The sequence below is a fragment of the Hypanus sabinus genome, chromosome 20 (genome assembly GCF_030144855.1).
Source record: "Hypanus sabinus isolate sHypSab1 chromosome 20, sHypSab1.hap1, whole genome shotgun sequence".
Taxonomy (NCBI): Eukaryota; Metazoa; Chordata; class Chondrichthyes; order Myliobatiformes; family Dasyatidae; genus Hypanus; species Hypanus sabinus.
In genome coordinates, this window is record NC_082725.1 from 14,418,130 (window position 1) to 14,562,308 (window position 144,179).

The 144,179-nt window shown below is 42.3% G+C and overlaps 3 protein-coding genes across 4 annotated transcripts; 2 read left to right on the top strand and 1 right to left on the bottom strand.

Moving 5' to 3' along the window:
* Nucleotides 1–46,523: 46,523 nt before the first annotated feature.
* On the bottom strand, nucleotides 46,524–83,323 carry ube2ql1 (ubiquitin-conjugating enzyme E2Q family-like 1). Its single transcript, XM_059945133.1, has 2 exons — nucleotides 81,772–83,323; nucleotides 46,524–47,934 (listed from the first exon to the last, which is right to left on the bottom strand). Exons 1-2 carry the CDS (start codon nucleotides 82,501–82,503, stop codon nucleotides 47,803–47,805), a joined length of 864 nt encoding a protein of 287 aa, XP_059801116.1. The 5' UTR covers nucleotides 82,504–83,323; the 3' UTR covers nucleotides 46,524–47,802.
* LOC132378654 (uncharacterized) lies at nucleotides 54,053–56,820 on the top strand. Its single transcript, XM_059945766.1, has 2 exons — nucleotides 54,053–54,099; nucleotides 54,378–56,820. The coding sequence occupies exon 2, from the start codon at nucleotides 54,545–54,547 to the stop codon at nucleotides 56,228–56,230; it is 1,686 nt and encodes a 561-aa protein (XP_059801749.1). The 5' UTR covers nucleotides 54,053–54,099; nucleotides 54,378–54,544; the 3' UTR covers nucleotides 56,231–56,820.
* A 17,035-nt stretch (nucleotides 83,324–100,358) lies between the features above and the next one.
* med10 (mediator complex subunit 10) lies at nucleotides 100,359–115,003 on the top strand. 2 transcript variants are annotated; one of them, XR_009506966.1, is made up of 5 exons: nucleotides 100,359–100,575; nucleotides 103,128–103,211; nucleotides 104,274–104,376; nucleotides 107,185–107,308; nucleotides 114,515–115,003. XR_009506966.1 is itself a non-coding variant. In XM_059945134.1 (4 exons), exons 1-4 carry the CDS (start codon nucleotides 100,454–100,456, stop codon nucleotides 114,611–114,613), a joined length of 408 nt encoding a protein of 135 aa, XP_059801117.1. In that variant the 5' UTR covers nucleotides 100,361–100,453; the 3' UTR covers nucleotides 114,614–115,003. The 2 variants fall into 2 exon arrangements, 1 of the variants encoding a protein (XP_059801117.1); XM_059945134.1 differs by lacking the exon at nucleotides 107,185–107,308 and having other exon boundaries at nucleotides 100,361–100,575.
* Nucleotides 115,004–144,179: the final 29,176 nt, after the last annotated feature.

The following is a 144,179-nucleotide window of genomic DNA, read 5'->3' on the forward strand; positions in this document are numbered from 1 at the left end:
GAATGGCAGAGCAGGCTTGACGGGCCAGATGGCTGACTCCTGCTCCTATTTCTTATGTTCTTTACTATAGACAATTAACCAACTAACTGGAACATCGTTAAACTGTGGGAGGAAACCGGAGCACCTAGAGGAAACCCAAGCATTCACGGGGAGAACATACAAACTCCTTACAGATGGCACAGAAATTGAACTCTGAACTCCCGAGCAGTAATAGTGTCGTATTAACCGCTATGCTACTGTGACACCTTCTCCCATAATCTTTGATGCCCTTACTAATTAAATACATATCAACTTCTGCTTTAAATATACTGAATGATTTGATCTCCACAGCCGCCTGTGGCAATGAATGCCACAGATTCACCACCCTCTGGCTAAAGAAATTCCTCCTCATCTCTGTTCTAAATGGATCTCCTTGTATTCTGAGGCTGTGCCTTCTGGTCCTAGACTCTCCCCACTATAGGAAACATCCTCTGAACATCCACTCTATCCAGGCCTTTCAATATTTGGTAGGTTTCAATAAGGTCTCCCATCATTTTCACAACCGCGTGACAAGTGTGCATCACTTAAAGTAAACACAAAGTTAGACACACATTTTGGACTCTTGTGCCTTCCTTTGAATTAGTTTAATGTTTTGAAGTTATATAAAAAGACATAACAGTTGTGATTGAGCCTCCATCTACCACTTCCACTAACAAACGAGAGAAAATCAGCAGATGCTGGAAATCTGAGCAATACACACAAAATGCTGGAGGAACTCAGCAGGCCAGGCAGCATCGATGGTAAAAAAACACAGTCGACATGTTGGGCCAAAACCTGTCAGCAGGACTGGAGGGCAAAAGCTTTTTCAAAAAAAAGATTTGAAAGGTGGGGGAGGGAGAGAGAATCACCAGGTGATAGGTGAAACCTGGAGGGGGAGGAATAAAGTAAAGAGCTGGGAGGTTGATTGGTGAAAGAGACAGAAGGCTATAGAAGAAAGAGAAAAGGGGAAGGGTACCGGAGGGAGGCAATGGGTGGGCAAGGAGATAAGGTGGGAGAGGGAAAAGGGGATGGGAAACAGAGAAAGAGAGGCATTACCAGAAGTTTGAGTAATTGATATTCATGCCATCAGGTTGGAGGCTACCCAAAGGGAATATAAGGTGTGGTTCCTCCATCCTAAGTGTGGCCTTATCCTGACAGTGGAGGAGGCCATGGATGGACATATTGGAATATGAATGGGAAGTTGAACTAAAATGGATGGCCACTGGGAGATCCCAGTTCTGGCAGACGGAGCGTAGATGCTTGGTGAAGCGATCTCCCAATCTAAGTCCGGTCTCACAGAAGTACAGGAGGCCACACCGGGAGCACTGAACACAGTAAATGACCCCAACAGACTCACAGGTGAAGTCTCACCTCACCTGGAAGAACTGTTTGGGGCCCTGGATGGTAGTGAGGGAGGAGGTGTAGGGACAGGTGTAGCACTTGTTCTGCTTGCAAGAATAAGTGACAGGAGAGAGATTGGTGGGGAGGGACAAGAGGACAAGGGAGTCATGTAAGGAGTGATCCCTGTGGAAAGCAGAAGGGGGGAGGAAAAGACGTGTTTGGTGATGGGATCCCTTTGGAGGTGGCGGAAGTTTTGGAGAATTACGTGTTGGAAGCAGAGGCTGGTGGGGTGGTGGGCGAGGACAAGAGGAACCCTATCCCCTGGTAGGGTGCAGGAGGATGGGGTAAGAGCAGTTGTGCATGAAATGGAAGAGATGAACTGGCAGCTCATTCCACACCCAAACTATCGTCTGAGTGAAGAATTTCCTCCTCATGTTCCTTAAATATTTCACCTTTCACCCTAAACTTCTAGTTCGAGTCTCTCCAAACCTGACAGGAAAAAGCGTGCATGTATTTTCTCCATCCAGACCCCTCATAAATGTGTATACGATATTAAACACATGTATACAAATTTATGTGCATGGCTAATTTTGTGGGGCTAACTGACCCAGCTGGTGTTCTCCTGGAAGTAATGAATGCAATGTGAGCACCTGACTTTAATGTACTGCCTGGTTAAGATTTTTACTGTTGTGCTGTAGGTATTCCATTTTAGCAGTTCTGTAAGAACAATCTGTTCTTTCTGCATATTTGGGTTTGAGCTGAAGACAAAGGATTGTGATGTTCATGCCTAGGAATCGAGTGTCATCCAATCAGGATGGTGGAATTGGGAGAAGGTCCAAGAGAACGATGGGTGGAGAGGTTTTTGTGACGGACACTGCTGAGGGTCGAGGTCTTTTTGGCAGGGGCTGGGAGAAGGCAGGAGGGAAGATGGCTGAGGATGCCAACCCTGTTGCACAAGAAGCCTTGTGCAAATGAATGGCTTCTGGGAGGAAGGACCAACACTCCAGTGGGAGCCTATTTGTTTCAGATGGATTTCGAGCGACATTAGGAAGGTGGTGTGTGCTTTCACACAGACTGAGTGTCCAGTGCGTGACTTAAAGACAGCTTCAAGATGAGCTCCAAATTGTGCACATTTGGACTAGGTTAACTGTAATGGGCTCTTTTTATTATTTTTCCTTTTCTTTTTCCTACTAATTGTTCGATAAAGCTGTTATTTGTAATCATACATTCCTTATACTTGCATGCAGTGCTCAATCTGTTATTTTTTGCCACCAGCTGATTGCATGGGGGCAGTATTTGCACAGTGTTTGCACAGATTGGGGTTCGGGTGGTGAGACATCACAGCTTCCTGGTTTTGGTGGGATCTGTGTCACACTGACCCCAGACATATGAGGAAGATAGTTTTCTCACTGTTGAATCCTGTAGTTGTGAGCGAGGGGGCTAACGAGCTGAGTTTCTGGGAACGCCCGGTAGAAAGGGGCTCCATTAAGGTTAAATGTGGCGGATTAAACATGAAACGAAATAGGCATTTGACGCAGGGAAATTGATTTCAACTTATGCTATCCACAACACACATCTGCTCCCAGCACCTCTGGCAAGCACGACAGCAGACTCACATATGGCTGACAACACATATATTTTTCATAGTTGTCACACTGAGGATTGTAAATTGCAAGAAGTGTTCTGTTTAGCACTCGACATGAAGTTTCTGTCTTCGATTCCAACACGGAACACCACGACGCAGTGCTGACCTTTTGGAGTGGAATTCCTTTAGCCAGAGGGTGGTGAGTGTGTGGAATCCATGCCCCAGGCTCCTGTGGAGTCCAAGTCACTGGTATATTTATGGCAGATGCTGACAGATTCTTGACTGGTCTGGGCATGAAGGGATTGGGGGAGAATGCAGGAGGTTGGGGGTGAAAGGAAAAATGGATCAGGCATGTTGAAATGGTAGAACAGAGCCAATGGGCCAAGTGGCCTGATTCTGCTCCTGTATCTTATAGCCTTTAACCTACAGTACTCCAAGACCGATCTAACTCTTCCCCTCCACTTTTCTATCATCCGTGTGCCTACCTAAGAGTCTCTACTTGACCACCACCCCGGCTGTGCATTTCATGCATTTTACTGTGTCAAAAAAAACCCTTCTGCACCTTCTCCAAACACTTTAAAGTTATGCCCCCCTGTATCACCCTATGTGAGTGCAGGCATTTTGGTTAATTCATGGCTGCGCACTGGCACAGCTTAGGGGAGACACTGGTAGAGTACTATAGAAATGTGTCCTTCAGCCCATCTAACTACTGTTCTGCCTCGTCTCGTCAACCTGCAGCAAGACCAAAGCCTTCCATTCCCCTCCCACTCATGTACCTACCCAAACTTATATTAAAAAAAAACATTTCTCTTCAGAAAAGTACATATTTTAGTTTCTAGTATACCAATGAATTTCACATACCTGGAAGAAGAATATTCTGACAGAGAATAAATTAAACCAGCTATTTGAATTAATAGGACTTCCAACCAGCTCTTACTTTTGGTGTACTCTTCTCATATTTCCTTAACTTCATGTCTGCAAAGGACTTTGGCGAGTACGTCTATGATCAATAATTTGAAAGAAGGGTCTCAGTGTAGTATATCCAAGTTTGCTCATGATGCAAAGTTCACTTGTAGTGTGAACTGCAAAGAGGAAATGGAACAGCTTCACGAGAATATACAGCACACAGTCACATGAATGGGCAATGATTTGCAAATACTCAAACCTCATTTGTTGTCAACGTCTGCATACAGAATGTAATGCTGAGATCTGTCCTCTCACAGGTAGTCACGAAACAAAGGAACACCTTGGAACCCGTTCGAGAAAACATCAAACACCCAGTATGTGGGAAAAAAAAGGAAGTAGTTGTGCAAATGACAGAAAGTGAGTGAACAACTCATAAAGAGTATCAAACATCAGACCAGTGGTGTTCGGTTCAGTTCAGCTCAGTGCCGTGCCATTAGTCAGTGCATTCTTCACTGAAGCACCCCAGTCTCTATCAATCAAACTGCTCAAAAACAGCAAAAAAGAATAACCAGAATCCAGGAACTCAGGAACGTGAACTTCAAAATATTATGGGAAAATATGTGAATCATCCATTTTAACAGAAAGAAACTGAATTGACCTTATCACTTACATCCTTCATATACATGAGGAGTAAAAATCTGTATGTTACGTCTCTGTCTAAATGCGCAATGTGCAATTTATAGTAATTTATAATAAATGGTATGTACAACAAGACAATCAATATAACATAGAAATACAATTGTATCAGCATGAATTAATCAGTCTGATGGCCTGGTGGAAGAAGCTGTTCCGGAGCCTGTTGGTCCTGGCTCTTATGCTGTGGTACCGTTTCCCAGATGTAGCAGCTGGAACAATTTGTGTCTGAGAGACTTGCGTCCCCAATGATCCTTTGGGCCCTTTTGACACGGGCCCTTTTGATCCTTTCGGGCCCTTGTAAATTTCCTAAATACAGTCGAGGGAAGTTCCCATCTTTAGATACTCTGGGCTGTCCGCACCACTCTCTGCAGAGTCCTGTGATTGAGAGAGCTACAGTTCCCATACCAGGCAGTGATGCAGCCAGTCAGGATGCTCTCAGTTGTGCCGTTATAAAAGGTTCTGAGGATTTGGGGACTCATACTAAAATTCTTCAACCGACTGCGGTGAAAGAGACGCTGTTGTGCTTTTTTCACCACACAGCCGGTATGTACAGACTACGTGAGATCCTCGGTGATGTTAAAGCTGTTCATCCTCTCAACCCCAGATATATTGATGTCAAAAGGGGTTGGACTCTCACCATTCCTCCTGTAGTCCATCACCATCTCCTTTGTTTTTGCAACATTGAGGGAGAGGTTGTTTTCTTGACACCACTGTTTCAGGGTGATGACTTCTTCTCATTAGGCTGCCTCGTTATTATTTGAGATTAGGCCAATCAATGCAGTATCACCAGCAAACTTAATTAGTAAATTGTAGCTGTGGGTGGAGATACAGTCATGGGTATACAGAGAGTAAAGGAGGGGGCTTAGGACAGAGCCTTGAGGGGCACCTATGTTGGGGGTCAGAGGGGCAGAGATGAGGGAGCCCATTCTTACCACCTGCTGGCAATCTGACATGAAGTCCAGGATCCAGCTACACAAGGCAGAGTGAAGGCTGAGGTCTCTGAGCTTCTTGTCGAGCCTGGAGGGAATTATGGTGTTGAATGCTGAACTGTAGTCCAAGAACAGCATTCTCACATAAGCATCCCTCTTTTCCAGGTGTGGAAGGAAGGTGTGTAGAGCTGTGGCTATTGTGTCGTCTGTTGATCGGTTGTGTCGGTAGGCGAATTGTAGGGGGTCCAGTGTGGGTGGTATCAAGCTGCAGATGTAATCCTTGACCAGCTTCTCAAAGCATTTGCTTATTACTGAGGTGAGTGCAACAGGACGTCAGTCGTTCAGACATGAAAATTTATTTTTGTTAAATGGTAATTGAATTAAAGGGTTTTTGACAAAGGGACCTGGGTGTCCTTGTACACAAATCACTGAATATAGCACAGTACAGCACAAAAGCAGACCCACCATTATTGTACTGACCACTAACCAATCAGAATTAAAAGCAGACTTGAAAAAGAATCTCAGCTCAAAACATTGACTGTTTACTCCTCTCCACAGATGCTGCCTGACCTGCTGAGTTCCTCCAGCATTTTGTGCATGTTGACCCATTTGTGTTGCCACTTTCAGGGAGCATTGGGCGTGTATCCAAGATCCCTCTGTATGTGCTCAGCATTCTGCCAAGCCTACCCCATTGTCCCCTCACCTATGTGCCTGAAGATCTACAATGCATTGTTTCTCCCTTGCCCATTGAGTCTCCTTTGGCTCTTCTATCCCTAACTCACACTTGCAGTAGCCAGTTAGCCTACCAGCATGCCTTTGTGACATAGGAGGAAACTGGAGCACCCAGCGGAAACCCATGCGGTGAGAACACACAAGTTTGAGGCAGACAGAACCTGCCTTTGGAATCCAACACAGTTCTTGCAAAAGGATTGGCAACTTTGAATACAAAGTACATTTCGGAACCGTCTCCTAATAAGAGGTCTTGGCCAGACAGGGTACTCTCAAAATTTATATTATAAAACTGAAATCAGAACTACCAGAAAACTAAAGTTAGAGCTATTTGCTGAGCTGTTGGTGGAAAAACCGGACACAAATTCTAACTAATTGTAACCCAGGTTCATTAAACCCAAAGTTGTAATGTTAGAAAGTTCCACATGCAGAGGGATGAAAATGAGGTTTATCAATTTTTTAAAAATGAGAACTTGAAAGAAAAATTGCTATGTGAGGGCAAGGCAGGCTGGACATCAGACAGACAAGGAGAGAAATGCAGCAACTGTTAGAAGCTGAAAACATGAGCTGTTAAGAGTGGAATTGAGAGGGAGTATCTTTACCCTACTAACTTGAAACCCTCAGGATGAAACCCCTGAGGCGAGACAACAGCGATAAAAGATTTATTGAAGCTATGGCTATAAAATGCAGCAACTACAGGTGTCCCCCTCCCTTTACAAAGGTGGAGCATCCCTATGAAATTTTTCTTAAGCTGAAATGGCGTAAAGCGAAGAACCATTAATTTATACGGGAAAAATTTTTGTAAAAGCAAAAATCCTCTTTGTAATGCAAAAACAGGTTACTGATGTAGGTCTTTTGTAAAAGCGAAGCGGCATAAAGCAAACATTTGTAAAGCGGGGGGCAGCTGTATAACGAGACAATATTGGCAGAGACAAGTGTCCAAAATCTTCACTGTGTAGTCAGGAATCAGTTCTGTAAAATGATACCAAGGGAGGTGGCCAAGTTTTTGTACAATTTTGTGAACTGACCTGCCGTAGATGATGAACTATTTCACTCAATGAACTAAGAAAGAAGCAGATGGCAAGCTACCTGAGATTCGATGAACAAGCGCGGGAACAAAATGTGTAATGAGGCAGAGGATTTAATATGGTTGGACGTATAAGTTTATTTTCATACTAAGAATTCAAATTTGATTTCTGCAAGAACTGATTATTTTTACAAAGACTTTGATAAGTTACTGAATGAGATTTACTTTGTTTAAAAGTTGTGATGTTGGTGAATTGCCGTGAAAGGAGTTATACTATGTATATATAATTTTTGAATTTGAACTTAAACTTGCAGACATACTGCCTAGAACTGAAACTGAAGTTAACTAAAATACTTGAGAATAGGAAGTATATTTGGTTTTCTAACTAACTAGGAATAAGTAGAAAGAAAATTTAGTCTGTAAACTTTTAAATAGGGAATAACACTAGATCCGGTTAAAGTAATTATTGAATCTCACTGATTCAAATTAAAAAGGAATTTGTTGTGGTTTGATACCTAAGATTTGGAACCTAAACGGAATGTTGGAATTTTGAATTGTTCTTGGCTTGTGTAAATATATTATGCATTTTTTTTCTTATAAACAAAACTTATCTCCAGAAGAGTGTGGTTTCTATTCCCTGCCTGCTTCTGCTATCTGATGGCCTACTAGCACCCAGTGTAATTTGATGTTTTCAAAGAATGTAGTGACTAGTCACATGATAAGACTGGTGCTACACAAGTGTTACATAATCATCTTTTAAAAACATAGTGCAGCACAGGTAAAGGCCATTTGACTAATGTTATCTGTACTGAACATGATGAGAAATTAAACTAATCCCTTCTGTCTGCATATGGACCATATCCCTCCACCTCACATATTCATGTACCTATCTGAAAGCATCTTTAATACCACTGTTGTATCTGCTTCCACTACCAACCCTGGCAACACATTCCAGGCACCTGTCGTACGATATAAAGATACTGTAACTTGTCCCTCACACCTCCTTTAAATAACCACCCCCCCCCCCATTTAAAACCTCCCCACACTCCAAGCAAAAGGAGGTAAGCTTGGCTTTCCAGAATTCAAAATTTCTATCCTGAGAAAAGATTCCTGGTGTCTACCCTTTCTATAGCTCTCATAATTTTAGTTGACACGAAATTAGTTAACACTTTAGTTGACACTTCTCTGTGTATGTTTCAATGTTCATTATCTTCAAGGTCTACCCTTAGCCTCCAAAGCTTTAGAAAAAAGCAATCCCAATTTTTTCTTCCGCTGCTTAGAGCTAATACCCTCTAATCCAGGCAGTATCCTGGTAGACCTCTTTTGAAACTTCTGCAAAGCCTTCACATTGTCCATGTAATGGGCTGACCAAAAGTGGTTAGCACAACGCTTTACAATACAGGTGACCCGGATTCATTACTTGCTGCCGGTAAGGAGTTGGTATGCTCTCCCCATGACCGAGAGGGCTTCCTCCGGGTGCTTCGGTTTCTTCCCACGGTCCAAAGACATACCAGTTGGTAGGTTAATTGGTCATTGTAAATTGTCCTGTGATTAGACTAGGGTTAATTCGGGGGGGGGGGGGGTGTTGCTGGGCAGCACAGCTCGAAGGGCCAGAAGGGCCCGTTCCACACTGTATCTCAATAAATAAAATAAAAACTGCACACAATAGGCCAAGTCTGGCTTAATCATATTTTTTAAGTGTCATTTACTTGTTTCAAGTTCCTGGCTGTCAATATTTCTGAGGATCTAAGCTGGTCTCAACATATTGTTGCAGCTATAAAGACGACAAGACGGAGGCTATATTTCATTAGGTGTTTGAGGAGGTTTGACTTGTCACCTAAAATACCTGCAAATTTCTACAGAAATATTGTGGAGAGCATTCTGACAGGCTGAATTACTGTCTGGCATGGGACTGCACAGGATTGAAGGAACTACAGAAAGTTGTAAAATTGTCAGATCTGTCATGGGTACTAGCCTCCGTAGCATCCAAGATATCTTCAAGGAGTGGTGCTTCAAAATGTGGCATCTATTATTAAGGACCCCCATCAACCAGGACATGCCCTCTTCTCATTGCTACCTTCAGGAAGGAGATACAGAAGCCTGAAGCAGACACTCAGTGATTCAGGAATAACTTCTACCACTCTGTCATCCAATTTCAAAATGGATTTTGAACCCATGGGTTTGTGCCTGTGATGGACTGTGTCCTCTCTGGATTGCAAGCCTGGGTGGGAAGATTTGAGGAACTGGCTGTTGCCCATGCAGCGGGTTCCCCCTCTCCACGACACTGACGTACTCCAAGGGAAGGGTAAGTGCCGATACAGCTTGGCACCAGCGTCATCGCAGAGATTGCCAGAGTGAAGTTGTAGACAACATCAAACTGTTTTAGGGACCTTGGCTCTGATTTCTTCCTCGAGATTTAGTACTGAAGCCTTTCCCATGGGGGGGGTGGGGGTATGGCTGCAAGGTAGTGGAGGTTTAAAATCTGAGTTTTCTCTATCTATCTATCTACATGCACAATGTATTTCACAGTTCTTTTTCATATATTGCATTGTATGACTGCCACAAAGTTTACAGATTTCAAGACATTAAACCTGACTCTGATTCTGCCCAAGATATCACATTGGTACCTCTGTAATTATCCTGAACCCAAATGTTTCAAAGATGGCCGGAGATGTTTGCTCTCATTAGCCTGTAAAGAATAAATTCTCCAGCTATGGATCTCCTTGCTGAAGTGTCCTTCAATGTTCACTAATATTCCCAGTCACTGCTGTGGAAAACTTGAATGATGGAGATTTGGCCAATCTTTTTAGAGGTGAAGTATACAATTTATAGAAAAAAATATAATAATGAAATTATATACAGTTATGTTTGAACTGCTTTTTTTGCACTGGGTTTACATTTATAGATTGGCTGGTCCAATCATCTCTAGTGAGATGTATTATTGAAGTACCATCTAATAAAGATCTGGCTGCAAGAAACAAAAATATATTGTGCATGATTATTATTAAAATTAACTTGATCTGTACATCTTTAAACTATTTTAGAAAGGAAAGGAAGGATTTGCATTTATATAATCTTCTAATTGGAATTCTCAGTGCATTTTTTTCTTATGTCACAGCCAAGAGATTCTGCAGATTTTGGAAATCCAGAGCAACACACATACAACATGCTGGAAGAATTCAGCAGATCAGGCAGCAGCAAAGGAGCAAAATAATCACTTGACAATTTGGGCTGAGAGCCCTCATCAGGACTTATTTTTTGTTGGAATTACTTTTTCATGGGGGGGGGGGTAAAATGGCAGCCAATCTGAACATAGAAGGACCCAAAAAGCATCAAATGAAATACATGATATCTGTTTCAGTCATATCAAATGAAGAATGTCAACTCTCATATGTATGTTTTGTGGATGTGGAAGATCCAAACACACTTAAATAGAAGGATCACACCATTTCTCTACTGTCTTGGAAAATAAAATAATGCCACTCACAGCTGGAGGATTGATCCTGTGGTTAGAAGTGTTCATACTTTTAGATTAAAACTTTTGTTGTTGTGATGCGTCTAGTGTGGTAGTGTAGTGGGCAGTGCTTGTCGCTCTCACTTTCTGCTTTCGCTGCTGGCTAGCAGTCTCGCAAAAAGGAGAGCTGAGTGTGTAAATCTCTCCCTGCCAGTACGTAGCTCTCAAACAGCAAACCTCATGTGGTGTCTCCTCGCTAGCAGCACACAGAAACTGAACACCCTTTGGACTCAAGCTGATCTACAGGAGGCCTGGCCCCTACCCACGTAGTACACATGCCCTCTGGTGTGTAGACACGGCCTAATGCTTGTGAACCAGATCCCTCACTATGGGTAAATAGCCCAAATGCCTTGTGGGCAGCCTCGGGAGAGACAAAGAGAATGTGAGTAAACCCGGACAGCAAACCCGGAGTGGAGCCTGTAAGGCAGTTGGACGTCACTGAGTATCCTTTTGGCAGCTCCTGCAGTCAAGCTGGTGCCAAACATATTGCTTCATAAGCTTTCCTTTGGACTACACTGGTGAGGCCAAGAGGGGGATCTTGATGACTGGGCATCTCAGGGTCTCCATACATTCCGCCCAGGCTCGTAATGATGATAATGATCATCACCCACTGTCCTTCGAGACAGACCATTTATAATAATACATTCAGTGTCCATTTTATTAGGTACCTTCTGAGTTTAATAAAGTGGCCACTGAGTGTGTGTTCATGATCTTCTGCTGCTGTAGCCCATACACTTCAAGGTTTGACATGCTGTGCATTCAGAGATGCTCTTCTGCACACCACTGTTGTAAGGTGTGGTAATTTGAGTAACTGTTGCCTTCCTTTCACCTCGAACCAGTCTGGCCATTCTTCTCTGACCTCTCTCATTTACAAGCCATTACCCCATCAGAACTGTCAGTCACTGGATATATGTTTTTGTTTTCCTCAGTATTCTCTGTAAACTCTGACGACCATTGTGTGTGAAAATCCTAGGAGATCAGCAGTTTCTGAGGTACTCAGACCACCCCATCTGGCACCATAGTCAAAGTCAGTTAGATCAAATTCCTTCCCCCTTCTGATGTTTGGTCTGAACAACAACTGAACTTCTTGACCATGTCTGCATGCTTTTATGCATTGAGTTGCTACTGCGTGATTGGCTGATTAGATACTTGCATTAACGAGCAGGTGTACCTAATAAAGTGACCATTGAGTGTATATTGAAAAGTCAGTCTTCACCAGGTGTGCTGTCTTTACGACAGTTATTTAGTTTATAATATTTTCGCTTAGTAATTCATTCGATAGTATTTTCTAGTTAGAATTAGAAGTGTTTAAAGTATATTCATTGCATGTAAAATATATCGGCATGTGATGACGTCACATCCGGTTTCGCCGCGTCTTGTGGGAAAATACCGGTTTGGAATTAACGCGAGGGTGGGGGCTCACCACGAGGCAGACCCGAGCAGAAGTTGTTTTGCAGGCATGAGAAATCACAGTGAGAGCAACGCTGTAAGTTAATAGATAATCGATATATTGAACTAAGATGTTAATGCCGATCCTGTTAGAAGTAACGATGGTAGATAATGTTTATGCTTTCGTTAGTTAAAGAGTCGCGGATAGTTTGCATGGAAGTGTATTTAAAGCAGTCAATGGAGCAGGTAAACTCTCCCTGTATACTGCACCTTAGTGTAATGTAGTTATAGTCACCTTTGCAAGTATTTACACTTGAAATGTGATATTAAGGAAGGAACAAATACTGTATCAATCTTGTATTGTTTTATCAACAGTTTTCACCATATGTTAATGTGAAGAGTGAACAGTAAATGGTTAATCTTACTGCGATCTGGTTCTTATTAACTGTGGTTTATCTCGACGTTAAATTCGGCGTTCGTGACACGCGAAGGAGAACGTTACACAGGTTCACCCTTAAACATAACAAGGAATACTATTTAAAGCAATAAATAAAAAATTTTAAATGCTTTGGTTTATGGTTGACTGCACATTTGGCCATTATGTTTGAAGTGAAGTTTAGGAAAATAAAACACATTTCAAAAGAGGCACAAGTTGAATGTGATTCATTGGTTGCACCAAATGCAGAAATCCTACCCAGTAAATTTAATACAGGTCCATTTAGCTGATTTTGATTGCCTACTCAGTTGGAAGTGCACATCATTTTAACTTTCAATAAAGAAATTAACCAGTTGCTGTGACATAGAAAGAAAATAATCTAAAATCTATAAATAGACACTGGATAATTCAAAACAAATTGATCTCTAAATTCATATTCCATTAAATCAGTGTTTCAAAATTTACGGAATGGTTTTGCTACAGCATGAAGAAAAAAAAAGACGTGCCAATATCTGTCACAGGTCGAAGTTCAGAGCAGAGATGGTGTCTTTGTCGATATGATTTCTTTTCTATTCAAGTTTTAACTCTGATTTCTAGGTAAATACAATCAAAATAGAGTAGCAGCGTATGTGTCAGTCCATGGCCTCCTCTTGCACTGTGATGAGGCCATCCCCAGGAGTGAGGAGCAACACCTTATACTCCAACTGGGAAGCCTCTAACCTGAAGGCATGAAAATCTATTTCTCCTTCTGGTAAATAATGTTTCCCTCCCCCCTTTCCTCTTCTTCTATTCCCTATTTTGGCCTCTTACCCCTTCTCACCTGTCTATCACCTTCCCCTGGGTCCCCTCCTTCTTCCCTTTCTTCTATGAGAGAGGATCTTATAGAAACCTATATAATTATGAAAGGTAGAGGCAGGAAAGTTGTTTCCACTGGTAGCTGAGACTAGAACTAGGGGATATAGCCTTAAGATTCAGGGGAGTAGATTTCGGACGGAGATGAGGAGGAGCTGCTTTTCCCAGAGAGTGGTGAATCTGTGGAATTCTCAGCCCAATGAAGCAGTGGAGGCTACCTCAGTAAATATATTTAAGACAAGGTGGCATAGATTTTGGCATAGTAGGGGAATTAAAGGGTTGTGGGGAAAAGGCAGGTAGGTGGAGATGAGTCCATGGCCAGATCAACCGTGATCTTATTGAATGGTGGAGCAGACTTGACGGGCCAGATGGCCGACTCCTGCTCCTGTTTCTTATGTTCTTATGTATGGGCCACGCTTCTCTCCTTCAGATTCCTTCTCTGCCCACCTGGCTTCAGCTATCACCTTCTAGCTAGCTTCCTTCCCTTCCCCCCACCTTTTTATTCTGGTGTCTTCCGCCTTCTTTTCCGCCTTTTTCTAGTCCTGAAGAAGGGTCCAGGCCTGAATGTCAACAGTTTACTCTTCTCTATTGATGCTGCCTGACCTGCTGAGTTTCTTCAGCATTTTGCGTGAGTTGCTTCGGATTTCCAGCATCTGCAGACTTTCTCGTGTTTGGAAGAGTACATTGATTGAAAAGCACATAATAATACACATTGTGTGTGGTAAGCTATGTATACCTGTCTGGACATGCCCACCCCCCCACCCCCCGCTGACTGCTCCTGTGGCTCCTCCCACAGATGCCTGTATAAAGGCGATTGGGGGCACTGCTCCCCCCTCAGTCTTCAACATGGTCGTGCTCCCTTTTTCGCTGTTAATAAAAGCCTATCGTTCACTTACAGTCTCCTAGAGTTATTGATGGTGCATCAATGTGTTTCACATTTTATTTTCTGTAAGTTTTTGTTTAACTTTGAGGACAAAGCCAAGAGAAGATTAATGCTTAAAAATCACTAATGTGCATTACACTTTCTACATATTTAAGCACAATCGTTGGATAGTCTGACCTCTTACCACAGCAGAGATAGAAATTCTGTCGCAATTGGAAACATCACTTCTAATCATCATCAGGATTCAGTGAACTGCATTTAAATTTGGAACTAAGGCAATTTAGAACCATGGTGTTTATGGAATGGACCATAAGATCATAAGATATAAGAACAGAATTAGGCCTTTCGGCCTAATGAGTCTTCTCCGCCTTTACATTATGGCTGAAGTGTTGCCCCTCTCAACCCTATTCTCCTGCTTTCTCCCCATAACTTTTGATGCCCTGACTAATTAAGAACTTATCAACCTTCACTTTAAAAATACCCAATGGCTTGGCCACCACAGTCGGCCATAGCAAAGAATTCCACAGATTCAACAACCTCTGACTACAGAAATTCCTACATCCATCATCAAGGACCCCCACCATCCAGGCCATGCCTTCTTCTCACGGCTGCCATTAGGAAGAAGGTTCAGGAGCCTCAGGACCCACACCACCAAGTTCAGGAACTGTTATTACCCCTCAACCATCAGGCTCTTGAACCAGAGGGGATAACGTCACTCAACTTCACTTGCCCCAGCTCTGAACTGTTCCCACACCTATGGACTCAATGTGTTGCTTATTTATTTATTCTTTGTGTCTTTATGTTGGGGGAGCAGTATCAATGCTGCTGATGCAAAAAGATTAAATAAATTCATCAAAAGGCCGGGCTATAAACTGGACTCTGAGTTAGTGGTGGTGGGGGGGTGTGGTCACTAAATAAACCGTTATCCATTAAGGACAATCTGGCACATCCTCTCCATGACCGACTGAGTAAGCAGCGAAGCACCCTTTCCAACAGACTCATTCAGCTCCGCTGTCACAAGGATCGTTACAGAAAGTCTTTCCTACCGAACGCAATAGGCATATACAACTGTGAGACAGGAGAACACATATCATACTACAATAGTCCCTGCTTTATTATTCTGTACATTAGTATTGTATATGTTATTAATCTTTATTATTAGTTAAGTCTGCACACTGCTAAGTGTGTTTTTAAATGTTGCTGCTGTGACAAAAGAATTACCCACTCGGGATCAATAAAGTAATTATTATTTTTCTTTCTGCATTTACAGTTTGTTATCTTTTGCATATTGGTTGTTTTTCTGTCTTGTTATGTGCAGTTTTTCATTAATTCTATTATGTTTCTCTTTATTTACTGTAAATGTCCACGAGAAGATAAATCTCAGGGTTATAGATTGTGCCATATATGCACTTTGAACTTTGAACCTTTAAAGACTGTAGGTTAGATATCTGAAATAGGACTGGAAAATGAGATGTGCATTGCCTTATCTCCAGCCATCTACCTCTGAAAATTGCAATCGGCATCCAAGCTACAACCCAGGTTCATGATTCCCATGAAGGGTGGCACAGTAGTACAACGGCTAGTGTAGTATTTACAGCGCCAGCGACTTGGGTTCATTTCTGCCACAATCTGTGACTGCGTGGCTTTCCTCCGAGTGCTCCAGTTTTCTCTCACATCGCAAGGATGGACAGGTTAGGGTTAGTACGTCCTGGGATGCTGTGTTGGCGTTGCTTGCAAACTGCCCCCAGCACATCCTCGGACTGCGATGCTGATAAAGACAAACAAGGCATTTCAGTGTATCTTTCGATATTTTGACATACATGTGACAAATAAAGCAAATCTTTTGTGAAGAAAACCCCATTGGTAGGTGGATAGTACAGCCACCCAGGGAAGGCCTGTTTAAGAATGAAAACATCATATTTTTGCCAGTTAGATTCAGCAAACAATAAACCACAGCAATTACTTTGCCTAATGACTACTTTATTAATCGGGATTTGAACAAACAACCTGAAGATTCATTACATAGTTTCAAAGAAAACTCATTAATGCTGTTGTTACACAGTTCTTTTAATTAAACAGCTCTTTAGCATCACAATTTACAAACGCACTACTTGTAATCAGATGTAACACACCTTACGTGAGTTTCAACGTGGTAAGTTCTTCTCCACGTGCCAGGCTCGGGTTCTTCTGTTGAGATGGTTATTCTTCAGAGTTGTTCCTCCCACCCATCCTGTGAGGCACTTTTCATTGCATACCTCTGAGACACTGCTTTGGTTTGATGGACTATCGTAATTCAAATTATCGATTACTTTCATTATATGTCCTTGGTTTTTTTAACTTCCTTCTGATTCCCGCTGGCTTTCATAATCACCTCAGCTGCTTTGCCAACAATTATCTCTGTTTATGCCTTTACAGACAACCAGTCTGCTCCTGGCACAACCTCTCAAGGATAATGGAACATTCTCCCTCTTTCAATAATAGACAATAGACAGTAGGTGCAGGAGTAGGCCATTTGGCCCTTCTAGCCAGCACCGCCATTCACTGTGATCATGGCTGATCATACACAATCAGTACCCCGTTCCTGCCCTCTCCCCGTATCCCTTGACCCCACTATCTATAAGAGCTCTATCTAACTCTCTCTTGAATGCATCCAGAGACTTGGTCTCCACTGCCTTCTGGGGCAGAGCATTCCACATATCCACCACTCTCTGGGTGAAAAAGTTTTTCCACATCTCTGTTCTAAATGGCCTACCCCTTATTCTTAAACTGTGGCCTCTAGTTCTGGACTCACCCATCAGCGGGAACATGCTTCCTGCCTCCAGCGTGTCCAATCCCTTAATAATCTTATTTGTTTCAATCAGATCCCCTCTCATCCTTCTAAATTCCAGTGTATACAAGCCCAGTTGCTCCAATCTTTCAACATATGACAGTCCCGCCATTCCGGGAATTAACCTTGTGAACCTACGCTACACTCCCTCAATAGCAAGAATGTCCTTCCTCAAATTTGGAGACCAAAACTGCACACAATACTCCAGGTGGGGTCTCACCAGGGCCCTGTACAGCTGCAGAAGGACCTCTTTACTTCTGTACTCAATTCCTCTTGTTATAAAAGCCAGCATGCCATTAGCTTTCTTCACTGCCTGCTGTACCTGCATTCTTGCTTTCATTGACTGATGTACAAGAACACCTAGATCTCGTTGTACTTCCCCTTTTCCTAACTTGACTCCATTTAGATAGTAATCTGCCTTCCTGTTCTTGCCACCAAAGTGGATAACCTCACATTTATCCACATTAAATTGCATCTGCCATACATTTGTCCACTCACCCAACCTGTCCAAGTCACCCTGCATTCTCATAACATCCTCCTGACATTTCACAGTGCCACCCAGCTTTGTGTCATCGGCAAATTTGCTAATGTTACTTTTAATCCCTTCATCTAAATCATTAATGTATATTGTAAACAGCTGCGATCCCAGCACCGAACCTTGTAGTACCCCACTGGTCACAGCCTGCCATTCCGAAAGGGACCCATTAATCACTACTCTTTGTTTCCTGTCAGCCAGCCAATTTTCAATCCATGTCAGTACTCTGCCCCCAATACTATGTGCCTTAATTGTGCCCACTAATCTCCTATGTAGGATTTTATCAAAAGCTTTCTGGAAGTCCAGGTACACTACATCCACTGGCTCTCCCTTGTCCATTTTCATGGTTACATCCTCAAAAAACTCCAGAAGATTAGTCAAGCATGATTTTCCCTTCATAAATCCATGCTGACTCGGACTGATCCTTCTACTGCTATCCAAATGTGTCGTAATTTTCTCTTTTATATTTGACTCCAGCATCTTTCCCACCACTGACATCAGGCTAACCAGTCTATAATTCCCTGTTTTCTCTCTCCCTCCTTTCTTGAAAAGTGGGACATTAGCCACCCTCCAATCAGCAGAAACTGTTTCTGAATCTACAGAACATTGGAAAATGATTACCAAAGCGTCCACAATTTCTAGAGCCACCTCTTTAAGTACCCTGGGATGCAGACCATCAGGTCCCGGGGACTTATCAGCCTTCAGACTCAACAGTCTATCCAACATCGTTTCTTGCCTAATATAAATTTCCTTCAGTTCATCCTTTATCCTCGTTCCTTTGGCTGCTATTACATCTGGGAGATTGTTTGTGTCTTCCCCAGTGAAGACAGATCCAAAGTACCTGTTCGACTCATCTGCCATTTCCTTGTTCCTCATAATAAATTCACCCGTTTCTGTCTTCAATGGCCCAATTTTGGTCTTAACTATTTTTTTGCTATTCACATACCTAAAGAAGCTTTTATTATCCTCCTTTATATTCTTGGCTAGTTTACCTTTGTACCTCATTTTTTCTTGCCGTATTGCCTTTTTTGTTATCTTCTGTTGCTCTTTAAAAGCTTCCCAGTCCTCCGGTTTCCCGCTCATCTTTGTTATGTTATACTTCTTCTCTTTTATTTTTATACTGCCCTTTACTTCCCTCATCAGCCACGGCCGCCCCTTACTCCCCTTAGGAGCTTTCTTCCTCTTTGACGGTGGAAGCGTTCCACTAGTCCGATCGACTGTGGGTGGTGGGCAGTAGTGTGGTGTAGCTGCGTTCCCAACAGGCTGGAGGTGAACTGGGCGCCTCTGTCGGAGGTAATGTGGGCCAGTACCCCGAAACTTGCTACCCAGGTTGCAATCGGTGCTCGGGCGCAGGAATCAGCAGATGTGTCGGTGAGCGGGACCGCCTCTGGCCACCTTGTGAACCGTTCTACCATCGTTAGGAGGTACCGCGCTCCTCGGGACACTGGTAGGGGGCCCACAATATCCACATGAATGTGGTCGAACCTCCAGTGGGTGGGTTCGAACTGCTGTGGCGGGGCTTTAGTGTGCCGCTGCACCTTGGCTGTTTGGCACCGCGCGCACGTTCTGGCCCATTCACTGACCTGCTTGCGAAGTCCGTGCCATGTGAACTTGCTGGAGACCAGTTGGATAGTTGTCCTGATACATGGGTGCGGCAAACCGTGTACGGAGTCGAAAACTCGCCGCCTCCAGGCTGCCGGAACAATGGGGTGAGGTTGGCTGGTAGCCACGTTGCACAGGAGGGTCCTCTCACCCGGGCCTACGAGAAAGTCTTGCAGCTGCAAACCCGAGACTGTGGTCCTGTAGCTGGGCATCTCGTCATCTGCCTGCTGTGCCTCCGCCAGTGCTGCATAGTCCACCCCCAGGGACAGGGCCTGGACAGCTGGTCTGGAGAGTGCGTCCGCCATGACGTTGTCCTTTCCCGAGACATGCTGGATGTCCGTTGTGTACTCGGAGATGTAGGACAGATGTTGCTGCTGGCGAGCCGACCAGGGATCGGACACCTTCGTGAACGCGAAGGTCAACGGTTTGTGGTCCGTGAACGCGGTGAATGGCCTGCCTTCTAAGAAGTACCTGAAATGCCGGATTGCCAGATCGACAGCTCCCGGTCGAAAGCACTGTACTTGAGTTCGGGTAGTCGTAGGTGCATACTGAAGAACGCCAGGGGTTGCCTGCGCCCCTCGATGAGCTGCTCCAGCACCCCACCAACTGCTGTTTCAGATGCGTCCACTGTGAGGACGGTCGGAACGTCCGTTCTGGGGTGCACCAGCATCGCGGCATCTGCCAAGGCTTCCTTGGCTTTAACGAGGGCGGCCGTGGCCTCCTCGTCCCAAGTAATGTCCTTGCCTTTACCCGACATCAGGGTGTACAAAGGGCACATGATACTAGCTGCTGAAGGGAGGAAACGGTGGTAGAAGTTCACCATACCAATGAACTCCTGTAGGCCTTTGACCGTGTTGGGCCGGGCAAAGTGGTGGATCGCGTCTACCATGGCGGGCAGAGGTGTTGCCCCGTCTTTGGTAATCCTGTGGCCCAGGAAGTCGATGGTATCGAGATCGAACTGGCATTTGGCCGGGTTGATCGTGAGGCCAAAATCACTCAGGCAGGAGTAGAGCTGGCGGAGGTGGGACAGATGCTCCTGACAACAACTGCTGGCTATAAGGATGTTGTCCAAATAGATGAATGCAAAGTCCAGGTCGCATCCCACCGCATCCATTAGCTGCTGAAACGTCTGTGCGGCATTTTTCTGGCCGAACGGCATTCGGAGGAACGCGAACAGGTCGAACGGGATGATGAGTGTCGTTTTGGGGATGTCTTCAGGGTTCACCGGGATTTGATTGTATCCCCGGACGAGGTCTACTTTGGAAAAGATTCTTGCCCCGTGCAGGTTTGCTGCAAAGTCCTGTGTGTGCGACATGGGGTAGCGGTCTGGAGTGGTAGCCTTGTTCAGTCTGCAGTAGTCGCCGCATGGTCTCCAACCCCCGGCTGCTTTGGGCACCATGTGCAGGGGGGAGGCCCATGGGCTGTCAGACCTCCGTACGATCCCCAATTCCTCCATCCTCTTGATCTCCTCCTTCGCCAGGCGGAGATTTTCCAGGGAAACCTTTGTGCGAGGGCGTGGAGGGGTGGTCCCTGGGTCAGGATGTGGTGCTGTACCCCGTGTCTGGGCATGGCTGCCGTGAACTGCGGTGCCAGAATCGATGGAAAGTCCGCCAGGATTCTGGTGAATTCGTTGTCCGACAGCGTGATGGAGTCCAAGTGTGGGGCTGGCAACTTGGCTTCACCCAGGGAGAACGTCTGGAAAGTCTCGGCATGTACCAGTCTTTTCCCTTGCAAGTCGACCAGCAGGCTGTGAGCTCGCAAGAAGTCCGCCCCCGGGAGTGGTTGGGCCACCGCGGCCAGTGTGAAGTCCCACGTGAACCGGCTGGCGCCAAACTGCAGCTGCACTGTGCGGGTGCCGTAGGTCCGTATCGTGCTGCCGTTTGCGGCCCTCAAGATGGCTGCGGGTGTCGTACCCCGTCAGGGGCAAGACGCTGATTTCCGCTCCGGTGTCGACCAATAAGCAGCGTCCCGACTGTTTGTCCCAGACGTACAAGAGGCTGTCCTGGCGGCCAGCTGCCATAGTCATTAGCGGCAGCTGGCCCTGGCCCTGACCCTTGCAGGGCGGGCGACAACGGTGGGCTTCTGTGCCCCACTGCTGGTGGTAGAAACACCACAGTTCACTGTCCTCCTCACTCCTGCCTCTGTGTTGTGTGCACCCCCCTGACAGCAGTCTGTCTCCCAAACCGTCCAGGTGAAGCAGGCGGGCACCCCGCTCACGCCGTGAGAGGCCAAAGGTCCTAGTGAGCAGCATTTTTAATGCTTCATATTTGCCTTCTTCCAGGGGCGACTGTATGAAATCCGCAACCTGGGCGGCCGTCTCCTGGTCAAGGGCGCTCACCACGTGGTAGTAACGCGTGGAATCAGAGGATATCTGCCAAATCTGGAACTGGGCTTCTGCTTGGCTGAAACACACGCGTGGTCGCAGCATCCAGAAAGTCGGCAGTTTTAGCGAAACTGCTTGAACAGATGAAGAGTCGGTCATCTTTGGTCCAAATCCCGTTTGGACCATCGGGGTCACCAATGTAGCAATGTGCTACACACAAAGCGAGAGACAACGACACACAGTCGGTAAGTTGTTTTGAGACTAGTTTATTCAAACTTCATGGCGCTGGCATTTAATCCCTAGCACCTGCCCTCTCCAGGCAGAAATGATGTCAGAAGTGCATTACCAAAGTCTCTCCCCGCGCGCTGGCTACTTGTGAGCCGGTTTGCCTGCGCAGAAAGTGGATCGCCACAATACGATACTATTGTCAATTGCAACCTCCAAATCTTTACTTTCATTGTAACATTCAAGATGATTGTCAATACGTTCAAATTCTTCATAGTTCCTAACTTGTTGAGTTAGTGAAATAGTTTCATTTTGAAGTAGTGATTGGAAATATCAGAAAGCAAAGCATCTCTGCTTAATTCTCGCTAATTATCAGTGACAAAAATCACTGCTTTTTGAACACAAGCACGTGCAGCTACAGTTTGGGCCGTGTGGCTAGTAGAACAGCTGCCTCACAATCCAGGTGCACTCCTGACCTTGTGTTGCCAGAATGACATTTGCATTCTCTACCTGCGACCTCGCAAGTTTCCTCCAGATGCTCCAGCTTCCTCCCATATATGTGCAGGTTGGTTCAAAGTTCAAAATAAATTTTATTTTCAAAGTACATATACGTCATCATATTTAAACATGAGATTAATTTTCTTGTGGGCATATTTAATAACTTCAGATAGGATAATAACCATAACAGAATCAATGAAAGACTGACCAACTAGAATGTTCAATCAAAGTGTAGTAGAAACAACAATAGTAACTAAATAAGCAATAAGTACTGAGAACATGAGATGAAGAGTCCTTGAAAGTGAGTCCATAGGTTGTGGGACCATTACAATGATGGGGCAAGTGAAGTTGAGTGAAGTTATCTCCTTTGATTTTGGAGCCTGATGGTTGAGGGGTAATGACTATTCCTGAACTAGGTGGTGTGAGTCATGAGGCTCCTGTATCTTCTTCCTGATGGCAGCAGCAAGGTGATGGGGTCCCTAATGATGGATGCTGCTTTCCTCTGACAACACTTCAGGTTGGTGTGTTCATTGGTTGGGAGGGCTATATGCATGATGGTCTGTTGCATTCTTTACATATTGTAGGCTCTTCCATTCAAGGGCATTGATGCTTCCATATCAGACCATAATGCAGTCAGTTAATATACCCTCCACAACATATCTATAGAAGTTTGACAAAACTTTAGATGTCATGCTGAATCTCCGTAAGCTCTTAAGGAAGAAGAACTGTGCCATGCTTTCTTCATAATTGCACTTACGTGCTGGCCCCAGGACAGGTCCTCCAAAATAATAACACCTCAAAATTTAAGAGAGGCTAATCCTCTCCACCTCTGATACTCCAATCGGGACTGGCTCATGAACCTCTGATTTCAATAGACAATAGACAGTAGGTGCAGAAGTAGACCATCCGGCCCTTCGAGCCTGCACCACCATTTTGAGATCATGGCTGATCATCTACTATCAATACCCGGTTCCTGCCTTGTCCCTAGAACCCTTGATTCCCCTATCCATAAGATACCTATTTAGCTCCTTCTTGAAAGCATCCAGAGAATTGGCCGAGGCAGTGCATTCCAGACCCCCACAACTCTCTGGGAGAAGAAGTTTTTCCTTAACTCTGTCCTAAATGACCTACCCCTTATTCTCAAACCATGCCCTCTGGTACTGGACTTTCCTAGCATCTGGAACATATTTCCTGCCTCTATCTTGTCCAATCCCTTAATAACCTTATATGTTTCAATCAGATCCCCTCTCAATCTCCTTAATTCCAGCATGTACAAGCCCAGTCTCTCTAACCTCTCTGTGTAAGACAGACCAGATAACCCAGGAATTAACCTCGTGAATCTACGCTGCACTTCCTCGACAGCCAGGATGTCCTTCCTTAACCCTGGAGACAGAAACTGTACACAATACTCCAGGTGTGGTCTCACCAGGGCTCTGTACAAATGCAAGAGGATTTCCTTACTCTTGTACTCAATTCCCTTTGTAATAAAGGCCAACATTCCATTAGCCTTCTTCACTGCCTGATGCACTTGCTCATTCACCTTGAGTGACTGATGAACAAGGACTCCTAGATCTCTTTGTATTTCTCCCTTTCCTAACTCTACACCGTTCAGATAATAATCTGCCTTCCTGTTCTTACTCCCAAAGTGGAAAACCTCACACTTATTCACATTAAACATCATCTGCCAAGTATCTGCCCACTCACCCAGCCTATCCAAGTCACCCTGAATTCTCCTAACATCCTCATCACATGTCACACTGCCACCCAGCTTAGTATCATCAGCAAATTTGCTGATGTTATTCTCAATGCCTTCATCTAAATCGTTGACGTAAATTGTAAACAGCTGTGGTCCCAATACCGAGCCCTGTGGCACCCCACTAGTCACCACCTGCCATTCCGAGAAACACCCATTCACCGCTATCCTTTGCTTTCTATCTGCCAACCAGTTTTCTATCCATGTCAATGTCTTCCCCCCGATGCCCTGAGCTTTGATTTTACCCACCAATCTCCTATGTGAGACCTTATCAAATGCCTTCTGAAAATCGAGGTACACTACATCCACTGGATCTCCCCCGTCTAACTTCCTGGTTACATCCTCGAAAAACTCCAATAGATTAGTCAAGCATGATTTACCCTTGGTAAATCCATGCTGGCTCGGCCCAATCCTATCACTGCTATCTAGAAATGCCACTATTTCATCCTTAATAATGGACTCTAGCATCTTCCCCACCACCGATGTCAGGCTGACAGGTCGATAGTTCTCTGTTTTCTCCCTCCCTCTTTTCTTAAAAAGTGGGATAACATTAGCCATTCTCCAATCCTCAGGAACATTGAAATCTTGAATCTAAGGAACATTGGAAAATGATTACCAATGCATCCGCAATTTCCAGGGCCACCTCCTTTTGTACCCTAGGATGCAGACCATCTGGACCTGGGGATTTGTCAGCCTTCAGTCCCATCAGTCTACTCAACACTGTTTCCTTCCTAATGTCAATCTTTTTCTTTTTCAATCTTTTTATTGAATTTCATATATAAAAAAATAACATAATAATGAATAGGTTATAAGTGCACTAGACTTAAAGTTGAATTAATAATAAGATAACAATATCCTATTAAAATATCAACAAAAAATAGTATATTAATCAATCAAAACTATAATAATTATACATGAAAAAGAGTAAGAATAATCATCAAAAGAAAAAAAAATTTAAAAATACAAGAAAATATATAAATATTGAAAAAAAAATAATAACTAAACTAAACTAACATGGGCAATAATAACAGTTTATATGTATATGATAGTGTCAAAAACTCCGGAACTCCATACCAGAACAAGAATAAACAGAGAGAAGGTCTGGAAGAGGCCAAATTAATTCATATGAAAGTGTCGAATGAACGGTTCCCAAGTTTCTTCAAATTTAATTGATGAGTCAAAAATAGTGTTTCTAATTTTTTCTAAGCTCAGATAAGAAATAGTTTGAGAGAGCCTAATGTCAATCTGTTTCATTTCCTCTGTTAACCTATGTCCTTGGCCCATCCATACATCTGGGAGATTGCTTGTGTCTTCCTTAGTGAAAACAGATCTAAAGTACTCATTAAATTCTTCTGCCATTTCTCTGCTTCCCATAACAATTTCACCCAATTCATTCTTCAAGGGCCCAACATTGTTCTTAACTATCTTCTTTCTCTTCACATACCTAAAAAAGCTTTTGCTATCTTCCTTTATATTCCTGGCTAGCTTGCGTTGGTACCTCATTTTTTCTCCCTGTGTTGCCTTTTTAGTTAAGTTCTGTTGTTCCTTAAAAACTTCCCAATCATCTGTCCTCCCACTCACCTTAGCTCTGTCATACTTCCTTTTTTTTAATGCTATGCAATCTCTGACTTCCTTTGTCAACCACTGTGGCCCCTTTCCCCCCTTTGAATCCTTCCTTCTCTGGGGGATGAACTGATTTTGCACCTTGTGCATTATTCCCAAGAATACCTGCCATTGCTGTTCCACTGTCTTTTCTGCTAGGATATCCATCCAGTCAACTTTGGCCAGCTCCTCCCTCATGGCTCCATAGCCCAAAGTCTCTGATCAGCTCCTTGGTCTCGCTAACATTGAGTAAGGGGTTGTTATTGTACACCACTCAGCCAGATTTTCAAACTCCCTCCTGTATACTGATTCACAAGATAACAAGACAAAGGAGCAGAAGCAGGCCATTCAGCCCATCGAGTCTTGCTCCGCCACTCCATGAGCTAAACTATTCTCCGATCTAGTTCCAATTTCCGGCTTTTTCCCCATATCCCTTGATAGCCTGACTAATTAGATACCTGTCAATCTCCTCCTTAAACACCCTCAGTGTTTGGGCCTCCACAGCTGTATGTGGCAATGAATTCCATAAATCCACGACCCTCTGGCTGAAAAAGTTTCTCCTCATCTCTGTTTTAAATGGGTACCCTCTAATTCTAAGACTGTGACCTCTTGTCCTGGACTCACCCACCAAGGGAAACAGCCTTTCTACATCTACTCTGTCCAACCCTTTCAACATTCGAAATGTTTCTACGAGATCCCCTCTCATTCTTCTATACTCTAATGAATACAATCCAAGAGCCGACAAACGCTCCTCATATGTTAGCCCCTTTTCATGACCACCTTTTATTTGGCCAATGACAGAGGTGTCATCAGCAAACTTGGAAATGGCATCGGAGCTAAGCTTAGCTTGGAACATAGAACATAGAATAGTACAGCACATTACAGGCCCTTCGGCCCACAATGTTGTACCGACCCTCAAACGCTGCCACCCATATAACCCCCCACCTTAAATTCCTCCATATACTTGTCTAACAGTCTCTTAAACTTCGCTAGTGTGTCTGCCTCCACCACTGACTCAGGCAGTGCATTCCACACACCAACCACTCTCTGAGTGAGAAACCTTCCTCTAATATCCCCCTTGAACTTCCCTCCCCTTAACTTAAAGCCATGTCCTCTTGTACTGAGCAGTGGTGCCCTGGGGAAGAGGCGCTGGCTGTCCACTCTGTCTATTCCTCTTAATATCTTGTACACCTCTATCATGTCTCCTCTCACCCTCCTTCTCTCCAAAGAGTAAAACTCTAGCTCTCTTAATCTCTGATCATAATCCATACTCTCTAAACCAGGCAGCATCCTGGTAAATCTCCTCTGTACCCTTTCCAATGCTTCCACATCCTTTCTATAGTGAGGCAACCAGAACTGGACACAGTACTCCAAGTGTGGCCTAACTAGAGTTTTATAGAGCTGCATCATTACATCGCATCTCTTAAACTCTATCCCTCGACTTAGGAAAGCTAACACCCCATAAGCTTTCATAACTACCCTATCTACCTGTGAGGCAACTTTCAGGGATCTGTGGACATGTACCCCCAGATCCCTCTGCTCCTCCACACTACCAAGTAACCTGGCATTTACCTTGTTCTCTGCCTTGGAGTTTGTCCTTCCAAAGTATACCACCTCACACTTTTCTGGGTTGAACTCCATCTGCCACTTCTCAGCCCACTTCTGCATCCTATCAATGTCTCTCTGTAATCTTCGACAATCCTCTACGCTATCTACAACACCACCAACCTTTGTGTTGTCTGCAAACTTGCCAACCCACCCTTCTACCCCCACATACAGGTCGTTAATAAAAATCACAAAAAGTAGAGGTCCCAGAACAGATCCTTGTGGGACACCAATAGTCACAACTCTCCAATCTGAATGTACTCCTTCCACCATGATCCTCTGCCATTTGCAGGCAAGCCAATTCTGAATCCACCTGGTCAAACTTCCCTGGATCCCATGCCTTCTGACTTCCTGAATAAGCCTACCATGTGGAACCTTGTCAAATGCCTTACTAAAATCCATGTAAATCACATCCACTGCACTATCTTCATCTATATGCCTAGTCACCTCCTCAAAGAACTCTATCAGGCTTGTTAGGCACGATCTGCCCTTCACAAAGCCATGCTGACTGTCCCTGATCAGACCATGACTCTCTAAATGCTCATGGATCCTATCTCTAAGAATCTTTTCCAACAGCTTTCCCACCACAGACGTAAGGCTCACTGGTCTATAATCACCTGGACTATCCCTACTACCTTTTTTGAACAAGGGGACAACATTTGCCTCCTTCCAATCCTCCGGTACCATTCCCATGGACAACGAGGACATAAAGATCTTAGCCAGAGGTTCAGCAATCTCTTCCCTTGCCTCGTGGAGTAGCCTGGGGAATAATCCATCAGGCCCCGGGACTTATCCTTCCTAATGTATTTTAACAACTCCAACACCTCCTCTCCCTTAATATCAACATGCTCCAGAAAATCAACCTCACTCATATTGTCCTCACTGTCATCAAGTTCCCTCTCAGTGGTGAATACTGAAGAGAAGTATTCATTGAGGACCTCGCTCACTTCCACAGCCTCCAGGCACATCTTCCCACTTTTATCTCTAATCGGTCCTACCTTCACTCCTGTTATCCTTTTGTTCTTCACATAATTGAAGAATGCCTTGGGGTTTTCCTTTACCCTACTCATCAAGGCCTTCTCATGCCCCCTTCTTGCTCTCCTCAGCCCCTTCTTAAGCTTCTTTCTTGCTACCCTAGCTCCCTAGCTTCACAGTCATAAGCGTAAAATGAGCAGAGCAGGGAACTATGCACACAGCCATGTGGTGCACCTGTGCTGATGGAGATCGTAGAGGAGATATTGTTGCCAATCCGAACTTGATTGGCCATTCTAAGTTAGAAACATAGAAAACCTACAGCACAATACAGGCCCTTCGGCCCACAAAGTTGTGCCGAACATGTCCCTACCTTAGAAATTACTAGCCCCTAGTGTACAGTTGAATGGCAGAACGCAGGGTGAGTTGAGAGCAAGGAGAGGGGATTGTGCAGAGGGCACCTCTCACTGTGTTAAAGAGCCTGGTTCTGAGCTGTACAATTCCATATTACAGCCTTATTTCTGACACACCATGGGGAATTTTAGTTCAATGTGACAATGTAAAAGAAATATTGTTGATATTGTCATTGTTGTGTATTTGATATTTCAGTAATACTTGAATAGTATTGTAAATGTATTGCTTGATTAACCATTCTTTATTGTTTTAACGATTAATAATGGTTTATCAGTAAAAATATCTGAATGGCCCACATCATTACACCACCACATCATAAATGCAATCATTGCTAAAGTAAAATTAAAAAGTAGACACACATCTTCCTGGCCCAGTGTTTCTCTTTCAAATTGTTTTGTGTTTTGGTGTTACAAGCCGATGTCAGTGGACCGAAGCCTGCACCTTCTGACAAAGGTAGGAAGGCCACCACTGAACCGAGGTATTGTTCCGTATAGAATTACATCAAAGTTACACAAACATTTCAGCACAAGGACAACACATTGAGTCGATGACAGTGTTTTTATGCTGCTTCCCACACACTGTCACCTGATTGCAAGATAAGTATATATTGTTGAATGCTCTGCAGACAGAAGCTTTTACATTAAAAGTTATTCTTGCTAGTTCTTTGTGTGACTTCCAAGGATTTTCTTTAAAAAAATTCAATAGCCGCCAAAAGCGACTGTTGTTGGTGTGGAGTCTCTACAACTTCCCTGTGATTGAACAGAGAACATCAGGGCACAGAACACCCCCTTCAGCCTACGATACTGTGCTCACCTTTTAACCTAGACTATGATCAATCTACCCCTTCCCTCCTACAAAGCTGTTCATTTTTCTGTCATCCATGTGCCTATCTAAGAGTTTCACATCCTTATGTCCCTATATGTGGCAAGGCATTCCATGGACCCACCACTCTCTGTGTAAAATACCTATCTCTGACATCTTCCCTGTATTTTCCTCAAGTCACCTTAAAATTACGCCCCCTGATATGAACCATTTCTGCCTTGGGAAAGAAGCCTCTGGCTATCCAGTTCATCGATGCCTTTTATCATCTTGTATGCCTCTATCAAGCTGCCTCTCATCCTCCTTTGCTTCGGAGGGTCAGAATCAGATTATCGCTGACATACATTGTCAAAATTGTTGTTTCTCAGCAGCAGCAAGACATAAAATTTCCTCGAAGTTGCAAAACTGAATAAACGGGGCAAAAGAGGAATAATGAAGTACGGGGGCCCATAGACCGCTCAGGAATACGATGGCAGAGGAGAAGAAGCTGTTACTGAATCACTGGGTCCTCAGGTCCCTGACGGTGATAACGGGAAGAGGGTGATGCACCATCAATAACTCACACTGAGACGTAGGCGAGATATCGGCTTTTATTGACTGGAAGAAGGAACCAGGAGTGAGTGTCTATCATACAAGGTCTTGGAGACTGAGGCCGAGCGTCAGGCCGCAGGTCTCCTTTATACAGGGGCCTGTGGGAGGAGCCACAGGAGCAGTCAGCAGGGGTGTGTCCCGACAGGCACATAGTTCACCACAGAGGGCATGTCCCTGATGATAAGAGTCCTTATCATCAAGGTGCCGGCTTCTTGAATCACTGCCTTTTGAAGACGGTGGGGAGTGTTGTACTCTTGTTGGAGCTGATTGAGTCTACAATTGTCTGCAGGTGGAGGGACACAGGGAATCCAATGCCAGCAGCCAGCGGATGGGGAGAGGAATCTCTGGCAGCTCACCAAAGCAGAAAGTCACACCCAATTTCTGACGATCAGCCATCAGTTGAAGCCTTGATGGGCTATTCATAGAAGAAAGCAAAGCTGTTCTTGCAATATACATTAATTTCTCAAACTTCTAACTTTCCTTGCTCCTTCGTCTCTTCTTCCGTTCCCCTCTCACCCTTTAACCTGCCCATCACCAACCCCTGGTTCCCCTCTTCCCTTCCTAACCTGGTCTGCTGTTCTCTCCTTCTTTTTCAGCCCATTACCTCTCCCCCCCCCCCCGCTATCCCCTCCCAGCTTTTTACTTCACCACCCATCCACATTCCCCCTTACCTGGTCTCACCTATCATCTGCTGGCTTGTACACCTCCCTCTCTCCCACCTTCTCGTTCTAGCTTCTGCCATTTTCATTTCCAGTCCTGACGAAGGGTCTTGACTTGAATATTCCCCTTCATAGATGCTGCCTGACTTGCTGAATTCCTCCAGCGGTATGTGGGAGTTGTTGAGGTCCCTGCCTGTAGGACTGGTCGTGATTCTGTAAAGCTTAATACTCAGTATCATGGTGTTTGTCAGCCACCACTGCCTCCCTGCCAGCTCCCCTGCTGTAGGTGGCCACAATGTTACTGAAAAACTATTTTCTCATTTGCAACACACGCACAATGATGGAGGAGCTCAGCAGGCCAGGCAACAGCTATGGGAAAAAGCACGGTCGACATTTTTGGGCCGAAACCCTCCGGCAGGTCTGGAGGTAAAAAGTTGAGAGTAGATTTGAAAGGTGGGAGAAACAGAAGGGAATAGGTGAAACTTAGAGGGGTAAGGAGGCAGCAAAGGGCTTGGAAGTTGATTGGTGAAAGAGACAGTAGGCCATGGAAGGAAGACAAAAGGGGGTTGGGGGGAGGAGCACCTGAGGGAGGCGATGGGAGGGCAAGAGATAACATGAGTGAGGGAAAAGGGGATGGGAAATGGTGAAATCCACTTCCCATTCCGAGAAGCACCCATTTAAATTCCACTTCTCATTTCCATTCCAATATCAAAAATCCCACCACCAAACACATCTTTCCCTCCCTCCCCACTTCCTGCTTTCCATGGGGATTGCTCCCTACGTGACTCCTTTGTCCATTCACCCTCCCCCACTGAACTCCCTCCTGGCACTTAAAGTGGAACAAGTGTTACATTCGTCCCCACACCTCCTTCCTCCCCACCATCCAGGGCACTAGACGGTCCTTCCAGGGGAAGTGACACTTCACCTGTGAGCCTGTTGGGGTCAACCACTGTATTCAGCCCTCCTGGTGTGGCCTCCTGTGTATCGGTGAGACCCAATGTAAATTGGGAGACCACTTCGCCGAGCATCTACACTCCGTCCGCCAGAACGTTGGGATCTCCCAGTGGCCGTCCATTTCAATTCCACTTCCCATTCCCATTCCGATATATCCATCCATGGCCTCCTCCACTGTCGTGATATGGCCAAACTTAGGTTTGGAGGAACAACACCTTATATTCTGAATGGGTAGGCTCCAACCTGATGGCATGAACGTCGATTTCTCAAAATTCTTGTAATGTCCCCCACCCTCACCATTTCCCATTTCCTTTTCCCTCTCTCATGTAATCTCCTTCCCTGCCCATCGCACATCCCCCCCCCCTCCGGTGCTCCTCCCCCACCCCATTTTCCCTTTCTTATAAGTTATAAACAATGATGGGAATTGAACCCCATTCACTGGCACCGTAAAGTGTATTGCTAACCACTATGCTCCTGATTCTCATCTGGTAATCAGTGAGTCAGAGACTCAACCTTAAGTTCCTCATGTACTATGATGACACCAGGCAAATTCTCAGCACCACAATTCCTCCGCTGTTCACTTCTTTAACCCTTCAAGCTGATGAAGACTGAATCCATTGCTTTTAGTCTTTATTGAAAAAGCTTTCTTGGTCTGTTACTTCCACCTCTATATCGTCACCCAACGCAATTTCTCTGTTGATATCCACATCCATGCATATGTTACATCTGGATAATGCTCCCTTAGCTGCCAATCTAGCTTGCAAATGCCACAAGCCTGATGCTCTAACTGGTATCAAGTTCTCCTGTTACATTGGAACTAGGTGAAGCACATTGCCACTCACACCATTAATATCTCATTCATAGCTTGACCTCATCTATGGTATTGCAGCCTTAATCTCTACAAACCTTTTAGGTCTATTCACTCCTCTAATGCATTCCAGAAAACCATTTCACTAATGGTAGCCATGTGTTTCACTACCTTGAGCTTAAGCTTTGCGATTCCAGATCCTTTCTTTCCCTCAGACTGAAATTTTGGTAAACGTCTGTTTAATATTGTGGGCATGCTATGTTGGCATCAGAATGTGTGGATGGTGCCCCTGATATATTCTTCTGTATATTGGTTGTTAAAGCAAACGTCACATTTCACTGTATGTTTTTGTGTATATGTGACAAATAAACTTGAAACCTGAAACATCTTGAAACTTAATAACGCTCCTGTGAAGTGCCTGAGGGTATGTTAATACACTAAATACAAGCTGTTGGTGGCCAGCCAAGTTGTCCTCCTTTTCACGTCAGGACGGTGAAGACAGAAGCTTGGTTTTCCAGGCGGAGAGCTGCTGAAGTCACCCAGCAAAGGTCACCTCCAGCCCACCACTGGAAGTTGGCAGCCTGGCATAGTCTTTGCTGCAGCCAAAAGTGTGCTATTAAATATGAGCTCCAGGACTGACAAAAATACATGGAAGGCAGGCACCAAAATAATACATACACTCAGTGACCACCTTATTAGGTATCTCCTGGATTTGAGTTACTGCCACCTTCCTGTCAGCTTGAAACAGTCTGGACATTCTCCTCTGACCTTTCATTAACGAGACATTATCCCCCCACATAATTTCCACTCACTGAATGCCTACTTATTTTTTGCACTTTTTCTCTGTAAACTCTAGAGACTGTTGTGCATGAATATTCCAGGCGATCAGCTGTTTCTGAGATACTCAAACCTCCCTGTCTGGCACCAACAATCATTCCACCCTGAAAGTCACTTGGATTGCACTCCTTCCCCATTCTGATGTTTAGTCTCAACAACAATGGAACCTCTTAACCATGTCTCCATGCTTTTAAGCATTGAGTTGCTGCCACATGATTGGCTCATTAGATATTTGCATTAATAAGCAGGTAAACAGTGCCGCGACCAAGATAATACCTATACTGAGTGATTACTTTATTATCCTGTATCTAATAAAGTGGTCACTGTATGTACTTTGATGCACTACAGCTTACATAGATTCATCAACTTGTTCCGATACTTTTATTTATGCCGTTCACTTTAGCATCATGGCCATATGCCTATTGTTGGGATCAGTAGCAGAGGGAAGTATCTAAGTCAAAGTCAAAGTGAATTTATTTTCAAATTAAATTATCAGGAGAACGATGGTTGATGGGTAATAAATTTTCCTGAACTTGCTGCTATGGGACCTAAGACTCCTGTACCACCTCCCTGATGGCAGCATGGAGAGCATGGCCTGTATGATGGAGGTCCTTGATGACGGAAGCTGCTTTTCTGTGGGAGCACTCCTTGTAGATGTGCTCATTGGTGAGGAGGGCTCTTCCTGTGACGGACTGGGCTGTATCCACCACTTTCTGTAATTTTTTTTTTGTCCCTGGGCATTGGTGTTTCCATACCAGGAATCCATCGGCGAATGGGATTGCAATGGCAAAACGTCCATCCTGATGGTGTTCCTCCAGCACGGCAAAGGATGGACTCTTTGTGGGGGCGTGAATGTGAAAACCACTAAACATAGAAAGGGGAGTTGGAGTTTGAAATTATTGTGCATTCGAAAGAGCTTATTTCAAAGCCAGCTGCTGACAGTCAGATCAAAACAAAAGTCAGAAGCTCTTATCTCCTACATGTTGTTGGCTGGTGGCCAGCTCCAAAACAGAGACAGCATTTAGCAAAAGCAAATATGTAATTGTGCATGCTTTGCTTGCCAAGTTTATTTCAAAACGGAGTACTTATGGATATTGTGGGAGCACCATATTCAAGTGTTAAGCATCTTTCACACTTATGAACTAAATAATCATTTGTGTCAGATATTAACTAAGAGCTAAAATTGAGGAGCATAATGCAGCCTAATTAGATACCAGTCAGTTATTGGTGTCATTACTCTTCTTGTGAATCCTAATCCCCTCTGAGTGATTGATATTTTTGTCATCGCAAGTCCCTTTTAAGTAGCATACACAAAATGCTGGAGGAACTCGGCAAGTCAGGCATGGGAGATGATAAACAGTCTATGTTTCGGGCAGACACCCTTCATTAGGACAAATATGGGAGTGCAGTAAATGCTGGTCATGCAGAGATAGCTGGGTCCTGAAAATGATGATTGGAAAAATCTGTGGATTTATCTATTTATTGATTGAGATACAACATGGAATAGACTCTTCCAGCCTTTTGAGCCAAGCTGCCCAGCAATCCCCAAATCCCCAAATCTAATCCTATCCTAATCACGGAACAGTTTACAATAACCAAATAACCCATCTTCAAGGAGCCGTGTCTCAGAAAGGCAGCATCCATTAGTAATGACCTCCAGCACCCAGGGTATGCCCGTTTCTCACTGCTGCCATCAGGTAGGGGGTACAGAAGCCTGAAGACATGCACTCAACGATTCAGGAACAGCTTCTTCCCCTCTGCCATCCGATTCCTAAATGGACATTAAACCTGTGAACACTACCCCACCTTTTTAATATATATTATTTTGGCTTTTTGCACAATTTTTAATCTATTCAATATATGCATACTGTTATTTATTTATTCTCTTCTATATTATGTATTGCATTGAACTGCTGCTGCTGTTAACAAATTTCACAACACATGCCAGTGATAATAAACCTGATTCTGATTCTAACCTACCAACCAGTATACGATTGGACTGAGGGAGGAACCTGGAGCCCTCAGAGGAAATCCATGTGGTCATGGGGAGAATGTCCAAACTCCTTATAGGCAGCAGCGGGAACGCATTGTGCTAACCAACACACTAACATGCTCTCCATCTGAATGTAAATGTCCTTTACCTGCTCCAGTTAGTAATATTTTGCTATTCATTTTTGCATTTACTCTCCTTATTTATCCTCTTGAAATGTATTACCGTCCATTCTGTGTTAAATTTCACTTGGCATTCATCTGGCAGATTTACTTAACTCTATCTTCTGTTACTTCTAAGTGTCGTTCACAATTAATTGCTCTCCTTTTTTTGTATTAAATGCGAATTTTAACATTGTGTCCTATAGATCCAAGCCTAGATCATCTATATACTGTACTGAGTCCTAACTGAAGACTATGTGCTTACTTTTATTGTTTGCATGATTTGTTTTTTTCTCTCAGCACACTGGGTGTTCCATGGTTTTCTTTTGTTTCAATGGGTTCTATGTCTCGTGGCTGTTTGTAAGAAGTTGAATTTCATGGTTGTATAAAGGATACATACTTTGATAAAAAGTGTAGTTTGAACTTTGACCCACACTCCGGCTCAGACTACTGTCTCCAACAACTGCAGAAGCACTGAAGTTGCTCTCCATTATGATCGGCCCATTGACTTTGCACTACGTGTCTCTAAATTATTGTCCTTAGTATTAGAAGTATCTATTAACCGTCTATTCTTTCGCAAAATGCCTTTCCTCTTACGTTCATCCAACAAAATCACGTGTCTTTCTGGAAGGCTAACATTATCAGCAAGGTAAGAAGGGACTCAGGAACAATTTCTTCCCCACTGCTATCAATGGTACCATGTTTCTGTTTAATATCAGAGAATGTATACAATATACAATCTGAGATTCTTACTCTTTGCAGACATCCACGAAACAGAAGAAACACCCCCCCAAAGAATAAATGACAGGGAAAGGTTAGAACCCTAACACCCCCCCTCACCCTCCCACGCACAGAGCAAAGCATTAACCCTCCCCCTCCCCCATTTATTGCAGCAAAAAGCACTTGCCTCCCAATCACCCAACAGGCAAGCAATAATAGCAAAGCCCCCAAAGAGGCCAATATCTAGGGTGAATCAGAAACCCCTGTTCTCCCAACAGCTTGACATGTCACAGGATTTCTCTCTCGCTAACTCTCGCTGTTTCAATGTTGTGGACTGCAGCAAAGCTTTTATTTCGAGAGAGAGAGAGAGACCCCCCAAAAGGGCCACACCCCAAAGACAGCACCAATCACCTCTTTCACATCTCCTTCCCAGTGGTGTCGCCACATTCACATTCTTGGATTCTTGACTCTATCTCTCTCAATTATTCCTTTATTTTCCACTTTGGCACTTCTTCAGATTGCATCTTCAAATCCTTAAGAGCACTTTGGAAAAGCTACTCAATAACACCTGAGCTGATTAACAAGGACACAGACCCATAGATGGACAAACAAAGAGTTCAAAACCCACCATGGCAGCTGTGGAATTTAAATTCTGGATCTGAAAAAAAAATAGATCATTCTGAATAACTGGATTGTAGCACAGATTCATTTGGTTCACTAATGGCTGTAAGGGGAGGAAAGATCTGCCATCATTATTAGTCCTGGAGTAAGTATAACCAGAACCACTTAATGCTGTGTGGACTGGCTCAACCAGCCGTTCAGTTTTAGGGAAATTGGATATTGGATTGGAAAATTGTTAGCTTTGCAATCCAGATCCCAAAGCTAAGCCAACTTGTTAAAGATTGTCATTGAAATGATTTTAAAATAATTCATTACCAGCACAGCGGAGTAACATAAAAGTGGCTGCTATTGACTGTAACCGTCACAGACCCTTATCATTCTCAGCAATGGAAATCTGCCAGTATCAGTTTGACCTTGTGGGATCTGCCCTACTGTTCCGGCAGTCAGGATATGCTGCTCTACCTCGGCTCTAACAATGGAAGAAGCAACTCATTGAGATTCACAGCTGGAGCTTGGCTGAATTTGAGATGTGGAGTGCTGTGCCTTTGTAATTTATTTTTTTAATCTTCTTCATAATTACGCTGCACATTAGCAGACAATTTTTCAAACCTGAAGTTTGATCAGAAATGGAAGTGAATCACAATGATTTCATTAGAAAAAAAAATATTCTGACCCTTTATATATGAAGAGGGATAACAAGTTCAAGGATGAAAGGTGCCCAAGGTCATTAATCAGATGTCAGATTTGTTTAATTAACAAGGGTAATTAATGCATTTATGAGCTCCGTACTAGTCATAGTTATCAATCTAATATCGAATTGTGAATCTCTTGTCAGACTACATTAATATAACTTAATTAAATTTCTGAAAGGCTATTTTTTCTTGGGTAGAATGTCCCAAGAGAGAAATGAGCATTAAAAGAGATGTTTAAAGGAAATTTCAATAAAACATCATAAAAATAATATTGCACAATGGTATTCAAGAGAATGTGTATGTTAATGTAGATAAAGTATTTTTTATCTTCATGCATACTATTGCCTCTGAAATAAAAACAATATTTCATATATACATTTAATGGCCACTTTATTAGATACTTCCTGGAGCTAATAAAGTGGCCACTGAGCATACATTCATGATCTTCTGCTGCTGTAGCCCATCCACTTCAAGTTTCGATGTGTTGTGCATTCAGAGATGCTCTTCTGCACACCACTGTTGTGATGTGTGGTTGCTTGAATTATTCTTGCCTACCTGTCAGCTTGAATCAGCATGGCCACTCTCCTCTGATCTCTCATTAGCAAGCTGTTTTCACCCACAGAACTGCAGCTCACCGGATTCTTTTTGGGTTTTATTAAACTCCAGAGACTGTTGGGTGTGAAAATCCCAGGAGATCAGCAGTTGCTGACATAGTTCTTCTGGCACCAACAATCATTCACCGGTCAGTCACTCCGATCACGTTTCTTCCCCATTCTGATGTGTGCTCTGAACATCAGCTGAACCTCGCGACCATGTCTGCATGCTTTTATGCAATGTCTTGCTGCCACATGATCAGATATTTACATTAATGAGCCGGTGTTTCTAATAAAGTGGCCATTGAGTGTATATTGCTAAATGGGGGCATAACCTCTGAAAAAAATTCAGAGATTTCTCCAATACTTCATCGACACTGCCTGTGCCTCTGCAAAAGAAAAATAGGGCTGCAACCTCACACCATGAGCATGGCAGATTCAACTCTGATTCAACCTGTCTGGGTGGCGTTTGTACGTTCCCCCTGTAATTACATGAGTTTCCTTTGGGTGCTCCGGTTGCCTCCCGTGTTGCAAACACTTACTGATCATTAGTTTAATTGGCCACTGTAGTGTGTATGTAAGCAAGGGATTCTGGTGAGATTACAGTCTATCAATGGGAATGTGGGTAAGAGGATAGGTTTTATGGGTGGGATTCGTGCAAAATGGGGGCTTGCACACTCACTGGATCAAAGGATTTATTCCTGTGCTGCATTTCTCAGAGGGGGAGGGAGAAGGGGAGGGGGGTGGGGAGAGGAGAGAGGGAGGTAGAGTGGCGAGGGAGAGGAGAGAGATGGAGGGAGGGGGCAGGAAGGAGAGAGAGGGAGAGAGCGAGAGAGGGAAAACGTTCCATTATCCTTGAGAGGTTGTGCCAGGAGCAGACTGGTTATCTGTAAAGGCATAAACAGCGATAATTGTTGGCAAAGCAGCTGAGGTGATTATGAAAGCCAGCGGGAATCAGAAGGAAGTTAAAAAAAAAACCAAGGACATATAATGAAAGTAATCGATAATTTGAATTATGATAGTCCATCAAACCAAAGCAGTGTCTCAGGAGTATGCAATGAAACGTGCCTCACAGCATGAGTGGGAGGAACAACTCTGAAGAATAACCATCTCAGCAGAAGATCCCGAGCCTGGCACGTGGAGAAGAACTTACCACGTTGAAACTCAAGTAAGGTGTGTTACATCTGATTACAAGTAGTGCGTTTGTAAATTGTGATGCTAAAGAGCTGTTTAATTAAAAGAACTGTGTAACAACAGCGTTAATGAGTTTTCTTTGAAACTATGTAATGAATCTTCAGGTTGTTTGTTCAAATCCTGATTAATAAAGTAGTCATTAGGCAAAGTAATTGCTGTGGTTTATTGTTTGCTGAATCTAACTGGCAAAAAGATGATGTTTTCATTCTTAAACAGGCCTTCCCTGGGTGGCTGTACTATCCACCTACCAATGGGGTTTTCTTCACAAAAGATTAGCTTTATTTGTCACATGTATGTCAAAATATCGAAAGATACACTGAAATGCCTTGTTTGTCTTTATCAGCATCGCAGTCCGAGGATGTGCTGGGGGCAGTTTGCAAGCAACGCCAACACAGCATCCCAGGAAGTACTAACCCTAACCTGTCCATCCTTGCGATGTGAGAGAAAACTGGAGCACTCGGAGGAAAGCCACGCAGTCACAGATTGTGGCAGAAATGAACCCAAGTCGCTGGCGCTGTAAATACTACACTAGCCGTTGTACTACTGTGCCACCCTTCATGGAAATCATGAACCTGGGTTGTAGCTTGGATGCCGATTGCAATTTTCAGAGGTAGATGGCTGGAGATAAGGCAATGCACATCTCATTTTCCAGTCCTAGTTCAGATATCTAACCTACAGTCTTTAAAGGTTCAAAGTTCAAAGTGCATATATGGCACAATCTATAACCCTGAGATTTATCTTCTCGTGGACATTTACAGTAAATAAAGAGAAACATAATAGAATTAATGAAAAACTGCACATAACAAGACAGAAAAACAACCAATATGCAAAAGATAACAAACTGTAAATGCAGAAAGAAAAATAATAATTACTTTATTGATCCCGAGTGGGTAATTCTTTTGTCACAGCAGCAACATTTAAAAACACACTTAGCAGTGTGCAGACTTAACTAATAATAAAGATTAATAACATATACAATACTAATGTACAGAATAATAAAGCAGAGACTATTGTAGTATGATATGTGTTCTCCTGTCTCACAGTTGTATATGCCTATTGCGTTCGGTAGGAAAGACTTTCTGTAACGATCCTTGTGACAGCGGAGCTGAATGAGTCTGTTGGAAAGGATGCTTCACTGCTTACTCAGTCGGTCATGGAGAGGATGTGCCAGATTGTCCTTAATGGATAACGGTTTATTTAGTGACCACACCCCCCCCCACCACCACTAACTCAGAATCCAGTTTATAGCCTGGCCTTTTGATGAATTTATTTAATCTTTTTGCATCAGCAGCATTGATACGGCTCCCCCAACATAAAGACACAATGAATAAATAAATAAGCAATACATTGAGTCCATAGGTGTGGGAACAGTTCAGAGCTGGGGCAAGTGAAGTTGAGTGACGTTATCCCCTCTGGTTCAAGAGCCTGATGGTTGAGGGGTAATAACTGTTCCTGCCTGGTTTCCTCCTCCTGAAGCCAATAATCAGCTCCTTGATCTTGCAGGCATTGAGTGAAAGTTGTTACTGTGGCTCAACTCAACCAGGCTTTCGATCTCCCTCATAGATGATGATCCGTCACATTTGATTTGGCCAACAACAGTGGCATCATCAGCAAACTTAAATATGACACTGGAGCTATGCTTAGTCTTCCAGTCGTAAGTATAAAGCAAGCAGAGCCCAAGGGCTAAGCACAGCCTTGTGGTGCACCTGTGCTGATGGTGACGTGGAGGTGATATTCTTACCAATCCGAACTTACTGGGGCTGTGGGGTAGAAACTGAGGATCCACTTGCACGAGGAAGTATTGAAGCCAAGGTCTTGGAGCTGATCACTGAGGGGGATGATAGTATTGAGAGTTAGATGAGAGAACACACATCACTCCTCATAGAGGAATCAGAGGTGGAAAGGGCGAGCAATTTCAAGTTCCTGGGTGTCAGCATCTCTGAGGATCTATCCTGGGCCCAACGTATCGATGCAGTTACAAAAAGCAGCATGACAGTGGCTATATTTCATCAGGAGTTTGAGATTTGGCATGTCACCAAAGATACTTGCGAATTTCTACAAATGTAACGTGGAGAGCATTATAACTCACTGCATCACTGTGCGGTGCGGGGAGGGGGGGGAAGGGCTACTACACAGGATTGAAAGAAACTGCAGAAAGTAGCTCCATCATGGGCACTAGCCTGCACATCATCCAGGACATCTTCAAGAAGCAATGCCTCAAAAAGGCGTCATCTATCACTAAAGACCCCCATCATCCAGGACATGCCCTCTTCTCATTGCGACCTTCATGAAGGAGATACAGGAGCCTGAAGACACACACTCAGCGATTCAGGAGCAGCTCCTTCTCCTCTGCCAACTGATCTCGGAATGGACATTGAACCCAAGAACAATACCTCACTACTTTTGTTATTTATTTTTTTTCACTATTTATTTAACTATTTTATATATATATATATTTACTGCAATTCCGTTTTTATTATGTATTGCACTGTACTGCTGCTGTATAACAATAAATTTCACGATATATTAAACCTGATTCGTATTCTGATTCTGAAATACTGAGTTGTAGTCAATGAAGGGCATTCTGTTGTAGGTACCTTTGCTCACACAGCAGCCCAGCAAAGCTAGGATCGATATTTTCACACAGTTGATTGGCATGTTCCGCTTTGATCCACCAAAGCAGGCTGATTTATGATCAACGCCTTCTAGGTACCTACCTGAGCTGGTAAACTCCTCATAATCCATCCACCTGGAGTGGGTGTGCCCCTCTGTGATACCAAGTCAACGAATGCCAATTCCGGCTGGATGAAAATTATAGCTCTTGTGCTTTTTTCCCTGCAACAGCTAAGTCACAGTTCTCTTAATATTCAGCCTCCAAACAATCCATCTTTGTTAGCGTCACTAACATTGCAGTGTATTCCAAGCCCCCATTGAACTTTATTCTCCGAGTCTCTTTGACGGTCCTTCTGCCCCTGATAACATCAGTTACCAGCAAACAGGCTATGAATTTATCTCCCGTTACTTCCCAACAACATCAATGGTCATTTTCCATCCTCTTGCAAATTTCAAGTCGTTTTAGGTCAGCCAGCATTTCAAAGATAAAAGTTCACAAATAGTTATTGGAGTGCAAAGTTAATCACACTGAAAAGAAAGTTCATCTGTCTGGTGAGGGTGGTGGGTACTGAACCTAATTAAAGTACAAGTGCACTTCATCCCTTGCTGGAACATTCATTATCAATAGAATAATGGACCGTTTTCAATGTGACACAATGCTATAAAGCAATCAGAACCCAGAGAAACATTGTTGGCTGTAATAGTGAATTTCAAATGATTTATGAAGTCTTCTGATCTCTCAGACTCTTTTGTGGCTTCATTGTAGACAAAGGCACTTTTTTTTTGCGTTGTGTCCACAGCTGCTGATTAGCTTTGTTATTTCAGTTTTGTTTCTGTTCAGGGTGCCGCAGTATCACATGACAGTAATTTTCTCTCCGTTATTACATAATTCTTTATTCTTCTACTATCATTTCTTGCTGAAATCTAGAAACAAATGACTTTCTGTTGTTTTGTAACTCTTAACCCATGATCAAGCTGTCATGTCAGGATATTTAGTACCATTTTTAATATGCTGAGACTTATACAGCCATGGAATAATATAGGATGGGTACAGGCCATTTGGCCCATCTGGTCCATGCCAACCACTGTGCCCACCCAACTTGGCCCAGTTGGTTTTCCTCTAAGCACCTCACCCCCATTATGCTCACGTGATGGAGATACCATTGAGAACTGGGTTACCCAGCACTGGATTAGGCAGTGACCATAAGATATAGCAGCAGAATTAGGCCATTCAGTCCATCAAGTCTGCACCACCATCCAAGCATGGCTGATTTATTATCCCTCTCAACCCGATCCTCTTGCCCCCTCCCCATAATCTTTGATGTCCTAACTAATCAAGAACCTATCAACTGGGTGTCGAGGTGGAGATACGTCTCTATCAAAGGAAGTGCAAGGTGTTCGTTCCCTCTGCTAACTGGCAGGTCACCCTTGGGCAAGGTATAACACCTACTTAGCCCCCCCCCCCCTTTCAGATCAGGGTCACATGAAGCAATGGGTGGTCATATGAGCAGCCTGTGGATATCACGTCCTGGTTGTGCGACCACTGGCATCAGGCAGACAAACTCTGAAGAGTATTGATAATGGCTGGGGTCACCCATCTTGTAAAGACACCACCCAGAAGAAGGCGATGGCAAACCACTTAGTAGAAAAATTTTGCCGAGAACAATCACAGTCATGGAAAGGCTGTGATTGCCCATGCATAGCAAATAATCAACCTCAATGGACCCAATGACTTGGGCTCCACAGCCGTCTGTGGCGATGAATTCCACAAATTCACCACCCTCTGGCTGAAGAAAATCCTCATTAGACTCCCTCAGGGAGATTACAAGGGTTATGCTCGGAGTAGGAGGAAGAGAGGTGGGCATGCAACTTTACTGGAAGACCAATGTTGACTATTGATCAAGCTTGGTGGGTCATGGGACAGAGTTTGCAATTTCAATAAACTGTACGTATTACTTCTAAATCAGGGGGTCCCAACCTGGGGCCCTTGCACCCTTACTTAATGGTCTCGGTCCATGGCCTAATAAGAATTGGGAACCCCTGTTCTAGATAAATGCAAGGGAAATTGAGAAGGGGTTGAAACGGTGGTAATAGATTTGGGGATCTTTTTATGAGAGGCATTTTAAGGGAAGTGAGGCTTCTTCCATAAAACCAAGGGCTCAGAAAAATTAACTGGATGCCGAAGAAAATTTGTTCTCACTTGTCAATCAGTTGTTAAGTGTCTTCACAATGAGTCAGATGCATGCAACATGGAATGTAAACCTGACTGGTTAAATTGAAATAAGTCACTATTTTGTCAAATCTTGACATCAATTATGGACGCAATACTTACTTGAATCACCTAAGTTAAAATAGTAGAACACAGCAGGCTTGGTAGCATCTATAGGGAGAAGTGCTGTCGACATTTTGGGCGTTTCAGGACTGTCCTGACGAAGGGTCTCGGCCCGAAATGTCGACAGCGCTTCTCCCTATAGATGCTGCCTTGCCTGCTGCATTCTACCAGCAATTTGTGTGTGTTGTTGTTTGAATTTCCAGCATCTGCAGATTTCCTCGTGTTTGTAAGTTAAGATAGTACGGTTTGACACTGAAATACACAAAACAAAATAGATAATGCTCAAGATACTCAGCATCTGTGGAGAGAAAAGGAAAATTGCTGTTTTCTGTTTTTCTTTCAGATTTCCTTCATCCACGAATATTTAGCTTTGTGATGAGATTCCCAAATTTGGCTTTCCTTTTCAAAAGCCAGCCATCTCAAATGTATATCACAGTGAGATATCAAACCAATGATTCTTCCCATATTACATGTGCTGTTTATAGCATTGCACTCACGTCTTTGTAACTACTAATAGTGGCATGACACAGCAGCATTATGAATGCACTAGCAGACAGGTATTCTAGCAGATTGGACTGATAAATTGCCAGACTTGGCATGGGAGTTTGTGAACGCAAATTCATTTTAACAAGCCGTGTATATTAACACTGGTTATCTGCGATAACAGAACTGAAACTGACAGTACCCTTTAGGGAGTAAATTATGTTGTCCTCAAGTTCTATAGCATTGTGGTTGCCTCTTCATTGGTCTCTGGAGTAGGCTGCAAGATAGTCAGGCATGTCTCCAGCTAGATGGATAATGAGAGATGGTCATTAAAGGATTGCCTTGTGGGTATTTTATCATTAAGGACTCTCACCACCCCAGACATGCCTTCCTCTCATTATTACCATCAGGGAGGAGGTACAGGAGCTTGAAGGCACACTCAATGTTTTAGGAATATCTTCTCTTCTGCCATTGGATTTCTGAATGCTGCATGAACCATTTCACTCCCTATTTATATTGCTTTGCATATTTCCTGTTAAAACTTTAGATCTTTAAAACTGCTGCCACAAAACAACAAGTTTTGTGATGGTGATAATAAACCTGATTTTTAATTTCAAGAAGTCAGGGACAGTTCACGCCTGGGCTCTGAGCTTTCTAGGGAAGTTAAAAAGGGATTTTGTACATTTAAGTTATACTATCGATATACGCTCAGTGGCCACTTTATTAGGTATGCCTGCTCGTTAATGCAAATATTTAATCAGCCAATCATGAGGCAGCATCTCAATGCATAAAAGCAAGCAAGCATAGTCAAGAGGTTCAGTTGCTGTTCAGACCAAACTGCAGAATAGGGAAGAAATGTTTTCTAAATTACTTTGACTGTGGATTGAACGTTGCTGCCAGGCAGGGTGGTTTGAGTATCTCAGAAACTGCTGATCTCCTGGGATTTTCACACACAACAGTCTCTAGAGTTTACAGAGAATGGTGCAAAAAAAAAAACAAAAAGCATCTAGTTGGTGTCCGTTCTGTGGGCAAAAACACCTTGTTAATGAGAGAGGTCAAAGGAGAATGGCCCGACTGGTTGAAGCTGACAGGAAGGAAGCAGAAGCTCAAGTAACTGCACAGTGGTGTGCAGAAAAGCGTCTCTTCATGCACGACAGGTTGAACTTGAAGCAGATGGGCTACAGCAGCAGGAGACATCTCAGAAGGGATGTGTTGTCTTTGGAGGAAGTCCAGAGGAGGTTCACGAGGATGATTTCCGGAATGAAGGGCTTAACATATGAGGAGCATTTGGCCACTTTGGGCCTGTACTCACTGGATTTTAGAAGAGTGCAGGGAGGGATCACATTGAAACCTACCGAATGTTAAAAGGACTAGATAGGGTGGATGTGGAGAGGATGTTTCCTATAGTGGGGGTATCCAGAACAAGAGGATACAGTTCAAAATTGAGGGGTGACCATTTAGGACAGAGGTAAGGAGGAATTTTTTTTTAGGCAGACAGTAGTAAATCTATGCAATGCTATGCCACAGACTGCAGTGGAGGCCAAGTCCATGGGTATATTTAAGGCAGAATTTGATTGTTGATCAGGGCATCGAAGGATATGGCAAGAAGGCAGGTGTGGGATCTGGGATCAGCCGTGATGGAATGGTGGAGCAGACTTGATGGGCTGAATAGCCTAATTCTGGTCTAAGGCCATGAACATACACTCAGCGGCCACTCTATTAGGTACAGGAGGTATCTAATAAAGTGGCCACTGAACGTAGTTTAAAATATGACTAAAAATACAAGAGAATGAAAAATTACTTACACTGGAGCAGGTTAAAAAGAGCATTTATTTTCTATCCAATATGATATTTTCACCCATTCTTCTTTCTTTCTCTGCCTTTTACATGCCGCTCCAAATACTTGGTCACTAAAGAACTGTACATAAGTGCGATTGACCCCTCACTACACTTCTATCAAACTTGGTTATCTCAAAGATTTGTTTTCCCCCTTCAGTCAGAATACCCGTCACATGCTCAAAAGGTTTTGCATTTGGCAAACCACAAATAAATTAAACAGAAAGACACAAATGCAATTACCACTTGACAAAATGTAATAGCTCTTGACACAGAACGAATGACAGCAACATTCTTTCAGCAAACTAGCAACCACTTATTCCTTAAACATGCAGATATAGTAGGAATTGAAACATCGGAATCGTTTAAGACATTGAGTTAATGCAGGAATTGGAATCGTATCTCTGCAGTGTCTTAAAATCTACTCCTCTACAATCTATCATGAGCATGTTGCTTTCCTTACTCCCACACACATTTGATGTACAATTCTACTATTAACTGTGACATTATTAACCACATTGGCACATTAACCCTATGAGATGTTGGTTTGAATGACAGGTGCGACTAGCCCTGCTAAAGACTGCTTTCATAAATAATGTATAGGGGTGCCAATCAGCAAAGATGCTGAAACATGTTAAACCTTCTTCTTTCGTTTCACTGGACTTGAAGTTAAAACAGTTCACTTTCAGTGATCAATAGCCAGCTACAAGACAGAATTTTAAATTTTAGCACAATAGAGCACAGCTCCACACAAATTACGATCTTCAAGTTGCATTGACAACTGACCTGTGAAAAAACCGCACAGCAAAATGTCAACCTATGCTTGCCGCCTGGGTATTAAATATTAACTGCTTCATTTAAATTTAAATTAGTAGAATGGTGAGGAATGAAATACATGATGTCATCTGTTTATCATTAGCATGGAGAGAAGCAAACTACAGCGTAGTAGAATGGGCAAAATGATGCAAACCTGATGCAGAAGAAAACCAAATTCAGAAGAACTCAATTCCAGCAACAAGCAGGTCATTACCCCCCTCCCCCCCACCCCTCCCCACCCCCCAAAAAAAAACAAATTCCCTTCAGGCTTTTATCCGTAAACATCTCTTTTCATAAATACAGTAAATGTTTCCTTTGCGTTGCCATGTCTAGTTGAAGCTGAAATAGAAAGAATGGATCGTAAACAGCACTGAGAGGGTGGAAGTGTTTTTCGGGTTTGAAAACTTTGGGAGTTCAGCGGCTCAGCCATCGGACACGGGGGGAGTAACCCAGCCGTACTTCTCGTGCGTCTTCACCAAACTTTTAAATGTCGCCTCGGCTTCTTTGCGAGTGAAGGCTTTCTTTGTCTTCCCCACTTTTCTGCAAATTCGACCCTACGTCAGAGAGGAAAACACAAAGTAAAACAGACCACTTACTCAAGAGACAGGAAGCAACCAGTTTTCACATAATGATGCATGGAAAGGTGAACGATAAGGAAAGCTTGATCCAGCACTCTCTCCAGGAGATAGTACATTTTTAAGTCTCACCTCTATTCCACAGAACCTTGGTAAACATTGCAACTTGGGATCCATAGTTTGGGCAATTGCATCATCAATCATCAGGGGCCTGACCTCCTTAAATTTGACAAGCATTTGGTGCACGTTGTCTTACTGATAAAGAGGATGCCCATATCTAGAGAGATGCCAGCACAAGTTTCTTATGGGGTGATGGGCAGATTGGTTGGAGGGCGTCAGTGAGAGGTTTAGTTAATGGAATAGAAATTTAGTAGGAGATCCACACTTCCAGATTATTGTCTGGAGAGTTGCAATAGTTCTCTGGACTAGAAACACTAAATCTGGCAAAATTTCGAAAAGCATGTTCTATCAAAATGGTACCTTCAATAAATTTGCAGGTCCCACAAGAGCGTTATCAGACAATAATTTGTTCAGCAAACCACTTAATATCGTGGTATATAACATCAAAGAAGTGGGTGCACCTTCACAGAGGATTTCTCCTGGATCCAACTCATTGATGCATCACAGTGTGCAAGGGTTGCAAACGCATTCTGACTGGTGGTATCAATCGCCTGATTTGAAGGCTCCAATGCACAAGTGTCTATAGAGACGGCAGAGCTCATATAGCTCCATCAGACCCTCCTCGTCACTGAGGACGTCCTCAAACAGCTATGCCTCAATAAGGCTGTATCATTATTAATCACCGTCACCATTCAGGACATACCCTCTTCTCATTACTACCACTGGGGGAGGGATGAGGAGGCACAACAGGCACAGGAGGCTGAAGACGAATACTCAACATTTTAGGAATCCCTTTGCCTTCAGATTCCTGAAAGTTTCCTGAACCTACAAACATTACCTCACTATTCTTCTTTTGCACTGTTTATTTTTGGCTGTAACTTACTGGATATCTTTCAATGTCGTGCATTATACTGCTGCCAGAAAACAACAACTTTCATGACTTATATCAGTGATAATAAACCTGATGCTGATGAAGAACACAGAACAGTACAGCATCGCACAGGCCCCTCCACCCACAGTTTCATGCCAGTCTTTTAACCTACTCCAAGATCAACCTAACCCTCCCTCCTACATAGCAATCCAATTTTATATCATCCATGTGCCATCAAATAGTTTCTTAAATGTCCCTAATGTATCTGCCTCTACCATCTCCCAGGCAACATGTCACACGCTCTCTCTCTGCAACAAAACTAGCTTTGACATGGCCCGTGTAATTTTCTCCGATCACCTTAAAATTATGCCTTCTTGTATTAGCCATTTCCACCCTTGGTGTTGCGGTTACATTAAAAGACCAAAGCTGTTGAGAGATTAAGCTAGGAGATCGACACTATATGATGTGATTCCAAAATAACTTAAATCCAAAGTTGAAAAAACTTTGATCCTTTATTACGAAACCAGCAAAGATGAATGGCTTATAGTGATAAAAAACTAACTAAACTAAATTAGCGATATAGCAATCTTAGCATTCAAACTGGTGCAATTATGTGATATTTGAATTAGCATTCTATATGCATTTAAACATTCCAGTTAGCATTCCAACAAATTCCCAATTAGCAACTGAATAGCGGGTTGAGCTAATTTAGCGTAACAAAAAAAAACACCCCACACCTTACCCCCTCTCAACTAGATTAAGGCTGCGTCCACACTACACCGGATAAATCCGTAACCAAAGCTTTTTCTCTTTGTTTTTACCCTCGGTCCACACTAAAACAGCATTTTCATCCCCCGAAACCGCAGCTTTTCAGAAACGCTTTCCAGGGTGGGTATTTTTGAAAATGCCGCTTGGGCAGATCAGTGTGGACGGGGTAACCGGAGACTTTTGAAAACGCTGTCAGGCGGCAGTGCGCCATTTCATTGTTTTCTTGAACGCAACCTAACAATTTCAGAACAGACGGAAATGAGACTGAAGCCAGAAGAGTTAGAAACGTGCTCACCAAATACTTTCACCCATAACTCAGTGAATAAATAAGTATACTCACTTTGCCGTTTTCTGTCCTTGCTTGTATGAAGGTGGTTTACCTATTTATGCAACTACTTCTCTGACAATAGATGTGTAACAGCCTAATGTAACATCGTATAGAAATACAAGATAACACTGATGCAGACATGTTTTACACATTTAACAAGGTGTTTTATTAATGCAACAGAGTTAGTCAGTTTTTCAATGTTCATAGTCAGCCAGGTCATTCTATCCGTGAACTCCCTGTCAGTTGCCTCCATACGCTTCAGTATTTGTTTTTTTTAACTTTTAAGTCCTCCTGCGCGAGAGTCAACAGCTGCCCGTCGTTTGAGTTTTTCTAGTCTGTAACTACACAAACGCACACTTTCACAGTGGGATTCAACACCAAACATGTCGCTTGATTTCGGTAGATGTGTCTTGTGCATGCACAGCAGGAGGAGATTCGCTGAAATATCCATTTCAATGTGGACGGAGATATTTTTAAAAACGCATAATGTGGACACCTATCAATTATCAAGTCTAGAGTGGATGTAGCCTAACCAACTAGCTAACCACAAACATGAATATGTAACTATATTCATTTGCTTCTATCACGGCCCACCCCATGTGATAGATTACCATAATAAATCGCTGCAAAATACAGTACAGAGAATTGATACGTGGCTCCAACGGACATGAAATAGATATGTGGCTCCTACACTGGATGCCCACCATATTTATGCTTATCATCTTGTACATCTCCATCAAGTCACCTCTCATCCTCCTTCACTCCAAAGAGAAAAACCCTAGTCGCTCAACTTTTCCTCTGCAGACATGCTCTCTAAAGCTGGCAGCAACTCCTCTGCACTCTCTCTAAAACTTCATAAACACAATGATGGAAACAAAAGTCAAGCAGGGAGGTAGAGAGATTCTATTTGCATAAATAATTAAGTCTTCCCTCAAAACTATACTGTCAGAAACTTGAGGCACTGATTGTAGTTTATGTACACAATGCTGGAAGGACTCAGCAGGTCAGGCAGCATCCGCGTGAAAAGAGTAGCCAATGTTTCGGGCCGAGACCCTTCATCAGGAATGCTGATTGTAGTTTTATTGGCAAATATGTTGCAATGCAGACTTCAAAATGAAAATGTTATAATTTTGCATTTTCACTCAATTAAATAATTTAATTGACATTGATGTCTAAGGTATCAGTGCAAAAACAGAAAATTCTGGAAATGTAAGTAAAGCGAAAAAAATCAATTACTTTATTTATGGGGAAATATTGGACAGGCTGGGTTTGCTTTGCTTGAGTAGAAGGAGACTCAGGTGTGACTGGGTGAAGGTACATACATTCAGTGGCCACTTTATTCGATACCTCCTGTACCTAATGAAGTGGCCACTGAGTGTACGTTTGTGGTCTTCTGCTGTTGTAGACCATCCAGTTCAAGTTTCGATGTGTTGTGCATTCAGAGATGCTCTTCTGCACACCACTGTTGTAATGTGTGGTTATTTGAGCTACTCCTGTTGCTTGAACTACTCTGGCGATTCCCCTTTAACATTCCTCATCAACAAGGAATTTTTGCCAACAGAATTGCCACTCACTGGATGTTTTTTGTTTCTCTCACCATTCTCTCTAAACTCTAGAGACTGTTGTGCATGAAAATCCCAGGCGATCAGCAATTTTTCAGATACTCAAACCTCTCCATCTGGCACCAACAATCATTCCTTGGTCAAAGTCACTTAGATCATGTTGCTGCCATATGATTGGCTGATTAGCTATTTGCATTAACGAATAGATATAGGGGTGTACTAATAAAGTGGCCACTGAGTTTAATAAGAGGGAAAAGCAGGATAGGTAGCCATAATCTTTTGCCCATGATAGGAGTATCAAAAACAATAGGGCATAGATTTACGGAGAGAGGACAAAGTTTTAAAAGCTTTTTTTTTTACATATTTTTACATATGATCCATAATGAATAATTTAAATGAATAAGAATGCTTAATCAAATAACATATAAACAGGATTATTCAAACATTACTTAAATATTAAATACACAATATGCACTTAAATCGGCCAGGTGTGGTGTGGGCAAGTGGGATTAGTATTAATGGGCAATGGGCCCCATTTCAGTCCTGTACAATTTTATTGCTTTGATATTTCCACTTGATCACCTTTCCCCTTTTCTGCTTGTTTCCCACTATTACCGGTAATTTAATATACCTAGTACAGAGCAGGGCCAGGCCATACGTTCCTGTGCTAACTATGACACAAATTTAAACTAACCCCATCCGTTCCATATCCTTCAATACCCTGCCTGCACGTGTGCCAATCTAAAGGCCTCTCAAAAGCTGCCATTGTAACTGCTTCTCTACCGGCAGCTCATTCCGGATGTTGTAATGTGAACAAAGTCACTGAGAGACACTGAAACTCGTGGATACAGAGTTTTTTATTCAACAAACTGAGACACTCTTGGAGGAAGAGGCCTTCCAGCCCAATATTATATGACATTTTTATATGCTAAAATTCAAATGTAACAGCAGGGCAATTCTACAGTTACGATGTGTCTGCAATGCTTCCTTTGAATTACAGATAGTTTTCACACGCATCCTTCTTCGCACCCACATGCCAGATGCCCAAAATGAATGTTAATCATCATTGTCCGGTTTGCAATCAACTCCAGCCCACAGCTCCATGAAAATTATTGTTCAGGGCTGCATTTTAAATTCAATCTACAATCCACGTCCATGTCTGAAGATTGGTTGCTGTGGAAGTTCATATTTGCCACGTACCTAAACACCAGAATAGAATGCACTCTAACACCAGGCACCTGCCACTCTCTGTGTAAAAAAAAATTGCCTCATAAACCTCCTTTAAAGTCCCTCTCTCTCACCTTAAACTCTAGTTGTTGACACCTCCATCCTGGGGAGGAAAATAGTACTCCTCAATCTTTGCCTCTCGCAATTTACAATACTAACAGGTTGCCCCTCACTCTCAGAATCAGAACCTGGTTTATCGTCACCGGCACGTGACATGTAATTTGTTAACTTAGCAACAGCAGTTCAATGCAATACATAATCTGAGGGAGGGAGAGGGGGAGAGAGAGAAATAATAAATAGAATAAAACATAATAATAAATAAACAAGTAAATCAATTATGTATATTGAATAAACTATTAAAAATGTGCAAAAACAGAAATACTGTGTATTAAAAAAATTGAGGTAGTGTCCAAAGCTTCAAAGTCCATTCAGAACTTGAATGGCAGAGGGGAAGAAGCTGTTCCTGAATCACTGAGTGTGTGCCTTCAGGCCTCTGTCCCTCCTACCTGATGGCAACAGTGAGAAAAGGGCATGCCCTGGGTGCTGGAGGTCCTTGATAATGGACGCTGCCTTTCTGAGACACCGCTCCTTGAAGATGTCCTGGGTACTTTGTAGGCTAGTACCCAAGATAGAGCCAATTAAATTCACGACCCTCTGCAGATTCTTTCAGTCCCGTGCAGTAGTCCCCACCCCCTCCCCCATACCAGACAGTGATGCAGCCTGTCAGAATGCTCTCTAGGGTACATCTATAGAAGTTTCTGAGTGTTCTTGTTGATGTGCCTAATCTCTTCAAACTCCTAATGAAGTATAGGCGCTGTCTTGCCTTCTTTATAACTGCATCGATATATTGGGACTAGGTTAGATCCTCAGTGATTTTGACACCCAGGAACTTGAAACTGCTCACTCTCTCCACTTCTGATCCCTCTATGAGGATTAGTACCGTATGTGTTCCCTCGTCTCACCTTTCCTGAAGTCCACAATCAGCTCTTTTGTCTTACTGACTGTGCTGTCTTTACGACAGTTATTTAGTTTATAATATTTTCGCTTAGTAATTCATTCAACAGTATTTTCTAGTTAGAATTAGAAGTGTTTAAAGTGTATTCATTGCATGTAAAATATATCGCCATGCGATGACGTCACATCCGGTTTCGCCGCGTCTTGTGGGAAAACACCGGTTTGAAATTAGCGCGAGGGTGGGGGCTTTCCACGAGGCTCACCCGAGCAGAAGCAGTTTTGCAGGCATGAGAAATCACAGTGAGAGCAACGCTGTAAGTTAATAGATAATCGATATATTGAACTAAGATGTTAATAGTGATCCTGTTAGAGGTAACGACGGTAGATAATGTTTATGCTTTCGTTAGTTAAAGAGTCGCGGATAGTTTGCATGGAAGTGTATTTAAAGTAGTCAATGGAGCAGGTAAACTCTCCCTGTATACTGCACCTTAGTGTAATGTAGTTATAGTCACCTTTGCAAGTATTTACACTTGAAATGTGATATTAAGGAAGGAACAAATACTGTATCAATCTTGTATTGTTTTATCAACAGTTTTCACCATATGTTAATGTGAAGAGTGAACAGTAAATGGTTAATCTTACTGCAATCTGGTTTGCATTGGCTGTGGTTTATCCGGACGTTAAATTCGGCGTTTCGTTACACCCGAAGGAGAACGTGACAGTGAAAAAGCGGCATTATCAGGTGTTTCAAGTGCTGCAATGTCAGCTCAATCCAGCATCAAGTCGACGCCGCCCAGCGACAAGGGCAGTAGACCGACATCAAGTAAGCCCACCCGGGCGTTATCAGGTGTTCCAAGTGCTGCAATGTCAGCTCGATCCGGGATCAAGTCGATGGCGCCCAGCGACAAGGGCAGTAGAACGACATCAAGTAAGTCCGCACAGGCAAGAACCAAGGCAGAAGCCGCCAAGGTGCTACTGCGTTACGCCAGACAAGAAGCAGTTTTGAAAATGAAACTGGCCACCAGAGAAGCCGAAATCCAGAAAGAAAGGGCCGCCAGAGAAGCCGAAAGGGCCGCCAGACAAAGAGAAGAGGCTGCCAGAGAAGCCGAAATCCAGAAAGAAAGGGCCGCCAGAGAAGCCGAAGAGGCTGCCAGACAAAGAGAAGAGGCCGCAAGAGAAGCCGAAACCCAGTTGGAAATGGCAAAAATATCGACAGAGTTGCAAGTGCTGCAGCTAGAAAGAGAAGAAGAAGCTGCCATGGCGGAAGCAAAGTACATAGAACAAGCTGAAGGGTCGCGTGATTTGACCGAAGTAAGATCTACTTTAGAAAGGACCAGACTGGAACGCACAAGCGACTATGTACAATATCAAATAGACAGGCAGGCTCGTCTCCCCTCTCCATACGTATTCGATAACTTCCCCAGCTACGAGGAGCCTCAGAGAGTCACGATTGCATCACATCCATACGAGGAAGGAAATTTACCCTCACGGCTCCGTGATGAAGTCAAGAATGAAAGAACCGACAACGCTCCTTCACCCCCACAACAGGACGGCGGGGAGGGAGAGGTTCACTCCAGGACAACAATTGTCAGCTCGAACTGTACAGAAGTTTGCGGTCAAACTCAGTCAAGCCGTTCTTGTTCCGAGATCTGCCTCACTGAGGTGTACCCTAAAGAAGCACAACAAGACATTACCAAGCGTAAAGTAACCGACGAGACGCTAGGTCAGTCAGTTTTCGTTCAAACCGAGCACGGAAACAAACTTGCACAATCAGCTCAAGATACCATTTCTTTAAAACCCAAAGACACCAAGGTCTTCAGAGATGAAGCAAATAATGGGGTTGCCCCATTGCCAATCAGAGAACCACGCCAGTGCTCACCAGATAACAAAGAGCAGGCAGTCAAACGGTTCACGTCCTTACGGAAAACCTGGAAAAGGAAACCTGAGATACAGCAACGCACCCGATTGGCCCACGAGGTACTGTGCACCCTAATGGCAGAGGTCACAGCCATTATAAACGCACAATCATTCCTACCTGTGTCTTCTGACCCAGAAAACCCCTTTATACTTTCGCCATCAACGCTCCTTACGCAGAAGGCAGGAGCACCTCCGCCACCAGGAGACTTTTCAGACAAAAAGCAATGGAGACAAGTCCAGGCTCTGGCAAATCAGTTCTGGCCTCGCTGGAGACAAAAATATCTACCTTTGTTGCAACAGAGACAAAAGTGGACAGAACCCCGAAGGAATCTTCAAGTTGAAGACTTAGTCCTGCTCAGGGACAAGCAAGCCACCCGCAACAGCTGGCCAATGGCCAGAATCACTGTTACATTCCCTAGCGGGGATGGACATGTCAGGAAGATCGAATTGAAGACTACCGACCAAGGCGATGTGAAAATTTACCAAGGGCCAGTTACAGAAGTTATTCTACTTCTACCCAATGACTGATTAAGAGACTAAGTTTTGTACTCTGCTCATTGTGACCTTACGAAGGTCAAGCGGGGAGTGTGCTGTCTTTACGACAGTTATTTAGTTTATAATATTTTCGCTTAGTAATTCATTCAACAGTATTTTCTAGTTAGAATTAGAAGTGTTTAAAGTGTATTCATTGCATGTAAAATATATCGCCATGCGATGACGTCACATCCGGTTTCGCCGCGTCTTGTGGGAAAACACCGGTTTGAAATTAGCGCGAGGGTGGGGGCTTTCCACGAGGCTCACCTGAGCACAAGCAGTTTTGCAGGCATGAGAAATCACAGTGAGAGCAACGCTGTAAGTTAATAGATAATCGATATATTGAACTAAGATGTTAATAGTGATCCTGTTAGAGGTAACGACGGTAGATAATGTTTATGCTTTCGTTAGTTAAAGAGTCGCGGATAGTTTGCATGGAAGTGTATTTAAAGTAGTCAATGGAGCAGGTAAACTCTCCCTGTATACTGCACCTTAGTGTAATGTAGTTATAGTCACCTTTGCAAGTATTTACACTTGAAATGTGATATTAAGGAAGGAACAAATACTGTATCAATCTTGTATTGTTTTATCAACAGTTTTCACCATATGTTAATGTGAAGAGTGAACAGTAAATGGTTAATCTTACTGCAATCTGGTTTGCATTGGCTGTGGTTTATCCGGACGTTAAATTCGGCGTTTCGTTACACCCGAAGGAGAACGTTACACTGACATTGAGTGCAATGTTGTTGCTGTGACACTACTCCACTAGTTGGCATATCTTACTCCTCTCTTGTCTCTTGTCTCCATCTGAGATTCAACCAACAATGCTTGTATCATCAGCAAATATTGATTTGCCACATTACCTGATACTACAACGTCCATGCCTGATGGATCATTACTTTTAAAGACAACAGTCCTCAAATAAAATAGAGGAGATTTCTACGATACTGCCCACTCATCTCTGGTTTTAAAGGTCCTTACATATCATATTTAATTTTTGCTTGACATGTATGTGTGAAAGTTCAAGTGCAATGTTTAAGTCAATTAAGTTAAAACAAACGTGAAAAAGCAGTAATTTAATGGATATATTTTCCAGTCCTCAAAAATGACAAAGGACGTTAAATAAAAGATAACTCAATTTCTCTGCACACTTTGAACATATTTCCGCTTGGTTGTACAGAGTTAACTATCAATGGATGTAATTAAATCACAAATCCTCAGGAGATGGAGAGGTGCAGCAAGCCCTTCGTGATACACTGATACTAATATTGAAGTAAACAACATATGTTGAATCACAGCACTAAACTGCTCATTTTCCAACCTGAATTCCCCACCAGGTATCCTGCCTGCTGGGATCACATATTGAAGATGCACACATGCACTCTGCATTTTCTTCTGAGTAATTTGTCATTTTTTTTTCACTTGTCTGCACTCCCAAAAACGATTCCTGCTACATGGCGGTAGGGGAATAGCACAACGGTTTACAGTATGTACAGGCGACCAGGGTTCAATTCCCACCGCTGCCTGTAAAGAGTCTGTACGTTCTCCCCGTGACCACGTGGGTTTTCTTCAGTTGCTTCTGTTTCCTCCCACAGACTAAAGGTTAAATGGTCATTGTGAATTGTCCCGTGATTAGGCTAGGATTAAATTAGGAGATTGCCGGGGGAGCAGAACCCAAAGAGCCAGGAGGGTCTATTCCACACGGTATCTCAGTAAATAAATCGAAGCTCCCGAATGCGAATGTGGCATCAAAAAAGTGGGCAGAATAAGACATTGCTGCTAAATTGTCATAAATTTGGTTGGAGCACGGACCTTTGGCCCATCTGGCTCATGCCGACCCAGATTTCCATCTACGCTAGTCCCATACGCCCACGTCTCTCTGATCCTTTCCTCTCCATGTACCTGTCCAAATATCTTTGAAGTAAATAACATTCATGGCATGTCTTAGCACATGGTCATCAGATGAAATTCGGAATTCTGAGGAACATCTGTCACAAATTAAGCATCATATTAAAATGGTTATTTTCCTAAATGAGAGGAGATTGAAAGAGGCTATTTGGCCCCAGTGCCATCTCAGGATTGCATACTGCATACATACTTTGATAATACATTTACTTTGAACTTTGAACTGTTTAGGAATTGCCTGGTTAAACCAAATTGCACTAACGTTCAAAGCCAAGGAATACAAGCTGGAGGAGGAGTTAATATCAATAATATTTTCTTGGTTGACATGGAAACAAAGGACTGAATGACCCCTTTAGTGACATATATTTGGGGGGTGGCATGGTAGCATAGTGGTTAGCATAACGTTTTATAGTACCAGTGACCCAGGTTCGATTCCCTCCACTATCTGTAAGGAGTCTGTACTGCATGGGTTTCCTCCCACAGTCCACAGACCAACTGGCTGGTAGGTTAATTGGTCATTGTAAATTGTCCTGTGATTAGGCGAGGGTTAAATCAGGGGTTGAAGTGCTGCTTTGTATTTCCATAAATAAAATAAATAAGTAAATTTCTACTGTTCCAGTTTCTGGAGATATTCTGCATACAGTTCTGTCATGCAATGTTGAGTTTTCAACATTCTCCTAACTTTACACCTCGTATTTCCATACAACATAGGCTGAGTCAATTCAACCTGTTGAGTGTCTGCTGGTTTCCTGAGCAACCCATCAATCCTATACCCTCATTTCTTTCTTGTTACCTCTCCCATGACCATCAACACCTGCCCCATCTTCCATCACTCACCTAACCCACACTGTAGCCAAACTCACCTACCAACCAGAACATCTTTGAAATTTGGGAGGTGCTTCTGTTGAAGAGCAATGCATCTGACATGAGTTCTTATCTCCACAAGAAATACCGTACAGTGCAAAAGTCTTAGGCACATATAACTAGAATGCCTAGGGCAAAAGTAATTTGATTCTAAACAATTGGTTTATTGATATTACTCAATGTCTCTCTGGTGCTTCCTGCTCTCTCCCCCTTTTCCCAACCATGAATCCCCTCTCCTTGCCACCCTCCCACTCTCAGTCCACAATGGAGACCCACATCAGAATTAGGCTTATCATCACTCACATGTGTTATGAAATGTGTTTCTTTTTGCAGCAGTACAGTGCAATCCCTAAAATTACTACAGTACTGTGCAAAAGTCTTAGGCACATACATGTAGCTAGGGTGCACAAGACTTTTGCACAGTACTGTAGTCCTAATTGCTTAGAAATATGAAGCCTTTCTTCTTACATCATCTCTTCATGCAAGTGTTCATCTGTTTTATCTTCCTATTCCTGTCCTCACCAGTAAGTGTTCACTTGTAATAATCAGCAGATTATTACTTCTGAGATCCTACTTTTTAGCCTTTATCCTAGAACCACAAACTCTATCTAGAGGACCTCATCTCCTTTCTACTTCTGCACGTTTCCATTTCTGAACACTTCTCCCTCCGCAGAAACTGCATGACCATCAGTTTTCAGCTTTTGCTTTAACAGTATCTGCGATTTCTCGTGAAACAAATTCTCCTCTTGCACGGGATATATGTTCTGTGGTTTTCTCATTTACTCTCGATACCTGACAGGTGACCTCTAAATATTCTGCCAACTATTTGCCTCTACAAGAGAATCATCCAACAAACTTCACAGGAGCTTTTTGCCACTGCAGCCAATAATTCCAGAAGCATTTCTTTAGAGTACAAGCTTTTGTTTTAAAAATAAATCTCCATAGGGTAAATTTCCTGTTTCTGTTTTCCAAGTCAAAACATTCAAAGCACCCAAATAGGGCCCAGTGTTTTGAAACAGGCAGGAAGACGAGTTGCTCCAACTTGCCAATGGCAGTTTGATAAATGCTACTGAGGTCTACACTCTTCTGCCTTGTAAACATCAAAATCAATTTAGGTCAATGGATATATCACCTGAGTTATAGGAAAAGGTTGAATAGATTAGGACTTTATTCATAGAGCACAGGAGAATGGTGGGAGGTCTTATAGAGGTCTTCAAAATTATGAGGGCTCTAGATAGCATGAACGTTTGTAGGCTTTTTGCCTCGGGTTGGGTGAGAATAGAACCACAGGTCATTGGTTTAGGTTGAAAGGAGAAATATTTAAGGGAAATCTGTGAGGGGGGGAATACTTCTTCACTCAGAAGGTGGTGAAAAATATGGTATGATCTACTAGTGGAAGTGATAGATGCAAATTCATTTGTAACATTTAAAAGAAGTTTGGGGGGTACATAGAAGGCAGAGAGAGGAATGGAGGACTATGATCTGGGTGCAAGTAGATGGGACTGGGCAGAAGAGCAGACTAGCATGGACAGATGGGCCGAATTGCCTGTTTCTGGGCTGTGGTGCTCTATGACAAAAGAATCAAACTGCAGGAGGAGCTTCGTGGACCCAGTAACATCTGAGGATGGTCGGTGTTTCACGTCGAGGCAATGTTGCAAGTTCTGTGCTCCTTTTAACTAGCTTCACCCATCTCCCTGTTAACAGATAATTTGCATGACTGAATCCACACTACTCAATGTAATTGAACAGAACCCTGCAGCCCTTCAGCCCACAATACTATGCTGACCTTTAAACATATTCCTAAGACAGGAGTCCCTTACCTGGGTCCATGGACCCCTTGGCTATTTGTATTGGTCCATGGCATAAAAAATGTTGGGAAGTTCTGCTCTGAGATAAACTCATAGTATTCTGGGCTACCCATCTGTTATCAAAATTCCTGCTCTCCTACTTGCCATAGAAGATGCAAAACTTGCCCTTCACCTTCTCCCTTCCCGCTGCTCAGGGTACCAGCAGTTCCTTCCAGGTGAAACCTGATATTCTGTGTATCTCAATTCATTAGCTGGTCACTCTGTTCCTCTACAAAGTTCAAAGTAAAATTTATATCAGAGTACAAACACATCACCACTTACAACCCTTTTCCTTTTTCCTGTGGGCATTCTCAGCAAATCCTTAGAATAGAGACTGTAAACAGGATCGATGAAAAAGCAAGTACAGCGTAGAAGACAACTATGCAAATGCAAATATAAATAAATAGCAATAAATAATGAGAGCAGGAAATAACAAGCTAAAGAGTCCTTCAAGTGAGATCATTTGTCATGGGAGCATCTCAATAGCTGAGCGCGGCTATCACCTTTTGTTCAAGAGCCTGATGGCTGAGTGATAATAACTGTGCTCAAACCTGGTGGTGTGAGTCCTGAGGCTCTTGTACCTTTGAACTGATGGCAGCGGTGACAACAGGGCATGGCCTGGGTGGTGAGGATCTCAGATGCTGGATGCTGCTTTCCTATGACAGTGTTTCATGTGTACTGGGGAGAACAAATGCCAAGCTTTCTCTTTAGCCTCCTACACTGCTCCAGTGAAATTCAGCTCCGCTTTAATGTAAACCACTTTGAACTACATTGTTTGCATGAAAAGTTCTCTATAAATGTTATTATTATTTAAAAGCACTTGACCTATCAATATGACATTTTGCAGATTCAGTGGTGTTAACAAATTCCAACATTCACTCCTTCCATTTTTTTCCTCAATAACTGGTATGGGAAATAGCTCCTCTTGATCTTTTGTTCTTGTTTTCTTATTCAAAAACTAGCTCATTATTGTCCTTCCATCACCTAGAAAACATTGAAAGGACTAGATAGAGTAAACATGGAGAGGATGTATCCTGTGGGGGTGGGGATGTTGAAGACCAGAGGACACAGCTCAGAATATAAAGTCAGAGGGTGGTGAATCCTGTGAAGGACAAGTCATTGGGTATACATAAAATGGAAATTAATGGGTTCTTGATTAGAAAGGGCATCAAAGTTTATTTGGAGAAAACTGGCGAATGGGTTGAGATGAAAAATAAACCAGCCATGATTAACTGGTGGAACAGACTCGATGGGCTGAATGGCCCAATTCTGCTCCTCTGTCTCATGGTCTTATCATGATGCTTATTATCACTGTCACAGTGAGGAACAGCCTCCTACTTGTTCATTCCCTGGATGTCCACCAACACATCGGCAACACTTTACAAGACGATTAATTCTTTCTTGAACCAAAAACTTCGGCTGACCTGCAGAACATTTCTGGCATTTTCAGATTAATTTTCTCAAAATTTTTGTTACTCAACTTTATAACATTACCATGATTTTGATGTGTTTGTTTATTATTTCTTTCTTTTTTGTTTTTGGAGTTTGTTGTCTTTTGTACACTGCCCTCCCTATTTGTGTGGTTTTTCATTGATTCTAGTATGGTTTTGGACTTATTGCGTATGCCAGCAAGAAAATTAATCTCAGGGTTGCATATGGTGACATATATGAACTTTGATAATAAATTTACTTTGAATTTTGAGCTACACTTTCTAGCCAAAACCTAATCTATGCTTCAATACAACTTCCTGATGTCTGTACTTTCCCTTGGCTATCCTGTCAGTGCTGTTTAAAACCTTATTCCTGATACATTTATTCACAGTTTGTGAACACTGTAATAGATGAGCAGGATTTCAAGTGTTTGTCTGAGCTCGGCTCATGGTCACTTGACCAACACCTTTCTGTTATATTGAGTGCAATTGCCCTGGAGTACCTGTGTTTAAAATATGTTTTCTTTACATGATCACTGCAAACAAGGTCAACCTTATCAATGTCATCTGTGATCTCTCGTGAAATGGCAATGCTCAGCCTCCTGCTTTAAGTTCAAGTTTATTGTCATCTGACTGTACATATATACAACCAAACAACGTTCCTCCAATTCACATCAAACACAGAACATGGATCTGAATATTATACAACAAATAACTTTATCAGGATGGCACGGTTGTGTGATTATCACAACGCTTTACAGTACTGGTGACCTGTGTTCAATTCCACTGCTGCTTGCAAGGAGCTTGTACATCCTCCTCACGACCGTGTGGGTTTCCTCCGGGCGCTCCGATTTCCTCCCACAGTTCAAAGACATACCAGTCAGTAGGTTAATTGATCATTGTTAAAATTGTCCCATGATTAGGCTGGGGTCAAATCAGGGGTTGCTGGGCAGTGGTGGCTCGAAGGGATTCCGTGCTGTATCTCAATAAAAAAAAATCAAACAGCGTGTAGTAAAGTGCAGCACAGATAATCAGCTCGCTGTCAATGTGATGAGAACTTCAGAAGTGCGGCAAAATACTCTGGTGATGCTCCCAGGTAAAGATTTCTAGAGTTTAGATGCAGTGACAGTGAAGGAGCGGCAATGCGTTTCCGAAGCAGGCTGATAGGTGAATTGGAGTAGAAACTGCAGGTAACTCCTGTCTCTTCTGCTGACAGAGTTCATGTGGAGTAGTGCAGTTATGGAACTACAGTGTACAGGTGATGGCCCCCCGCTGTTTGAACATTCGCTTTACGACAGCTCACTGTTACGAAAGACCTACATTAGTGCCTGTTTTCGCTAGCCAAAGAGGGTTTTCGCTTTTACGAAAAAAAGATGCGTGTGTTACCCTGAGAAAGACTACCATGACCGTGAAGCCTTGTGCGGGCAGTTGTGCACGCATGCGTGTACGTGCATAGGCGTGTATATGTGCTTGCATTTACATGCCGATTTTTTCTCTCCACATTGATTTTGGCTCACTGTCTTCCTGATTTTGATAAGTGAAACTACACCGTACATTCAATATTTCTATTTTATATAGGCTGTACAGGTTTCCCCTGCAATCCAAAGGTACAGCATTCCTATGAAACCATTTGTTATCCGAAATGTCATAAATTGAAGAAGTAATTACCATTAATTTATATGGGAAAAACTTTTGAGAGTTCCCAGACCCAAAAAAATAACCTACCAAATCAAAACAAATAACACATAAAACCTAAAATAACACTAACATATAGTAAAAGCAGGAATAATATGATAAATATACACCCTACATAAAGTAGAAATATTGTGGGTATGGTGTAGTTTCACTTATCAAACTTGGGAAGATAGTGAGCCAAAATCGATTTGGAAAGAAAAAAAAAATCACCACGTACATGCATACGTACGCACATGTGTAAGCACGTACATGCATATGCAAACAACTGCCTACACAAGACTTCACTGTCATTGTAGTCTTTCTCGGGGTAAACACACGTATAAAGCCGGCGTCTTTTGTTTGTAGAAGTGAAAATCCTCTTTGGTTAGCAAAAACAGGTACTAATGTAAGTCTTTCGTAACAGCGAGTTGTCATAAAGTAAACGTTTAAAAAAGTGGGGGCCACCTGTATACTTATCATATCATTCCTGCTTTTACTATATGTTTGTGTTATTTTGGGTTTTATGTGTTATTTGCTTTGATTTGGTAGGTTATTTTTTGGGTCTGGGAACGCTCAAAAAATTTTCCGTATAAATTAATGGTAATTGCTTCTTCAATTTACGACATTTCGGCTTACAAACTGTTTCATAGGAATGCTCTACCTTCAGGTAGTGGGGGAAACCTGTATGTTGTACACAAAGATGAAGGTTAACCACTGTGTCTGATCACATTTAACGTAAAATCTTTTTTGAAAATACTTGACATACTTTTTAATGAAGAGGTTAACTTTATTTGTCACGTGCACGTCGAAACACACAGTGATCCGTGTTGTTGGCATCAACAACCAACACAGTCCGAGATGTGCCATGGGCAGCCCACGGGTGTCACAATGCTTCTGGCAACATAGTCACATGCCCACAACTTACTAACCCTGACCATATGTCTTTGGAAATGTGGGAGGAAACTAGAGGTCCTGGAGGAAAACCACTCGGTCACAGGGAGGATCACTGAGGACCTGAGTCACCCCAACCACAAACTGTGCCAGCTGCTACCATCCAGAAAGGTTACGGCAGCATTTAAGGCAGGGCCAACAGGCTCCAGGACAGCTTCTTCCATCAGGCCATCAGACTGATTAACTCCTGCTGACACAACTGTATTTCTGAGCTATATTGACTGTACTGTTGTATACCTTTCTGTACATACTACTTATTACAAACTACTATAATTTGGACATTGTACATTCAGACGGAGACATAATGTAAATATTTTTACTCCTTATGTATGTGTAAGAAAAGAAATCAATTCAATTCAAACTCCTTACAGACAGGAATCCCAGGTAGACACTGGGAGGATGTACAAACTCCTTATGGGCAGCAGTGGGAACTGAACCCCAATCTTAGAGCTTGCGCTGCAAAGCGTGACACTTCGCTACCGTGCCGCCGTACTCCATGCGTGGGACATACTCAACCGTGGTTAGTTGGTGGTCGATGGAATCAGCGATTCAGATGGTGGAGGGGGTGCCACTCAAGCAGGACAACTTGTGCTGGAGGGTGCTGCCGCCCCCAAGGCTGGGTGGGCTGCACTCACCCATGGCAAGCAGAGACATGTTACCTTTCTCCTGTCCACTGATCACCCACTTCTTTTTTTAAATGTAGTAGAATAAAATGAAATAATGAAACCAAATTAATCACAAATTCCTCTCTATTGGCCTTGGGCAGCTACAAAAAGTGTGCATTGTCTTTATCTTATTTATGAAATCAGCCTGCACAAGGTGTCCAACACATGAAGCTGCTCAGAAATTCAGTTTAGCTTTTGCTTACAACAGTCTCCACAAGGACTGAATTTATTTTTAAATCCTGCTTCTTTATGGATTTTCCCTCTACCCTGTCATCTTTCATTAATATTCTGTGCTATTTCATCTGCACTTGCTTCTCAAACAATGAACCTGTCCTATAGTTTCACAGGAGAACTGAATACAATATAGTACATGATCAGAGATCATGCAAGAGATTTTGCAGATACTGGAAATCTTGAGCAGCACACACGTTGGAGGAACTCAACAGTTCAGACAGCATCTATGTAGAGGAACAAACAGCTGGTATTTTGGACCGAGACCCTTCATCGGGACTGGAAAGAAAGGGGACAGAAAAAAATTGGTGGAAGAGGTGAAGGGATGAAGGAAAAGGAATCTGATAGGGGAGGACAGTGGACTGTGAGAGAAAGGGAAGGCAGAGCTGGACAAGAGGGAGGTGATACACAGTTCAGGAGAAAAGCAAGGGTGAGAGGGGAACCGAGAATGGGAAATGGAGAGAAGTGGGAGTGGGGAGAAATTACTGGAAGGGAAACTGAATTTCATGCCATCCTTTTTGGCAAAAGTATAAATATAGTCTGAGAGGATGTTTTCAAAGATCCAAAGGATCATAAAACCACAAGAGATAGGAGGTGAATTAGGCTATTTGCCCATCAAGTCTGCTCTACTGTTCCATTGTGGTGAATTTATTAACGTTTACAACCTCATTCTCCTGGTTTGCCCTGGCAAATAAAAACCCACCAACTTCAAATTTACTCAATGATTTGGGCCTCCACAGCTTCCCCGTGTCAATAAATTCCACAGATTCACCACCCTCTGGCCAAAGAGATCCCTCCTCATCTCCACATCCCTCTATACTGATGTGTGCCTTTTGGTCCTAGACTCACACATTATATCCTCTCCATATCCACTCTAGACAGATAAATAAATACTTAATTGATCCCAAAGGAAATTACAGTGCCACAGTAGCATTACAAGTACACAGACATACAAATATTACAAGAGAAGTAAGAAAGAATTAAAAAAAAACTAACTCAAGCAGCCCAACAGGAGGGGCATCACTTCCCCAGCTATAGGTTGACTCGTTATAGAGCCTCATGGCCAGGGTAAGAATGACCTCATATAGCGCTCTTTGTAGCGGCAGAGTTGTCTTAGTCGAACTAAAAGTGCTCCTCTGTTCAGCAAGGTGGCGTGCAGAGGGTAAGAGACATTTTCCAGAATTGTCAGGATTTTCCACAGGCTCCTTTGTTCTGCCACAGCCTCCAGTGTGTCCAGTTTAACTTTCTAATCAGTTTATTGAGCCTTTTGGCATCACCTGTGTTGGTGCCATTGCCCCAGCACACCACCGCACAGAAGATTGAACTGGTGACACCAGACTGGTAGAACATGTGAAGGAGAGGCCTGCATACTCCAAAAGACCTCAATCTTCATAGGAAGTAGAGGTGACTTTGGCCCTTCTTGTACATGGCCTCCGTGTTTGTGCTCCTCTCGAGTGTCAACCAGTTGCACTCCCAGGTACTTCCAAGTCCTCAGTACATTTAAGTCCTCTCCATCTATAGTAACCAGGAGCAGTGCAGGCTTAGTTTTCCTGAAGTCCATCACCATCTCCTTTGCCTTACTGATGTTGAGCTGCAGGTGATTCAGCTTGCACCATTTGGCAAAGTCCTTCACCCAGGCCCTGTATTCATCCTTTCATTCTCCCCTTACACACCAAGCGATTGTTGAATCATCAGAGAAATTCTGCAGATGACATGACTCAGTGTTGAATCTAAAGGCCAAGGTATGCAGGGTAAGCAGAAGGGAGCCAGTACAGTCCCCTGTATCTAGGGCTTTCAATATTCTATAGGTTTCAATGAAATTCCCCCCTCCCCACCTTCTTCTAAGCTCCAGCAAGTACAGGCCCAAAGCCATCATATGCACCTCATACATTAACCCTTTGATTTCCAGAATCATCCTCATGAACCTCCTCCAGACCCTCTCCAAAGCCAGCACATAATTTCCTACATAAACTGCTCACAATACTCCACGTACAGTCTAACCAATGTCTTATCATGCCTTGGCATTGCATCCTTGCTCTTATATACTAACTCACTCAAAATAAATGCTAGCATTGCATTTGACTTCCTTACAACTGTTTCAACCTGCAAGTTAACCTTAAGGGAATCCTGCAGAAGGACTTTCAAGTTGATTTACACCTTGGATTTTTGAATTTTCTCTCCATTTAGAAAATAGTCTACATCATTATACCTTCTACCAACGAGCATGACCATACACTTCCTTACACCATATTCCATCTGTTGTTTCTTTGCCATTCTCCCAAAATGTCCAAGTCCTTGTTTTCTCTACACTACCTGCTCCTCAACCTATCTTTGTATTATCTGAAAACTTGACCACAAAGACATCAATTCCGTCATCCAAATCATTGACATACAATGTGAAAAGAAGCAGTCTCAATATTGACTCCTGTTAGTTAACATCACTATTAACTGGCAGCCAATCTGAAAGGGCCCTCGTTATTCCCACAGTTTGGCTGACAGGCAGGAAGCAATCTTCTGTCCATGCAAGTATCTTTCCTGCAACACCATGAGCTCCTGTCGTGTTAAGTAGCCTCATGTGCGGCGCCTTGTAAAAGTCCTTCTAAAACATCAAGTAAACAAAATTTATTGACTCTCCTTTGTCTACCTTGCTTGATATTTCTTCAAAGAATTCCAACAGGTCCACTGGATGTGATCTTCACAGTTACTCGAGGTACCAATACACGTACATTTCCAATGTCTTCCTGCCTTATACAATTATTTATTTTATCATCACTATAGAAGGGACAATTTCCAGGCCTACCCGCACAGACACACACATATATATATATATATATATATATACACACCTTCTGACTTTCAAAGTTGAAAGCCAATTTATTATTAAAGTGCATATATGTTACCATATACAACCCTGAGATTCACTATCTCACAGATATTTACAGGGAAAAAAAAGAAATACAATTGAATTTATAAAAAGCTATAAATAAACAAAGACCGACAAACAACAAATGTGCAAAGGAAGACAAATTGTGCAAATAAAAAATAATATTGAGAGCTGTAAAGAGTCGGTGAAAGTGAGTCTGTAGGTCCTAACAGGATCGGTTAGGAGTAGTGGTGGTTGAAGTTATCCACACCAGTTCAGGAGCCTGCTGACTGTAGGGCAATAACTGTACCTGATCCTGGTGGTTGTGGGCCCCCTGTACCTCTTGCCCATGTTAGTAGTGAGAAGAGAACATGGCCTGCATGGTGGGGGACTTTGATAATGGATGTTACTTTGTTGTGGCAGCGTTCCATGTAAATGTGCTCAAGGATGGGGAGGACTTACATAGAAACATAGAAAATAGGTGCAGGAGTAGGCCATTCGGCCCTTCGAGCCTGCACCACCATTCAGTATGATCATGGCTGATCATCCAACTCAGAACCCTGTACCTGCTTTCTCTCCATAACCCCTATCCCTTTAGGCACAAGGGCCATATCTAACTTCCTCTTAAATATAGCCAATGAACTGGCCTCAACTGTTTCCTGTGGCAGAGAATTCCACAGATTCACTACCCTCTGTGGAAGAAGTTTTTCCTCATCTCAGTCCTAAAAGGCTTCCCCTTTATCCTTAAACTGTGACCCCTCGTTCCAGACTTCCCCAACATCGGAAACAATCTTCCTGCATCTAGCCTGTCCAATCACTTTAGAATTTTATACGTCTCAATAAGATCCCCCTCAATCTTCTAAATTCCAGTGAGAATAAGCCTAGTCGATCCAGTCTTTCTTCATATGAAAGTCCTGCCATCCCAGGAATCAATCTGGTGAACCTTCTCTGTACTCCCTCTATGGCAAGAATGTCTTTCCTCAGATTAGGGGACCAAAACTGCACACAATATTCTAGGTGTGGTCTCACCAAGGCCTTGTACAACTGCAGTAGAACCTCCCTGCTCCTGTACTCAAATCCTTTTGCTATGAATGCCAATATACCATTTGCCTTTTTCACCGCCTGCTGTACCTGCATGCCCACCTTCAATGACTGGTGTACAATGACACCCAATGACATTTCCTTTGATGGACTGTTAACACAGAAGGCAGGGCAGCACCTCTACTTTCTTAGAAATTTGTGAAGATTTGACATGTCATCTAACACTTCGACAAACTCCTATAGATGTGTGGTGGAGAGTATTCTGACTGGTTGCATCACAACCTGGTATGGAAACACTAACACCCTTGAATGGAAAAGCCTGCAAAAAGTAGTGGATATAGCCCAGTCCTTCAAAGATAAAGCCCTCCCTACCAGTAAGCACATCTATAAGGAGTGCTGCTGCAGGAAATCAGCATCCATCAAGCCCCCACCATGCTCCCTTGTCACTGCTGCCATTGGGAAGGAGGTACAGGAGCCTTAAATCCCACACCACCAGGTTCAGGAATAGTTATTACCCTTCAGCCACCAGGTTTCTGAACTGGTGTAGATGCCTTCAATCACTACAGCTCCAATCCTCCCAACTCTGAACTGATTCCACAACCTACAGGCTCACTTTCAAGGACTCTACAACTTACGTTTTCGATATTATTTACTTATTTTGTTTTGTTTTGTATTTACACAGTTTGTCTTCTGCACTTCTTTCGTGTGCAGTTTTCACGATACTATTTTGTTCTGCTGTGAATGCCTGCAAGAAAATGAATCTCAAGGTAGTAAATGGCAACGTATACATAACATACAATAAATTTCCAGTGAACTTTGGAAATCTAGAACAACAAACAGAAAATATACAGCAGGTCAGGCAGCATCTGTGGGAAGAGAAACAGATAGAATGCCTCAAGTTGGAAATGCTTCATCAGAAAATTGTTACCTCCCTAGACTTCTTGATTGCCAGGCTAAACATCAAACACATCAATCTGATTATTTGAAATATGACAATCAATTTAACCATCCTTTAACTCTACCATTAAAGTCGCCATGTATTTTCTCGGGCACCTCGCACTCACATTCACAAGTATAGATGCAAGGTGATGTTAAGGATACTTAGCACTTTGCTCTATCTGCCACATCAGCCAGGGTCTCTCAGTGGTCACCATTTTAATTCCATTTCCATTCCCATAACGACATGTCTGTTCATGGCCTCCTCTACTGCTAGGCTGAGGCTAGACACTGACTGGAGGGACAGCATCTTATATTCTGTCTCAGTAATCTCCAACCTCACAGCATGAACATAGATTTCATCTCTCGTTCTCAATATTTATTGCTCCTTTTTCTTCTGTATTTGCACAGTTTGTCATCTTTTTCACATTGGCTGACTGTCCGCCCCATTGGGCGCAGTCTTTCATTGATTCTATAATGTTTTGTGGACTTACTGAGTATGCCCACAAGAAAACAAATTTCAGGGATGTGTACGGTGACATATACAGTATGTACTTTGATAATAAAGTTATTTTGACCTTTGAACTTTCAGTAACCACCCCACATCTGTTCCTTTTTCCCCTTTGTCCCATCACACCCTCTTCCCCTCCCTCCAGTTCCCCTCCCCAATTCCTTCCCATTGTTCTATGCTCCACCTTCGCCTCCCATCAGATTCCAGCTTCTTCAGCCCTTTGTCGCTTCTGCCTATCATCTCCCAGCCTCCTGCAGCATTCCGACCCTCTGCTTCCCTCACTTGCCCATCATCCCTCTCACCCACCAGCAGGCAAATCCTGCTGTACCCCTCCCCTACCACCTTTTTATACTGGCTATCTCCCCTCCTCCTTTCTGGTCCTGATGAAGAGTCTTGGCCCAAAATAATGACTGTGGAGGTTTTTCTTTCCTTGGTAGATACAGCCGGACCTGCTGCTGAGTTCCTCCAGCATTCTGTGTGTGTTGCTCCAGATTTCCAGCATCTGCAGTTCCTCTCGTGACTCTGTAATATTATCCCTGCTTCTGGCACGTTCCTTGAAGAATATCAGGATACCTACTTTTGGGTTTGATCCAGCAAAAAGGATTTTGCCTCTTGTAGCTCTTTAACTGCATAGCAAGCTTACAATCAGTGGCCACTTTATTAGGTACACCTGCTCATTAATGCAAATAACTAATAACGTGGCAGCAACTCAATGCACAAAAACACGCAGGCATAGTCAAGAGACCAGATATTGTTCAGGCCAAACGTCACAATGGGGAAGAAATGGGATCTAAATTACTTTGACCGTGGAATGGTTTGTTGGTGCAGAAAGGATGGTCTACTGATCTGGGTTTTTCAAGCACATTTCTCTAGAATTTACACCAAAAAAAAACATGCAGTGAGGGGAATGCGCGGTAGATCTGCCTTATTAATGAGAGAGGTCAGAGGAGAATAGCCCAGACTAGTTCAACCTGACAGGAAGGCGACAGTGACAAAAACAACCAGGCGATACAACAGTGGTGTGTAGAAGAGCATCTCTGAATGCACAGTGTTATTTTATTGAGATACAGCATGGAATAGGCCTTTGTGCCACGCCTAACAACCCCCGATTTACCCTACCCTACCCTACTAACCAACCTATCAAACTGTACACCTTTGGACTGTGGGAGGAAACCAGAGCACTCAAAGGAAACCCACACCGTCACAAACTCCTTCCAGGCAGCAGCGGGAATTGAACCTGGGTTGCCTAACCGCTCTGCTGCCATGCCGCGCTGTCCAAGTACGTGTCGAACTTTGAAGTAGATGGGCTACATTCACTCAGTAGCCACTTTACTGGGTACAGGAGGTGCCTAATAAAGCAGCCACTGGGTATAATTTTGGATAAAAACTTGTCTGCTTTCATTTGAGGGATTACTTCACTTTCAGCCAAGGTATGGATTTGCAGTGTGCGGTACTACCAACAATTCATTCAAAGAAAGGTTTAATACACAATACATTTCTTCAAATTGGCTTTAAAGTTTGCCAACAACTTTGTTTTGATTGCATTGCCCACTGCAGATTTGATTATGTGCATAAATAAATCCTTCTGGAAAGTTGCAGCTATTCAATACATTCATTTGACCTTTCATAGAAACAGGGTTTCTTGCTTTGTATTTTGCTTGTTATTTATTAGTGATTTTATTCTAAGATTCTGCAATGTTATTGCTTCTTGCTACAACACTGCTGGGCACGAAAATCTACATTCTGCAAACCAACAAATCGGGAGCAGACGCGGGCCATGGTCGTAGGTCCATTCCGCCATTCAGATTTATTACAAGTATATCGAAGATTGGGTGGCGGGATGGAGATATGCCTCTACCAAAGGAGGCACTTCTTCCCCCCAGGTCACCCTTGGGCACGGTGTAGCACCTGCTGAGCCCCCCGATCAGGGTCACGTGAAGTCATGGGAGCAGGTGGTGGATGGTCGTACGAGCAGCCGGTGCATTTCACAAGTCCTGGTTATGTGACCACTGACATCAGGCAGTCAGTCTCTGAAGAGTATTGATAATGGCCGGTGGGGTTACCCGTCTTGTAAAGGCACTCCCTAGAAGGAAGGAGGCAATGGCAAACCACTTCTGTAGAAAAATTTGTCAAGAACAATCATGCTCACAAGGAACATGGCCGCCCAAGTCATACTGCAAACGGACATCGAACATACAGTGAAATGCGTTGTTTGCATTAACAGCCTAGGGATGCGCTGGGGGCAGGCCGCAAGTGCAGCCACACATTCTGGCGTCAACACAGCACGCCACAATGCTTGGCAGAACAACACAGAGCACAAAGGGCAACAAAGCAACAGCAGACAAGCCCCTCACATTCCAGATCCAGGCTTCGGCCCCTGGGCTTCAATGTCCAGTTGCCACATCCCTGTCCGTAAACCCTAATCTAACTTGCCCTCATCACTGTCCCTAAACCCTATCTTGACCTCTAGCTCCCCTCGCGGTCCCCAAAACTATCCCTGTGAACTTCAATAAAACAACAAGGTTGAGTCATAATCTCACCGGAGAGCACAGCTCAGTGCCATCTTGATAAAGCATTCAATCAGTTCATCACAAACATGAGAAAATCTGCAGACGCTGGAAATCCAGAGCAGTACAAACAAAATACTGGATTCATCAGTCCTAATGAAGGGCCTCAGCCCAAAACGTCGACTGTTTACACTTTTCCATAGATGCTGCCTGGCCTGCTGAGTTCCTCCAGCATTTTGTGTGCGTTGCTTTCAATATGTTCATGCCTGAACTGACTATAACCTCATTTCCACCTTTCTACCTGCCTCTGGTACCCTTTCTCTGCCTTGCAAGAATCTCTCTACTCTTGCAGCTTTTGTGTGTTTAATCAAATATTGGTTCTTTCCTTTGCTGTACTCATTGCTGGTTCTGCTATAGCCAGCATGAGCTGCTTAGATCAAACATCACAGCCCGTGGGGAGCATGACGTGCCAAATAATTTCAATGCAGCTTTCACACCCACGGCAGACTGCCTGCTTATTTAAAGATTTCAGCGCCCACACTGTAGACACAGAACGAGTCAGCAGGGTGCTGATACTGTGAGTGGTTAGATCTGGTTTAAGTCAGGCTAAGATACTGAAAGCCAGCCAGCAAAGCAAGTGACACAGCTGGATATTGCAACTGCTTTGCCCACCACTGCAAGAAACTACACACAGCTCAACACGTCACGGAAACCAGCCCTCCCTCCATGGATTCTGTCTACACTTTTGCTGTCTCGTAAAGCAGCCAGCATAACCAAAGACCCCAGCCACCAGACCTTCTCTCTTCTCCGCTCTACAGTGGGCAGAAGATACAAAAACCTAAAAGCACGTTCAAAATTCAAAGTACATTTATTATCAAGTTATATATAAATTATACTACCTCGGGGTTTGTCTCCTTACAGGCAGCCACGAAACACTAAACCAAGAGAATCCATTAAAAAAAAAGATCGGCAATCTGGTGGTGCCATAAAGCGTTACGCTAGCTCCACGCTACCATGCCACCCACAAGTAATTACTACTAACATCATTACCAATTGTACAGAGCGAGAGGGGAAATACAAAATAAACCTCAACATCATGATTTGACTTGTCCAAATATTTCAATGGGCTACTGATTTCCATAGGTCTACTGGCCACATTACTACTCAGCTATTTTAATAAGTGACCTTTTAATAAGTCATCTTTCCTTCCCTTTCCCTCTCAATGCAGAAAGTGACTCTTACACAATACCCTTGCACTGAGAAAACTATTACAAACACAGTAGTCATAAACTGACAATAGTTACTATAAACTGCGGAATACAGAGTTTAGTTCAGAGTTAGAAATCTCAATCAGTGGATGTATTTACTTTGCTATGTGAATTCTCCACTATTACACCATTCTGTACTGTCTTGGCAATTGTGACTTACTTCCTTTTGTTGAATTCTATGAAGGAAATCATTCAATGTGGCAAGGATTTTCAAGTAGTTTAAAAAGTACATCAACTATGATTCAAATTTTCAACCATCAACTCACCTGTTTACTTTTCTAAAATAAAAGAGACTTTTAATGCAAGGCTATACAGTTCCCAATGATTATAATTAATCTAAACTTTATCATGCTTGCAATATTCCCATAATATTATACGATAAATATATTTTCTGTGAAAGTATAAGGATAAACATCTAATATAACTTCCTAAAATAAAACAGAGTTTCTTTAAGCATATCATATTGTACAATTACCTTCATGTAAATAACTCTTACATCAGATGCAGGCAAACCTATTGATCGGCAATCTGGACTACAATTGTAAATCCGTCCGGATAGCAAGAAAGTGAACCATTTCTGTAACTTTGATTTATTGCCCTCTGGTCCTGTTGTAAGTGCTTTCTTCTCTGTTACATGGTTGTAAGGACACATTGCTTAAGATATACAACAAGGAACAAGCGATTTGATCTAATCTGTTCATGCTGGAGTTCAATCGCTCATTTTTTCTGTAGCTTATTTAAATCCATCAGCAGAGTTCTCCCTTCCTCTCTTGCAAGCTTGTCCAGCACCCCTTATCTGTTGGTACATCTTGCTTCAGCAACACTCTTTCATCCCTGAAAACACTGTCAACTATTTTTAATCAAACTTTTACAACTCAGAGAATCATATAGCACTAAGGCACGGAGAAAGGTCCTTTTGACCTATCTTGTCATCATTTCCTTAGCGTCATCATCGTAGAAAAGTAGAGCATATAAACCGGTCCTTTGGCCCACCTAGTCTGAGCAGAGTCATTTTAAAATGCCTACTCCCATCAACCTGCACCCAGACCATAGCTATCCATAACCCTCCTATCCATACACCTATCCTAATTTCTCTTAAATGTTGAAAGCAAGCCCAGATCCACCACTTCTAACACACTGCAACCAGACCATAGCCATCCATAACCCTCCTATCCATACATCTATCCTAATTTCTCTTAAATGTTGAAAGCAAGCCCAGATCCACCACTTCTAACACACTGCACCCAGACCATAGCCATCCATAACCCTCCTATCCATACACCTATCCTAATTTCTCTTAAATGTTGAAAGCAAGCCCAGATCCACCACTTCTAACACACTGCACCCAGACCATAGCCATCCATAACCCTCCTATCCATACACCTATCCTAATTTCTCTTAAATGTTGAAAGCAAGCCCAGATCCACCACTTCTAACACACTGCACCCAGACCATAGCCATCCATAACCCTCCTATCCATACACCTTTCCTAACTTCTCTTAAATGTTGAAATCAAGCCCAGATCCACCACTTCTAACACACTGCACCCAGACCATAGCTATCCATAACCCTCCTATCCATACACCTATCCTAATTTCTCTTAAATGTTGAAATCAAGCCCAGATCCACCACTTCTAACACACTGCACCCAGACCATAGCTATCCATAACCCTCCTATCCATACACCTATCCTAATTTCTCTTAAATGTTGAAATCAAGCCCAGATCCACCACTTCTGCTGGCACCGTCTGTACGAAGTTCCCATTCATGTTCTCCTTAAACACTTCACATTTCATTTTTCACTTGCCTCACATCTGATCATTTGAATGTGATATTCTCAGAGCGGTGTTCTTTACACTTCTCTGTTACAAAAAATAAATGGGTTACTTTTAATATTCTGAATTCAAGTCATTCACTTTTCTACCTCAGAAAAAACTTTTGAGTGAAAAAAATTTAATCAAAACTCTAACAGGAATTCACAACTAGAATCCCCTTTAAAGAGCCACTCCAAAGAATTATGATTTTTTACTTTTTTTCTATTTGAAATATTTAATTATTTCCCCAGTATCCAGGCTATGTTTTCTTTTCCCTCACACCATCGGGCAGTATCACACCATCAAATTCAGGAACAGTAAAATTCCTTCAACCATCACATCTCTGAACCATCTTGGACAAGTTCACTGACTACAACACTGAACTGATTACATAGCCTACAGACTCACCTTCAAAGAGTCTACAAATCAAGTTCTCAATATTATTTATTTTTTAATTTTCACAGTTTGTCTTCTTTTGCACATTGGTTGTTTGTCAATCTTTGCTTATGTACAGCTTTTCATAAACTTTTGTATTTCTTTATTTTCCTGTAAATGCCCACTAGATAATTAAACGTGAGGTTGTATATGTTAACATATACGTACTTTGGTAATAAATGTATTTTGAATTTATGCAGGAAATGATGTCAATTAATGAGGAAAATGACTGGTTCCTGATTTTTCATTATTAAAATTCTGTGATTAAGTTGTACACATCTTAATAAAGCTTATTACAATTATACTAAAGGAAATTCCCTTGAATATTTCATTACTTACGATGTAGAAAAATAAATCTAAAAATATTTCTTATTTTTCAAAGCTTCAAAGTATTGATTGATTAAAATTTAAAAAGGAATATTGTTTGTTACACTGCCAGTTAGCTCAAAAAATCAATGAACAAATCTGCAACTTCCAACAAATTTATTGTGGGTGAATTTGGTGGCAGCACACAACCTGATTAAAAAGATAAACAGCCAGTGGTTTGGATTGAAGATAAGATGTTGAGTAGGTACAAAAAGAAAATTTTGCCATTCTTCAAGTATTATCATCAAAATAGCAGATGGGTGCCTCAGCACGTCTAACTGAAGAGCAATAGCACAACAAAGCAATTCCCATGTGGGGTAGTGATCACAAACAGGAGTTCCACCTGCCTAATCCACTTGTATTAGAGAATGCACTCCAAGAAGAAAGCATAAAAATAAAATGCAATAGCAATGGACTCAAAATGGTAATCTATCACTAGGAAAAATAAAGCACAATAAAATTAAATGAAAGGCCTTTAAACCAGAAACAAAATAATTGAAAATCACCTGTGGAAAGATTTTGCCATGTACATTCATGACTGTGGATACACAAGAGATTGCAAATGCTGGAAATCTGGAGCAACAGACAAAGGAGCTGGGGGAACGCCACGGGTCAGGGAGCATCTAAGGAGGGAAATGGCCAGTCGATGTTGCAAGTTGGGAGTGCTGAGAAAGGGTCTATATCACTCAGTCTTTGGTGGCCAGCTCTCCTGCCATGCACTGAATATCCTTCGAAAATTTGGTGGAAGTTTCCCTAGTTGGAATTCCATGTACATGACCTCTTGGGATTCAATTCATCAAGACCAAATTCATTGATGAAGGATTTGGTCAATAATTCTCACATCTCTTTGGGCATCTTAGTGTCACTTTCTGTATGACAATCTAACTGTGAAACACCCTCAGGCATCTTACTGCCTGGGAGCTGTTACTGATTTATAGTATTCTATTCATCAACCCCAGAATATATCCTAAAACCATACCTTTCTGACCCCAAATTACTGAGCAAGGTCACCAATGATGCATAGCAATCCAATGTAAGGGAATAACAGTCATTAACCTCTATTATTTCCTCACCAGCTTGAGAGATGGGACATACTTAAAACAAGAGTGACATAGTACTTTGAGTGAAATATGATCAATGGTGCCTATCCCATCACATAATGGATGTCTTCTGGTGTCAGAGAAACACACACAAAATGCTGGAGGAGCTCAGACGATCCAGGCAGCATCTATGGAAAAGAGTAAATTGTTGATGTTTTGGAAGAAGGCTCTTCATCAGGACTCCTGTCTCATCAGTTGAGTGACAGTAGTCATTGGTACCAACAGAAATGCCCTGCTAGCCACAGGAAGCACAAAACTGTAGAATGGAGGAAGGTGGGTGTCGGACGAAGATACACCAAACAAAAACAAAAAAGAAAAATCAGGAGTTTACACTGCAGTTTTTAAAATAATAGATTTCTAGAATGTGCCTACTCGCAACTCTGATCTGGTGATGTATACACGAAGTTAGGGTGCAACTGCCAAAGCACTGAAATAATTGGGTCTGGTAAATAAATAGATGGAGAACTGGAGCAACACAGACATACAGACCCAGGCACAATGCTGGTAACTCAGCAGGTCAAGCAGCATCTATAAACAGTCAATGCTTCAGGCCAAGACTTAGAATGGTCGATATTTCAGTTATCATTGAATTTTATTAAAATGTATTTAATAGTTTACAATTACTGAAGACTACATATGGTTTGTGTAGAAGCAGGAAGGAGGGAGATGGTTAGATTTTAATCTATGCATTTGCCATTAACTTGGATACTTCACTTAGTCAGGTGGCACAGAGAGCTGATGTAAAAACTTAAAGTACTCAGCAGGTCAATCAAGAGCTGTGGAGAGAAGATAAAAGTTAAGGATTCAGTTTGATAGCCTATCATTGGAAGTAGAAAGGGTTAAAAATGTAACTGGTTTAAGTGGAGACTAAGAAAGCAAGGATAAGGAGAAAGAACAGAAGGGAAGATTCCTGATAGGATAGACAGGAGAGATTAAATGAGTAGACCTTAAGATGCAGAGAAAAAAATGTGTAATAAAGAGATATGCAAAGAATATTCTAGAAAACCCCCGATAATAGAATGATGGTAACACATAGAAAATGCTGGTGAAACTCATCTATGGAAAGGAATAAACTGTCAACGTTTCAGGTTGAGACCCATTATCAGGATCCTTCATCACCTGGTGAAGGGTCTTGGCCCAAATCATCGACTGTTTGTTCCTTTTCATGGATGTGGCCTGACTTGCTGAATTCCTCCAGCTTTTGCATGTTACTCTGGATTTCCAGCATCTGCAGAATATCTTGTGTCTATGACAGGTGGGTGATGGTCGTGGGTAATGATTCACCAAATGCCTGGCTCCAGGTCCAATGAAAGACCAACTCAGGCTGAAACATCAACGCAATTTTCTCCTCCATGGATACTGTGATTGCTGAGTGCTTTCTTGTTAAAAACTCAAAAGTCAACACTTTTTTGCATTTGTACAAATAAACTAAGATAGTTTTTGTTGTACACCCAACAAATAGAAACATTCAACAGGACCATTTGGTACAGTAATAATTATACTGGAAAGTGGATGGAGCATGTTACAACTAAACCAATTCAGTTAACAAATCCCAATATCTCCCTTTCTTTAAATAAGGCCATAAGAATTAGGCCACTTGGCCCATTGAACCTGTTTTACCAATTCATCATGGCCAATTTATTCTGTTGCTTCTCCCCTTTGATGTCCTCACTAATCAAGAACCTGATTATATTAAATTGAGGCTCCATCTATCTGGAAGAGCCTTAGGAACTACTCCCAAGTCCATCCTCCCAGTAGCCAACTTGCACAGTAAGCAACGCACACCCACAAAACTGAACTTTCATCTCCGGTGAGGACCTTCTTTAGGCTGCTGCTAGAATTGGTACAGCAATTCCAAATAGCCAACAATGCAGTTCTTTTCTTAAAACTGGGAAAATTATAATATTAGGAAACTCTGCTATCCTTTGACTTAGTATATTATTGCTACTTACCATTCACATCAGTGGTTATAGAGTGGTAAAATATTTTGCCTTCCTTATCAACAAAAGATATGCAATAAGAAAATCGACAGAATTAGAACATCCAACCAACACTGGCTCAATCAATAACTCATTCTACAAAGAACCTCATACCCAGCTGCAAGCTCTGTGCAGTCTATCACCCAGCTGCTTTTCCAACAGAATTATGAGGCTTGGAGTTTTAAATATCTCATTGTTGTGCTGATAAAGTGATACTTGCTTTTGAACTCCAACAGCAGCTAATGAGTTCTCCAAAATGGTATCTGCACATCAAATTGCCTGTAACTTGATTCGCTATCTCATTAGCTTGAAAAGCCAATAGAGTGGGGGAGGGGTCCGCTGTCTCAAAGCCCTCAAGATGATACCTAACCAACTAATGCTGACTTCGCATACTGACTGGTAACAGCTATTCTCCTTGTGATAACTTGGGGGGGTATTATTGCCGTCAACGCCAGTTGCCAATACATTACAAGGCATCTGATTCATCTGCAACAAAAAAAGATCCTTTTTATTACAATTCATTTCAGACCACTCTGAAAATTTAGTTAGAATGTCCCAAAGCTATATCGCGAAAGCCTGTAGACGTCTATGAGGAAAGCAAAATCTCATTAACCAAAACTCACGGGTTCTATTATATATCAGATGTTAAAGCTAGTCATTTGGGTAATTTTATTCTTAGATTTTGATATATTTCGTGAATTACGATAAAATTATGCATTCATTCAAGAGCGAAATTTCATTAATTGTTCTATTAGTGTTTTTCCATTGCGAACTTTTTGGACGTATATACCAGTTCCGATAATGTTCAAATCATCCTCAGACAACCAGACTAAAGCTATTGCTGTCTCTACACTGCTCATCAAAGAATGCGCGCTGGTACCTACAAAACTCTCTCTTTTTTAATGGCAAGAGGTTATCGACCTGAAATGGTTAAAGCGGTACACTATGTCACTGGCGCTGCTAACAATTTATGCTTAATTTCAAATTTACAGCAACAGGGGCATTTTGCTTTCGAGATGGTCACTGCTGATGACTTAAGAGTTTGGGTTTGGGTTTGAGAACTAGCCTAAAAAGCATCAGAGATAAGGACCGCCGGCAGCGTTAATTCTGCGGACTGAGACTAGATGTTGATGCTGTGCCAGGCTTACCTGCCCCTTCACCAGGCTGGCTGCGAACTGCCTCATGACCGCCTCCACGGTGTAAGCGCTGGACCAGCCTCGTGGGGTCAGCAGCTCCATGCAGATCGCGCCTCCGTCCAGCACGTAGCCGTTCTCCAGCCGGGGGCTTAGCACCCTCATGAAGGGCGGCGAGAAGGGGAAGTTGTCGGGGAAGTTGAGGTTGAGCAAGATGCACTCGGTGCTGGTCTCCTTCATGTCCTGCCACAGCGCCGAGTCCTTGTCCACCTGCAGCAGCTTGACGTTCCACTCGAAGAGGTTGTCCTCCACCAGCTCCACGCTGATGAAGTGGTCGGTCAGCTTGCGGATATCCTGCAGCTCCTTCATGAGCCTGCGGCTGCGGACCTGCGCGCAGTGCTGCTTGTTGGGGGGCTGCCCGGGGACTGAGCTGCTGCCGCCGCCGCCTCCGCCGCCGCCGCCCGGGGGCACCTTGCTGCCGTTCTGCTGCTGCGGTTTGTCCTTGCCGCCGTCCTTGGAAGGGGGCTGCTCGCACCTCTTCGAGTTGTGCGGCGGCTGCTGGTGGTGGCTACTGCTGTGGTAATGGTGGTGGTGGTCGGACTGCAGCAGGATACTCTCGTTGCCCGGGGCGTTACACTGCTTCCCGCCGTTCTTCTTGCTCGCCTTGCGGGAGCCCTGGTGCTTTGCCCCGTCCGTGTCCCGGTCGTGCAAGCGGATCAGACCGATTTTGCGAAGCAGGGTAGCCATCTCTCGGCAGGCTGAGCTGCAGCAGCGACCGGCTGTAATCTATTTATTTTTCCTCCCGGAGGCTTCTAAAGCAGTCGACGCGAAGAAGTAAAATCCGCTTGCTGCTTGGTGTAGCTCATCAGAATGAAGTCATTTTTAGAATCCCATAAATAGGTGCCAAGATTACGAACACGAACGGAATATCAATTTTGTGATTTTTTTTTCTAAAAATAAGCACTTTAAGTATCAATTCGGGGTCGGTAAAATGACCGCTCCTTTAGCAATCGCAACTGCAGCACAATGGCAAAAAAAACACACACACACACAATCCTTTCTCTCTCCTCCCTCTTTTTTGCGGCTCTTCCAACCTCTTGCTGCGTGTTCTCTCCAGATCTCGCAAAATGCATAAAAATCCACTAAGATTTTGTTTTGGTCAGGAAATGTAAATCAATATTGGGGGGGGGGGGGGATGGCAGGAACTAGACGTTCAACCTGGGCCCGAGTTGTTGTCGCTGTCTCTCTGGAAGGGGGTAAGAGGGGATGTGTTCCAGCGCGGTTCAGCTCCTGGGCGGCCTTTGCACGTTTGTCATTGCGCTAAAGCGCTTCCAGCCTCCCTCCGCTGTGAAACTGCACTCGATCCGGGGCGCTCCGGACCTGACGTCCACCCCAGAGCTCTAATAAATACACACCGACCGCACGCCTGTGTCCCTGCTGTCCGCGACGTCAACCTCACGTCGAGATATATCACCCGGAGACATACAAAAGCGGCGCTTGCTCAGATTCAAATTCGGGAGCATCTGTCTGTTCCGTCTTCGCTGCACTGATTAAAAGCTTCAATCCTGCCCCTTTGTGCCTCGTCTAACAATTTGCATTATTTGAAAAAAATCATTTGTAACACAAAAGAAATGCAGGGTTTCGGCAGCACTCTGCTTTGGCGGGTAGGAGGGCATCCAGTGGAATAAAATCGGCGTTTCCATCGGGATTTGACCAGAAATCCATTTCCAAGACGGTGCTCCTACACTTAAAGTTGTAACGCATTGGTTTTTTTTAAATTTTCAAAACAGGCGCTGCCAGTCCCTGTTTTCCATTTGTTTGGAGGCGCACAAAAGAGAGCAAATCCTTCCAAATGCTAACGTAATTTCCCTGACCTCGATTGTAATTCGTGCCTTTAATGTTCCCTTTCTTATCCACAAAAGTGGTTTAATGAAAACTGAAAAATGACATTCTGTAAGTTGACGTTCAACAACTTTATCAGAAGTCTGTGAATGGAGGTACAGTATACCGTAGAGATCAGTTTGTGATATACACTCAGCGGCCACTTTATTAGGTACCCCCATTCCCAAAGAAGTGGTCACCGAGTTAATCTTGGTAAGTATCTTCTACTTCAAGATTCGACGTGCTGCGGGTTCAGAAGTGTTGCAATTCGTGGCTAGTTCAACTACTGTCGTTCTTCTGTCAATCTGGTCAATTTCCTCTGACCTACAACATTAACAAGGCTTTTTTTTGCCCAAAGAACTCCAGCTCACTTTTTTTTTGTTTGTTTTTCACATTTTCTTCTCTAAACTCTAGAGAGTGTTGTGCATGAAAATCCCAGGATCAGCAGCTTCTGAGATACTCAAACCATCCTGTCTGCCACCAACAATCATTCCACCGTCACTTAGATCACATTCCTTCCCCATTCTGATGTTTGGTCTGAACAACAACAGAATCTTTTTTTAAAAACCATGTCTGTATGTCTTTATGCATTCAGCTGCCACATGATTGGCTGATTAGATATTTGCATTAGTGAGCAGGTGTAGCTAATGAAGTGGCCACTGAGCATATATCAATAGCTTGGTTGTGAATGTTGGAGGTATGATTAGTAAGCTTGTAGTTGACACAAAAATGCCGTGTTATGGATAGCAAGGAAGGTGTCTAAGACTACATATAGCACGATATAAATCAGATGAAAAGTTGGATGAAGAAATGGCAACTGAAATTTAACCCCAGGTATGAGATAATGCTTTTGCATGTCAAGTAGAGATTGGATATACACGGGAAGTGGTTGAATTTTAAGGGTTGTTGATGAAAATATGGAGCTTGGGGTCCAAGCTCATAGTTCCCTGCAAGTGATTACACAGGTAGACAGGGTGCTGAAGAAAGCATTACTTTCATAGGTTAGAGCATAGAATATAAGAGTTGCAATGTTTGGTTTGAATTTCTGTTGCAGCTTGAGAAGAATATAGTTAGGCCATATCTGGAGCAATGCTGACAATTCTGGTTGCTCCATTATAGGAAGGAGGTCTGGACTTCAGAATCAGAATCAGGTTTATTGTCACCGGCATGTGTCATGAAATCTGTTAACTTAGCAGCAGCAGTTCAATGCAATACGTAATATAGAAGAAGAAACTAATAATGATAAATAAGTAAATTAATTACGGTATACATATATTGAATAGATTAAAAATCATGCAAAAAACCAGAAATAATATATATTTAAAAAGTGAGGTAGTGTTCATGGGTTCAATATCCATTTAGGAATCAGATGGCAGAAGGGAAGAAGCTGTTCCTGAATCACTGCCTGGATTAGAGGGCATGTGTTATAAGGAGAGGTTGGACAAACCTGGATTGTTTCCTCTGCAGTAGTGGAAGCTGAGGGGGACCCGATAGAAGTTTATAAGATTATGAGATAGATACGTAGACGGCCATTATCTTTCACCTAGAAATGAAATGCCTAAAGGGCATGCACTTGAGGAGAGGGGGTCAAGTTGAAATCAGTTTGCTATTGTGACGTGTACCGAGATACTGGGAAAAGCCTGGCTGTTCATACAGATCAGATCATTAGGCAGAGCAGAACAATCACAATGGAAGCAGTGAGTTGATCTGCAGGGGGCACTTGGAATGGGTCAGAGGGGATGTGCGGGCAGTTTTTTTTTACAGAGAGAATAGTGGGTACCTGAGGTTGTGATGAAGTCAGATATTTGGAGGCATTCAAGAGGCTCTTAAATAGGTACCTACTGTAAAAGTGCAAAAAAGTGGAATGAAATACGCATGGTGTAGGCAGCAGGGATTAGTTTAGTCGTGCATTTGATCACTAATTCAATTGGATAAACACAACAGTCCATTAGGTCAGTTCCTGTGCTGCACTGTCCCATGTTCTGTGTCCTAACTTTACAGAACACTGGCTAGACCACAATGGAAGTACTATGTGCACCTTGGGCTCCCACACTACAGGGAGGATGTGTTAATGTTGGAGAGAGTGTCAGGTAGATTCATCAGGATGCTGCCTAGAGGACTTTCATTATGGGGATGGACTGGATAGGCTGGGCTTGTTTTCCCTGGAACAAAGGAGGCTGAGGGAGTGACCTAACTGATATATATAAGGTTATAACATGGGTAGCAATGTTATAGTCAGAATCTTATTCCTATGGTAGGGATAATGAAAAAGGCCTAGCTTTGTGAGGGGAAGAAGTTTGAAAGGGGATTTTAAGGAACTTTTTTGGCGACAGTGTCTGGTTGCTCACCGTAAGGCAGAAATGGAGCACCATCTCTCAAACTAGCTATCCACTGCCCCATCAAGCAACATCTGTCCCACTGAAGGCAGGGTCTGCAAAGTCCTTTGTTGGCCTCTTCAGTCACGAAGAACTAGTGAGGATATAAGCCACCCTAAGTCCAAAGGAATTACCTAAGGAAGAAGATGAGAGTGGAAGCTGGAAGAAGAACGTTTTCAGGTTAAGATTTACAGTACTGTGCAAAAGTATTAGGCACCCTAGATTTTTTCTGTAGTTTCAGAAAGTATGGCTTCTACAGAGCCCTGATCTCAACATCATCGAGGCTGCCTGGGATTACCTGGAGAGACAGAAGCAAACGGAACAGCCAAGGTCGGCAGAAGAACTGTGGCAAATTCTCCAGGAGGCTTGGAACAACCTACCAGCCGATTTTCTTATAAAACTGCACAATGATGTGCCTAAGAGAATTGGTACAATTTTAAAGGCAAGGGGTAGTTAGATCAAATGTTGATTTGATTTAGTTTATTACTGTTCACTGCTCTTCGTAGTAAATTTTCTGCTATTTAGAAACTTCTCATTTCATTATTTATGAAAGCATCTTTGCTTTACAGAATTTTTTGCATGTGCCCAAGACTTTTGCATAGTACTGTACATTGAAACGTGTTATTTACATTAATAGCCAACACACCCAAGGATGTGCTGGGGGTGCACATTTTAGGACATCATAGCATGCCCACAACGTTCAATAAAACAACACCAACTGCAACAACAACAACAGAACAAAACAAAATAACAACAGCTAAACTCGGTGCCAGAGGAGATGGTAAAGACAGATACAATTGCTTAAATTTAGACAGCCATAGGCAAGCCATGTAGAAGGTTATGGACAAAATGTGACAATTGTAGTTAGCGTAGATTAGTGTAAATGAGCTGAATTAAATAGAATGTTTTAAAAGAAACAGAATGATGGGCAAGGAGGGAATAGGGAAAGCAAACTCCAGCAGAATTCTCCTAATAAAATGCTTGGAGCACCATCTTGTTATAGTGAACATCCTGTTTCGTCAGGAAGATGAGCACAAAACAATGCGCATGTACTTGTAGGCTGTATTCCAAGTCACTGTCGACTCATTCTTCAACAAAGTGTGCAAGAGATTGTGGCCTAAAACATAGCTCCCCCGCCAACACTGCCCGCTGTACAATACTGTGCACTTTAAGCCCTAATTTTCCTCTCTATCTCCCCCACCGCTGTCCCCCAGAGAAGATTCTGGGAAGTGCAGCCCTCTTCTCCTTTCTAGTGAGTCCATTCCCATGATGAAGTTCACCACTGAATCCACCTTAGCTCGAGGGAAAGAATATCTGGAAATCAAGACTGCAAACTTGCTGCAATGATTGTGGTCTTGTTGGCAGTGGTGATCCCTATCCTGCCAAGTTCTTCTGAGAAATAAACTACCTACAAAAGGCACCTATAAACACAGGCGAAGTACTACCATCATTATCTTGTCAAAACCTCCAAATCCACTCCCAAGTTGCATCCTCTCCTTGTCCAACATACCCACCATTGACCATATTACTACAGTCAGTCAACTTCGACAGGCAGGCCACATCTCATTAATCACTTCCAAATTATGCAGGTTCCATAAAAGCAAGGGTTTCTGAGGTGGTTTGGAAAAACTATTTGTTGATGTTCTCAGGGCTTCCTTGAAATATTGTAATATTCCCATCAACTCAAGGTAATTTCCAGACCATAGATGAAGATTGGCCTTATTTGTTACATGTACGTCAAACATACAATCAACTGCATTGTTTGCATCGAATCAAATCAGCATTGTGCTCGTGTCATGTGGGGTTGTGGCTTATTTGCCAATCACAACCCGCTTCCGCTGGGTTGGCCGTCGATTGGTCTGTTTGATTTCTGTAGCAGCTCTTTCCTGTTGGTTGCCTTGTGGACCATAGTTCTGGTGTTTGCTTTCAAACATGTGCACGTGCGGGAGGATCTTTCTCTTCTGTTGTCTCCAGAGCGGGTGTCGCAGGACCATTGGGAAAGAGTGCTTCACGTGCACTTTTCGCTAAGTATCTGTTGAATATTTAATTCTGTAGTTTGTGTAGCTTGGGGAAACAAATGTTTAGCTGAATTTTTTTACTGTTGGTAAACAAATGTGTATTTGCGGCCAGTGTTTTCTGTATCACTCACCAAACCTGTGAACCTGCTTCCACGTTACAGTGGGCAGCCTGCAAGCGTTGCCACGCTTCCAGTGCCAGCATAGCAGACCCGCAGCTTACTAACCCTAATCCATACATCTTTTGAAGTGTGGAAGTCGGAACACCCAGAGGAAACCCATGTCACCAAGGGTTGGGGGAGGGGGTCTTCCAAACACTTTACAGACAAGGGGGGGAATCGAACCCCATCAGTGATCACTAGCGCTGTAAAGAGACTGTGCTAGCGTGCCGTCCCAAATGCCATGATCAAGTGGCAGGACAGACGTGATAGCATGAATGGCCTGATTCTATCCCAGAGTTTTGTGGTCGTATAATGATTCAAACTAAAGAAGCAGTCAGGATTGCATCGAGAACATGAGTACTTTAATGGAGCCCACAGTTGCTCAACACGAGGCACAAGTCGAGCACCATCTCTGAAATTAGCCATCCACTGTCCCATCAAGCACCATGTACCCCACATGAGGCAGAGTCTGTAAGGCCCCTCATTAGCCTCATCTAGAACTGGACTAGACATAAGACATCCGAAAACTGAGGAAGAAGGTGAGAGTGGAAGGTGGCAGAAGAGCATTTTTAGTTTCAGATTTACTTATCACATGTACTTTGAAACATTCTGTGAAATGCATCATTTGCATTAACAACCAACACACCCAAACAAATGTTGGGGGCAGGCAGCAAGTGACGCCAGATATCTTGGCACTAGCATAACGTGCTCACAATGTTCAGCAGAACAATACAAGCAGTAGCAATAGCAACAACAGAAGAAAACGACAGCAACAAAAGAAGCCCCTTTCCAATCCTTCCATTCCCCTCATGCACTGGCTTGAGGCTGGAGTAGGAGCAATAACAAAAACATGGATGAGGTTACCAGCTGTAGATGGTCTAAGAAACAGATTTGGGTTGTAAACAAGATAGAAACAAATGACCTTAGTGATTGAGTAGACACGTAGCCAGCAACTCATTATTATTTACGACATTATTTACAGACAAATTGTATGTGGTCATGGGACAAGCAGTAAGTATGGTGAGAGCATCAGGAGGGGTGGTGGACTAGTACAGCAGGAGGCCATTGAGTTCTATATAGAAATACCCCAATGATAAATATTAACAAGGACCACAGCTCCAAAACCACACAGGAGATGGAAATGTAAAAAATCTATGAGAACAAGAAAATCAGCACCTGGAGATACCTACAATTCTGGCAATATGCTTTGAAGACAATTGGCATTTAAATCTCCATCTTCCAACATCAAGATAAAGTGCTTAGCTTAGCTGCCAAGTTGGCCGATAATGCAATCATAGAATATACACCATCAGCTAACACATTTATCTGCTGGGAACAGAGAACTAATCAATAATGAACTCCAGCAGATGTACAATTAATTGTTAAAGGCTTGTGGAAATGCAATTATAAGTGTGATAAAATGTGCAGTGAAATCATGAACAGAGTAGATGTGTGAGGGAGATGCGTCAGTGCTCTGGGATTACAGATTGAAATTGGCAATTTATTTCAAAACATAGGCATTAGATTTATTGAACTATGGAAAATTCATCCTGCGAAGATTAGTATAATACAATATTCAGGACACAGGAGATACAACATTGCTAAAAGGGTAGAGAGAAATATTGATTCACTTCTTTAAAAGATTATATTTCTTTATAGAGGAAATAAAAGTGGTGAGAATATTTTTATCCTTAATTGAGATCTCCAAAATGAAGTTCACTTAGAATATCATTAACTTTCCTTTTTTTAAATATTCAAAACTAGATTTGTTTGTAATCCTACTAGTTTCTATCTATTTGTTTAAAATCTCTCCATAAAGCTCCTAAAGTGTTAAACATATTTAAAGATAAAAGTTTAGTTTAATTTTTCATGTATACCTAGCAACATCAAAACATACAGTAAAATGTGCTGTTTGCATCAACAACCAACACAGTCTGGGATGTGCTGGTGGGGAGCCCACAAGAGTCACCACACTTCCGGCACCATCACAGCATGCCCATGACTTGCTAACCCTAACTCGTACATCATTGGAATGTGGGAGGAAACCTACGCAATCACAAGGAGAACATGCAAACTCCTTACAGACAGCGGCAGCAATGGAACGCTGAGCTTACAGATGGCGCTGTAGAGCAGTATGCTGACTGCTATGCTACCATATCACCCCAATTGGGCCAGTGGAGTGGCGATGGGGCACAATGGGAAGAGGACTGTGAGGTTATTGTACTGTTAGTAGGCATGACCTACTTTTGCCTGAATTATGAGGTGCTGATTTTGGCTAATAGTGACTACTGATATCCACAAGAAGGAAGTCAGTTTTCTTAACTACACTCTTTCCCTTTTGCTGCACGGTTGATAATTAATAATTCCTACATGGAAAATTATGATGGCAAACTCATATCCTGCCAGAGTAAGACAATAGATATGAGTATCTTGCTGCACGTGAACAATATAAATCAGCTGAAACATATTACAGTATACATTTGATATCTATCCTTCACAGACAGAAGAAAATTACTGCAACCATTTTTGTATAATCTGGACCAATACACACATGTCGACTTGTCTAATAAAATATGACAGATTGTCGAACAGCTTAATCCAGATAAGGCCTAAAGTTTGTGACATTTAGGTTATGGGTGAATGTCTCTATTTGCATAGTCTGTTATGCAAAAGAGGCTTTATGGTTTATGCTTTTTTATCTGCTGCTGTAGGGTTTATGATAAGGTGGTTTTTGTCAGAAATAGAGTAAGTTCCCTCAGAAGAAAGGTTTATTCACTGCTGTGCATGTTTTAAAAATGTGAGTGCAGTGAACATTGGGAATCTATGGTGTGACGAACCAAGATGAAGGGAAATGGAAGGATAGGTAGGCAGAGGGGATCAGTTTAGTTGGCCATTTGATTAATAATTTAATTGGTTTGGCACAACACTGCGAACCAAAGGGGCTGTTCCTGCACTGTACTGTTCTATGTTCTATGAATGATGATCATTCATCAGCATCAGTTTAGTTCGGGGATTCCCAATCTGGGGTCTACAGACCTATAGAATCTTAGAAAAGTACAGCACAGACACAGGCCCTTCAGCCTTCTAGTCTGTGCTGAGCCACGTAAGCTGTCTACTCCCATCACCTTCACCGAGACCAAAGCCGTCCATATCCCTACCAACCATGTACCCATCCAAACTTCTCATAAATGTTGAAATTGAGCTTGCGTGTACCACTTGCACTGGCAGCTCCTTCCACACTCTCACGACCCTCTGAGTGAAGAAGTTTCCCCTCATGTTCTCCTAAACTCACGACCTCTAGTTGTAGTCCCACCCAAACTCAGTAGAAAAAGACTGATTGCATTAACCCTAACTATACCCTCATAATTTTGTATACTGCTATCAAACCTTCTCTTAATCATCTCATTCTAAGGAATACAGTCCTAACCCATTCAATCTTTCCTTATAACTCACGTCTTCCAGTCCTGGCAACCCCTTGGTTAATGGTAGGGGTCCATGGCATTAAAAAATGTTGGGATCTCATGGTTTAGTGTAAGGTCATTAAACTGAAACATTAACTCCATTTTGCTCCACAAATACTGACATGCCCGCTGAAACTCCAAAGTTTTCTGGTTTTATTTTAATTTTCTACCATATGCACTGTTTGCTTTTGGTTTTATGATTCACCACTTGTGCCTTTCTGGGACGCAGTGGTCACAGTAAATGTTTTTCCTGATAATTTACTTTCAGATTTAATCTAATAAGCTTTCCATGTGTTTTGTGTTTATTCCATTTTGGCTGTCATCAACAGTTCCCATTTTTGATTTTCTGCCACTCTTACTGTCTCGTGCTCAAGTGAAGCAAACACAAATCAGTTATGTCAGTTTTTCCCTGGAGTTTAAAAAAAATCACCTAATGTATTGTCATGAGTGAAGTATCTACTTAATGGATTTCAGAACCATAGCAACCATGTGAACCAATAGAAATCTTTCAATATTGTTACAAAAACTTGACGTTGATCCTTGTGGAATTGAATTATTATTTTGTACTTTTTTTTCCACAGTTAATGTGATGAAATTGCATCAAATATAAGGGTTTTCCATCATTCCGATTAAAATCAATTCACAACTATCTCTATAGGTGGATCTAACGAGGTTTTATCTGCTTCCTAAGTTATTCCATTGGATAAATTACACAGATGCCAATATAATAGGAATTATAGGGATAAGATTCAGATTCAGATTTATTTATCACAGGTACATTGAAAAATACAGTGGAAGGTGTTACACAAAATGCTGGAGGATTGTTTCACCAACATATCCAAGAATGTACTGGGGACAGGTCACACATTTCTGTGTCAACACAGCAAACCCACAAAGGTTGGCAGAACAGCACAGGACACAACAACAAAACTGAACACAACAAGCAACATCATAACAACAGCAAAACAAACCTCTTTCTTACTTCCCTTCAACCCACCCACACAGACAGCCAGTGTGTCAGCCCCAGGCCTCTGGCCCTCCATATTCCAGGCTTCGGCTACTGAGACCTGCGATCAATAAAGTGAGAAGAATTGCGAAGCTCTACTGGTGATCGCTAGTAACGTTAAAAAGTCTCGTTTCTGCAACTGCCTCTTTGAACTGAATCAAAGGCATAGAAAAGTTAAACAGAATCAAATATCTTCAGCCAGAGCGACACACACAAAATGCTGGAGGAACTCAGCAGGTCAGGCAGCATCTATAGAAAGGAATAAACAGTCAATGTTTCGGGCCAAGACCCTTCATACGGACCCGAAATGCTGCCCGACCTGCTGACTTCTTCCAACATTTTGGATTCCCAGCAGCTACAGAACCTCTTGTGTTTGTTTCAATTTTTGGCCACTCATTGTCACCCTCTATCTGTATCCAGAATCAGAATCAGTATCAGGTTTAACGTCACTGGCGTGTGTCATTAAATTTGTTGTTACGTGGTAGCAGTACATTGCAATACCTAATTAGCAAAGGAGATTTACAAGGATGTTGCCTGCATTGGGGAGAGTGCCTTATGAGAATAGGTTGAATGAACTCGGTCTTTTTTCCTTGGAGCGACGGAGGATGAGAGGTGACTTGATAGAAGAGTACAAGATAATGAGAGGCATTGATCGTGTGGATAGTCAGAGGCTTTTCCCCAGGGCGGAAATGGCTAGCATGAGAGGGCATAGTTTTCAGGTGCTTGGAAGAAGGTACAGAGAAGATGTCAAGGGTAAGTTTTTCACTCAGAGAGTGGTGAGTGCATGGAATGGGCTGCCGGCGGCGGTGGTGGAGGCGGAAACGATAGGGTCTTTTAAGGAATTCCTGGATGACTACATGGAGCTTTGGAAAATAGAGGGCTATGGGTAAGCCTAGGTAGTTCTAAGGTAGGGAGATGTTCGGCACAGCTTTGTGGGCCGAAGGGCCTGTATTGTGCTGGAAGTTTTCTATGTTTCTATAATAAGAAACTGAAAATTACTGTAAGATGTATACAGCCAGGGTGCCCAAGACTTTTGCACAGAAATGTATTTGTCAACATGGAGTGGACAATGCTCCATGGCTTTGGGGCAGGTGGTAGAAAAGAGTGCCGGGGCAGAGGGCTTTGAGGCAGGTGGTGGAGAAGGAGTGACTGGGGCAGGTGGTGAAGAAGGAGTGCCGGGGCAGAGGGCTTTGGGGCAGGTGGTGGAGAAGGAGTGCCAGGGGAGGGCTTTGGGGCAGGTGGTAGTGCCAGGGGCAGAGGGTGGCACGGATGCAGATACACTCAGCCCTGAGGCACCAAGCTAGGTCATTGGATTCCAAACTCATCAATACAGAATGTCTCTCTGGTGCTCCCTTCTCCTTCCCCTCTCACTTCCCCCTTTCCCAACCATAATTCCCCTCTCCCATCATAATTTACCTACCACCCCACCATCCTCCACGTCCAGCATATAACTCTCCATAACTTCTGCCATATCCAATGGGATCCCACCACCAAGCACATCTTTCCCTCCCCCCCCCACTCCACTTTCTGCATCCCACAGAGACTGCTCTCTACATGACTTCCTTGTCCCTACCGGCACTTAACTTTGCAAGTGGAACAATTGCTATATCTGCCCGTACACCTCCTCCCTCACTATTATCCAGGGCCCCAAACAGTCCTTCCAGGTGAGGTGAAGCTTCACCTGTGAGTCTGTTGGGGTCACGTACCATATCTAGTGCTGCCTGTGTGGCCTCCTGTATATCGGTGAGACCTGATGTAGATTGGGAGACCGCTTTGCTGAACACTTACGCTCTGCCTGCCAGAAAAAGTGGGATCTCCCAGTGGCCACCTACTTAATTCTATTTTCCATTCACATTCCAACATATCAGTCCATGGCCTCCTCTACTGATGTGATGAGGCCACACTCAGGCTGAAGGAGCAACACCTTACATTCCGCCTGGGTAGCCTCCAGCCTGGTGGCATGACCTTCGATTTCTCAAATTCCCGGTAACGGACCATTTCCCTCTCTCACCTTACCTACCCATCACCTCCCTCTGATGGTCCTCCCCCTTTTCTTTCTTCCTTGCCCTTCTGTCCTCTTCTATTCGACCCCCGCTTCTCCAGCCCTGTATCTCTTTCACCTGTCAACTTCCCAGTTCTTAACTTTGTCCCCTCCCCCCCCCCCCCCCCCTTTTCCATGGATGCTGCTGAGTTCCTCCAGCATTTTGTATGTGTTGCTTGGATTTCCAGCATCTGTAGATTTTCTGATTTGGGATACCCCTCTCCCTGCCCTCTTCCCACTCTCACTCCACAATAGAGACAGATATCAGTATCAGGTTCATCATCACTGACATATGTCAAGAAATGTTTTTTTGCAGCAGCAGTACAGTGCAATACATACAATAACCATGGTACTGTGCAAAAGTCAGACTCCCTCGCTATATATGCTGTATGTGCCCGGGACTTTTGCACAGTACTGTATTTATGAAGCTTAATTGTGTTTTTTCATCCTGTATTGGATTCAGAGCAACAATTATTTTGTTCTCCTTTACAGTTGTGTATTGGAATGACATTAAACATTCTTGACTTATCAAAGTTTGTTTAAAAATAACCAATTAATTCCTAACTGAATAAAACCAATCTTCTATCCAATGTAACACATTACTCTCAACCACAGGTTACCTTATGATGTAATCTTTATGACACTTTACTGAATGTATTTTAGAAATGCTAATTCACTAAATCCCCCAGCTTCCCTTTTATAAATTTGTAGAAGACAATTCCTTTTTAGAAAACCATATTAATTCTGCCTAATAGTCGTGATTTTCAAGTGCAGTGTCATCAGTTTTTAAACTTATGGATTCCAACATATTGCTTGTGTTAGGCTAATTGGTCCGCAATTTAGTTCTCTTTTCTTTCCTTTAACAGACGTGCTAAATTTATTATCTACAGAAACACCGACTGAATGGTGCAAATTGAAAGGAAAAGGGAAGGAGCAATAAGATGTTAATTCTTTGAAATATATTTGCATGAAGGAAGTGTGAAAGTAGCAAGCAGTTAAGAAAGCAAAGAAAATAAACACAGGAGATTTTGCAGATGCTGGAAATCTTGAGCAACGCACGCAAAGTGCTGGAGGAGCTCAACAAGTCAGGCAGCATCATAGAGGGGATTAAATATTTGGCTTTTCGAGCCAAGGCCCTTCATCTGGACTGGAAAGGAAGGGTGTAGAAGCCAGAAAAAGAAGGTGGGGGATGGGAAGCGATAGGAAGGTGGGGTGGGGGGGAATGCAGTAAGAAGCTGGGAGACGATAGGTGGATGAGGTGAAGGGCTGAAGAAGGAGGAATCTGATAGGAGAAGAGAGTGAGCCATGGGAGAAAGGGAAAGAGGAATCAGAATCAGATTCAGGTTTAATATCACTGGAATATGTCATGGAATTTGTGGTCTTTGCGGTAGTAGTACAATGCAATACATAATAATCTCAAAAACATGAATTGCAGTAAGTATATATATATTAAATGGTTAAATTAAATAAGTAGTGCAAATATACAAATAAAAAAAGTAATGAAGTAGCATGCTAAGGTTCAATAGCCATTCAGATGGGAGAGGGGAAGAAGCTGTTCCTGAATCATTGAGTGTGTGCTTTCAGACTTCTGTACCTCCTTCTTGATGGTAGCAATGAGAACAAGGCATGTCCTGGGTGATGGGGGCACTTAATGATGGATACTGCCTTTTTGAGGCATCGCTCCTTGAAGATGTCCTGGATACAATGGAGGCCAGTGCCCATGATGGAGCTGACTATGTTTACAACTCTCTGCAGCTGATTTCGATCCCATGCAGTCGCCCTCCCCCACCACCACCCCCCATACCAGACGGTGATGCAGCCTGTTAGAAAGCTCTCCTCAGTACATCTATAGAAATTTGTGAGTGTCTTTGGTGACGTACCAAATCTCCTCAGTCTCCCAATGAAATAGAGCTGCTGTTGTGCCTTCTTTGTAGCTGCATCAATATGTTGGTTCAGCATAGATCCTCAAAGATACTGACACCCAGAAACTTGAAAATGCTCACTCTTTTCACTTATGATCCCTCAATGAGGACTGGTGTGTGTTCCCTCATCTTACCCTTTCTGAAGTCCACAATCAATTCTTTGGTCTTACTGACGTTGAGTGCAAGGTTGTTGTGCACCATCACCCAACTGTGTCAAACATCTCGCTTCTTTACACCCTCTCATCGCCATCTGGAATTCTGCCAACAATAGCTGTATGGTCAGCAAACTTATAGATGGCATTTCAGCTGCACCAAGCCACACAGTCACAGGTGTAGAGCAGAGCACAGAGCCGTGCCACTGTTGATTGTCTGTGAGGTGGAGATGTTATTTCTGCTCCGCACAGATTGTGGACTTTTATGGAATTTATGGAAGAATGAATGAGGTTCTGTTAGCATCTTGTAAAATTTGACCCACCCTCTCCAGGACATCAGGAAATGTGGCTCAACCACTCTCCCCACCCCCCCATTGTGTATGATGGAGTCCTTATGCACATCTCCTCTACTTCTGATCTCACTCCACACCCCACACCCCCACTAGGTAAAACTGGGAAACTGACTCCTCAACCCTTATCCAACAGTCCACCAGTCTCGACATTCAGGACATCATTCTTTGATACTTCCACCCGTTATAACATGACCCCACCAGCATTCCTGTCTTCACCTCCACACTCCCCCACCCACCTGCAGGGACAACACTCAGCAGAGCTCCCTGGATTATTCAGCCCTCCCTGTTGTTGGGTATTTTCCCCTTTAACTGAAGGAGTTGGGCAACATCTGTTGCTACACCTCCTCCCTCACCTCCATCCGCAGACCTAAACAGCCCTTCCTGTTGAGACAGAAGTTCACAAGCACCTCCCTCAACCTCATTTACTGCACTTCGTGCTCTCAGTGTGGCTTCCTCTGCATTGGAGAGACCAAGCATGGCCAGTGGCCAGCCATTTTAATTCCACTTCCCAATCCCACACTGGCCTCTGTCCTCGGGCTCCTCCACTTCCAGGGCAAGGCCAACCGCAGACCAGAGAAGCAGAATGTCATATCCCTCTCGCTGAGCCAACACCCTGATGGGATGAACGTAAAATTCTACAATTTCAAACTCACCATCTCTTCATTCCTTTCTTCTTATATTCATCCCAGGTTTTCTCTCTCTCACACACACCCCCACCTTTCATGTCAACTACACCATCTTGTTTTCGTCCTTGTTGATTTCAGTCTGCGAGGATGAGAGTGGAAGGTGAGCGGGTGTTCAGCGCTGCCTGCCTGTAAGTGACTGGTTTCGCGTTCTCACTCGCTGCTCCTGGAGGAAAGAGCCTGTATTTGACCGGTCTCTCTCGCTCGTTGCTGCCGGAGGGTGGTGCCAGGAGCTTGGGCCTGGGGGAAAGTTTAATCAACGTGGTTTGTGGACTGTACTCTGTAGTTCACTATTTTGCTGCCTTTCTGGTTGCTCCTTTTACTGTGCAATTTTGATCGGGGCGGGCGGGCTCTGAGGCTCGCAGTCAACAAACAGCAGCGTTAGATTGAACTGAAATGAGCTGAAAACGAAATTCCTGGACTGTTTCATTGACTTTGTGGCTTGATGTTTTATATTCTGTGTATTTTGCCTGTTTTTTGATGTTTGGGTGAATTGATCTTTTGTTTTGCTCAGTAGGGGTTTGATGATTCTCTCTGAATGGGTTCCATGATTTTGCTTGTTTCGTGGCTGTCTAGGGGGAAGACAGATCTCGGGGTTGTATACTGCATATGTACTTTGACAATCACATACTTTGAATCTATCCATCGTCTATCTACCAGCAAATGCTACCTTACATCCTCTGTGACTTTTTCCACCCTTCTTCCCTCACCTGACTCCATTTGCTGACCTGGATCCATCTTTCACCCACCCACTCTAACCTCATCAACATACCTCCCTCTCATAGTGGATGAGACTATGTCAAAACAGAGTGAATCATGCAGCTCTTTTAGGATTTATTCTATTTACAGACCAAGTTATACATAATTCTGCCCCACGTTCTTTCCTTGTGTCTAAATGAAAGATCTCAGCCTAAGAAGTTGATGACCTATTTACCTCTACGGATGCTGCCTGACCCACTGGCTTCCTCCAGTACCTCGTCTGTTGCTCCAGATTCTTGCTTCTGTACTCTCATGTCTGGACATCTTAAGGATAATCGGTTGTTTGTAATATCAGAACTATTACAGCCTATGTAATTTGCTATTGCTTGCATGGTGGGAGGTGGGGGATGTTGGTGCTTCTGCGTGGGGGGGGGGGCTTTGGGGTTGATGCACCATCAATAACTCACTCTGAGACGTGAAGGCGAGATATCGGCTTTTATTGACTGGAAGAAGGAACAAGCCGTGGTTGACCACCATACTACGTCCTGGAGACTGAGAGGCCGGGTTCAGGCCTCAATCGCCTTTATACAGGGGTGTGTGGGAGGAGCCACAGGAGCAGTCAGCAGGGGGCGTGTCCAGACAGGTACATGTAGTTCACCACATGCGTTCTCACATTTCTATCATTCATTCTATGGGGTTTCTTGTTTTGCAAATCTCTGTGAAGAGTAAGAATTTCAGGTTGTATACTGTATACATTCTCTGATATTAAATTGAACCATTTGTCAAAATCTCACCCACCCACTTTGGAACAATGGATACAGAGACTGAAGGAAGTGAACTGTGTGGAAAATATCACTGCAAATTTACGACTGAAAATGGACTCTTACCTGGAATGATGGATCTCTGTTGTAGTGTACCTGGCACAGTGAAAGGCCCATCCAGGGGCCTGGTAAAATGTAGGACTTGAGTTGACTGGCCGAGGACTGTGATTTTATTTAAAATAGATGTAAATCTACATTGAGGGGTGATGCGAAGTATGTAGATCATGTTTATGTCTGTGTTTGTATGTGTTCTTTGGTTTCTTTTTTCTCTTGCTCCTACTCTTTTCTACCCCTGGTATTGTTAATATAGGTATTTACCATTGTGTAGTGAACTGTGAACTGATAGTCGAGGCTTGTTTGTAGGTATGAGTTTGTTTAAAAAAAAATAAATTGAACCATTTGATGAAAGGGCAAAAAATTTCCTAACCAAACTAAACTGACGGTGAAGCAATGAACGACGATCCAAATGGGCCTTGTTCCGATTCCCCTCCATAGCTAACCACCCTGACTTGCTGATATCCTCTCAGCATTTTGTGTGCTGAGTCCAGGAATTCTGATACCTGCAGAATCTTTTCTCTAACTGTTTGATCTGCTCTGTACAAGAGATGAATTAGTTGCGGGACCCCAAATCTACACCAGAATAAGCAACATCCTCACATGCTTCGCAATAGGGTCTACAGTGGGATATCATCAGAGATATGTAATTAAACCCAGCAACAGTGTTGGCGGAGGGATGCAGCGTATCGAGCAGTGCGACGTTTCGGGTCGTAACCCTGCATCAATTCTATCCTCCCTACAGATGCTGCTCGACCCTCTTTCGTTCCTTCAGCAGGGTGTTGCTTCAGATTTCAGCCTCTGTAGACTTCTGTGCCTCCGTCTTAGTGAAATGTACCAAATCTAACTTTGGACTCAGACCATGGGCCAATCTGCGTTGTATTTGGGATCACACAACCTACTGTACGGAGGAGGGGGAAGTTCCTCCTGTATCCCGGCATCCACAGCGCGCCGCCCGGCTGCCGGAGGACCAGGTGGCTCCTCCTGTATCCCAGCGATCGCAGCGCGCGGGCGGAAGTGCCCAAGATGGCGTTTTGAGGGTGTCGGTGTTGCGGATCGACGCGGCTCGCACCATGGCGGAGAAGTTCGACAGCTTGGAGGAGCATCTGGAGAAATTTATTGAGAACATTCGACAGCTTGGCATCATCGTCAGCGACTTCCAGCCCAGCAGCCAGGCGGGCCTCAACCAGAAACTGTGAGGGTAGAGAAGGGGAGGGTCGTGAGGGGGACAGAGGGGGCAGTGGGGCAGGAGCGAGGGGATGGGGAGGGCGTGAGAGCGGACCGGGGTTGAGCAGAATAGGGGGCGAGGTGGAGTGGGGAAGGAGTGCAGATGCACTCGAAGGGTAGTGTATGTTAGGAGTTGGAGGGTGTGCGAAGGGTCGGAGGTGGTGGGTTGGGGGTTCCCTGGCAGAACATTAGTGAGAGGGTCCTGAGGATAAAATGAAGGTGCGTGTGGGGAGAGGGGGCGCGGTAGACGAAGAATGTGAGGTTTTGCGGGATGGGGAGAAAGGTGGATGAGCGTCAGCGGGCCACCGGGCATCTCGGTTTTGTATGTTTCAGCGATTTGTTTTCATTTTGTAAGTGTGCAAAATGTTTTATGTGTAGAACTTAATTTCGGTATTCAATTTGCATTTTCCCCTCAGAATCTGATTTTAGTAACTTTTCTTACTAACATAATTCCATCAAAATGCACTTTCCCTTTAACTGGCATTGTGAGATCAGGAACATCAAGGATGGCTTCAAAATTAGATTGTAATTTGTTTCAACAAACTTGCTGTTAATCCTCATTTCTCTTGTTTGTACAATTATAATCTGCTATCAGACCTCTGAATGGACATTGAACCAATGAACACTACCTCACAACATTATTTCTATTTTTGCACTTAATTTTTAAGTATTTAATATATACTTACTGTAATTCAGTTTTTCCCACTATTATTCACTGTATTGCTACTGCAAAGTCAACAAATTTTATGACATATGCAGGTGATATTAAATCTGATTCTTAAAGTGCAACTGAAAACCTTAGTGCGGCAAATGAAATGTGGAATCTGAATGCAGAGGGAAAGTAACAGATCTCTTTGACTAGATTAAAGAGATTGAAGTTAACATCGCAAGTGTGAACATCATACAGAAAGAAAAATGAGTTGGTGAAAATGAGATAAAGCTCAACATCTCTTGACAAAGGAAATGCCAGTGGAAATGCTAGTTGCATATTAGCATGAAGGCAATTCTAACAAATTAAAATTTATGTCTGCCAAACCTCTGGAAACTATCATAATGAGCATATATTGTGCTCTTCACAGTGCAATATAATATGAGGTGGGGGATATTTTGCTGTATTCTAGTTTCTGACAGTGAGTAGTAGCAAATGAGGCACAAGCTACCAGATTTGAATTGTCTTTCCCTAATGGTTTAGTTTGGGTTGGATATTCAGACTGTCCTTGCTGTGGCAGTGAGAGCATACAGCAGGATGGGGCTGACCGTCAATACCACCAAGACAGATGTGATTTGCCGATGGAATGCCAGTGTCCCACCCACCCCACCTGCCTTCGCTGTTGGAGGTGAAAAGCTGTCAGTAGTGCCATCTTTCAAATACCTGGGGAGCATTCTCTCTGAGGATAGCGGCATTGACAACAACATCCAGGGCATCAGCTACCTTTGAGAGACTTTGGCGTAGAGTCTTTCAGAACAGGAGCCTTCGTCCCTTCACAAAGGTCGTGTATACCAAACAGTCTGTGTCACCACCCTCCTTTATGGCTATGAAGCTTGGGTAACCTACAGCCATCACATCAAGTCCTTGGAGCGCTTCCACATAAGCTGCCTTCAGCGCATCCTGGGAATTACCTGACGTGAGTGGGTGCCTCACAATGACATACTTGTAAAGACCAACTGCAGAAGTATTGAGGCCATGATCACCCAGCGTCAGCTGCAGTGGCTGGGGCACATGATAAAGATGCCCTCATGTCAGCTACCCCGCGAAGTGTTATACGGCCAACTACATCATGGTCGATGCTCAGCTGGAGGGTTGAAGAAGCGCTATAAGGATCAGATGAAGAATGTTTTAAGGAAGTGCAAGATTAGACCTGAGGGCCTGGAGGATGTTGCTGCTGACCATAACACTTGGCGACAGCAGTGTAGGGATGGGGTTCGTATTCTGGAGATGGAAAGAACAACCAGAAGACAGCAGAGGAGAGCCAGGAGAAATGCAGCCATGGTTGCCATCACTACCACCACCACTACCACATATACCTGTCCCAGCTGCAGTAGAACTTGTGGGTCCAGGAGAGGACTGTATAGTTATCAAAGATCTCAGCATTAGAGGAGTGGACGCCATCATTGGATTCCGATGGACAACCGACAAGGTTGGGTTGGAAGGCTTTGAGCATCTGAACCTGGCAGCACAAAATCTTTAGGGTTCACTCACCTTAAGTGATTTTCCAATTTTAACTCAAGCAGCTCTTCATACTTAATACATTTTTTAAACAGTCTATTGGAAGACTCAGCCAGCTATCTAAAATCTGATTTTAAAATAAATGCAGTTTTAAAAAGCAGAATAAATCCACAAATTGTAAAAAAAAGGACAGTATTACATGCCACCAAGACAAAAAACAACTTCTTAAACAGAGTAAAGTTACAGTAACTTTATTAAATGATCAAACAATATAGTTTTCCACCATCACCTGAAATAACTGATGGATGTTTCTGAAATGTTATAGTAAAGCATAATTTCCTTTTAACTTTTAGAAATTCTATGATTACGGGACTACAAGATGTTGACAAATGCCGACAACAGCTGCATGATATTAATGTACCACTGGAAGTATTTGAGTAAGTATTAATTATAGCTTAAAGTTTACAGCAAAAAAGAATTCTGACATAAGCTTAATTTTAATGATCACAACATAGTATGGTAGCAACCAGATACTGCTGTTTTCACATAGATTCTGCAGATGCAGAAAATCTTGAGTAACCTACTGAAATGCTGGAAGAACTTAGGAAGCCAGGCAGCATGGAGAGGGAATAAATAGTTGATGTTTCGGATCGTGATGTTGACTGATGCTTTACTAATACTTTTCCTCAATGTAGATGTTAATTTTCAATTGATAGTGTGGTGGTGGCACAGTGATAGCAGATGGGGAATTATTTACAGTGGAATAGAAAACAATTGTTATGTTCATTTATTGAAATTGGGTGAGCAGTGCAGTAACAGTGTGATCTTGGTGAAAGTGAAAGTATTTTCAGTCAAGATTTGAGAGGGTAGGTTTGACTTGATCTCTGATAAGTGTAGCATCAGCAAGTGAATGAATGGCTTTTCTTACTTAGTAAATCTTTCAGCTGCTTGTTTACGTAGAGTGTGGCAGGCCTACAGGGATTTAATGAGGCAGATGGCAATGATTGTAAACAACCAGGTTGTTTATAAGGTTGATGGTGGAGATATTGACCAAGGTCCATGAATTCTTGCTCTACAGCTTTGTTAATGGATTGATGGTATTTGTGTGCTGATACAAGGGCATTTGTGTTTCTTGGTCAGTGGGGTGTGAATTTCAGCTTGCACTGTTGGGAGTTTTAGAAGTGGGACAGATGCTGATCAAAGACAGAGATTGGTTTTAGTTGAGAGATAAACAATTGCAGAGAGATCTGAACATAAGGGGCCAAATTTAGAAAGATGTGGATTTGAAGCTGAGGGACCGATGGTGGTAGTTAGCTTCTACTGGTGAATCTAGAACAAGAGGTAGGGTATTGTGATTGAATAGTCAGATGATTAGGCAATTAAGTTGTAACTAATGCCCATTGTTTCATTTTTCGAGGCTCTAGTAATGATTTGTACAATATCTCAGGATATTTAGTAAAACTGTACATTAATATGGAGGTTATTGACTTTAAATGCAGGTACATTGATCAAGGTCGAAATCCTCAGCTTTACACCAAAGAATGCCTGGAGAGAGCCTTGGCCAAGAATGAACAAGTCAAAGGGAAAATTGATACCTTGAAGGTATGCAGTCTGAAGAATGTTTTTGTAAACAATGGTTAAAGCTAAATTTTAAGGGGGGGGGTCATCAAAGATGGGTGTTTAATAAGGTTAGATCCTTTCAAAAGTTTAACAATCAGAGTGGTAAATCCTAGATGAATAATAAATCACCTGGAGCAAAATCCTGGGGAGAGAAACAGCACCCACAGGTTCTTCATGAGTTGAGGTCATGTATTTACTCATGAATTTTTATGAAGAAGGCAAATGTTATTGGTGTATTATTAGAGTGATACAAGCTTTAGTTTACTGAAGCCTCCTTTGGTCAGGGTTGACCATGGATGTTGTATCATAGTTGTCTAGATACACACGCATGGGCAGTACAATATGGGGAGCAAACTTGCCTATGTAGCAAGTTCTCCTTCTCCACACAGCTGATGAACACAATAGGAACGACAAGAGACAGAATCAGTTCGGCGCCAGCAGCATCGCAGGAGTTACCAGTCTTCTTTGATCTCAATATAGGACAGCCTTAGGTTCTTCAGCTCCAGATTTCACCTTGGCATTTACTCCTGAAGCCTTCCTCATGAGTGGGTATAGCTGCAAGGCAACAGAGGTTTAAGATCAGAGTTTTCCTTCTAGATGAGCTGCCAACCATGGCTGATGAGCCCCATTTGCCCAAAGCGACTGGTTTTTAGGACACCAGTAACTGACTCTGCCCCTTCTGTCAGTAGAAATGGTTCCACCAGGCTTAGTAGCTAAGCCACATGTGAAGGCCAGGAGCTGGACTATGTTGTCAGAGGCTATTTGAGGTGCACACCATTGGGAGCATTTAATAGATAGTGGGAACTAGTCTCCATTACTATCCCTGTCTATAACAACCTTAAGGAACCAAGTTGTAGTTTGCAGGTGGCAGTTTGGCGATTTAATTGAAATAAGGAAGAAATGGAATTCAATATACAATACTTCTTGTATTTGTATTTCTTAAGCAAATGGTACGAAGTTTTGATGTGCCAATCTTTTTGTGAGACACTCAGAAAGAAATTGAAGACTGATAGGCAGAAAAATGGTTCAGCACAGCCAACAAGGGCCAAAAGGCCTGTTTCTGTGCTGTAATGTTCTATGGTTCTGTGATATGGAAATCATTTACTTTTGTGAAATTGGGTTGTGGATCTTAAAACTGTCATCAACTTGGTTGAAATCTAATTAAGTTAGAAACAAAATCTGAATTTGAATCTTAGCATATCAATGGATGTGGTTCAGGGCTTGCGAGTTAATTTTTAAAAAATCTAGGATTGCCACAATGGGATTTTGATGGTAGAGAAAATAAGTGTATGCTTGTCCTGTTTACACAGCTGATGAAAAATGGATAAGCACGGGTGAAGGAGAATCACATGATGATGAAAGATTAAAATGAGCAAGAGATTGGATCTTACATTCTGATACTTGCACTGAACTTTTTGGTATCGTTTATTCTGCATTTTTGTTGTACCTTATTCTCGTTCAATACACTATGTAATTTGATCTGTGTGAGTAGTGTACCAGACAAGCTTTTCATTGTACCTTGGTACATATGACAACAGTATAACAATTTTTGTGAAGAAGCCATTTGAAGTTCATATTTTTTTTTAAAAAGTGGAAGATCTGATCCATACATGTGGACAAGGACTGGCCACATTAAGATCTGGCTGAATTGTAGTCGTAACCATTCTTCTCCCTCCCCCCCCCCCCCCCCCCCCGGTTTCAAAGCCACGGTACATATGAGCAATCACTTGGAAGATTAGTGGACAGGATGAGGCATGATTTGCTTGCTGCTGTGGGGTTGCAGACATTCTCTGTTGGGTGGGATCTGGACAGTTTCATGTGCCTTCTCTCTTCCCCATTGCGGTTCAAGCTGCGACAGAGGGAGGGGTGGTACTCAGTTGAGCCCAGTAGAGCTGGTAGCGCTAAGCAGACTGGCTCATTCACTAAATCACTGAGGCTGCCTAGTGGCTGTTCATTCCATCACAATTGGTTCTGTGATCTTCTCCCACACTGTTTTCAGCTTCTGGACAGTTCAGGTTATGATCAATTCTCAGCAATGCAACCCTGTTGTAACTTGGACTGCATGCAAAATGTTGAGGGAGAATAACGACAGAAGCGGTTGATAAGGCAGAGACAGAAAAGCATTTGAGGTTTATTTGTGAGTAGATGTGTTCCTCACTGAGGAGTTGCATCAAATATAAAAAAGCAGCACAGTAAAGTAATTTAATCCAACCAACCAAATGTTGGTATATATGTTCAAGATCTCAAATGCTGGTTTTGATCCCATGTGTCTTTTAAACTTCCTCTCCATAAAACCATTTGCACTGCTCATCTCATTCTCTGCACTGGTGGCATTACTATCACCCTTACTGACTAAGTTTCTTCAAAGCTTTTTTTTTATTTTAATGACTGCTCTCATCTTGTCTCTTGACTACATCAAGAAACATGCTGACCTGAATTTCTCTGAATGGTGTTTGGGGGGTGGGGGGGGGTGGTCAACCACTGTGCATACTGCTCACTTTCCTAGTGTTCATTGAGAGCATTCTGGAGTTATATACATAGCGACCCATTTTACTGTATATTTCAAAGTATATGTGATAAATCTGATCTGTGGAGAGAGGGAAAAAGTCACAAACCTTTGTCAGACCTCGAAAAGGGAGTGAACAAGTGGTTTCAGTTGCAAAGAACAAAATAAATGGAAAGAACCAAATAATTGTTTGGAGGCCAAGGTTGTCCAGGTGACACTTTTGCTTTTAGTGCTGTCTAAGTGAGGGGAATAGATGCTAATTAATAATTTTCTGATCTGTCTAGAGGAGTGTGGGTGAACAATAGAGGATGGATGAGGACAATCAGTCGTGCTGGAACAGTGAGGGCCATACAAAAGCAGTTGCTAAAAATTGCAAATAAGAGTGATTGGCAGTATACAACAGATCAGGTAATGTGTGGAGGGAGAAATATCAAGGCTTGTACAATTAGGTAATCTTGCATCTGATCTGGCTGGTTCTGAAACAAATAGGAGATCCTTGTTATCTAAATTTTTTTGAATTATATATTTCAAGGAGAGTATTGCTCTTTTTTTCCCATATTGATTTCCAGCATCACAGACGCAAAATTGTTTTAAGCTGTAACATTCAGGCATGTTGAGATTTGGGCATCACTGGTGGGACCATTATTAACAGCACATCCCTGTGAAAGTGGAGGTTAGTTGTCGCCTTGAACCTCTAATCCTTCCGGAGAAAGTGATCCCACAGCATTTTTGAGTAGAGTGTTTAAGAACGTAAGCTCCATATATTTCCAGATCTTAATGGTACTTGTGTTAGAGGGAACCTGGCATCATTCCCGGTATCTTTTGGTCTTGCTATCCTCAATAGAGGCTGTGGGTTTTTTTTGACTATCCTTGGGGAGGAACTGTGAAATTTGTAGATGATGCACGCTGGAGGTTCGGTACACCGGTGATGAATGTAATGTATGTTCAACAGGATGCAGGCACGAGCTGCATTCTCTTCTACGAAGTTGGAGATGGAATTCATCACCGTGCACATTCTGCAAACATTACTTCATGCGGCTGACAATGATGGGGTCTAGGGCACTGCTTGAGAAACAGCTGTAGCAATGGTCTCTGGGCTGCAGTGATGATCACCCTCCATTGGAAATACTGTTTTTCTTTTGCTGCGTGACATCCTTTGCACCACCAGAGACCCAGAAGAAATGTAGTTTTGAAGTCACTTTATGCACAAACATTTTGTATGCTTTTACAAAACTACTGTAATTGGTAGTTGCTTTCCTTTGTACAAGGTATGAGTGCAACTAGTGAGGAGTTTTCCCTTCACTGTCTTTGACATAATTTTTATCAGGACTCCTTCATATATTACATCATCCGATATTAATGTATTCACTTGGAATTCAACTCAATTGTCCACGATTAGAAATGGGATGTTTAGTGAAAGGAACCTGGCAGAATCTCAAATGGCATGTTGTTGTGAATGTGTCATTTAGTATTCAACAATTTGCTGATCAGATGTTATGGATTTATTTTATCAATCTGAGGAGATTTGTCATATCTGGAGTTTCTGTTTTATATGCTGTTTTACTTTTGCTACTTGAGGTCCTTTGCACCACCAGAGGCACAAAAGCAGCCAATCTTTGAAGTCATTTTATGTTCAAGCATTTTGTATGCTTTTACTTAATAACCTTGAGGGTCTTAAAGAAAGGTTTTATCATGTTTCTTTTTGGAATATTTTTCCAAAAACTAGATATTGTGTTGGTACACCGTATGAATTGAAAGGAGATCAAAGCTGGGAGCTGAATATTCATGGATAAATCATATTGAAAAGACAGGCAGGTGGGCAGAAGGAGTGGTGTGGCTCTTTTGTTTTTAAAAAACAAGTAATCAAATCCTTAGCAAGCAGTGACATCAGAACAGAAGATATAGAATCCTTGTGGATGGAGTTAGTAAACAATGGTGTTAGGAGTTAATGTTAAGAAGACCCAGGTGGGAGTTATACACGGGCCTCTGATTAATACCCAGGATATGGGGTACAAATTCCAGAAGGATAGAAAAGGCATGTAAGGAAGACAGTGTTATGATGGTCGTGAAGGACTTCTATGGGCAAATAGACTAGGAAAGTAAGGTTGGCACAGAATCCCAAGAGAAGAAATTTGTAGAATGCCTTTGGGGGTGGGTTATTTAGAGCTGCTTATGTTCAAGCCCACTAGGGAAAAGGCAATTCTAGATTTAGCGTTATGCAGTGAACCAGATTTGATTAGTAAACTCAAGGTTGATTGGAAGGGAACCCTAGCGAGGATGATGGTAGGACAGCAATAGAATGAGATTCTGGGAGTAACTCAGAAAATGCAGGATCATTTCATTCCAACGAAGCAGCATTTCTAGAGGGAAGATGAGGCAATTGTGGCTGACAAGGGAAGCTAAAGACAGCATAAGAAGAAAAGAGAAGACCTACAATATCTGTAGAATTTATTGTCATGGTTATTAGGTATACAAGTTATTAGGTATATTTAAAGTAGAGGTTGATAGGTGCCTGATTAGTGAGGGTGTCTGGATATGGAGAGAATGGCCAAGCAGACTCAATTGGCCAAGTGTAAAGGCATTCTTTTGTTGCTTCAGCAAGTTACCTGATCTGTTTTACTTGCTCTCATGCTTTAGCAGATCTGGTTTAATTTGAGGCAGAATGCGAATTTGTAAGGTAAATGTATAAAATGTCCAAACCCTTCAGGCTATGAATACTGCAGTGAAAAGGGCAGAATCTTCTCTTGTCGCTTTGTTTGTCTATCAGGATACAAATTAAAGTGAAAAAGGTGAACTTTTGTGTATAGTACACTTGAATTAAGGTTATTTTTGTTTAAGGTGGTTTTTTGTCCCTGTGGGAAGACATACATTAATCATCTTGTCCTCAATGGTATAGTGAGCCCAGATTAACAGTAAAGGAAGGGACAGCCAATGAGTTTTAAAGAGTTTTATGATGAACATTAAATATTTGAGGCTATAAATTATCTTTACCCATGTTGTGTGCAATTACTGGCTGCAACTGCTGATTCAGGAACTAAAGTTGTATCCATAAGCCAATGTGAATTCTTGAAATTGTTGCAAATTTCTGTTGTTGGATCTGACAGATTTGATCCTTGTCCCTAAAACATTTTTGTATTTCTTTTTAAAAAATAAGTATTGTGGGATTAAACTGGTTGTGATTAAATGCCTGAATACCTGTATTGGTTAATGCTCACCTTGCAGTTTTGTCATTGCAAAATCTGGGGAAATCATTCTTCCAGAATACCATTAATCAAAAATTAGTTTATTATTGTCATATGTACCAAGATACATTGAAAAACAGTTTGAGTGCCATCTAGATAAATCATTACCTAGAGGTAGTACAAAAGGAAAGTTAACTGCTACGCAGAACATAATCAAACAGATACAGAAAATGCGGTGGATTTCAAAGTTCAAAGTACATATATGTTACCAAATAAAACCCTGAAATTCATTTTCTTGAGGGCATTCAAACAGTATAATCAGTCAAAGATTGAACCCAACAGGATGGACAAACAACCAATGTGCACAGGACACCAAATTGCAAATACAAAAAGAAAAATTAATAATAGTAAATAGCAACAAATATCAAAAGTGTGAGATGAAGAGTTCTTGAAAGTGACTCAGTAGTTTGTGGGAATAGTTCATGATGGGGATGAGTGAAGTTACCACCTCTGGTTCAAGAGCCTGATGGTTGAGGAGTAATAACCTTTCCTAAACCTGGTGATATGGATCTTGAGGCTCCTGCAGGATGTTCTTGATGGCAGCGGTGAGAAGCGAGTATTGTCTGGAAGGTGAAGGACCTCTGATGGACGCTGCTTTCCTGCGACTATGCTCCGTGTAGATGTGCTCAGTGGTTGTGATGTTTTGGGTCGTATCCACTACTTTTTGTAGGCTTTTCTGTTCAAAGGCATTGGTGTTTGCATACCAGACCGTGATGGAACCACACTTTCCACTGCATACCTTAGAAATTTTGTCAGATTTTTAGATAACATGCTGAATCTTCGCAGACTTCTATGAAAGAGGTGCTGCTTTGCTTTCTTATGTGCTGGGCCCAGGACAGATCCTCAAGAGATAACAGCAAGGAATTTAAATTTGCGAAGCCTCTCCGCCTCTGATCCATCATGAAGTCTAATCAGCTTCTTGGTCTTGGTGACGTTGAATAAGAAATTGTTGTTGTTGAACTACTTTTTCAATCTCCCTCCTATATACTGATTCGTCACCAGCTTTGATTCAGCCAACAACAGTGCTGTTGTCAGCAAACTTAAAATATGACATTGGAGTTTCGCTTGGCCCCTCAGTAATAAGTATAAAGCGAGTAGAGCAGTGAGCTAAGCACACAGCCTTGTGGTGCACCTGTGCTGATTGAGATTATGAAGAAGATGTTGCCAATCTGAACTGACTAGGAATCTATAAGTGAGGAAATCGAGGATCCAATTGCACAAGTAGGTATTGAGGTCAAGGACTTGAAGCTTGTTGATTAACTTTGAGGGGTTGATGGTATTGAATGCTGAACTATAGTCAATGAAGAGCATTGTGGTGTATGCATCTTGGCTGTCCAGATGTTCCACGGTTGAGTGCAGAGCCAATGAAATGGGATCTGCTGTTGATCTGTTGTGCCAGTAGGCAAACTGGAGTGGATCCAAGTTCCTCCTTGAAGTAGGTGGGTACCTCAGACTGCTAAAGCGAGAGGTTAAAGATGTTGGTGAACAGTCTAGCCAATTGATCGGCACAGGCCTTTAGTATCCCTTCTGGACTGAATGCTTTCTGTGGGTTCATCCTCCTGAAGGATGCTCTATCTGTGGCCTCAAACTAAAATCACAGGTTCATTGGGGGTTTTGGGAGTTTGTGAAGTTGCCTCCATGTTTTGATGGTCAGAGTGAGCATAAAGGAATTGAGCTCTCCTGGAAGCAAAGTCTTGTTGTTACCTGTATTGCTTGGTTTCACTTTGTAAGAGGCAAGGGTTGGGGTTAGGGTTCAAGTTCTGCCACAGCTATCGAGTATTCTTCAGTAGCCAGACCTGAATGTCACTAACCTGACCCTCAGCAGGTTGTTCATCTAGGGCTTCAGGTTGGGGAAGACTGAATGGAGTTTGTGGGGACACACTCATCTATGACTTTTTCTGAAATCCATGATAACTGTTGGATATTTGTTCAGATCCTCAGTCCTTGAACACAGCCCAGTCCACAGACTTGAAGTAATCCCATAGACACTCCTCTGCCTCCTGTGACTACCTCTTTGTATCCTTATCTCTGGGGCTTTTCTTTTTAGTCTCTGCCTGTATGCAGGTAGGAAAAGGAGAGCCACGCGATCAGATTTCCTGAAATGTGGTCTAGGCATAGAATGGTAGGCATTTCTAATCGTAGTCGAGCAGTAGTCGAGTGTCTTGAGATCTAGGTGTTGTAGGTGATATGTTGATAATAACTGGGCAGGGATTTCTTCAGACAAGCTTGATTGAAGTCCCTGGCAATGAATTGAAAGGTGTGGCTGTTCCTTGTTTGCTGATGGTGGCACTCAGTAACTCGAGTGTCTGCTCGAAGTTGCCTTTTGGTGGTATGTCATCTGTGATCAGGATCATGGCAAATCTCTTGATAAGTATAACGGTCAGCACTTAATCATTAGATGTTCCAGTTGCAGGAACAAGAGTGTGACAAGACCGCTGTGTTTGATTACCACAAAGAGTTATCATAAAACACTTAACCTCTCTCTCCCCCCCCCCCCCCCCCCCTTTGCCTTCTCTAAATCAGCAGTCTGATCCATCCTGTGTATTGATAAGCCCTTGGGTGTCCGGAGTGAGCAATGTCTCTGAGAAGAATTGAGTGCAGCAATTCTTCATCTTCATCCAATACAGCAATCTTGCCCTTGGATCCTCAATCTTGTTCTCCATTTGCTAACAAGAAGCTGAGTAGACGAAGTTTCATACTCTTTTAGGCTGGCTTAGAGACCTCTCCTCATCCCACTCCTTCAGCCGTGGTTAAGTAACTTCGTCCACTTATCTCTTAAGTATTTGCATGCTTGAGAGTTAAATCCCACTGAGTCCTTCTGAAGATTGTGAAATCACTAGTTCGTTAAGATGGTTCAGAAGTACATTGAGGGAAATTCCAGGCTGCAGATTGCTGTTGACAAAGTACAAGAGCCATAACGAAGTAGGTCCGGAGATTAAGAGTTTATCTTTGTCAAATAAGAATTCCGTTCAAGAGTCTGGTATTAGGATTTACATTGCTTTTGAGCCCAGTGTTATATTGTACATCGGAACATGTATTTTCACCTTCTCTTTAAGTGCCTTTGTTAAGAATCACTGATTTATTTTCTGTAATTCTCTATCTTTGTGATATGACAATGAAATGGAAGAAAGTGAGATGGGCATATATATTTATTTGGGTGGCAGGGTGGAAAAGTGTCTCTACCAAAGGATGTGTAAGGCGCTCCTTCCCTTTGCTAGTCTGCAATTCACCCTTGGGCAAGGTGTAGCACCTGTCTAGTCCCCTGATCAGGGTCACGTAAGGCTATGGGAGCAGGCGGTGCATATCACAAGTCCTGGTTATGCACCCACTTATGTCAGGCAATCTTCTGAAGAGTATTGATAATGTCTGGGGTCACCTGTCTTGTAAGGACACTGCCCAGAAGAAGGTAATGGCAAACCACTTCTTTAGAAAAACTGGCCAAGAACAATCATAGTCATGGAAAGATCATGATCACCCACGTTCATACAACATAGCAGAAAATGAACAAACGATATGTATATGAATTGGGTGAAAATGTATGTGGTCTTCCGAAGATTTTAGATGACACGGATGTTAGTGGATATGTAAGGAAGTTTGTTAAGGTGACAGCAGGAAATTTGGGGGTGGAGAGATGACAAATAGAGACTTATCCATACAGGTGTGAGTTGATGTATTTTAAGAGGAAAGTATACAGTAAATGGAGCGGCCTTTCAGGAATTTGATGTACAGAGAGATTTTGCATGCATGTCCTTGCTTCCCTGAATACAAATGCATAGGGTGATAAAGAAGGCATTTGGCATCATTGCCTTTGTTCACAGTATTAAGTGTAAAAGTTAGGTCGTGTTGTAGTTGAATAAAATTTTGGTTAGGCAACATTTAATGTATTGTGCACTTCTCATTGCCACACTATAGAAAAGATGGGAACGCTTTCTAGAGGGTGCAAAAGAGGCTGATTGAAGTGTATCAGCTATATGCTTCAAAGACAAACTTGAGATTGTTTTCTATGGAGCATCATGCATTGAGGGGCAACCTGATATAAATGTATAAGATTATGAGTGACATAGGAAAGGTAGTCTTTTTCCAGGGTTGTTTAAGGTGATCGAGGGAAAATTTAAAGTAGATGTGCAAGACATCTTTTTAGCATAGAGCTTGGAACATGCTGTTAGGGGTAGTGTTGGAAGCATATATGATAACAGTATTTCCAAGATATTTATACAGTCAAACAATGGACAGGGAATAGAGGGTGCTGACCATGTGTGGGCAGGTGGAATTAGTTTATATTGACATCATGAGTAGTACAGACATGGTTGGCTGAAAAGCCGATTCTATTGCCTTAATGTTCTATAACGTGTAATTTTTTTTGTTATTTCAGAAATTCAAGGGACTTTTGATTCACGAACTGAGCAAAGTTTTTCCTGAAGAAATGTCTAAATACCGAGCTATCCGATGTGAAGATCATCTGCCCACGTAGCTAGATCCAATGTGTTTTATTTTGCAAAACTATATTGCTTCCTTTTTCCAGGAAACCAACCCGATTATGGCTAGTTTTTTGTAGCCAGATAAATTATTCTTGACTGCTCTGAAGGAATACATGATATGTTTCCAATACATGACATACAGCAGAATATCACTGAGAAAGCATAAAAATGCCTTTTTTACATTCTGGATGCATTACTGCTTACATTGAATGGATTTAGTTGGTATGTGTGTCGACATTATGGCAACATCTGAAATGTGTGGGGTAGACAAATTTAGTTTAAAACTGATTTTGAGATACTTTTGTACCAGTGTACATGAATTCATTTTCTATATTGCTGGACCGTGCAGCAATTTTTATAATAAAATAAGTTGTTTGCTACCAGAGTGCTTAATGGAATTTTGTTTTGACATGTTTTATGTGTTATCAATTATACAAATTATGAATTTAACTGGTAAGTAATTTGCAAATAATCCAGAGTGCAAAGAGCTAATTAGGATTACCATAAAATCTGCAATTCTATAGTGTCCAATGGGCATTACCATTAGAAGCAATTTTCTTTATTTACAAGTTGTCCTTCACTATGCCTGCCTGCTCATCAAGCTTCTGTTTGCATTAATCCCATTATTATTTTTTTTCTCCACATTGCCATTCATTTTGCCCAGAGTGTATCTGTCATGGCAGAAGGGGCAACTTACAGTGGCCAATTAGTTTATTAATCCACACATCGTTGGGATGTGGGAGCAATCAATGGTACCCAGAGGAAACCCACACAGTCACAGGGAGAACGGTAACTCCATACACAGCACCCAAGGTCAGGATTGAACCCAGGTTTCTGGGACCAGGAGGCAGCATCTGTATCTCCAAAGCACTAATAAATACCTCAGGAATCATTCCCACATTTCAGTACTTAGAAAACTGCCAGTTATTGTCAAATAACAGTTTTCTAGCAATTCCTTGTACTGCGGAAAGGGTGGGGTGGAAATGTTTTTTTCTGTTAATGGTTGGATTTCTACTGAAAGCACGTGCTTGAACAAAAGTGCTTTTAACCTATGTGCTGTCATATTAGAAATCCATTTTGAAATTAATAAAATAAATGTCTTTGAACAAGATAATTTCCAACTAAAAGTGTATTTCTCATGTTTACACAAATTCCATCTATGGTGCTTTGATCCATCCAATCAGAAGGTCAAAGAACCATTTAAAAATCTACATCCAGATGCAGCATTTACTCAAATATTTCAGAAGGTGCATTAAGATGTGGATGTTCTTGGACTTTAATTTTCTTATGTACTTCACCCTCTGGATAAATCACTGACCACTTGCCTACTGTAATAGTTTATAATGTTTACATGTGCTTGCCCTGAGCTGTTGAAGTATAACCTGTGGCCCTCTGTATTAATATTTGGAAATAATGTATTTCAATGTTATTACTTATAAATTGTTGCATAGCAAAGGGAAATGCCAGTAATTTAATAGTTTTATATCGTACTGTCAGGAATTTGATGACCTGTGGTCCAAGGATCCACTTTGGAAACCTATTTGAAGAAAAATGTGTATGAAAATAAAAATAGAATACTGAAACAAGTTCAGTCAGAGTATTTGAAGGCTGGTATTTTTCACCATGTTATTGAAACACTACAAAATTGAAAGTTAATGGGAAAATTATAGATTATTTTATACTTGTGGTTCCTTGTATTGGGGATGTTGAATACTTTGCCTAAACACCTCACTTAGAAGCTTTATCTGTAATTATTCTGGGTTGATATGGAATTCGTATAATAGTTTCTCAGCCACCTCAGCTCCTTTCCACTATTGTGAAACAACTCCAGTCATAATCTTGTAGAAATCTGAAACTGTTTTTCTTATGATCTTCTTGTAATGATCAGACTTATTATGTCTATCATTATAGTCAGTGTTAAGCAGCAACAAAACTGAAAGACAAAGTTCCTCCCCAGTTTAAGGTTTATGGCAGAGGTTAGCAGGTTTTTATTCAGGATCTCTCTGTATTTGGCAACATTTATCTACCCATCAATCCTGACCAGATTTCCAGTCCCTGCTGCTGAAAAGCATCCATATAGCATAATGCTACCTCGACCCATTCTTTACAGTAGGGGTCGTGTTGCCTGGCTGATGCGTAGTATTAGGTTTACGCCACATGTACTGCTTAGTGCTGAGGTCTAAAAGTTCTACTTTAGTCTCATCTGACCACAAGAAAGTCTTCCACATCTTTACAGTATCTTCTAAGTGAAGTGTTTAGGCAAAGTATTTATAGGCAAGGACATGATTTTTTTTTTGCCAGGGTTTCTTCCTTGCCACTCTTCTATAAATATCCCTTTTGTGTGAGACCTTAGAGATTGTGGATCCATGAATTTTGTCTGCAGTTGCAGCCACTCAGAGTGACTGTTGGCATTACAGCAGCCTCTCTTTACAGGTGCCATTCTTCTCCAGCAACTAAGTTCAGAGGGGCGGCCTGTCCCAGGCAGTGTGGCTGCTTTTTCACGATGGACTGCACTTAGGTGCCTTTGAGATGAATTTGTATCCTTCCCCAGATCTGCGCTTCCCTGTTATTTCCTCTGCTTACTTTGAATGCTCTTTTGTCTTCATTTTGGTTTAGTCTCTTTGAAAATCCACTGTACTGTTGGATCATGCAGAGAGAGGGTAGATTTTGTAGATTAGCTCAAAAATCCTGCTTCAATATATTTTAAATTTAGAAAATAAAATGTGATAAGTTGTGGGGTGCTGAATTCTTTTTCAAGGCACTGTAACAGACACCACTTTCAGGAAATTGTGTCTGAGCCCAATGTGTCTCTGTTCCACAACACAGCCCAGGGGATTGTACTGTATGTACAATCGCTATGTCCTGCCATGGTTTTTCTAACCAAAATGCATCACTGCGCTTGGCTGAGTTAAATTCCATCTGCTATTTTTTTTTGGTCCACCTCCCAGTCTATCTAAATCCAGTTACAACCTTAAGGCAACTTTCAATATGATTTTTGGTGTCATCTACAAATGTACCAATCTTGCCACCTGCATCCTCATCTCTATCGCTTCCACATGATAAATGGGGTAGAGCACTGGTCACAGGTTTCTAATCTGAAAAATTACACTCAGTTACCACCCTCTGATTTCTTTTACCTAGCTGATTATGTTACCAATTGTCTAGCTCAACTTTGATCCAATGTGTTCTAACTTTCTCGGTCAACCATTAAGTGGGACCTTGTCAAAGACATTTCCAAAACCTTTGTAGATGACAGCACCTTCACTAGCCTTTTCAATCCTCTCGATCAACTCTTCTAAAACAAAAAATCAAATTTGCGGGACATAGTTGGCCATAATTGCATAAGTCTTCACCGTGGAAGACATTAGCAGTATGATGAAAGCTCCAGGTGTCAGCATCATGAATTGTGTGAAGTTACTATTATTAGAGAGTACGCTCTTGGGAAACTGAAAAGTCTAAAGATAGATAAATCACCTGGACTAGATGGTGTACACCCCCAGGGTTCTGAAAGAGATGGCTTAAGGGAGTGTAGAGGCATTAGTAATGATCTTTCAAGAATAGCTATGATCTGGAAAATTGCTAGCGTCACTCCATTCTTCAAGAAGGGAGAGAGGCAGAAGAAAGGAAACTATAGTCCACTTGGTCTGACCTCAGTGGTTGGGAAGTTGTTAGAGTTGATTATTAAGAATGAGGTCTCAGGGTAAATTGAGGTACATGATAAAACAGGCCATAGCACAGTTTCCTCAAGGAAAAATTTTGCCTGGTAAATCTGTTAGAATTCTTTGTATATCAAGCAGGATGAACAAAGGGATCAGTTGATGTGTACTTGGATTTTCAGAAGGCCTTTGTCAAGGTGCCACACATAAGCTGCTTAAGCTATGAGCCCATGGTATTACAGGAAAGATTCTAGCATGGATAAAGCAGTGGTTAATTGGCAGGAGGCAAAGAGTGGGAATTAAGTGAGCCTTTTCTGGTTGGCTGCTGGCGACTAGTGGTGTTCCACAGGGGTCTGTGCTGGGAATGATACTTTTTACGTTATATGTCAAAGATTTGGATGATGGAATTGATGGCTTTGTTGCAAAGTTTGCAATTGATAGGAAGATAGGTGGAGGGGCAGGTAGTTTTGAGAAAGTAGAAAGACTACAGAAAGACTTAGACACATTAGGAGAGTGGGTAAAGAGGTGGAAGATGGAATACAGTGTCGGGAAGTGTATGGTCATGCACTTCGGTAGAAGAAGTGAAAGGGTTGACTATTTTCTAAATAAAAAAAATACAAAAAAACTGAGGCACAGAGGTACCTGGGGGTCTTTGTGCAGGATTCTCCAAAGGTTAATTTGGAGGTTGGGTCTATAGTGAGGAAGACAAATGCAATGTTAGCATTAATTTCAAAATGACTAGAGTATAAAAGCAAGGATGTAATGCTGAGACTGTATAAAGCACTGCTGAGGCATCACTTGGAGTATTATGAGCAGTTTTTGTGCCACTTAGAAAAGATGTGCTTAAACTGGAGAGGTCAAAGGAAGTTCACAAAAATGATTCCAGGATTGAATAGCTTGTCATTTGAAGAGTATTTGATGGCTCTGGACCTATATTCACCAGAAATCAGAAGAATGAAGGGTGACCTCATTGAAATGTATTGAATGGTGAAAGGCATTGATAAAGTGAATGTGGGGGGGGGGGGGGATGTTTCCTATGATATGAGACGTAAGACCATTGGACAGCCTCAGAATAGAGGGGAGTCCGTTTAGAATGGCGACGAGGAAATACTTTAGCCAGAGTGTGGTGAGTCCATGGAATTCTTTGCCAAAGGTAGCTGTGAAGGCCAAGTCTTTATGTACTGTAATTTCAAGGCTGAGGTTGATAGATTTTTGATTGGTCAGGGCATAAAGGGATACGAGGAGAAGGAAGAAGATTGGGGCTGAGGGGAAAGCAGGAACTGCCATGATGAAGTGGTGGAGTACACTCGATGGGCCAAATGGCCTAATTCTGCTCCTATATTAAAACATGCCGACTATCCCTAATCTTGTCTTTCAAAACATAAATAGATATTGTCTCTCCGAATCCCCTTTAGTAAACAACTTTCCCACCAATGATTTTATATACTGTACTCAGGATAATGTATAGGCGCACTAGTCACAATTTCTCCCCATCTTCAGTGATTCATTTGTCAGCTTTAGCTGGGCTTTTACCCCCAACAGAATGATGCATTGACACAGACATTTGATTAGGAAAGGACTCATTGTGGGTCTGGCATAGTTGCAGGATGAACCTCTCAAGGGCGTTAGGATAAAGAATTAAACGTCAAAGAAATCTGATGTTCACTTAGCCATGTGTGTCAGAGACATAAAAATAGCTCTACAATGACATTGACTGCATCTTCATCAGAAACACTGGAAATGTTAGCTTGACACGGTGCTGTTCAATGCATTGCAGCAGTTAGTGGCTTATAACTCAGTATTATTTCCTTACCACGAATAGCGGTAGTATTTCAGTTATAGTCAACCTGGACAATATTGCTTCACACTTAATGAAATTCCTAGTGCTCATCTACCTACCAATGCTTATTATGAAAATCACACAGAATAAAATCTTGCATTTAATTATTGTCTTTAATATAGGGAAATGCTGGACTAATGCAAATGCTGTAAATATGTACAAATATGAAATTACAACCATTAAGCATCCAATAATATCTTCCAAAATGGATTTTACAGATACACGAAGGGGAACGTTACAGTGCCATTAAGAAAAAGGAGGAAGTGGATGTTCTTAAGAGTTGGCAGACACAATCCAGTAAATAGCTACTTTCTGTTCTATGTGATTACTATCTTTTATGTAGTGTTCTGTTGGCAGTTCAGTAGCAATAGTATATAGATCAGGAATATCGGTTCTGCGTTGCTTGTTTAAAGAAGATGCAGATGTTACAAATCGCAGCTGTGCATCTGAATTGAAAGCAAAAGTACTTTTGTTCCTTGTTATTCAACAACCTATAGTAAATGTACAGGGGAGTCATGTTTGAATCAGACAAATCTATGTGCCCTCTGCGGCTAAATAGCATTAAAATTTCTAACATGAGAACTGGCTCTGCAGTGAATGACCAGAAATTATGATCATGAGTTTCAAAGCGAAAGTAGAAAGGAAGTTTGTTTAGTCAGGTTCTTTCAGTGCAGATTGCTGAATAAGCTTCAGAATGAAAAGTATATTACTCCCATAAGGGCAGATGCTTTGTTATATTTTTTTTTGACTGAGAACAAGCAGATGACATAAAAGTGTTCTAGATCTTTGCAAGAAAAAGCATCGGGTAAATTAGAGTCTTAAAGAGTCTTAAAATATCAGCAGTATCATACAACACAGCAGATTGTTCAGCTCATTTATTGCATCTACTTGTTCTTTGAAAGGAAGTACAGGTGTTCCCCCCCCCCCCCTTACAAAGGTAGAGCGTTCCTAAGAAACCTTCCTTAAGCTGAAATTGCATAAAGTGAAGAACCATTAATTTATATGGGAAAAGTTTTTGTAAAAGCGGAAATCCTCTTTGTAACGCGAAAACAGGTTACTAATGTAGGTCTTTTGTAAAAGCGAAGTGGCGTAAAGCGAACATTCGTAAAGCGGGGACACCTGTAAATCAGTTAAATTCTCCTTTTCTTCTCTCATGGTATTGAGGTTTTTCCCCTCAAGTACTTACACACTTTTGAAAGTTTGCTGCTGAATCTGATTTAAAATTGTTTCACACTCATTTATGTATTATCAAGCAATTTTTCAATGTTCGCACTGTTCAATTATTTTTGCGATGGTTGTTCGACGATTATAATCAGGCTAAAAATTTCCTGGGTTTGGCATCTCTGAAGTGGTTAATTTATATTGTTTTAGTTTTCTACGTTATTAGCCTTTTTATTAGTAACACATCAAGTAGCCTAGAAGAGCTAAACTGATGTCATAATCTGAAAATTGGGTATTGAGAAAATTTGAACTATACTATACTTCAAAAATAGTATTTTAAAATGATATACTGAATCCAGTTGGTGTGTTATTGTTATGCTTTGCAAAGCCAGTTCATGGCTCAAAATGATTGGGGCATTGAGAACTGAATTAAGATCTACTTTGAGCTGAAATACAATGCAACATTTTATTTGCGAGTATTGACTTTTTCTGTACCATAGGAGAATAATATATTCTCTGTATCATAAGTCTGCAAGATTTGTATCTTTTGTGTTATTAACAACAATATAAAGTCCATCACTGGCATGTTGGACTATTGTGGCTTCAGCAGAACTCCACCATTTTTGTCTAGCTCGCCCCGCCTGACTGATTTATCTGCTCCATTGTTGAGGCTGAGAATTGAACTAAGAGAGATGGAAGACGGGGAGATAACATGAGAGAGCCAGAGTGAAGTCAGAAGGACTTGAATTGTAACAATCAACAAAGAAAATCTGAAAGAAACTAGTATCCCTCTTGTAAATTAAGACTGAAGAGAACAAGAGGGAACCTGAAAAATAAACAATTTAAAACTTCGATTGTTTCCTCATGATCAGAATGCAGCCACATGCAGCAGGCTTGCTACTAATACTTAAAATAAATGTGTAAAAATGGTGGTTATTATTTGATCAGTCTTTAACAGTGATCCAATGCTGTATAACATACGCTCAGTGCTCATTTTGTTATGTACCTCCTGTAACTAATAAAGTGGCCACTGAGTGTATGTTTGTGGTCTTCTGCTGCTGAAGCTCTTTCACTTTAAGGTTTGACATGTGTTCGGAGGTTGCCTTCTGCAGACAACTGTTGTAATGCAGGGTTTTTTGAGTTAACTAATTTTCCTTTCCGCTTGTACCAGTTTGGCCATTCTCTTCTGACCTCTCTCATTAACAAGGCAGTTTCACCCACAGAACTGCTGTTCACTGCATATTTTTTTGTTTCTTGTACCATTCTCAGGCTGAAAATTCCAGGAGATCAAGTTTCTGAGATACTCAAACCACCCTGTCTGGTACTGCCAGTCATTCCACAGTCAGAGTCACGTAGATCATATTTCATTCCCCATTCTGATGTTTGGTTTAAACAAGACTGAACCTCTTGACCACGTCTGCATGCTCTTATGCATTGAATTGCGGCCATATGATTGGCTGATTATATATTTGCATTAATGAGAAGGTGTACCTAATAAAGTGGCCACTCAGTATACACTTTTGTATAATACACTGTTTCTTTACAACTTAATTCTGATGCCTTATGATTTTTTTCCCTTGCCCTGCTTAAAAACTCAATCATACATTTGAACCTGAAGAAGATTATAATGTATTCAAAATCACAAAATATAAGCAACAATGAAGGTCGATGACCACTTTCTCTTTTATCCTTTACATATCTGTAAGAATGTAGTGAATAATTGTAAAAAAAGAATCATTTCAATTTCAACCAAATTCCAGTTTTCTTAATAAAAGTGCAAGGAGGCAGAAATTGATATTAACCCATTTCGGTATAAAAAGGCATATTGTAACTATTTCAGCAGAGTTTAAAGGATTGGAGAAAGAAGACTTGTGGATCCCATGAGAGAAGGTCTTGGCAGTTGATTACCAATGGTGAAACAAAAGTGTGGAAGCTGGACAAAAGGCTAGAGTTTGTAGAATGTAAATAAGATGCCATTCTGAGTAAAACTGATTTATTTGTTTAAAAGTTGCTGAAACCTTGAAGTGCATCATCTTTTGAAATACTTCAAAGTAAATTTATTATCAAAATATTTATATGTCACCATATACTGGCTAGTATATTCTCTTGCAGGCATTTTCAGGAAAATAAAGAAATACGATAGAATTAATGAAAAACTATGCACAAAGACATACAACCAATGTGGAAAAGAAGACAAATTGTGCAAATAACAATAAGTAAACAAATAATCCTGAGAACATGAATTGTAGAGTCCTCGAAAACAGTCTATAGGTTGTGGAATCAGTTCAGAGTTGTCATCTGTGAAGATATTCACGCTGGTTCAGGAGCCTGATGGTTTCCTGAATCTGCAGGTGTGGGTCCTAAGGTTCCTGTACCTCCTGCCTGATGGTAGTAGTCAGAAGAGAGCCAGCCATATCGTTACGCCCATTTTACCTAGTAAAGTTCTCACTGGTCAATTCGTCTGCCAAGAACAATATTTAGTTTAGGTTCCTGGAAGTGCATGTGAATAAATACACAATTAAACTGAATGCTTTGCTAGAAAGTAAATAATCAAATTTAATTATGTGAGGCCTTTATAACTTATAACTTTATAAGACCATAAGACACCGGAGCAGAATTAGGTCCCTCAGTCAATCGAGTCAGCTCTGCCATTTCTTCAGGCTCATCCATTGCATTCTCAACACCATTTTTCATAACATTTCACAGCATGACTGATCAAGAGCCTATTAACCTCCACCTTAAATATACCTAATGACCTGACCTCCACTGCTGCCTGTGGCAATGAATTCCACAGATTCACCACCCTTTGGTTAAAGAAATTCCTCATCTCCATTCTAAATGGAAGTCCCACTATTCTGGCTATCTGCCCTCTTGTCTTAGACTCACCCCTATAGGAAATAACTTCTCCACATGCGCTCTATCTAGGCCTTCCTACATTCAATAGGTTTTGATGAAATTCCCCTCACCCATTCTTCTATACTTCAGCAAGTAAAGGCCCAGGGCCATCAATTGCTCTTCATACAATAAACTTTTTATTCATCTGAACCCTCTCCAACATCAGCATATCCTTTTTAACCCAAGCGATCCAATACCACCTATGATATTGCAAGCAAGGCCTCACCACACCTTATAAAGCCTTAGCATTACTTCCTTGCATTTATGTTCTAGTCCTCTTGAAATGAATGCTAGTACTGCATTTCCCTTCCTCACCACAGACTTAACCTGCAAATTTTAGGCAATCCTGTATGAGGAATCCCAAGTCCCTTTGCACCTTGGATTTTTGGATTTTATCCCCATTTAGAAAACTCTATGCTTTAATTCCTTCTACCATTGTGTAAGACCATACACTTCCTGACTCTATTCCATTTGCCACTTCTCTGCCCATTCTCTGAATTTGTCTAAGTCTTTCTGCAGACTCCCTGCTTCCTCAAATCTACCTGCCCCTCCACCTATCTCTGTATTGTCTGCAAACTTGTCCACAAAACCATCAATTCTGTCAAACAGATCATTGCTATATAATGAAAAATGTATCAGTCCCAACACCAACTCTTGTGGAAATGTATTAGTTGCAGGCAGCCGACCAGAAAAGCCTCCCTCCTTTATTCCTACGCTTTGTCTCACTCCATCAGCCAATGCACTGTCCATGCTCGTACCGTTTCCTGTAATACCATGGGCTCTTGTTAGGCAGCTTCGTGTTTGGCACATTTTAAAAGTATTTCTGAAAATCCAAGTACACAACATCCACTGATTCTCCTTTGTCTATCCTGCTTGTCAATTCCTCACAGAATTCCAACAGATTTGTTAGACGTGATTTTCCCCTTATGGAAACCATGCGCTGGCTTTGGCCTATTATCATATGCCTTCAAGTACCCTGAAATCTCATCCTTAACAATTGACTCCAACATCTTCCCAACCACTGAGGTCAGGCTAATTGGCGTATACTTTCCTTTCTTGCTTTCTTGAAGATTAGAGTGACATTTGCAATTTTCCAGTCCTCTGGAACCATGCCAGAATCTATTGATTCTTGAAAGTTCATTACTAATGGCTCCACAATCTCTTCAGCTACCTCTTTCAGAACCCTGGAGTTCAGCCCATTTGGTCCTGGTAACTTAAGTACCTTCAAACTTTTCAGTTTCCCAAGCACCTTCTCCCTAGTTGGCTGATTAATCACATTTATTTAAGTGTATAAATTTTTTTACTGGCAAATTTAAAAAAATACCAGATTGGATATTCATCCATGTAGAAACTTAACATGAATTCACTATGTTTAATGAAGCATTGGACCATATTATAATATTTCAGCAGACTAATTAACTTGAGTATCAATGGTATAAGCCCAAAGATAAATATTAATTTTGAATGCTATTTATTCACTATTATACAATGACTTATTCTAACTGTAAATTTAGAATTATTAATACTAAGGAAATGATACATGCAAATATGAGCATGTGGTAAAACATATAACTTCGTTGTTCATTAATTAGAAAATTATTTAATTATTTTTCAAGATGACTGAGTCCAAGGTGCTAAGAATGGATTTCAAGGTTATGAGTGAGGTTCAGAGTAAACTTATTATACTGTATGTCACCATGTGCTACCTGGAGATTTATTTTCCTGCAGGTGGATGAATATGAAACATATAAGTCTGGAATATCAACAAGGAAAGAAAATAGATCATAATGCGATAAATGGAAACTTTGACAGAGCTTACTTTGGGGCTTATGAGAATCTGCCAAACAGAGCTTAATAGTAAAAATACAACAAAACCAATGAACACTCTCACTATCCCCACATTACTATATTCTTTTGGCATAATATCTTGGTCCGAAGCCAATCTGGAAAATTTACAAAGAAAAATAAGAGCTGTAATGACAAATTTCAGAAAACATTATGTGCATTTGATTGTGCTAATGTTAACACTACCTTAGACAAAAGGGGGGGGGGGAAGAGGAATAACAGACATTTAAAATCCACACAACAGTCAAACAAAACTATTAAGGATACACTTTCATCAGCAAAATCAGGGATCAGCACTCCAGGCAAGCATATTCAATTCTGATAAGAGGTATTCCCCACTAAATTTAACTGAGCCAACTACCCAGAAAAATGAAGACATCATCATTATGGAAGAAAATGTTAAATGGTGGAAGACATCCTTATGATCTGAGAACACTAGATGTCAACAAGGAAGCGTTGAGCACCTGGCTCAGAGTTGGAGACCTCTTTCCAGAAGGTTCCTTGAGGCAATACAGGACCAGGTTGTTAACACCAAAAAATTATCAAAAGTACATAATAAAAGACCAACAAATTTGAGATGATAAATGTAGAAAATGCCAAGAGAAACCTGAAACAATCCAACACATAACAGGATCCTGTAGCAGTTTAACTCAATCTGATTGCATACATAAGCACAATCAAGTGGCAAACAACATTCTTCAAGATCTTGCTTTAAAATACAAACTCATAAAATAAATCATACCTTCTTCTAATTACAGGCCTGATCCAGTTTTAGAGACAGAATATCATAAATTAAATTATGGCCAATCCATTATTGGAGATAGAACAATCCACAATAACTGTCTGGATATAATAATACAGGATAAAGAAGCAGGAACAACTTACACAATAGAGTTACCCACTCTAAACACACGTACATACAGAAATCAATAAGAGAAAAACACCAGAAATATGCTGAATTAAAAGAAGAAATTGAAGGACTTTGGAACATGAACAGGGTATACATTTTCTTGATAGTAAAATCTACAACTGGTGTCATTCCAAAGTCACTACACAATAGCATTAAATAATTAGGGCTGCGCAGCAATATCTGTGTAAATCTTCAAAAAGCCACTACACTAAACACACTAGAATAGTTCAAAAGTTACTAGCAATTGATAAATGAGCATGCTTGGCTATGCCTGTACCTCAGGTTTTACCAGCTTGAGCTAAGAAATAAATAAATACATGCATTCACACTGAGAACATCAGTTATAAAGTCCTTGAAAGTGAGTCTATAGGTTGTGGAATCAATTCAGAGTTGAGGTGAGTGACGTTATCCATGCTGGTTCAGGGTCCTGATGATTGAAGGGTAATAACTGATCCTGAAACTGGTGGTGTGGGGCCTGTGGCTTCTGTATCTCCTTCATGATGGTAACAGTGAGTTGGTTATTTTCAGTTTTTCCTAAGCAGGATTTCATCATCCTAGAAAATAAAAAAAAAGTATTGTGTTAGATGATGTGTTCTCTTCAATATCAGGCAGTGTTAACATTTCAGAGACACAAAAGACTGCATATGTTAGTCCTGATGAAAGGTTTTGACCTGAAACATCAGTGAATCCTTTCCTCCTACACATTCTGTTCAACTTCCTGAGTTCTTCCAGCATACGTCTGTAGCCTCTGTATTTAAGTGTTTTTACCATAAGGTTATATAAAAAAACAAATCCTTAGAAGAAAGACCTGATAACTGCTGAAAATTTGCAAACTGATAAGTGATACAAGTTCTTTAAAAATCTTACAAGTGAACACATTATAGAAATTTTGACTCAAGTGACCAAATTGTAAATAAATAGAAATAAAATTTGATAAATGCTTACAATCGAACATAATCTAACATTTCATCTTCTTCACCCCTTTGTCACTTCCACCTAACATCTCCCAGTTTTCTACATCATTCCAACTCTCCACCTCCCTCACCTGCCTACCAACATCCCCTCATCGAGATCCACCCATCACCTGCCAGCTCTTGCTACACTCCTTCCCCTCACTTTTTTTATACTAGTTATCATCACTCTTTCTTTCCAGTCTTGATAAGGGGGCTTGGCTCGAAATGTTAACTGTTTCTTTACCTCCATACCTGGCACACCAACTTCCTCCAGCATTTCATAGCTTAAATAACATTCATTATTAAAGTATGTATTCAACCCTGAGATGCATCTTCTGCACAGAAAGCCAAGAAGCAAAGAAAACCATGGGACCTGTTCAAAGAAAAACATCAACCCCCCCCCCCCCAATATGCAAAAAAAAAACAAATTGCGCAAACAGCAACAGGAAAGAACAAGCGAAAACTGATTTCCAGCATCTGAAGATTTTCTTGTGTCTCCATTTTCTTCGTAATATTTACCCAGACACTAATCTGTCAACATCCCTCATTTCTGTCCCTGAAGCCCCCATATCTAGCTTCTGACCTGCTGAGCTAACTTTCTGACCGATATACGATTTCTCTCCTGAGCTCCAAACTGTGACGTTTTAAATCACCTGAAAACATAAAAAGCCAACCTCATTTATTCTGCAGTCAAAACACAATCAAAAGACACTTACAACATGGTTGGTTAGTATATACTCTGTTGATAAACTTCCAGAGGAGGCTGGCGATTGTTAGATTTACAATCCAGATTTTTAGACTCCACTGCCTTGAGATGATTATCCACATCGTATCCTTGACATCCGTTCTGTACTATGGTTAATTGATCCTCTGGGAACAGGGAAGTGGCTTCCTCATGGCCGTTTCCGAAAAGGAACAAAGGAGAAAGTTATAAATTCTGTCATGGCTTAGCAGGAGGGTGAATGACATGAATAGTAAATTTAGTGAAATCACAGCAGAATAGCTGCCAATCTTTATTTTACTCATTACATGCTATCATGCTGGATGTAGGAATTTTATTAAAAAAGTATTGTTAAGCACTTACTTTTCATATATATTAAATTTAATATTTTTTATCAATTGTAAAGGCTTTGCACAAAATACAATGATCTTTTTACATGAAGTAAGTACTGTCACCCTATTCCTTTTTAAAAAGAGAAGCAGTTCCATTTCCCCATTCTCCTATGCCTAACCCTCAAGAATCAGAATTAGTTTTATCGTCACTGACAAATGTCATGAAATTTGTTGTTTTGCAGCAGTACAGTGCAATACTTTAAAAAATACAATATGTTACTGTGGTGAACTACATATACCTGTCTGGACACGGCCCCCCCCCCCCCCCGCTGCCTTCTTCTGTGGCTCCTCCCACAGACCCCGGTGTAAAGGCAATTGGGGCCTGAGCCCTGTCTCTCAGTCTCCAGGATGTAGCATGGTGGTCAATTGCTGCTTGTTCTTTCTTCCAGTCAATAAAAGCCGATATCTCGCCTCACATCTCAGAGAGTTATTGATGGTGCATCAATTACAATAAGAGATATATTAAAAAATCAGTGGCACAGAAAGAGTGAGATAGTGAGGTGGTGTTCCGGGGTTCACGGGATATTCAGAAAGCTGATGGTGGAGGGGAAAGAACCTGTTCCTAAAATGCTGAGTGTGAGTCTCCAGGCTCCTGTATCTCCTCCCTGATGGTTGTAATGGGAAGAGGGCAAGTTCTGGCTGATGGGATGATGGATGCTGCCTTTCAGAGGCATCGCCCTTCAAAACCACCAAAGTTGAAAGCAACACACACAAAACGCTGGAGGAATGCAGCAAGTCAGGCAGCAACCTATGGGAAAGAATAAACAGTTGATGTTTCAGGACTGAGAAGGAAGGAGGAAGGTGCCAGAATGAAAAGGTGGGGAGGGGAAAGGGGGCCGTTGGAAGTGATGGGTGAAGCCAGGTGAGTGGGAAATGTCAAGGGCTGCAGAGGAAAGAATATGATAGGTTGAAAAGGTGAACACACACACACACACACACACACAATCACTGAAGAGGTTAAGAGGTTGATTCAGGATAATCTAGTGACAACAGTCTTCCAGAAAATTTAATGTCTTGGATGAGGCAGGCAGCCAGACAGTCAGTATTTACAAATTAACAGAGCAGGTAAATGGAGAGATGTGTAGCTGATTTTTATGTTTATCTCTTCTACCTTCATCCAAATTACTGAGCTCCAAAACATTGATACATGTAAGAACTCAATTAAAATTTAACACAGTTTAACATTAAATCGACTTTGATTTAATTAAATGTGACTTGAGATGTACTAAGTTACATAACTTGGCTTCAGGATATTTGACAAAAGCTGAATTAGAGATATGAAACCAAAAAAAACTAATCCTCATAGTGCAAATTAAGACTCCCAAGAATATAATCACACTTCACTTGAAGATATGGCTTGTGACAAATTTTTAGCCCACATAGTTGTGTAGGGAGCTCCAGAATTTAGATTCAGTGACAATGAAAGAACTGCAATATCTATCCAAATTCTGACTGTGAGTGATAAAGGATGATAAAACCCTTTCACCAAGAGAAAGGGTGTTGCCTTTCTCTTGGTCAAAAAGACCACAGGTTAGGGAGATGCCGAGATGTGTAACTGGTGAATATTGTAGATGGTGAACACTTTGCAGCATGATGTGATAATGGAGGAGGACAGAACGTTTAGGACAGTGAATCGATTGACAATCAAGTGGACAGCTTTGTCCTGAATATTGGCAAGATTCTTGAGTTGCATTTATCCCAGCAACTTAATTACTGCCCGTTACGCTGCTGGTGTTAGGGCAGCAATGAAGGTCCTCCATCTCTGGCGGTGTTCAGCGATTCCTTCATCATACTTCCACTCAGTTTTCACTCCTGTCAGTCACGCTGGATGGAGACTCAGAGAGACTGTCATACTCTGATGTAAGAGGATTTTTCATTGCTGTTTCTGTAACGATTTTGTTTTATCACTCAGAGTTGTTAGCCTTGAGCTGAAGACTGGCCTCTACCCTTTGACCTGTTTGACATGGGTGACCCTACCAAGAGCCAACACAGCTCTGGGTTACTGAAGCATGCAAGCCTCCAAACCCTATTACAAGGTTGTGGTCCTCTTGGAAGTATCCCAACAAGGTTGTGGTCCTCTTGGAAGTATCCCAACAGATGGTGGGGAGCAGATAGACTTCAGGGTGTCAGGAATTAAATAGACATTGGGCTCCTGTTATTTTTCTTATTGTTGGTCACCAGTTCCAACAACATGAATAATTTCTTCAATAAAAACAGTATAAATCAGCCAGTTCTAAAATCTGCAGACAAATCATTGTAAGCGACAGGTTGTCAAAACCATCCACATCAGAAATTGGAAAGGAAACGCGATTGTGTCTGATCATGAAATATACTTTACATGCCAATGGGGTAGAGGGTAACAACCTTTTGTGCACAGTTTAAATTTCTGTGTGTGGTAGTAGCAAAAGATGTGCGCGTACGCACACGGGTACATCTTAGAACGAACACTGGTTATTACTCATCAACCATCAGGCCCTTGAACCAACGTGGATAACTTCATTCACCAGTACTCTGAACTGATTCTATGATCTACAGCACTTTACAACACTTCTTCTCAGAATTATTTGTTTTATTTGCACAGTTATCTTCTTTCGCACATTAGTTGGTTGTTGAGTGAATCTTTGTTGAGGTCTGGAGCTGAAGGTGGGCATTGGTCAGCATTCTATTGGTGAAAAAGAATTACCTTACACCCAAAAACATGACTTTATTCCCTGGAATAAAGTCAAGTAGGAGACTGAGGGGTGACCTGATATAGAGAAATACAAGTTCAGGAGGAGCATAAACAGGGCAAAAGCACATTGTCTTTTTCCCCAGAGAACAAGAGGGCATTGGTTTAAATCAGCAGCAGGAAATGTAAAAGAGACATCTGATGCACCATCAATAACTCTCTGAGACGTGAGGTGAGATATCAGCTTTTATTGACTGGAAGAAGGAACAAGCAGTAGTTGACCACCATGCTACATCCTGGAGACTGAGAGGCCGGGCTCTGGCCCCAATCGCCTTTATACCGGGGTCTGGGGGAGGAGCCACAGGAGCAGTCAGCAGGGGGGCGTGTCCACATGGGTCTGTGGGAGGAGTCACAGGAGCAGTCGGGGGGGGGGGGGGGGGGCGTGTCCAGACAGGTATATGTAGTTCACCACAACATCTGAGGCAGCTTCTTCATGTCGATGGTTGCTCATTTTTGTAATGTGGCTCCAGAAATGGTGGCCGATGCTGGCATATTGGCAACATTTGAAGGCATCTCAGTAAGTGCTTGAATAGGAGAGATGGAGAGCTGAGGGCCAAATGCAGGTGGGTGGGACAGCCTCGCTGGGCAACTGTTCCTCTTCGGCACCATTTATTTATTTTAGTTTTTATTGTAAATTGTAACCTTTTTATGCCTGGCACTGCACTGCTGCCACCCTTCAACAGATTTCACGACACAATGAACCTGATTCGGACTCTGAACACAGCTGGGATGGGCAGGTCAGCTCAGTGTTTTCTTGTTGTAATTGAAAGATTATCATCACTTTATCAATGCTCTGAGTCGACTATTTATGCAGTTTGTGAACACACTGGACTTACGTTGAACATACAGTAGAACAGTACAACACAGTACAGACCATTCACCCCATGATATTGTGCCACCCCTTTAACCTCATCTGAGATCAATGTAACCTTTCCCTCCATTTTGCTTTCACCCATGGGCCTCTGCTTTTTTTGTGCTTTGTACAACCTGATCAATGTTTCACATTACTAAGTTGATCAGCTTGGAGTACCAGTCTTCAAGGACTGTTGTCTGGTTCCCATAAGCTTTGTTGCACCCAGTTCTCTTCCTTTTTTCGTTATGTGCCATGTCATATGATTCCATGACCATGATTGTTCTTGGCAAATTTTTTCTGCAGAAGTGGTTTGCCATCGCCTTCTTCTGGGTAGTGTCTTCACAAGACGGGTGACCTCAGCCATTATCAATACTCACACAACCAGGACTTGTGATGTGCATCACCTGCTCATACGACCATCTACTGCCTGCTTCTATAGCTTCACGTGACTCTGATCGGGTGGCAAAGCGGGTGCTACACCTTGCCCGAGGATGATCTGTAGGCTAGCGGAGGGAAGGAGCCCCTCACACCTTCTTTTGTAGAGACTCATCTTGACCCTGCCCCTCACACTCTTAGCATCTGCTTAGTACCATATGGAATGATCAGACAGGATGAAGACTGGCTTTGGGTGATAGTGATGATTTCAGGAAGCTCATCAGACGGGCTATCTACTTGGCAGTTTTGTCTGATGTTGACTATGAATGCTTCGGTCTTGAGAATCCCACTTACATGCTGTGCTCCAGTAATAGTAGCACAGCCATCACTCGATTTCAGTATGGTCTTCTCCTGAGGGATTGTCTATTGGTGGGTCCTCAGGTGACTGCAAAGGGCGACCGGGGATGTTAGGATGCCTTTCCTTAATGGGGAACGCCTGTGTGTGGTCTTTGTTTAACATGGGAAAGCTGATGCACCTCACAGCCCTTGACAGATCGGGGTCAGGGTCCAGTGGCATGGAATGCAAGACGACTGGGGACCCTTCCCTGCCTCAACCTTCCTCCACCTTCGCTGCCATTGTGATGTGTCGTCATCTTCCACCAGCTCCACCACTGAGGCCTTGCTTAAATCACTCTTTGTCTGGAACCTTCCTTGACTTTATTGCATAACTGGAGCTAACCACCAGATGACTAAATTCCAGACAGCATCGTTCTCAGGATCTTAGAAACTCACAAGCCTCACCAACATGGCCACATGACTGTACTCTAGCAAAACTAAGGGGATATCGGACGCTCCTCTGATCCCGTCTTTCCTCAGACTGAAATTGACTTACTGATCTCCTCCTTAACACCAGAACTAATTTTTCAAACATCTTTTCAAATATCTTTTTTGGCACAAGATTTTTTTTTTCCCAATTGAGACCTCTGAAGTGCTTTAAGTCGTAGTTTTTTTTCCTGACTAGAAGATGCTTTATAAACTTTTGGCATAGGTATGAACATCGCTAGCACTACCAGGGTAAATTATTGCTTGTTTGCTTAGGGTAACACAATAGCATAGTGGTTAGCGTATCACTGTTACAGTGCTAGCTGTAAGATCGAGGTTAGATTCCTGTCATTTTCTGCGAGGAGTTTGTACATTCTTCCCATGAATGCTTAGGTTTCCTCCAACATTCCAAAGATGTACGGTTAGTGTTAATAAATTGTGGACAAACTATGTTGGTGCCAGAAGCGTGTTGACACGTGTGGACTGCCCTGAACAATCCTTGCTGATTTGATTTGGCACAAATGATACATTCTGCTGTACATTTTGATGTACACATGATAAATTAAGCTCACCTTTGCCTTTCTCTCATGGATTTTGTATTTCTTTTTAGTGGGGTATCCAGTGGTGCATTTCTATTTTTTTTAAATCATATCTCTGAATAATATTGTCACCATGCAGGGGTGTAGATGGGAATAGAATTTCACCAACAGTTGATCGCAAAGGCAGAGTGTCTAATTGTCATGCCAATCATAGTAAATACAAACCACTCTGGTAGGACTATAAGATCAAAGCACTACACTTTCTGCAGATATTAGAAGTGACAGCAAATCTTTGGATAGACAAGTGCAGCTGCAATTTGAGAAAGAAGCCACATTCATCTTTCCTCTAGCTTGTCAATCTTGATGCTTCCTTTTGCTGTGATTTTTTTTTTGGCTCATCAACGCCACATTACTTTACTTTAAAAGCTGATTTTGTTACTATGGCCCTAACTCTCTGATTTGAAATTTAGTTTCGCCCACCTTGCTAACGACATATAAGATACTTAGACCTCAGTGTTTAAGCAGCAAGCAATACAGTTTGTTTGAAGGCTGAATGCAGCTTCTTTGACCTGGGTTCAGGACTTGAAAGCTCCTTGGCTTTCAATTTCATTGTTGCCATGAGAACAGTTCTGTTAACAATCAGGTTTTCTCGAACAACAGTCTTGGGAAAAGTTCTGTACTGGGGTTTAACAGACAATTAATATTCATGCACTTAATGTGAGGTTATAGCAGTCCAGTTGGTGGATGTCCATCAATATTAACACATTGTAAACTCAACCAGCTGTGCCGGAGATCATTTGAAATGTATCTAATGGCTCATAACCTTCCATCAGCACTTTTATTTTGCTTATCTAGAGGTATATGCATACTGCAACATAATCTCAATGCATTTTATCTCATTATGAACCATAAATGCTTTTAATAACAATTTTAAGCCTTTCTGCTCATAAGTGGAATGTATAGCATACACCATTCCACTATGAGGCACATCAGGATTAAGTTCAATTTTATAGTCATTCAACCAAATACATGTATACTGCCAAATGAAACAATGTTCCTCCAGTACAAATAACACACATGCACACTAATACACACACAGTTATACTACCACAAATAAATTAATAAATAAAATACATTCCAGAAGATTGACATTTAGCATAAGGTACATTTCTGACACAAGTTGAAAAGTGAACAGTATAACTCTACTGGTGCTTCTTACGTGGCGAGACAGGGAGTTCAGTAGTCTCACGGCCTGGGGGAAAAGCTGTTTCCCATCCTAACAGACCTTGTCCGAATACTACGGTACCCCCTGCCTGATGTAAAGGCAGAGTCCTGCCTGAGATTGTTGGGCTGATGGGAGGGATTATTGACAATGCTAAGTACCCTGCGCACGCAGTGCTCCTGATAAATATCTCAGATGGGAGGAAGATTCTCCCAGCAATCTTCACAATCCTTTGTATGGTCTTGCAGTCCGGCACCTCACAATTCCTATACCAGAGTGTGATGTAGTTGGTCAGGACACTCTCAATGGTGCTCCTGTAAAAGTTAGTTAGAATGAGGGAGGGGGAGCTTCGCTCTGCACAATCTCCTCAAGAAGTAGAGATGCTGCTTTGCTTTCTTGACTAGAGAGGTGGTGTGGAGGGGGCCAAGTGAGATCATCCATTCTGAGCATGCCCAGAAACTTAGTGCTCCTAACTCTCTCCATGGACTTATACCTTGTGGAGTGGTCAGCCTGCACCTTCCTGAAGTCCACAATGATCTCTTTTGTCTTGTCCACGTTGACGCTCATACCATTCTACCAGTCCCTCTACCTCCTCTGTGTGCTATCTCATCATAGTTGTATCATCAGCAATCTTGATAATCTGGTTTGAGCTGGGTACAGCAGTACACTCATGCATCAGTATTCTTTTATAAGCACATTGGACTCCCTTCCTGCTGTGTCTAATAAACGTGGATTCATTCTGAACCCAAGGAGATTTATTTTTAATGATTGACCATTTGTCTGCTTTCCACAGGTCTGAATGAACCTTGATGTCCCAGGATCCATGCTATTGAATCAGAGAGTCAGGCTTCTGTGTCACAATGGGCTCATTTTGTGTAGCCACCAGCGGATGAAGGTGGGTATTCTGGTTTCACCAAGCACCATGCTCCAGCCAATTGTTTGATTCAATGTTGCTTTCTGTTGGGGCACAGAGGGGAATTTTGAAAAAGCTGCAAGGATTTTCATGAGGAACCCAGGCAAAAAAGAAACCACAATTGTTGGAGGAACTCAGTCAATCAGGCAGCATCTACGGAAGGGAATAAACAGTCAATGTTTTTGTCAAAAACCTTTCATCAGGACTGGAATGGAAGCCAGCATATAAAAGTGGGGGTAGGGTGAGGAGTACAGGCTGGCTGGTGATAGGTGAAACCAGTTGAGGGAGAAGGTAGGTGGGTGGGTGGAGATTGAAGTGAGAAGCTGGGAGGTGATAGGTGGAAAAGGTAAGGGCTGATGAAGGAGGACTCTGATAGGAGAGGAGAGCCGCCAAGACTAAAGAAGTGATCATGGACTTTAGAAAGGTGTAGGCTGAGCTCTCCTCACTGCACATAAATGGCTCCTCTGTCAAAAACGATAGGAGCATCAAGTTTCTAGGAATGTGCATAATGGGCAAACTTACCTGTCCCCTCCACATAACCTCTTTAATCTTTAAGCAGCGTCTCCAATTCTTGAAGAGATGCTCTCCCTCCCCCATAGAAAGAAAAGGAGAGGCACCAGTGGGCAGTGATAGGCAGGTGAACCATTGAAAGAAGGGAACCTGAAGGGGAATGGAAAAAGAAAGAAGTGGGAGGGAAGAGAAATCACCGGAAGCCGGAGAAATCTATGTCCATGCCATCAGGCTGGAGGCTACCGAGACAGGATTTGAGAGGTTGCTCCTCCAACCTGAGAGTGGCTTCACATCTGCTTCTGAGCAGTGTGGAGTTCGGAGTTCATCTGTGTCCTCACGTCGCACTACACTGGAGAACACCACAATGCTCCTGAGTTGTCGAAAGTAGTATCAAAATACTTGTTTGCATTGTGGATTGATACCAAGTTATCAAAAACCCTGGGAACTCTGGTGGAAACTTTCATAAAATCGTAGATTTATGCAACACAGAAACAGGGTCTTCAGCCCGATTTGCATGTGCCAACCAAGATGCCTTTCCAAACTAGCCTTATTTGGTTGCTTTTGGCCACTATCCTTTTCCTGTCCTGCACAGGTCCAAATGTCGTTTAAACACTGTAATTGTACCCACCTTGGTACTTAATGTCCACCACTTAACTGCCCTCAAGCTGATTGTGCTGACTTAGTTTCTCAAACCACTCTGTCCTTTGGGAGAAGTTTGCTGTGGTACTGGTAGGTACAAAGGTCAACAAATTTGACTCAATGACAGTGAAGGGCTTGCCATATGTTTCCAAGTCAAGATGTTGTGTGACTTTAAAGAAAATTGGGGTTGGTGGTATTGCCTCTTTGCCTCTAGCTCTATCCAAAAGATAATACATTTCATGATCACCATTGCTAAAACAAGCAGCTTAAAATTCCAGCTTATCCAATTAACTGTATTTAAATATGCGAGCCACTGCGGTTGGATTTGATCCTAGACCATATTACCATAAGACATAGAAGCAGAATTGGGCCATTCAGCCTAAATCTACTCTGCCATTCCATCATGGCTGATTTACTATCCCTCTCAGCCCCTTTCTCCTGCCTATCATTACACAGTGCATTGGGGGTGAACAACGTAAAACAACAACAGGGCAGAATAAAGAGTAAAACCAGTGAAAAAGTGCAGTGCAGAGCAAGGAAATGATAAAGTACACATTGATAATGAGGTTGATTGTGAGGCCTAGGGTCATCTGTGGCAGGTTACAGACCAGGATAGGTCAGAATGTCGACATGCAGTCGGATCTAACTACAGGATAGGGGATGATATAAAACTGAGGTGATGAATCTCTGGAATTCCCTCCCTTGGTTGAGGGGTGGGTGGGAGGAGATCACTGGACATATTAAAAGTGGAGGGAGGTAAAGACCGAAGAACAGAGGGCTACAGAGAGGTACCTTCAGGACATTCATCCATCCTTTTGAATTGCTGGTCCTGTAACGTTAGCACTGTGTTTCCATCTTATTTTACCATCAAATAAACTGGTTCTTTAAAAGCTGCATTATTGTCATTGGAAGAGGAGTCAAATTGGCCAGCTCAGGTTAAGTAATGTACTAATAATTCATGTGGTAATTCTCAGTCCTGGTTTATTACCCTTTGCCAGATCCTGAAAACTAACGATGACAAAACCACACACAAATTGCTGGAGGAACTCAGCAGGCCAGGCAGCGTCTGTAGAAAAAGTAAACAGTCAACGTTTCAGGTCAAGGTCCTTCATCAGGACTGGATTCAGAGGAAGAAGCTGGGGAGAGGGGTGGAAGTAGTACAAGTTGGCAGGGGTGATAGCATGAACATCAATTTCTCAAACTTCTGATAATTACCCCCATCCCACCTCTTCTTCACCATTCCCCATTCCTATTTCCCTCTCTCACCTTATCTCTTTATCTGCCCGTCACCTCCCTCTGGTGCTCCTCCCCTTTCCCTTTCTTCCATGGCCTTCTGTCCTCTCCTTTCAGATTCCCCCTCCTCCAGTCCTTCATTTCTTTCACCAATCAACTTCCCAGTTCTTTATTTCACTCCCTCCCTCTCTCCTGGTTTCACCAATCACCTACCACCTTGTACTTCTTCCTCCCCTTCCCCCACCTTCTTACTCTGACCTCTCCCCTTCCTTCCCAGTCCTGATGAAGGATCTTGACCCAAAATTCTTCCCACAGATCCTACCTGACCTGCTGAGTTCCTCCAGCATTTTGTGTGTGTTGCTTTGGATTTCCAGCATCAGCAGATTTTCTCACAGAAAGTTGTGATGAATCCCTTCAACATCCACAAAGGACAAAGCTGATCCACAAACATCCTCTAGACTGCTACAAGACCCAATAGCCATTACATCATGATGCTTGCTTGCAGTTTCTCCAACTGAGGTAAGTACCTCCTTCTTTGTCTGTATATCTGCTTCCAGAGTAGCAGATTGCAATCAGGTTACGAATCCTTGACCCACTCTGTTCTGTTTTCTGTAGCAGTGCAGTTCAGTCTATTTTTCGGCATTAATTCTCCATCCTAAAGCTGCATTACTCAGAAAGTTCCCTTGGAGATTATATTACAGAAAATGTGAAACATATCATCACTTTATATCGTCATGTTAACAAACTTTTAATTGGCTTAATTAACCAGTCATAATTAAGAGTAATGTTAATGAGTTAGTGTTAATAAGTCCATTTCTCACTGAAAGCATGGAAACTGCTAAAAAAAAAACAGCTGAATTCATTAGTATCTCAGGTCATTTAAACATTAAATGTTACTGATGGGAGAAGTGCAGCTCATAGCCGAGCCCTTTTGATTCCACATGAAGTAAAGGGTTGTTAGTTCTCCTTTCTAAAAATGTAGCTTTGAGATTTTGTGGGGTAAATTCTAGTTTAGTCCTGATAGAATGAGTCATAGTCGTAGAAAAGTACAGCGCAGAAACAGGCCCTATGGCCCATCTAGCCTGTTTCCAATCCATTAAAACAGCCTATTCCCAAGTCCTGTACAGGGACCAAAGCCCTCTATACCCCTGCCATCCATATACCTATCCAAACTTTTCTTAAACATTGAAATCAAGTTTGCATGCACCACTTATGCTGGCACTCTCACGACCTTCCCCTTAAACTTTCATCCTTAACCCTTGACCTTTACATGTGGTCCCATCCCACCTCAGTGGAAAAAAAACATACTTGCGTTTATCCTTGATCTTCTATATTCCAAGGAATAAAGTGCTAACCTGTTCAATCTTTCCTTATAACTGAAATTTGTGCCCAAACTTGCATGTTACTCTAAATGTTCCAGCAGTGGCTGATGTGACTCCTCCCTTCCACCCCCAGAAAACCTTCCTAGAAAGATAAATTTATTGCAGCAGTGCAGTGTAGGCTGGTAAGCACGAGGCAGTCATTAGAGCAGGGCTGTCTCTGAATTGCAGCATTTACAGTACTGTGCAAAGGTTTTAGGCACATATATATAGTTCTGCGGCCTGCCGTTGGTCCGGGTCAACCGCGGATATTGCACGCCTGCAGTCTACGTGATAAGCAAAGAATACGCAAACAAGCCAGGGGAGTATGATATGGAAAGCAAGCTGTTTCCCACGCAGCAGGCCTCCCCCCTCTCCATGCAGCTGAGGAATCCAAAGAAATGGCCGAGACCAATATAGTGTGGCACCATTGGTGATGCAGGAGTTGCCAGTCAGTGTTAGGGACTCCAGCTCCGGATTTTTCCCTTGGGGTTTGCTCCCGAAGCCTTCCCTGTGGGTGAGTATAGCTGCAGGGCAGCGGAGGTTTGAAAGTTTTCCTTCTCCTAGATTGAGCAGCCAGCCACGGCTGGCGACCCCCATCTGCCTGAAGCGGCTGGTTTTAAGATGCCAGTAACCCGATTCTGCCCCTTCTCCTGTCAGTAGAAATGGTTCCACCAGGCTTAGGAGCTGGACTTGGTTGTCAAAGGCTATTTGAGATACACGCCACTGGGAGCTTTTAATAGATAGTAGAAACTTATCCCCACTACTTCCCCTTGGCTATGACAACCTTAAAGAAAACATACAGTATATATAGCTGGGGCGCTTAAAACCTTCGGCCAGTACTGTATATTATGCCTTTCCAGTTACTGAATAACATTTAACGCCACTGAGTTATTATAAAGTTAAGTACTCTTATTTCTGTTTCCCCATCACTTTCCTTTTTTACCAATATACAGGACTGTGTAAATGTCTTAGGCTATATGTACAAACGTTTGTATATATACATTCACCTAAGACTTTCTTTTTCACAGTATTGTAATTCACTTACAGCCCATTACAACTCTGAACGCCAGGAATTTTCAACAAAGCCCTCAAGCCAGTTTATGCATCATGTGAAAGACCTTAAATGACTTTTGGAGCCTCCTGCAACTTTCCCATTTGCTTCTGTACTAGTTTTCGCCCAAGCAATTGTGGAACTTATTGCAATTTATTATACACACAGAATGCTGGAGGAACTCAGCGGGTGAGGCAAGATCTATGAAAATGAATAAACAGTCGGTGTCTCAGACTGAGACCATTCTTTAGCTCTGGAAAGGAAGGGGGAAGGTGCCAGAATAAAGAGGTAGAGAGAGGGGGAGGAGGACTAGTTAGAACGTGATAGGTGAAGTCAGGTAAGCGGGAAAGGTAAAAGGTTGAAGAAGAGATCTGATAGGACAGGAGAGTGGACTGTGGGGATAAAGGAAAGAAAAAGGGTCACCAGGCGAGGAGAAGAGAATCCAAGAAGAGGGAAAAAGTTACCGGAAGGAGAAATTGATGTCCATGCCATTGAGTTGGAAGCTACCTAGATGGAATATGAGATGCTGCTGGTCCGCCCCGAAGGTGGTCTCACCAGGGCAAAAGAGGAGGCCGTGGACTGACATGTAAGAAGAGGAATTTATTGTTCTTTGTTATATATTTTTGCATTGCCTTAGCAGTACAGTATGGTAGAGTTGTGGCTAATGTAACACTTCACAGCGCAACGACCGGAGTTCATTTCCCACCACAGTCTGTAAGAAGTCTTCATGTTCTCCCAGTGACTGCGTGTGTTCCGTCTGGGTGCTTCCGGTTTGCTCCCTCATTGCAAAGATACGCTGTTAGAGTAGGTAAACTGTGGGCATGCAATCTTGGCACCAGAAGCACGATGACACTTGTGTGCTTCCCCCAGCACATCCTCAGACATGTTGGTCAATGCATGTTTCGAGGCTTTGATAGACTTGTGACTCAGTGGTTGGTAAGTTGATGGAGAAGATCCTGAGAGGCAGGATTTATGAATATTTGGAGAGGCATAATATGATTAGGAATAGTCAGCATGGCTGTGTCAAGGGCAGGTCATGCCTTATGAGCCTGATTGAATGTTTTTGAGGATGAGACTAAACACATTGATGAAGGTAAAGCCATAGATGTAGTGTATGTGGATTTCAGCAAAGCATTTGATAAGGTACCCCATGCAAGGCTTATTGAGAAAGTAAGGAGGCATGGGAACCAAGGGGACTTTGCTTTGTGGGACCAGAACTGGTTTGCACACAGAAGGCAAAGAGTGGTTGTAGACGGATTATATTCTGCATGGAGGTCAGTAACCAGTGGGGTGCCTCAAGGATCTGTTCTGGAAGCCCTTCTCTTTGTGATTTTTATAAATAACCTGGAGGAGGAAGTGGAGGGATGGGTTAGTAAATTGCTGATGACACAAAGGTTGGGGGTGTTGTGGATAGTGTGGAGGGCTGTCAGAGGTTACAGCCAGACATTGATAGGATGCAGAACTGGGTTGAGAAGTGGTGGATGGAGTTCAACCAGATAAATGTGAAGTAGTTCATTTTGGTGGGTCAAATATGATGACAAAATATAGTATTAATAGTAAAACTCTTGGCAGTATGGAGGATCAGATGGATCTTGGGGTCCAAGTCTATAGGACACTCAAAGCCGCTGCGCAGGTTGACTCTGTGTTTAAGGCCTTCATCAACCGTGGGACTGGGTTCAAGAGCCGAGAGGTACAGCTATATAGGACCCTGACATCAAGGGCTGTTCATCTCATGTTCTTGATATTTATTGCTTATTTATTTATTATTATTTCTTTTTTTTGTCTTTGCACAGTTTGTTCTCTTCTGCACACTGGTTGAATGCCCTAGTTGGGCAGTCTTTCATTGATTCAGTTATAGTTGTTATTCTATAGGTTTATTGAGTACGCCCACAAGAAAGTAAAGCTCAGGGATATACATGGTGACATATAAGTGCTTCCGTAGTAAATTTACTTTGCATTCCTGACCATTGCATTCCTTGTCTTAATGTTACATACGGGATTCCAGCATAATTTTAGCATATGATACATTTAAGTATGAGGGAGGAATCAGAATCAGGATTAACATCACCAGCAAATGTTGTGAAATGCATTGACTTTGTGGCAGCAGTATGTTGCAATGCATAATAACAGAGAAAACCCATGAATTACAGAAAGTATGTATTAAACTTTAAGTAATAAAGAGTGCAAACATGAAAATAAAAAAGTAGTGAGGTAGTGTTCGTGGGTTGAGTGTTCATTCAGAAATTGGATGGCAGAGGGGCAGAAGCTGATCTTGAATCATTGAGTGTGTGCCTTCAGGCTTCTGTACCATTTCCTGATGGTAGCAATAAGAACAAGGCATGACCAGGCTGATGGAGATCCTTAATGATGGATGCCGCTTTTTTGAGGCATCGCTCCTTGAAGATGTTCCGGATACTTTGAAGGCTAGTCCTCATGATGGAGCTAAGTTTACAACTCTCTGCAGCTTACGTTGATCCTGTGCAGAAGCCCTCCCACCTCCTCCCCCCCCCCCCATACTAAATGATGGCACAACCAGTGAGAAACCTCTCCACGGTACAACTGTAGAAACTTGAGAGTGTTTTAGGTGACATACCAAATCTCCTCAAGCTCTGAATGAAATACAGCTGCTGTTACACCTTCTTTATGGTTGAAATGATATGTTGGGTCCAGGCTAGATCCTCAAAGATCTTGACACCAGGGAACTTGAAGTTGCTTACGCTTTGTTTTAGCAGCAAATGGATGTTCCTGTCACCAAAGAGGGACAAAACAAAAGAGTGAGCATAAAAGCGTTTCAAATTAGTTCAGTGTACACCGATATCTGGAGACTGGAAGAACTCATGACATCAAGTAGCATCTCTGGTGGGAGAAGTCTCTGGGTGCACAGATACTGACTTAGCTTCTGAGTTCTTTCGGCTTCTTGTCTTTCACTCCCTACCGCAG

What these genes read in the sequence shown, in the direction of transcription:
- LOC132378654 (XM_059945766.1), top strand. Translation starts at nt 54,545, where the DNA reads ATGTCAGCTCAATCCAGCATCAAGTCGACGCCGCCCAGCGACAAGGGC.
- ube2ql1 (XM_059945133.1), bottom strand. Translation starts at nt 82,503, where the DNA reads ATGGCTACCCTGCTTCGCAAAATCGGTCTGATCCGCTTGCACGACCGG. An exon ending in CCAGCCTGGTGAAGGGGCAG is followed by an intron (nt 47,935 to 81,771) that starts GTAAGCCTGGCA and finishes TCTCTGACGTAG; the next exon opens with GGTCGAATTTGCAGAAAAGT.
- med10 (XM_059945134.1), top strand. Translation starts at nt 100,454, where the DNA reads ATGGCGGAGAAGTTCGACAGCTTGGAGGAGCATCTGGAGAAATTTATT. An exon ending in GTACCACTGGAAGTATTTGA is followed by an intron (nt 103,212 to 104,273) that starts GTAAGTATTAAT and finishes CTTTAAATGCAG; the next exon opens with GTACATTGATCAAGGTCGAA. An exon ending in GGAAAATTGATACCTTGAAG is followed by an intron (nt 104,377 to 114,514) that starts GTATGCAGTCTG and finishes TTGTTATTTCAG; the next exon opens with AAATTCAAGGGACTTTTGAT.